General features: G+C 40.4%; 3 protein-coding genes and 1 long non-coding RNA gene across 5 annotated transcripts; 2 read left to right on the top strand and 2 right to left on the bottom strand.

Annotated features, from left to right (window-relative positions):
* Positions 1–2,984: 2,984 nt before the first annotated feature.
* CFAP161 (cilia and flagella associated protein 161) lies at positions 2,985–13,923 on the bottom strand. Of its 2 annotated transcripts, XM_067556111.1 has the most exons (7): positions 13,820–13,923; positions 12,769–12,858; positions 12,343–12,581; positions 10,649–10,733; positions 8,753–8,911; positions 7,352–7,425; positions 2,985–4,556 (listed from the first exon to the last, which is right to left on the bottom strand). In XM_067556111.1, the coding sequence occupies exons 1-7, from the start codon at positions 13,904–13,906 to the stop codon at positions 4,379–4,381; spliced, it is 912 nt and encodes a 303-aa protein (XP_067412212.1). In that variant the 5' UTR covers positions 13,907–13,923; the 3' UTR covers positions 2,985–4,378. The 2 variants fall into 2 exon arrangements, with proteins under 2 accessions (XP_067412212.1, XP_067412214.1); XM_067556113.1 differs by lacking the exon at positions 8,753–8,911.
* A 50,240-nt stretch (positions 13,924–64,163) lies between these two features.
* On the top strand, positions 64,164–80,760 carry LOC137158337 (uncharacterized). Its single transcript, XR_010921376.1, has 5 exons — positions 64,164–64,277; positions 65,080–65,201; positions 71,800–71,921; positions 72,936–73,099; positions 80,629–80,760. It is a non-coding gene; the product is annotated as an uncharacterized lncRNA (long non-coding RNA).
* Positions 80,761–91,613: 10,853 nt separating this feature from the next.
* TLNRD1 (talin rod domain containing 1) lies at positions 91,614–94,675 on the bottom strand. Its single transcript, XM_067555717.1, has one exon. The coding sequence runs from the start codon at positions 93,435–93,437 to the stop codon at positions 92,370–92,372; it is 1,068 nt and encodes a 355-aa protein (XP_067411818.1). The 5' UTR covers positions 93,438–94,675; the 3' UTR covers positions 91,614–92,369.
* A 10,587-nt stretch (positions 94,676–105,262) lies between these two features.
* Positions 105,263–119,232, top strand: MESD (mesoderm development LRP chaperone). The gene is made up of 3 exons (XM_067555715.1): positions 105,263–106,047; positions 111,222–111,454; positions 112,440–119,232. The coding sequence occupies exons 1-3, from the start codon at positions 105,877–105,879 to the stop codon at positions 112,702–112,704; spliced, it is 669 nt and encodes a 222-aa protein (XP_067411816.1). The 5' UTR covers positions 105,263–105,876; the 3' UTR covers positions 112,705–119,232.
* The last annotated feature ends 2,349 nt before the right edge of the window (positions 119,233–121,581 follow it).

The raw sequence follows: 121,581 nt of genomic DNA, 5'->3' as shown, positions 1-121,581 counted from the left end.
GATTTGTATGACTCCTCTATCCTGAACTGCATTGGTCTCACATCTACATCAAGGTGATGGTTGTAAATTATTCATAGCAAATGACTTATTTGATAAATTTAGCCTTTATTTCCTTTTGTGAATTTATCTGCAGACAGATTTATTGTTACTGATTGGTTTGTCATTCAAAAACCTTTATGTCAATATAGTTCAGCCTGTGGGTTGTTCAGGAACTGTTTGCTTCAGTGCCTTTGACTATTCATTATTCATAGTGTGTGAATTCATAGTGACTACGCAAGTCACGTGGTGGAACTTGGGAGAGAGTCAAAGAAATTTCAAGATGGTGGCATGAACACTTCCAGTCTGAGTTTATATTTGTGCAAGCCTTCTCCTTTTCACAGACACAAAAATCATGCATTATGAATGTTCATGGAAAAGTTAATGGAAAATCTGAAAGGCGTTTTCAGTGGAGGATCTCTAGCAGTGGAAATTCACTGTCTTTGGCAGTCTGCCAGAGCCTACATTTACTTGTGGTAAAGGGATGTCTTTTTGGTCAAGCATTTGTTTGGTTCTGGATAGTGACTGAGGAGGTGAGGGGGTTTATTATGCGTTGGAGGGGGGAAAAAAGAGGGGACTGTTTGTGCAATTATGGATAATCCCATTCAATAGCTGGGCAGTTCAAATCAATGTTCTGCTTGTTTTTAATGTAAGTCATGTACCCTGTTAGGCCAGCCCATAGGCATTTTGCTACTAAGGAGGATCTAGAATATGTGTGCCCGACTCTACTCCCTCTTAATTATCCAATCAGCTGGTGAATAAATATATTGCCAAATATTGGATGAGTGGTTGGACATAAAGCCGAAGATTGTATGTCTCAGCCAGCTCAAAAGTAATAATATCCAAGCTTGATGAACTGTCCTGTCCTGCTGTGATTTTAAAATGGCACAGAGGAAAAAAGTAATTAAACAAAATAATTATTTCCCATTTAAAAAAGGGTGTATTTTACTCAAGTTAAAATTGTTCCATATCTTAAGATTAAAAAAATGTAAAACATGAACAAAATAAGTTTTATCTGTTGAATATATACAACAGATACAATGTGTGTTGCTTATCCTCCTCTTCTGGCCCCAATGTAGGAGTTTTGTCTGATAAGAAAGTGACACGCTCCCTTTCTCCACTGCACCAAGGCCACACTCTTGCTCTAGCCTTTACTATCACCAGCCCTAGCTTTCCCACCTCCAGTTCTGGTATAGGATTTAATACCTTAATAAAGTGCATAAAAACTGAATCGAGATGATTTTGTTCCCCAGCCTCTATTATTCAGTTGGCTACTGCTGAAGCATGAGATACCAATACTGTTAGACCCAGTAACTGGTCTTTGAAATGCCACCTCAAGCCACTCAAAGATCAGCCATGGCTCATGCTTTCAGAAGTAACCCACCTTAATCTGAAAGTGGGAGGCAAAAATCTTCTGAGTAATTTTTTTACAGATATAAAGGAAATTACCCCGATGTAGTAGGTAGGAAAGGGTCGGAGATGGCAACAGAGCTGCCTACAAGGGGAGAAAAGACCTGGTGGATTAAATTGTCTGTACAGTGAGGCTAGCTCTGTGTCAAGATTCTAAAGCAATGGGTGCAGTTAAAAAACAAAAAACCCAACCCTCAGAATTAAATAAATATCATTCTCCTTGGAAGAAAGAATCAAACCAAGGGGTTTTCTGCAACATAGGGCCAGCAGATCACTCTCTGTCCCTCCCATACACAAAAAGAACCCAGAGTGTTAACTATACATGACAAGTGTGCATGAAGAAACAAGCCACCATCATGAAAAGAAGTATACATCAAGCTTGTTCACATTTTGCGTCAGTATTGAGCCATGTAACATTTTATATTAAAGTCTTGTATATTATCCACCACAGCGGTCAAAATAAAAGTGTGTGTTATTGGGAAAACTCAGTGTTCAGTGTATCAGATACAAAAATATCTATTCTAAGTAGGATTATGGAGATCTATTGTAAAAATCTGCAGATTTTTAATAATCCCCAAATAGCTCTCTAGAACAAAGATTGCTGTATACAGAGTGGGTAGGAACATTGACCCTAAAGCAGTTTACGCTGTCTACCACATATTGCAGTTAGGAGTATTTGTTTCTACATTTAGAAAATAAAGGAAGCAGGTTCTAAAGAACCCCTTCTCTAAACTTGTCTTGGTTCTTAAATATTTTCCATTCCTGTTAGCTGGTTTTCAGAAATTGACTTCCTATGAGTGGTTTCATATCTCCTTCTTCCTAGTTTTGTTTCTTAAAATTAAATTTCATGTTCTGAAAATGGGACATAACACTGGGAAACAACTAATGGCATAAATTTAAGCCTGTTGTAACTTGATTAACTTTTGTCGAGTTATATATCAGGGATGAATTTGGATTAAAATGTTTAAAGCAGTTCCGATGGTAATATTTGCACTATTTTTTGAAAAAAGGTTGCCATCTTGTGGCCAGTATTAAGAGTGATTATGCTAAAATCTTAAAGGAAACTCTGTTTTAAAAGGAAAATCTGAATTTAAAAAAAGTGTTTATACTATAACATCCCACAACTCCTTTACTTTATAAAAATACTAAGTTAGAATGTAGTGGATTCAACTGTTAAAGTTATAGCCAAGATAAAAAATGTATGAGAGTAGTTTACGCCTTGTGGAATTCAGATTCTTCCCTGTATTCCACAAGGCGTTTTTCTTTGTCTAACAATATATTATTAAAATATTATTATTATTAAAAGAGGTTATGGTTTTAGATTATAAATGCAAACAAGGAGATGCTTTTACTTTTAGCATTTTTAAGCACTGCAAGCAACAACTGCAGATCGATTAAGGACAGGAGAATTTAAAGGCCTATTAACCATGCAGTGTTACCACTAGGCCACCAGAGCAGCCATATCTGTTTATTTACCATCTGCCATTTGGTGTGCTCATGAGAAAAGGGCAAAGGATAATTCTATGAACAATGTTTGGTTTATTGTGGCAACAAGAGAACATCCAAAAAAAGTTACACAGAAGACAACCCGTTCAGTCAGTTGCAAACTAAGCGCTTATTTTTGTGAACTTTTTTTTAAAGTTATCACTGCACCTACAAGGACGTCTGGAATAAATATTCTATTAAATACTATATATGACAGAGAAACTCACTGAGTTGAAATGAAATGCATAGATTCGTACACAACAGTGATAGTAGTTTTTTAGCTTTGCAGCAGGCAAATGGATGATCAGTTTTTTTAGTTACATAATTTTTTGTCTTTCTTTCCTGTTACCTAGGAAGAAGAATTTGATGATTTATATTGGATGGAGGCAGTAGTTCAAAAGTCCTAGGCACTGGATTTGAATCAGACAGACTCTAGAAACGTGCTAAGAATTGTGACAGGGTCAGATCAGCCCTTCCAGAGTTCCATGAAGCTTATTTTGGTAAAACTTTAAAAACCAAGGTGTTGTCTGAACTGCATGGACATCAAAGATTTCTTGGCTTTTTTATAAGAATAGTGATTTGTCTTGGTACCTTTGAACAAAAATTCCCTTTCCTATTGCACCAATAGTCTGTCTGACTGCTGCTGCTCTTCCATCCCAGAGGCAGGTGCATGACTCCTGTAGGCTTCGCAGTTGTGGAGAAAAGCTTGAATAAGTGATTCCTAAAGGCTCAAAATCCAAAAGGCAAATGTAAAGAACCCAACAATTACTATTTTTTAAAAAGTCATGATTTTTAAGCCAATCTCATGATTTTTGAGGCTTGATTCATGATTTTTGAACACCTGGTGATGCTATGCTAGCCAGAGCATAGAGTAAGTTTAACTGACATAAAGTTCTCTGAGTTGGTCTTTAGGTACCAAAGATGCCAATAATAGCTGCCATGCCTTTGACTTTTAATGTTTTGGAAACTACCACATATTAATTATCCTTAAAAAGGAGACCGTGGGTTATTTTGAAAGAAGTGATTAAAGAAATTCTTATGGTGGTTAATTTAAGGAAAATCCACTAGTATTACTGATTTCTGACACATCTGTTACCAATAGTAAATGTCAAAATGGGAAAATGAAGCCTGACTTGGTTAAGAAAACTCCTGGAGCTGAGCTTGTATATGGATCACCAAATTTTATTGACCAAATTCTACCCTCAGTTACATCTAAGTGCAACCCCACTGACTTCAGTGAGGTTACACAGTGTAACTAATGGCAGATTTTCATATATACTTTTAAAATAAATGAATCTATGGTTAAAAATAAAATTTGAATAGAGAACACGTGACGTACACTCAAAGCTCTATCATCATCAAAATTAGAAAATTAATTTTGTAAAACCATAAATAAAATTAAAGTTTTTGATCTTGGACTATTACATTCTATGTTCCTGCATAAAGTTCATTCTTTCTCTTTCCCTCTGGCCTCCTCGGAGGGAGGCTTAGGTCTGTCAAACATAGTGTTTTTATCATCACTGGGATTCGCAGTAACTATTATCCAGTAATTCTTATCTTCTTCAGCTTTATGGGAATCCAGATAGGTGTGACAGATAACTTCATATTCCTTTCCAAAGTATGACCTGTCAAGAGAAAATAGTAGCACGGCTAGATAGAATGACAATACACTCCATGCTCTCAGTCTCAAAAGTAACAGAGAATCATTGTAAAGTGTAAATTACTGCTTTAGCCAGTTTGCAAATAGCTTTTTTCACACTAGTTTTTGGTTTATTCAGCCATTATTCATACATTTTAAAAAACTGTATTTGTTAATTACAATTTTAGAAATAAAAAAAAAACCAAGGGGAAAAGTCAGCACTGGTCCACATTCACCCAGCTAATCCCAAAGCACTCCAGGGAGTATTCATTCATCCTGAGGGGAGAGCAGGTGATGCTGCTGCTGCTCGCCTTACTTCAGAATTCCCATTGATGCATGGCAGCTTTTTTTAGATGGGATGCTACAGGAGTCCCATTGATGCAGGCTGTGAAGGGGATGTGCTGAATCATTTGCACTGGAAACACCCAGTTCCCCAGCCAACTCTACCAATTTTTGGGGCTGTGTTGGGTTCCTATAGGTTCCCTGGCTTCCACCACTTCAACCTCACCCAGCAGACTTTCTGCCTCAAAGGCCTCCATGAGGGTCTGATGTAGATCCTGAGCTGAATTTTGTTTGAAATTAAATGAGAAATAATTGTTACACTCATTAATAATGGAGAGGCAAAATACTAATTCAATGTAGAAATTACAGTCACACCAATCGCTACATTAACTTTACTTGGTCTTTGTGACAGTCACATGCATCCTGTATGCAGTTTTATGCACTATTTTAAAATATATTTTCCTGATCTATGACACTTCCTCATACCCAACTTTCTCTACAAAGAAAGGACCACAATTAGTCGGCATATCCAAAGGGTGAACTGAACCATCCAGGAAAGAGGGAGCAGAGACTGCAAGGGGAAAATGTAAAAAAGATTGAGCTGACTGACTGTAGACCTAGGGTAGCACTAAATTACAATCTGACAATAAATTGAGAGTGAGGATATGTCTATACTGCAGAGTGAAGTTGATTTATTTTAAATCGACTTTCACCCGCCGAATTTTAGAAGTCGGAGGAGCATGATCACAACCTGCTCGTTGCATCAGGGAACTGCGTCCCCATTAGCCATGCTTGGGTCAACAATCAAAGCAGTGCACCGTGGATAGCTGTCCCACAGTGCAACTAGCCGCAGAGGCTTTTGGGAAGGTTGTTGTCCTCCCATGATGCAACGTTCTCTTCCTCCCCTCTTGTCCCAGTCCAAAACAAACAGACGATCTCCTTTTCACACCACTTTTTCAAACCCTTCACTCTCTGCTGTGCGCACGCCATTGCCTGAGAGGAATGGAGCCCACTCAGCTCTGAACTATTATTGTGAGCATCACAAGCACCTTGCAACTTATTCTGCAGTATTTTCAGGGGCGAGACAGGAGCTGCAACACTGAAAATTGCGATGTTACAAAGGCCGCCTTGCTACAAGCCATGGAACGAAACAATTCCTATTTGCTGCAGGCTTTCATGCACTATCTGCAGTCAGTGGAGCGCCACTTCTGGTCCAGGAAACACGCAATGACTGGTGGGATTGCATCATTATGAAGGTGTGGGATGATGAGCAGTGGCTGCAGAACTTTCAATGTGAAAGGCCATTTTCTTTGAACTTTGTGGAAAACTCTCCCAAGCACTGAAACGCAAGAATACTCGCTTGAGACCAGCTCTGAAAGTGGAGAAGAGAGTGGCCATCACTCTGTGGAAGCTAGCAATGGCAAACTGCGTTGGGAATCAATTCAGAGTTAGTAAATCCACCGTAGGAGCCCGGACCACTTTGCCTCAGAGAGAAGGGATACCACACTCGCCTGTCCCCTGTTCTCCTCATCTTTATCCTTCTCCTTGTCCATGGACTCAACCTCATTCATCCTGGTCTCAGATTCCCCTGAGGTATCAACGCTGCATGGTGGCATAGTGGTGGGGTCTCTGCCGAGAATTGCATGCAGCTCCTTGTAAAAGCAGCATGTTTTGGGTGAGGAGCCAGAATGGCTGTTAGCTTCCCTAGTATTCTGATAAGCCTGCCTCAGCTCTTTGATCTTAACATGGCACTGCTGTGCGTCCCTGTTGTGCCCCTTCTCCAGCATGTCGCGAGATATCGTCTCGTAAATATCCAAATTTCTTTTGCTTGCTCAGAGCTGAGCCAGAACAGACTCTTCGCCCCACAAACCGATTAGATCCAAGACCTCGGGTCAAGTCCAGGCTGGAGCATGTTTGGGGCATGAAGTCATAAGGATCAGTTGTGCTGGCAAGCTCTCTCCATGCTGACCAAACACGAAATGGGAATTCAAAATTTCCCAGGGCTTGCAGAGCCATTTCCTGTTTACCTGGCCACCATGCAGCAGATTGAGAATGTGCAGAGTGGTCAGAACAAAGCATTATGGGATATCTCCCGGAGGCCAATGACGTCGATTTACATTGCACTCTGCCTACACTGACACTCGTTTGACCCACAGAATTTGACTTCAGCACTAAACCACTTGCGGAGGTGGTTTGGTTTTTTTTACCGCTAATTTTACCGCAATTTAGGTCGACAGAACTGACATGCCAATGGAGAAGCATACTTTAGGTGGTTGACGTAAGCCATGTTAAATCAACCTCCGTTGTCAGTATAGATCAGGCCTGAGTGTGTGTTCGGCACTCTTTATTTTGTTTTCCCAGTAAGTGTGTGACTACAGCACTTGTCTCATTGCTTATATTCTTGATATACTGAACTTGTACATCATTACATCACGACATCATGATTAATAACTAAATTAAAACACCTCTGATATTTATATTGCCATAAATTACACTTACCTTATCCAATAGTTCCTAGGAACTGCTAAACCCCGATTTGTATGACAATGAGTGATAAGGACTTTAGTGTTTGCCTAGAGAAAGAATAAACAAGATCATCTTTTTTCACAGACATTTTACACACTGCTATTAAATAATCTTTTTGCTGTGCAAGTGAAATGTTTTAACATGCTTTATTCACTAACTCACAAACACAAGCTCCGATTCTGGGCCACTTTGCACCTTGTTGATACTGAAGCTAGTTTTACATCCTAACTGCAGCTATCCCCAAGGGGACCATTCAGCAGCCCAGATTAGCTGAATTTATAGCACTCTGGCCACATCCCCTTTCTCCTCCAATACACTTCTTCCCTTCATAGGCATGCCCCTGTGCTGGACACTGTAAGAAAGAGCAGTGTAAGGCCAGGGAATGGTCCTATACCACCAGAGGAACCCAGTTTCACTGGGCATTTCCTGGTGGAGAGATTCTGCTGGTTTCCAAAATAAAATGTACTGCGGCACAGTCTAGAATTGGGGCCTCTGCATTTTTAAAAATAGATTTTTACTGTATTGGTACATTTTTGCAAGATCACTTTTAATTTGTGTGTCAAAGTACAACAGGATTGATCTTAATTTAATCTGTTTAAAAATATTTAAAAAATTACCATGAAAAGAGAATATTGTCTTAATCAATTACATAATTTTAACTAGGTTTTGTGAGTCAGATGCTTCACAGAAATAGATTACAACAGAAGAAGTGGCAGTGGCGGAACATTTATATTTATAATATAATATCATTATTTTACACTTACCTTGAACTATAAAAGAACTAACCAAAGGATCTTGAAGCATATTAGAAGCATTAATTGAGCATTCAGCACCTCTGTGAGGTAGGTAAGTATTACATCCATTTTCTTTATACACACTGAGGTTAACCACCATGTTTTCAAAAAGGTGCCTCGATTTTTGGGAGCTCTGTGTGCCTGATTTTCAGAAATACAGAGCAGCCACAGCTCCTAGTAATAGAAATGGAATTGTAGATACTCAGTGCTTCTGAAATTCAGATCGTAAGGATTACAAATTTAACTCCAAAACCTGAAGCACGCATAATCAATGGCCACTTTTTAAAATTTTGGCCAAAGTGATTTATCTTAATCACACAGCAAGTCAACCCAAAGTTAGCATTGGAACCCAAGAGTTCTGAATCCCAGCCCCCTGCTCCAACCCTAGATATCATTTGCTGACTGTTTTCCCCCATAACTATAGTTCACAGTTTATGTATGGAAAGATTTCCTTTTCAACACTTGACTTTCAGAAGGCTGCAATGAATTAAATGGATGCAACTTCCTTTTAAATAGTTGATAGCCTTAATTAAATATTCTTAATATTTACTATTGTTTTACTTTCTGTATAATTTCTTACAGGAACTGGAAATCCTTCATATTCAAGACGCAGCTGTGGATCCAAAAAGGTAGCTTGCCAACAAGTCAAATAGGAGAGCTCATCTGTCAAAAACACTTGCTGAAGGTATGATTTTTTAGCAAAACTCATAAATGATTTATGGTCACTTGCGAGATATAACTGTAAATGGAAACATACATGAATAGCAACATAATTTTAATTTTTTTAAACTACTAAGTTACTACAGATAAAAGAACAATTGTTTGTGTTTAGCAATGTCAGACAGATTTATACACAATAATTTAAAAAACACTCAACTAATTTTTAAAATTTGCTTACAAAATTGATTGTTTTTGAGCATAGAATCTGTTTTATTCCAGAACCACAAAGAAAAGATTGGTAAAAGAGTTTTATATATATGCAAGCAAAGAAGTGTAAGACCAACATGAAAGAGTAAACAAAACGTATCTGTACAAACATAGGGTTACCTTTATACTTCAGAAATAGTATTGTATTTCTGTTGTTGAAATATGTGCTTCTACTGCTAGGGTCTGATCCAACACTCACTAATTTAAATGAACATTGGATTGGACCCAAAATATATTGCAGTTATAAAAAAGAAACGTTTTTTTTCCAAAACTAGGAACAGAGTCTTTGTTTGTGAAAAGTCAATCAGTCAATTCTCATGAATTCAAAACTCCTCACTAACTATAACAGATGTTATATGGCTGATGAGCTCATGAATAGCTGTGCTGCATTCAAATTGAACAAGTGACTTCAAAAAGAGAGAGATTACAGAAGTGTAATCCCTGGTATATAAATGAGATCTGCATTCCAAAGGGTCACTGTGATTACAAAGACACAGGTAAGGTTGTTAGGCCAAAAAATATCTATCAGTGGTACCTATAGTGATTCTGTACATCTTCCTGTCTTCTGAGCCGATATGATGCTAACATTTACTAGAATTCTGCTTACTGACTCAGACTGAGACACTAACATTTTACTTACTTTAAAAATACAGACTTTTATTCACAGGTTCCAGATTTGCCTAGTCTCTTCCATTTGGAGGGGAGAGTCTCTTCTGGATTCATTTAAAGGCAGAGTTTAAAACGTCAGTCTTTCTACAATGATGGATTTTGTGGTGTGTTTCAGGAGATATTTAAAATGTCCATCTTTTAAGGAAATGCAAGTAAATATTTGTTGGGAGATTTTTTTTTTCTAAAAGCCCCAAATAGTTTATTCATAGAGGATGGTGATTTGGATGTATGGTATCTTCTATGCAAATGTTAACTATAGGTTTTAATATTTTGATAGCTAACACAGGGAACAATCCACAAAATACAATTTTCATGCTGATGTGCAGAGGATCCAAGGTGTGGACCATCAGAGACTGCTTCAAGTCTTTATGTAGCATGCTGTTCAAAATGAATGAAGATCATTTCCATTCCCATGTGAACAGCTCAGACTTGGGTGAGGTAAAAGCATATGGCTGAGTGGCTGTTGGAAATGCTGTTCTGCTGCAGAAGTATGATAAACTATATGCTATGACTATTACTAGCCAGGAAACAGGGGACCACAGTTGTATCTCATTTATACTGGTGCAAGTGCGGATTAACTCAATTGACCACCAGTGGAGTTGCTCTGGATTTACTCTGCTGCAACCTAGACCAGAATCTGACCCCAGTCTCTCCTGCAAAAACTGGGATGTCTGGTCATGTACAGTATGACACATTGAATGCTGTATTATGTACAGATTATCCACTCTCATCGCATGAAGTGCTCCAGGATCAGTGTAATTGTTTGCTTAGTAATAACTTGCATATTTTATTGCACAAAAATAGCATGCAAAATATGTACAGTAATCTAAATTTACAGTATTAATATGTACAGATTTAGTTTACACCTCTGTTGACTTACCATTTGATCAGTAAAACCACCTGTTGCCCCAAGACCAAAATTCTGCCCAAATCTAATGGGTTCTCCCATAGAATTTCCTTCAACACTGTTAAAATAGGAAAAGAACCATATAAATTGAAACATGCCATATCCATTGATTTGTGTGTGAGTGATCAGAATTACTTATTATAGAAGAGGCTGATGTCACTGCATATTATAAAGATTGCTATTATAAAATACATTATAGAAAGAGTTGGAATTTAAATAATTTACTACATAAATATTTAATACTCAGAGTGGAAAATTAGACTCAATGCTATTTTTCAGCTGCATACATTAAACGCATAGACTGGGATTTTCCAAGGAGTTTAAACGAGATTGGTGCCCAAATATCACTGAAATTCAGTGGAAGTTCAGCACCTAATTCCTTTAGGCTCCATTGAAAATCCCAATCTATATGTTCCCTGCCTACAAGCAAAATAGTGCTTTCCTGTAATTTATCACGTTGTTAAATTGATATGAAAACTAATCATCCATCTCAAAGCAAAAAACAAACAAACAAAACAAAAACCCCTCTGCTAATGAAATGTCAAAGTTGAGAATTTAAATTCAAAAGTCAAGTTGCCATAGTAATGTTAACTCCTTTCCTGTGAGCATAAGTATTATTCTGCAACATGAAATGATATGTTTTGTTAAAGGGGCACTACCGGGCAAAGGTACAACCTCATAAAAAGATGGGAAACTGAAACTGCTTTAGTCCTGTAGCTGCATTTATGGGAGTAACAACATGTTCCCATCATCCACTTCAGTGGTTATGCCAAGGCTATCAGATTAAAATTACATAATATTTTCTCTTATCTATATTACCAATTCTGAAATACTTTTTAAAATAAATTTAACTTTACATAATTTATGCTGAGTATTTACTCTTTTAGATTTTGGTGAGTGTATAGATCCAGGTTTTTTGTTTCTAGTCAATATCAGCTTCTAGTTCTCTTGCATTAGAAAAGAGATATAGCATTTGTAAACAAAGCAGGGAATGTTTAAATAAATAAAAAATATTTTATGGAGTTTCTTTTTAGTGCATGAGAACATTTCTATCCACGTAGGAGTGGTAGGCACTATGTACACATTTAACAAAAAGACAACCTCCACCCCAAACAGTTTACAATTTAAGTATGCCATCTCTTCTAACATTCTCAAGAACTATCCTGGGATACTACTCAACTTTTAGTATGTCAGGAGAAAGAGGCACTGTTTGCTCTTTTATGCACTTGCATAGAAGAAAGATGTAAGATTTAACTAACTCTCATAACATCCATGTGAGGTAACTAGTTATGTCTGTAAATGCTTTGTTAACTAAAAATATTGCTCTATGTCAATAATAAGTTGTAGAATTTATTCAACTTTAAAATATTTGGCAGTTAGTTTATTAAAAATAAATACAGTGAGCCTGATTCTGCTTTTGAATCAGTTTTATACTGACGTAATTTCATTGATTTCATTGGAATTACTATTGATTCACGCTGGCATGAGAGCAGAATTGGGCCTAATGTGTAATAAAAATTAAGCCATTAGTCTGAAATCAATAAAATATTGCTTTACACTCTGATTTTCATTTTTAAGGACATTCATTGTCTATTTCACAGAAAAAGATTAAACCTTAATGCAAAGATTTAACTACTATTGAATCTTCTGAATGCAAGATACCAAACCTTAGGATATGAAATGTATTACGACCAACAGGGTTCACACTTTTCACTGCGCTCACTCCACAGGGGACTTGCAATGAATCAGCTGAATGCACTGTTATATTATCTGGATTAACAGCCAAAGTTAGATTGCCACATACTGCAGGATAATTTTCCATAGGTGATTTGTTGTTTTCAGGGCTCAAAAGCATCACAGTGTCTCCAAAGTGAATAAATCCATCTTTTGAAACTGACAGCTGCATCTAAGTTAAAATAGACATAGTTTGGTATAGACTGTTTCAATTTTTTTTTAAATTATTTAAATTATTGTAACATATCATATAGAATGCTAAAACATAATATTCTCGCTACATAGATTCTAACAATTCACTGCAACATTTTATAAGTAGTGAAGTGGAATTGATGAAAGGACTGTTAAAAACTGGTTACCTGCTTTAAAAGATTATTTTTAAGTCTCTTTGATTTCTGTAATAGAAGTTCTCCTTTTTCTCTTTTATACAAAAAATCTTTCAAGAGGTCCTGTTTAAAAACAAAAGTGAGAAACTAAACATAGTATCCAGCATTTTAAAAATCATCTCAGCTTTAAATAAAATTTAAACTTTTTTTTTAAAAGGTCCCCATTTAGGTGGAAAGAAACCTCTGTGGCAGATGGCTCACAAATATTCCAGAAACCTGATTCTGATCTCACACCACTTTTATACTGACGGTAAACCCTTGAACTTCAATGGAGTTACTCCCTATTTACACCAAAGCATGATCTACCCTAGAGTCAGGTCGACAGATGCTGCCTTGCATCAACCGTTCCATGTAAGTGTCTACACTAAAATTTCACTCCCACCGACGTAACTGCTCCACTACACCGACTTAACTCCATCTCCATGAGCATAGAGTCCATGTCGATGCAGTTAGATCAACGCAGTGTCAGTGTAGACACTGTGATGCTTACAACGACCATTACTGGCTTTCAAAAGCTGTCCCATAGTGCCCCACACTGACAGTACAATCGGTACAAGCACTCCTGGGGAGGACGCACACTGCCCATACAAGGAGCAAAGTGTAGACAGGCACAAGCGAGGTCATTACTGTGGTGGCTGCATGCTGATGTAAATTAGGTGGACTTAATATTGTAAAGTAGACATGCCCCACGGCTGCATGAGATAGGAGTGAGTCTCCGGGCTTCCCCAGCTGCACAGGCTGTTTTCCCTTCAGCAGGAAGGTGCCCCCAGCACTGGCAGGTGCATGGGACCCGCTGGCCCCTTCCCAGAGATGCAAACACAGCCTCCCCAGCCTCCCAGTGCCCTGCTGCTGTGGGGATTAAGAAGCTGGACACCTGCTAGGTGGTCTCCTTCCCACCCACCCCCGGCCTAACCATCATGATGCCTCGTCCCCCCCCAGTGTACCATCCTGCCTCAGGGTTGCTGCCCAACTCAAGGGTCCCCGGGGGAGAACTGTGGGGCAGGGGGGGCAGCGGCTCCGGTACCTCCTCTAAGTAGGTGTCCTCGTTCCAGTTGGCGATGCGCACCCCTGCGCTGTAGGGCTTGCCGCTCAAGCTAGCCCTGCCGTTCATGTCGGGGGAAGGTTGGGGGGGTTTCCAATGGGGGGAGTCAAGAGAGGAGTCGGTTCCAGCCCAGGCAGGCTTCTCCCAGCTCTCACGCTCGCTAGGCCCCGGAGAGTTTACTGGTTGCCACGGCAACGGCTCTGGTTGCCACGGCAACGGTTCTAGCTTTGGATTGGATGTTCTTGAGGGAAAAGTCCGCCTATGAGGGGCGGGGTTGCTCTGCTCTTACGGCCCAGCGAGTGCAGCTGGAGAGGAGGTAGGTTGGTGCTGGGTAACTGGGCTCCGGGGGGTGTCCCAGGAATGGAGGATCCTCGCTGCATTTCCCTCTTCCCCCCGCTGAGTCTGGGAAGGGGGTGGGCGACCTCACTGCAGCCCCCCATCTCAGAGCTGGGGTGGTGGGGGCTCACTGCAGCTAGGGTGACCAGAGAGCAAGTGTGAAAAATCAGGAAGGGGGGGGGGGGTCGTGTAATAGGAGCCTATATAAGAAAAAGCCCCAAATATCAGGACTGTGCCTATAAAAGCCGGCCATCTGGTCCCCTTAACTGCAGCTCTATCCATGTACTGGGCTGGAGGCATCCCTCAGGAGGCTCATTCACTTGTTTAGCTGGGTGACCGATGGAAAGTTCCCAGGCACAGAACTCTGGTGGGCTGCTCCTGCAAAACACCCCCACGCTGTGCTGCCGCCGGAGCAGCCCCCTGCTCTGCACCCAGGTACTGTCCAGATGCGGAGGAAGGAGGGAGGGACCCCCAATTTTATCCTGTATTGTCATTCATTTTGATGGCCATTACTAGAGTCAGTTGGAGCATTTTCTCAGAAAAATATTTTTACCCAAAAAAAAAAAAAAAAAAAAAAAGAAAGAGAGAGAAAATCGTCAAAACATGTTCAACCATCTTAATGAAATTGTCTGCTTTTCAGTTAGCTCCAGGTATTTTGGTTTCCTGTCAGCTGTCCCCTTGTGGGGCTCAAATTCTCCTTACTACTGAAGAGACTATATAGATGCCCCAGTGATGAACATGTTAGATATATCTAGCTAGATTGCTCTATCCTTCCCTCCACTGATCCCATTGTCTTTCCAGTGCTAACATCTCTGTTCTTAAAAATTTTTCTTCATCTGTCTATGTTTATATTAAGCTATGAAGTGTGTTCATGTAACTTTCAGAATCTGCTATAAACCCAGATAAATATGAACATTCAGAATTAGGGTTGAGTCTCACTCAATTGTGCCAATTGATTGTTGCACATATGGAGGGCATTGATTGATCTTTGGGGGACTTTGGGTGTCCAATTTTGCTGACTGATTTCACAACTTTATATCTCACATCTTTCTGTATTTATTCTCAGTTGATACTTCCATTATAATGACCCTTATTAGAATAGTTTTAAAGTGAAGCTTTAAGGTAAATTCTGTATGATGTAATCTGTATTGATTAAGGGGAAACTTTAATAATGTCAAACAATTACATAACAGTAATACTATATAAGGAGATCTAAACATTTTTAAAGAAAGTCAGTCATCTAATACTTCTGAACTCTTAGGTTTGTGATGACCTTAGGTTTGAAACAAAATGATTCAGAAGGAAAGAATAGGTAAAAGTGATAGTTTAAGTTACAAAATAACCAGATTTATATTACCAGACAGCAGTGAAATTGATTTTGTTGTGAATGAATTTAAGCAGGTTTTAGGCTGGACAAATTTTTTAATAAGATTTCTCTTCACATGGGCAGCTGGTCTTCATGCTAATATCAGCTATAGGATTGTCAGTAGTTTTACAGGAAGAGTGGATTCTTTGCCTTAAGACAAAACTAACTTCCTTCCTTATTACTTGCTTTCTTATTTAGCGTAATCCAAGGCCCAACAAAACAGAATCCTTGTAGAAATAGCTCCCCTCTGTGGCCATTTCTGATCAATGACATTTTCATTCACAACTGCTGTTTTGTATTGAGTCTGATGTTAGAACACTGTCCTTTTTCTATTGTTTAATTTAAGGCAGGAAAATGTCATTCCTTTTTAACTCAGTCCAATGGCCAACACAGATTTTAGAAGCATCACACATGATGTTCAGCCTGAAGTATTTGCATTTATCAAGCTTTGATTACATTTCTGCTTCACTAATAATTTGTTGTTAAAGTTAATGCAACGTTTTTTGCTGCACTGTTTTCATAGAACATAAGGTTTTAATTAGGTTTGTTTATCTTAGTTTTACACACATGCTTATGTAAGTATATACCATTTTAGTTATAAAAATGTAACCGTAGCATTTAGACTTATTTTTTCTTCTCTTTAAAGGGCAATGCTATGAACTTTTACATTTTGTTTTGCCATCTTTTCTTCTCAAAATTAACCCTGTATTTAATTAATATGTGTTATTGACTATTATAAAGCTATACAATATACCATAAAATGTTTTCACCAGAAGTGGAAGAATATATTGGGAATTCAGCAAACTCTCATGGTTTTAATACATTTCAGTTTTGGATTATTATACAGTTTCTCGTGGATTATGTTTCTTTTACAATTTGTATGTTATATTTTTTTATGTATAGATTATACACAAAAAACAAAGGATGTAAATGTATTGCTTTACAGAGCAAAATGACTCTATAACTAGTAGCGTATGAGTCTTGTCTTGCCACTTGGAAATTTTTCACTTCTAATTTTATAATATCCTCTGAAAAATCAATAATAAGAGTTTATTCAAAATTATTCAGTTCATAAAATGAATATCTTCCTTACAAGCATGGCTAAGGGCATGTTATATGTTAAACAAAATGTATATAATGAAAAATAGTATATGAATTATTAAATACTTTGTGTGACATTTTGCCCCATCCCATTCAAGTCAGTAGCAGAATGCCTATTGACTTTAGTAGAGCCAGGGTCCACCCTGTATTTGCAGAGAAATTTGCCAGATTAATTAGTTTGTCAGCATAATTAATCAGACTGGGGAAGGTGTGCTCATTGATGTGAGCATGACTGTTTCTCACTCTGTTTTACATGTAATCATCTTTCTTTAGTAAAAAGTACTCACCATTTTAAATATGCTACAAAAGATAGATCAAATTGCATTATAATAAAGGAGTGCCATTTCATCTTTCCCCCATTGTCACAAAGTCACAGTCCTTGTCCTCATCCTGGTCTTTTTGTTAGTAAAGAAAAAAGCTTAAAGGGAAGCTAGATGGTTTAAGGGATTTGGTATGGTTTATAGAGCTTTCTATGGCTAGGTTAGGAATGACTAAGGCCCACATATTTAAAGCTATTTTGCCATTGTTGCACTCAGCACTGCAACAGCTAACTGATTTAGGATCACAAATCTTATTTTCAAAAGGGATTTAGGCACTTAGGAGTCTAAATTCCATCAAGAGTTGATGAGATTTGGACTCTTAAATACCTAAATTCCTTTTGAAAATGAGATTTAGACTCCTAAATCAATTAGGCAGTGTGACGCTGAACACAGCAACACATAAATAGACTTAAAAGTTAGGGGCCATAAACTTTTTACTGTCTGATGGCTTTTTGGTAATGTGTGAAATAGTTTTGTGGTTTAAATCCAGTTCCTAACTGACATGTGTCCATATCACAAAAACCTCTAAACAGCACAGTGGATACTAACTAATTTCCTGTCAGATAGACTCAACCAAGAGGTTAAAATCTGAATGGGCCACACAGATTAATAAACTCCTTTGCCCCCAATGGTATTCCACTGTGTTTCTGTTCACGCATCTTGGCAAGGCATCAAAGGGAAGTTTGAGCTGCTGCTGCTGCTGCTCATACTGTTCCTATTTCATGGTTAAATGAGGACATTTATTTCCAAGGTTGTCATTTGGCAATTTTCATAAATATATTCATATAACCCGCCCACACAAACACCAAACCTTCAAAAAAGTGCATAGTCATGTACAGATTTGGAAATAATATTTTTGTCACAGCCTTCTTTATTCCCTTGGGAGTGGATGAATTTCTCACTCTCTCCTGATTTGTTTTTGTTTTTTTCCCATTGAAGGAAACATGATTAACATATCAACATTTGACTAACAATGTAGAATAAATGCTACCACCCAATGGTAGAGCATAAGTTCTACTAGACTGTCTGACTCTTCATGGTAATATTCCGTTCTCCTTTTGACACATACTCTAAATCAGAGCATAGTTAGCATTTTTTGCTTTGCTGTTATTAGTGTTATGGCTATTTAAATTATTAATGTGCTTGTTAATAATACATCTACACTTTCTTATTCCAACATGTACCCCAGCCACTTATCAGTTTGCAGCAGAAAAAAGAACTCTCTGAACTAGTAGATCAAGCAACAAGGTATAAAGGTTGCTGGCAATTGCAATGGTGGCTCTCATTTGGTTGTGGATTTCAGTGTGCAGTGCTTATTGCTCTGGGATCAAGGAACCTGCTCCTAGAACGATAACTTTTGAATTGAGGCAGTAATGGCATTTTTTTAAAAAAATCTTACGGAGTTTTTGCTCTTTCTCTTTGCGTTTTGCCAAAGATGGGGTAAGTGCTGCCATTTTGCAAAACCTTTTCTCTTCTTCACTATGCTTTGGTGAAGGACTGAGTGAGAGATATTACAACGATGTTGTTGTGTGCTAATTAAAAAAACTTAAACTTCTTGTGTCCATAGGGAGCTATATTTAGGTCCTAGCCACCTGATGCACAGTGTTTTCTGTTCCAGAGTGGCAAAGGTGAAATTGGAAAGAAAAATTCCATTTCTTTCTCTTCCAAAAGTTGTACTCTTCTGAGGGCTACCCTCAAAATAAGCTATACCCAACTTGAGATGTCAATATGATGTTCAGAATATGATAATACATGTTCCATTAGGTTCTTTGGGTTTGAGTTCCCCTCAGTGGAGTTTGAATACGCCCCTGGGGTAAATGGTACTTTCCCAAGCACCACAACTCATGGTGCCAAAATGAGATGTTGCTCACAGTGGATTGTGCAGATCTTCATAATGTGATCCTCTTTTTCCTTTCCCTTAATCTAACTAGATCAGATACTGGAGCAGCGAAGTCGCAGTAGCACAGGAGTCACTGTGGGTTAGCCACCTGCAAATTATCCAGGATTCCGGCTGAGCTTGTATGGCCCATGCTGATGGCCAGGCAGCCACAACATCATTGCTGTGGTACCTGAACTAGCTAGATTAAAGCTAGCTCAGATATTTCTACATGAAGTGCTTTGTGATTGCACTTTTGATACCCTCTGTCTTGCTTTGCACTGGCAAGCATGTATATGTTAGGAGTTTGCATTGCTGTAATGCATTAATGTAGATATAGCAGTGTGCATTTCCTTAGCATAGATCCAAACAAAGACATGCATCATTGCACTAGTTACCCAGTTGATGTTTTGGAGTCTTTCTTTAGAGTCGAAAGAACCTACTTAGAGAAAAAGGTGGCAATTTGAAAGTTATAGTGGTATGCTGTACTGCCACATCCCCTCCAATTCTAAAGCTCCACATAGGTCAGGTTACCCAGTTATCCATTATATTTTCATTCTAGCTAGTTTCTCATTTTAAACCTATTCAGAGGATGTCTATCTGAGACAGTGGGTATGTCCACACTGCAGTCGAATAAGTGCTTACAGCTTGGGTAAGTACAACTGCATTAGCTTCAATCTAGCTAGAATGGCTAAAGCTAGCAGCATGGGTTTAAGTGTGGGCTGTACAACTGTACCAGCAGTTGTGCAAGTAAAAAGCAATCATTGGAATCAAGTGCTAAACTCCAATTTCAACTACTCTTGCTTTGTCTTTTTGGTTTTGTTCAAAACTGAAATTCTGGGGATCTGAACTGCATATATTGAAACTGAAGAACGACATTTTTGCATGACCCCTTTGAGCCATAACTACTAAGTTTCTTCCCACTTCAGTGCTTAACAACAGAGTCACTTAGGATTACCTTTGCTTGTCCTGTTCAGAATTGCATCTTTACTTGCTGTTGTAAAATGGCTCTGAGCCTGAGTCTCAGCATGGCAATGATGCCTGCCTATTTTCAGATGTTATCTGCCTCCAATTACAGGGCTTATAAACTGAGGAAAAGACAAAATTCACTTCTTGTTCCCTTCTGGAAATACCTGACTGTTTTGAAGCAGAATAATGATAGTTTTAAATAAGTAGAGGTGCATGTCAGTGTATCCTAAAACCTTTCCAAAGTTCACTCATATAGAATCTGTGTATTGAAGAGGGCCTGTATACTTGGAATGGTTTACATGGAATGATCGTGCTTTAGGGGTAGGGAAATGTTCTGAGTCCAAATACCTTAACTGAGTCCAAAGTACTTTACCTATTATACATAAATTGAACAATTTAAAAGCTATTCTAAAGGAACAGAAACTGAGCTGTGTATTTATGCTATAGAACATGAATCAGTTACATATTTTTAGTATAACAAAAAGGAATAGCATCAGACTCTTTGTCCTAAGGGGAAAAGAACATGTGTACTGTAATTGTTTTTCAAATCTTCTGCCTCATTGTACTATTGATGATTTGGATGACCTTTCTCTTGCAGTCTATCTATGTCAGACATCACGGGCTACAAAAAGTATTTTATATGTCTGAGAATTCTGGCAACAGTTCTAACTTGAGACTCTGAACATTTCCATATTTCCCTGTCCCGATTGGTTAGCAAACTAACTCTTCTCAGATGATAGTGTCTCTTTGACTTGTGAGAGAGAGAGAGGTATTTCAGTATAATGTGGGGAATCCAGGAATAGTCTGGAGGTAAATATAGTGATGATGATCTCCACACAAAAGCCCCAAATGGTCATAGTAAAGTACAGTATACTTGGAAGGAAGAAACCAGAGGTCTCCTGGTGTGTTTCTCCTGGCCTCCTGCAGTGTGAGTACCAGGTGCTGTGCAGAAGCAGTGCTTTTCTGGAGACCCGATCAGTTTTTTACAGAATCTTAGCCTTAATTTAAAAAAAAAAAAAAATTCTTTGCCCTTTGGCTTATAAAGAGAACCATTAGAATGTTAAACCACTGCAGTGTTGTCAAAGAGAACATCTGAAAGAAAAACTCGGGGGGGGGGGGAAGGGGTATTGCCCAGTTTTTCTCATGTGGACAATGACTCTGAAACCTAACAATGACGATTTAAAGATGAACATTTTTAGCTCATTGTGTTTCATTTTAGCAAAACATCTAGTTATTTTAGGATTGTGAAAATTGGGTTGAGTATTCTGACTGCTAAAAAACTACAGACCTTAATTAATTAATATTTTTTAAAAGTTTCTTTAGAGGAGAAAGAGGAACAGGGTGGGGGAAGGTGATTGAGGTGGTACATGGTACAGTGCTCTTCAGTGCTCCTAGTAGTTGAAAGCATGTATGATTTGGAGATCTTATCTTCCTACTCACAAGATAGCTAGGAATTGTGGCTGACACTGAGTATATTAAAAAAGATATTTTAAATTGCCTGTCTATAATAAAAAGGTAGAATAAAAGCCTTAAAATTGCCCACTGGGACCAGCCAAACTCCTGCTGTTACTGCCCTGAGGGAGTGAAAAACAATCTCTTTGGTAGGGATGAGAAAATCCACTTTCTAGTACCTGAATTTACTGGCACAGACAAAGGTACTGTATCATTTATTTATTTGAATGTCTGTTTTGGGGAGAAATGTCATTCTTAATAATATAGCCTTTAAAATATATTGGTCATTTGTCCTCTTGTTTGCTCTTTCCAGTGGAAGTCTGAGACTGTTTTCTCCATGTTTCCGATAACTTGAGTAAGGAGATAAAGTTTCCGATAACTTGAGTAAGGAGATATGTGTAGAATGGCTGAGGTATGGGCTTTGATTTGTTAGCTGTCAGGATACCATTCTGCTAGATGAGCACTTCTTATTTTTGAGACAAACAAGTGCTGGTACATGGGTTTGTGTACATACTGTTCTCATGTAAAATGGGCAGCCTCCACAAGAGGGTGTCTATACACCCTTGTTAGCAGGAGCCAATATTGAAAGCAGCAGCATAGAGTATTTGATTTCTGTTGCATAACAGTACAGTGAACTTTGGACTTATAAGTTTAATTTAGGAATAAAGTGCATGAAAACAAAAAAAAAACTATTTGTGTTGCTCAAGGGTAACAGAATACAGCTTCCCCTCCACCACCACTAATGACTTTGACAGTAGTAAGCATTTTCAATAAAGTAGGCAGATTTGACTGAGAAAACATTGATGCTGTATGCATGGTCATTATTTAGACTCACTTTAGAAGAAAGCAGATGAACAAGAGGTGAAATTCACCCCAGTGCAGGGCCTATGCCTGGGCACAGTCCATAAGAAACTGTATTTGGTATCGATTGAATTAGGAGATTTATGAAGAAATATAGTAATTTCAAGGATGTGGCTGAAGATGAGTAGCTTTCTAGCTAATGCTTTGGGCAAGGATAGTGAAAACCTAATTATCATTCAAAAGAACCTCAAGCAAAGGGAAGGCCTAGGCTGTGAGCATTGGTATTGTGTTCTTAGACAACTAGCTATATTAAAAGTTTGTGGGCTGTATTCAGCAGGAGAGAAGCCCTGGGGCCTGATTCTGCTCTCAGGTGACTCCATTGAATTTCATTTATTTGAGATCATAATTAGTTGGGGGAAGGCACTTCATTGTATGAACACCATCTGCTGATCAGCCTTTGAAATTATGAACTATTCCAGGTCTGACAAATGTAACTCAGGGATCCAAATTTCCGTGAAGAACTCTTATAAATATTTTAGGCCAAATTAGGTAGCTCTAAGCCACCTTTCTATCTCCCTTGATCCTGACAGCAGCCTTCAAACCACCACTTAATGCAGCCACCATATCTTACAGGAGTCACCACATTAACTTACTTTTCCTTACTATAGTCTTACAGGGACTGTTCAGTCAGCTGAGGCTCTCCTAAGTACAGTGCTTTTCATCCAGTCTTCTTGCTACTGACTCACCCATGAACACCTCCTATGTGGAACAGGTTGTGGGGAAATTCCCTTAGGACAGCTTTAAGTCCCTTTTGCACCATGGACTTAACGTGGGCTGAGGATCCACACTAGGAGGTTTCCTGAGAGAGGTGAGGAGAGACTGGGCCTGTGGGTTGCTGGCTGTGGTCAGTAAGATTAGGTGATAGAGGTGGAGGAGTAGCACTATACATAAAAGATTCCATAGAATCTAATGAGATGCAGTTCTTGAGCGGAAAGGAGCATAGAAAGGAATCTGCATGGATGCAAATCTCAAGATTTAAGAACAAATATGATAGCAGGGTCATACTACTAGCCCCCAGGATGGAGAAAAGGTTAGTGAATGCACAATGCTGAGGAACATCAAAGAGCCAATTAAGTTAACAAAGCAGTAATAAGTGGTGACGTTGGCATCTGCATTTTGTATAGATTAGACAGAGGGGTGCTATGGATTTCAGTGAATCCAGATAGAGGAGAGTGCAGTAAACAAGATGAGAGTTGATGAAGCCCTGGACCACGTTTAGAAAAAGAAAAAAGATTGAATCTTAGTGATGGGAAGGAAGAAGAAGAGGTAGGTTTCTGATTCTGCCAGATAACTGGGGCAAGAGAGAAGAAGGAATCAAAGATGACCCTGGTTCTGGGTGACAAGAAGGGTGACTGTATTGTCAACATGGAGAGAGAAAGGGAAAAAGGAGAGCCTTTGGACGAAAGTATTTCCCTTTATTCATTTAGTTTCTTCTCCTCTCTTCTCTCCTTTTCTCTTCCCCCATTCTGCTCCTCTCACATTCCATAATTCCCTTTTTTACTTCACTGCCTCTGCTTTGTCTAATTCTTCTCCCCTCTTGTTTGTCTTTCCAGTTCCCCGCCTCTGTGCGCAATAGAGCATATCAAGGCCAATGCTGGGCTACCTTGTCTCTTCAAATACAAAGCTTATTAGTCACTTTAAAGAGCTCCATCTGCTGCTGGAAACGTGCCATTTCAGCAGTTGTGTTTTACAGCCAGTTGCTGAGCATAATACACATTTGTATTATACAGTAATTTCTTCCTTGAGCTATAAAATCATGGAATAGCGTGGAAGTTGCAAAACCTATAATTGCTCAGTGGCCTTGGTTAGATAATTTTTCATTTTTCTTTAGTTCAGGTTTTATTCCTGTGATTGTTTTTTATTCTGCTGCCATTAATTATTTTTATTTTTATTGTCATTTTTTTAATTTCTACTGTTGTCTTGTTTTGCAAAGATGTTAAACTAGAAAAACCAAAGTTCTCCTCAAAAAAGTGCCCTTGTTTAAAAATATTAGACTTCAATGGAGCTGTACTGATTTTCACCAGCTGAAGACCTGGGGACTGGAAATTTAAGAAGCATTTCAACAGCAACATGAGGTTTCCAATTCAAATCCAGACCAGGTCAACAGTAAACATGTTATGGCTATTCAGTAATCTACTGTATGTTAAATAAAATGGTGGCCTCCATCATAAAAGCCACCACTGTAACTGGCACCAGTCATGAAAGTCTTAGCTGATAATCTAAGGACTGACTCAGCATAAAGATGAACTATCCTTTCAAATCTAGTTTTAGAATCACAGAAGTGTAGAACTGGAAGGAACCTCAATATCATCTAGTCCAGTCCTCTGCACTCAAGGCAAGACTACATAATAACTAGGCCATTCCTGATGGGTGTTTGTCTAACCTATTCTTAAAAACCTCTAATGACAGAGGTTCCACAACCTCCCTAGGCAATTTGTTCTTGTACCTAACTCCCCTGACAGTCAGGAATTTTTTCCTAATGTCCAACGTAAACTACTCTTGCCACAATTTAAGCCCATTGCTTCTTGTCCTATCCTCCGAGGTTAACAAGAATAATTTTTCACCTCCTCCCTCTAACAACCTTTTATGTACTTGAAAACCGTTAACATGTCCCCGCTCAGTCTTCTCTTCTCCAGACTAAACAAATCCAATTTTTTCAATCTTTCCTCATAGGTCATGTTTTCTAGACCTTTAATCATGTTTGTTGCTCCCCTCTGGACTTTCTCCAATTTGTCCACATCTTTCCTGAAATGTGGCATCCAGAACCGAACACAATACTCCAGCTGAGGCCTTATCAGCGCATGACTCCTCATCAGACATGATGCCTCAGGTGCGGTTTAAATATATTTTCAGGGTGAAGTGAGTAGCTTTCAGTGCCATAGTCTATTCGTTGCATAATCTGAGGAGAAACAGAAGATTTCATTATCCATTATTAGAGTTTGTCATGTTATCAGCTGCTTTTTTATGTTGCAGATGGAGCTTTCTCTCTCTAAAGCAGTAATTCTTGAATTAGTGATGTCTGATAATCTTGTCCTAGGAAGGCTAAGAGCCTTTAACAAAGGGATAGTCAAAGTGTGGCCTGTAGGACTAAAGATTCTATAAAGCAGTTCTTCTGTTGCAGTTACCCATATCTTTAATATGGAGGTGCAGGTTGTGGAGAATACAGATCCCAGCATGCAATACTCCATCTTGATCCAGAACATTGCATGCTGGGACCATTGCTATTATTAGTTTTATTAACTATTTTATGACACCCAGAAGTGTGCTAGACACTTTACAATACACACTAAGACACTGTCCCTTCACCAAAGGATTTACAGTCTACATTTTAGATAAAGCACCACAAGTAAGAGCAACAAACAGTGAGGAATGGAGGGCAGTGGTTACAAAAAAGAGTTTTCATGATTATTTAGATATGTTATATACATAGCATGACAGTATTGATGGTGGGTGAGTGTACATTTGTGTGTGTATTTATTTATAACATTATTTTTGTAGCCTGTGGCCTCTGCAGCCTGTACCTTAATGCTAAGTATAAATATGAAAGTGACTGCAATTTGCTCAAAGTTTGGCAATTAGGTGTGGCCCTGGGTGAGCTACCAGTATATCCTAAGGATGGGCAAAGTTTGGCTATCCTTGATCTAACAAGATTACATACCTTCCTACTTTCAGTTAAAGTGCCACTAGTATAGTTCCTGCCCTAACTTATAAACATGAGCCAAAAATCTTCTTGTTTTCTCCCAAAAAAATTTTGTCTGCATTTTACCAATAAAAGAACAGAAAAAAAACAAATTAAATCTACTTTATGTGCTAAGGGAAACATTTCAAAATGATTGCAACACAGCATGTGTGTGATTCTGAATACACCTAGAAATAAAAAAATGCAAAATCTAGACCTGTGAAAATAAATGTTATAATTGCCCCTAGACATAGTAAAACTTTTCATGAAAGTTAATTGGAGTGATTAGGAACCTCATTCTGTAAAATCATGAGGTAGAATGGGAAGATTCTGCATTCACCAAGACGAAAATAGCATGGAAGGATGGCCTTATTTGAGATCTCAAATACTTTTGGAAAAATGTTGCATTTCATGCTTATCACATGCCTTTAGGACTCCATTTTAAATCAGAATGCCAACAGATGTCTGTACTGTTTTAATAACTTCTGTTACTACTGCACATTATACCAGTCTAACGTGGTTTATTCACTACCAAAAGTTCATGCTCTCATTATTACATACTTTTTGTAGCCACTCTACACAGTGTAAAGGCAAAGGCAGCAAGGGTTGGGGAGCAGAAAGAGATGACAGAGATGGTGTACAGAACCTGGAAGAAGAAGACAGGGAGTTTGAACATGCTGCCACAGGCAAGGGGAAACCAGTGGATGGGCTCAGAGAGGGGAGTGAAATGTAATGTGTGATGCAGGGAAGCTGATATTCTCTGCAGCATTTTGGATGCACTGAAGAAAAGGATCAGAGGCAGGGATAAAATCTCATCTGAATTCCTTTGTTGTTTACAGTGTTGTGGTGCAAGCTGCATGTTCACAATTGATCTGACTAAACGATCTGTCCTGCAGTCATCCGTATCTCTCATGGCTCATTTAATATGGACATCAGTATGATCACAGACTCTGATGATGACATAGTCAAGAAGATGCCAGTGTTCGGAACATGGGTGTTTCCAAGTGGTCTTATGTTTGTCCCTCTGACTAAAGATGGTATTTGTGATAAGCAAATCAGGCTCCACACATTTACTGAGGAGAAGAATGCCGTTAGAATTGACTTTCCCCACTTCTTCCTTCCCACTAGTGCCTTTCAAGAGTTTGGGATGTCACCAACTCTTGCTTTGAAGTCACCCATGAGGATAAGCTTGTGTTCCTTGACTGTGGCAGAGAGAACTGCATCAAGAGCACAGTAAACTGCTTCTTGTTGTCTTCATCATCATCAAGTGTGGGAGCATATGCACTAATGACTGTGGCATACTGGTCGTTACTAAGATTAAGACATAGAATCATGAGATGTTCATTAATACCCATAGGGAGTTCTAAAAGTTGCTAGCAATCTTGTTCTTCATGTCAAAACCAACCCCATGAATATGCCTCTCTTCAGATGGTTTTCCTTTCCAAAAGAAGGTATAGCCACCTCCATCTTCTTTCAATTGACCTTCATCTTCCCAACAGGTCTCATTTAAGGCAGCAATATCGATATCATAGCTTACAAGTTCTCTAGCTAGTTCTTCTTTCAGGACAGTCACTGTTTGGGGAATCGATGAGAGTGAAAACATTCCTAATGGCAAACTTCATTACTTTGCTTCATATGTTCTGACTGTAGATAGAGTGATCCCATTGGACACGGCTATCCATCCAGGAGGGGTTGACTCCTATGTTTAGGGCACCTTTTCTAGCCCCTTCCTCATTCAGGGTGAGCAGAGGGGATGCTGAAAAGGACTGCTCAGTCACAGCTGCAGCTGCTGAATTGTGCTTCAAATTGCTCTTCAAAGCACAAGACGACCAACAAATGTCCTCAGCCTGCATGCAAATTTGTGACTAGGGACTCCCAGAGATCACAGCTCCTGTCCCCACGACCACTCATCCATTGCCGCAGGACTTTGTTAGTGGGAGATGTTAACATCATTGGCAGAGGCCTACGCGTGAAATCTTTTAACATGGAGGAGCTGGTGCACAGGTAGCAACCTCACAAAACTTGACAGGAAAGAGCCTTGGACCCAATGGCAGGGAAGTCTGAGACAACCAGAAGTCTCCGTCCTGCTGCAGCCCTCATCCATTTTCCCAACCACAGAGAACTGACATGTCCTCAAGTATAGCTGTTCTGCCGTTGGGGTCTTGAGAAGTTTGGACCATGCTTTGTCTGGACCCTCACCTCAGAACTGTTTGCCAATGATGACCCTACCAGGAGTACAGAAGTCCAGACAAAATAGTTCTCAGGATCATTGGGGGACACAAGCCTCTCCACCACAACAAAGTAACAGTCCAAGGAGAGGCCTAGACTATCAGGCCAGAGCAGATGTAAGGGCGATGAATCGGAAGGCAAGTTGCAAGTTCAGCCATATCATCTGATCGTGCTGAAAACTGCCTGATTTATGGGATTGACAATGAACTAAGTGCTCCAAATATCAATCCCATGTGTCATTCATTCCCCTGTGATATTTGTACAGAGTTTCCACATCTCAGTCACTGGTTCAGATTTGGGCAAGGTCCAGTGACAAAAGACATGATTATCTGATGTTGTTCTTTGGCCTTTGTAAAATGAGTTGGTGGGCACTGTCCAGCTTCTATAGAATAGGTTTTCTGCATCACCAGAAACAACATCAAAATTAGCACTCTTGCTACAGTCTGAATAGAGGGGGTGAGAATTAACTGGGACAGGCAGGTAGCGGTGTGGGAGACACATGTACTACCCTGCCCTTGCTGCATGTGTTAAAAAAGAACTGGGGCCCTAATGCTATATTGCCATCTTTCATCAGCACTTAATTCACTCAGAAATATTAAACTCCAGACACTGAGCAGCCCAATTTAAAGAAACCTCTGTTTACCCTCCATCGCTGATCACATCATAAATGTGCAGATTTGTTTACCTCAAGCTGCACAGCATGTTAGTTTGGGGTTTTTTATTTTGGATTATAGCTTAGACTGAGAAAACCCAAACACCCAATTTACTGTATGATCCAATATAAACAAACCCAGGGTACACACATACTATGAGAGCAGATGATGCACATCCACGGACTTATTTATACTGGGTCGAAGAGCAGTATAAGTGTCCTTTCTGAAGCACTATTTTTAGCTATTGAAAAGATTATTTATTTTTTGAAATCCATGTAGTTGTAAAATGAGACCTTCCGGGTATATCTTTTTTTTACTACTTTTTTAATGTTGACGTCTCTTTATATTATAAGATAGACCTTTGCACAGTTTAACCAGAGAACAAGTTACTGTCATGTGGTTTTGTGCTTGAAGAAAGCAAAATAAGAATTCAATGATCCATGCTGTTATTTATATTCATTGTAGTGCCACATTAAGCTTCATCAGTGAGGTGAGCATTGAAACTGGTGAAGTGTGGGACTGAAGAGACAGGAGTTGATTCAGGGAGCACAACTATTCTCCTCATATAAACCAAAATCATGGTAGTGTGGGGGCAGCTTGGCTTTAAACATTGACCTTGAACCACTCCTTTATGATGATTCTTTATGAGCTTGCTGTTTGCCCATAATTTTCAAGATTGGGGAAGAAATCCTGGTCCCCATTGAAGTCAATGAGAGCTTTGCCCTTGACTTTCAGTGGGACCAGGATTTCATTCTGGGAGCTTAATGTTAGGCAGATAAATAACTGGTTTGATTTTTGAAAAGCGCTGAGCACCCACAGCTATCAATGCCTTTGTATTGCAGTATCTGTCTAGTGCAGTGGTTCTCAACCGGTGGTACACGTACCACCAGTGGTACTTTGAAGAAAGCTGGGTGGTACGTGAGCTGTACTGCGCTGCCGAATCTGCCGCCGAAACCTCGCTGCCGCCGAAAGTCCCTCCCCCCCCCCACTTTTTTTTCCCGAGTGGTACTCAGGTCAGGTACAGTGGTACTTGACCTGACTGTACCTGACCCGAGTGGTACTCGGGGGAAAAAAAGGTTGAGAACCGCTGGTCTAGTGTATGTGTACCATTTGAGCAGATGGATATTTGAAAACTATCAGGTTCACAAATAGGCAAACAGTCAATTCTATTTTTTTAATCCTTCTTCAAATAATTACTAAAAGTCATTTTTGATGTCTCCTGATAGAAGAGCAGCAGGTACATCTGTCTTTGAAAACCCATTTTGGCTATGAATTCTTTATCAGGAAGTCCCCTGTAAGAGGAGTCTCCCACTCAGTCATAAAGCCGGGAAGAGACACACCCGACCAACCCAAAACCCCTGGACTCAAGTATGTTGAAAGTTCACAGTTGGAAAGATAAACATCACAAAGACATAATGGAACTGTCTCATACTTTCAGATTCCCATACTCATCACTCATTGACAGTCTCATCATTCCACCTCTCCTCCCTGTTTTATGGTGCAAAGGTTATTCTTTTAAATAGGAAGAAGAGAGTAAGATTTCAGTAATGAAGGAATCAATCACTGTATGCAGAAGTTATTTTTAAAACCGTGTTTAGAATAGCACACACTTTTTTCCTGAAACTTGTTCAAAGATCATCATTCCCATGGCACAACACTATGTTTATGCATGTGTAATTCCTTTAGTGTGCTTTAGAGATCAGAGGGAATACTAGTTCCATCTGATCTACCAATTGCTAAAATGATCTTCATATTGTCATTCTAAACCTTTTTTAAATACCCATAAAATGACACATCACAAATTAGTGCTTACAAATTAGCATCAATGGCACAAACTTATAACTGGAAATGATGTGCAAAGCTGGAGAAAAGCAATTTTCAGTTAAAGTTTCTGTAAGTGGGGAAAGAAAGTTAGTATTCATATTAGCCTGTAAGTATGACATAAATAATAATGAAAACATCTGGGGGCATCTCCTCATCTGGTGTAAATCATCATAGCTCTACTGAAGTCAATGCAGCTGTGACGACTGACACCGACTGAAAATCTGTCCCTTAATGTTGAAAAAAGGTATAGAATTCAGCTTTATAATGTAAATGGCATACAGTAGAATCCTATTGTAAGGATTCATTAAGGCAACATTCATTTTATGTCCAAATGATCACTACACTCAGAGCCATAAAACAGTGGACTTCCCCAATAGGATATATGTGTAGTTACAAAATCTCCGTTTTACAAGACTGAATGAATTATACCAAGGCCGGTCAGACAGGTTACAATTGGTTCCTTAGTTGTACATATTGGCACTCAGCAAGAGATGTCATACTTTCCAGAAAAGCAATTAAAGAAATTACTTCTAATCTCGTCTTTGCACTCTAAAACACCCAGTGATAGTGTAAATGAGGGCAAACGCGTTGGTATGAAAAGGAACTGTCTTGTTGGAAAGTAATTTTTGATCCAAATTATCCCTTTTAAAAGCAAAATACATTCCTGGCTGTATTTTGTTGCATGGCCAACTAATCAAACATGAAATTTATCAAACAGTCCCTTCCCCATCTTCCAAGTATATTTACACATGCAGAAAAAAAATAACCTGATAAAATTCAGACCATAGTGTTGCGATTTATTTATACTCTCAAGGTAGATTGTATTGCGGCAAGACTGTAGACTGTTTTCCATGGCTTACACAAGCTGAGTAAAGGCTGCTTTCCTGAGAAAGAGGTGCAGATGAAAGCAGTGCTTTACATGGTTCCATTAGAGCCTCAGTATTTAAAAAGAAAATAATTGTTTGCAAGATTTTTTTTCTTTTCTTTCTTTGTCCTCCCACACCTCAGGTACATAAGGCATCCACCAGATTGCACCATTTATTTTGGTCTTGTGCTGGTCTGTTCAGGCATCTGAGTGTCTTGTTAATGGTTTTAGCTTCTTTCTCTATTATTCTGCATACTGCTTCTCTAGGTTGCCTTCATTTTCACTTTCTAGGTGGTGTCCATATTATCACTTGCCCTGAAAGTCATGTTGGTGGTATCCTTACAGCATGTCCTAAGTATGTCCATGTAGGAAGGCACTGTGGCCTTCCTCAGAGCTTGGGCCTGAGGAAGGACTGCAACCCAGGCTGGACAGGAACAGGTCCGGCAGGCCAGTCTGCCCGGCAACAGAGGAGCCAGACAGTGATAGGTCCAGCAGGCCAGGCAGCCCAGCAACAGAGGGGCGGAGTTTCCGCAGGGAAAGGAAGTATAAAACGCAGGTCCCGCAGCTCAATAGGAGACAGGCTGCCACCGGAGGCAGACGTGCTGTCCCACCGGCTGCAGCATAGGCCTGATCCCAGCCGGACAGCCGCCCCAAGTAACTGCCTTCCAGAGCAGAGGCGCCTGAAATGGCCCAACTTACCCAGCCCCAGGGACTGAACCGGGCTACCGAGCCCCAGGGACTAGATAGGACCTCCGGGCCCCAGTGATTGGACCAAGCCCCCCGAGGCCCGTGGGGTAGGAGATACCTCCTGAGGCCGGCCTTGACCTGGAGGAACTGCCTGACACCGAGCCCCCAGAGCCCTGTGACCTGGAGGAGCTGCCCTCCACAGAGGAGCTCCCCGACTTGCTGCCGGTTGACAAAGAGGGACTGGTGAGCCTGCCGCGTGCCGAGTACCCCAGCAACACGGAGGACACAGGTACCTGGGGACCAAGGGGAGGAAGTGGCCCAGAGACAGCCATAATCAGTGGCTGAGTCAGGGGCAAGACCCCCGTCGGCATGTTGCGGTGGGAGCCCCACCGACTCCGTGGCAAATGACTTTGCCACTACTAGGGCCTTGGGCTGGGATGCAGTGGAGACGGGTGGGCTTGTGTCCCCCTCCCCCCTTCCCTAGCCACCCCGGGAAAAAGTGCTCTCCCCTGCTGCTAGAGACAGCGGATCCACTGCATACCTGTGGGTTGGAGACTACAGACTGCTTGCCTATCTCGCCCTGCCTAAGGGCCGGAGGCTATAGACTACTTGTCTGCCCACCCTGCCCAAGGGCCGGGGCTGGGACTGGTGTACAGGCACTGAATTATTCCCCTTGTAGAAAGGTGCTGTGGCCTTCCTGTGAGCCTGGCCCCGAGGAAGGGCCGCAACGCCCAGGCTGGACAGAACCACTGGCCTACAGTCCATAATCATCATCTTACCATATTTGATGCTTTAGATTCATTTGCTCTACTGAGAATTTCTGATATTGCAAGAAACTTTTCCAATGGACTTTCTCACAGGCATTTACTTTGGAATGAGTTGATCTTCTTATCAAATTCTGTTGTAGATTTCCATGATTCTGCTCCACAAAGGAGGCCAGGCATGATGACCATGTTAAAAATTCATATTTTTGTGTCAGTCCCTATCATGCTACTTTCCAAATCTTTTCAAGTGTGCTGCTTTTGACAGTCATTTTTTACATCTATCATGGTGTATCCATCATTGCACATCTCAATAAAATGACGTATTCTAGTGTTTTTTTAATCTACTCTAATGGTTACTTTGGGGACACTGATAGCGATATATTTTTTCTTCCCCTTGATGAACAAAACAACTTGGTTTGCTTTATCTGCCTAAAGCTGGGTCTTTTCTTAAGCAAAGCGTTGAACTCATTTGGAAAATGTCTCAGCAAAAACTAGATCATCCAATTGGGCTTTATCATTTGTCCATAAAATTCCTTGGTTGCTTCTGCAGTTATTTTCCTCATGACATAATCAATGACTAGTGCAAACAATAGTGGGGACACAACACATCCTTGCCTCACTCTAGTTGTCACTGCAAACAGTCGGCTTCTGTTGTCGCCATATCTTCCTGCATATTCAGCATTATCATATAGATCCTTGATTATTCTAATTATTTTTGCTGGCATTCTGTAGGATGCCATAATTTCCAAAGACTATCTCTGTGTATGCTGTCAAAAGCCTTCTAGGAATCTACAGAATTTATCACAAGAGGTGTTTTCCACTCCACACTTTGTTCTAATATGTCTGAGAACAACAATATAGTCTGGACATGGTCTCACTGTTCTGAACCTGGCTTGTTTCTCTCTAACCTGAATGTCTACCTAGTAAAAAAACAAACAAAAAACATGGAGAACACGTTGTGTGTGTATATATATATAGAGAAGGGGAAATTAACAACTTAATCAAGACAGGAAAATATTTTTAATTAATGCATATTTGAAATTAGATTATGAAGTAGAAGCAATTTATTTTTAAAACTGTGATTTCAGTCCTTGGCATTCTTAGGTCATTCAATACTCATGTGACGGAGTATTACTGACAATTACTGATTACTGACAATGACTCAAATTTGTTTTGTACTTGCGTGGACAAAGGCTTAAAACATTTAGGGGTATGGAAGGAATGTTACTTGCTGCACTGCTGTAGTCTGCTTCTAATATTAGAACAGAGTGAGCAGGTCACTTCCTGGAGGCATCAGCTAGCTTGTGTTGTGCAGCTTTTTTTACTGGTATCAGACATGTGGAATAAATTATTATAAATTGCCTGTGATTAAACATCGAGTACTGCTAGGATTTGTAATGCTTAATCCTTTTATTCCAGTGAAGTCTGAATTAAGCAACATACTGTTACAACACTGGCTTTCATTAAAATTAATACTCTCCTGTCAAAGTATTATTTTGTATAATTATGGAATGTAACTTCAGATGTTATTAGCTTTAGGAACACGGCAGTTATTCTTGTGTAGTAAGAGAGTGCACTGTGATTATTCTGTATAATCTAGGGGCACCAAAAGTAGTAATAGAGATGTTAAGGTTATCACAAAGATTTAATTATATAGTAAAGCTCTTTTAGTAACACTGTTGGCTTACTCTGTATTTACATGGTGTGACAGGGTGTACCTGGCCTTTGCAGCTCCCTGCAGGAAGCCCCAAAGTCCTACTACATCCTGCCCCAGAAAAGAAGTAGCAAAGGTGGGTCCTACAGGCCTGCCTAGAGAGGCTTTCCAGAGCTCAGCAGGCTCAGATAAAAGGAATTGCAGGGCCTTAGCAAATCAGTTCCTGGCTGGGACCAGAGAGTAGAGTGGGGCGCGGTGCAGTGCGACACTAATCTTTGGCCAAAGAAACTTGAGTAACCAGAGTTTAGTTCTGGCTGCATCTGCTTAAGCTGCTTAAGCTGGGAGAGAGAGGACCTGAGAACTTTAACCCTTGAGGTAAGGGGTGAAAATAAAGGGGCCTGGAGGAAAGAGGCCCAGGGAAGAAGCAGCAACAAATTGAAGTGAGCACTATGTGGCTTCTGTTTATAGGGTCCCTGGGTTGGATCCTGGAGGAATGGGTGGATGGGCCTGGGTTCCCCCACTAGCTACTGGTGAAGTGGTGTAAACCCTGAGAAGGGGACAAGGCTCATTTGGATGCCTGAGTGAAGGGTGGAATTTAAAGAACCCAGAGCTGGGGCAGACAGTTTTGTTGGACTTGTATTATCCTGGAAGGGGTTCATTTGGACTTTGTGACTTGCATGGAGGGTCAAACCACTGAAGACGCTGACAAGGTTGCCCAGCAACCTACAGGGGGCACCAGGAGCGGGAAAAGGACTGCAGTACTGCACCCAGCTGCAAAGAGGTGCTCAAGAAGTGAGTGCCCCTGTTACACACGGGTATACCTGAAAACAGAATTTGCTCCCTCAATTCTCTGTTATACGTATAATTATCTTTCTATTTCCATATTTATTGGCATCAGATTTTTTTGGGTTTTTTTTGTATTCCCTTTAACTAAAAATAGATTTAAATGACATCTTACAGAATGTTCCTAATGGTCCTTTTTGTATCTAAAAAAACAACAATGTAAAGGCAGATTTGTTCATGTATACAAGGCAGTTCTGTTTTTGCCAAAAGGCTGTGCTTCACAAGGTTTTTTAATAAGCAGTGTTCATTGGGGATCTATCATTCCATCACAACCCATATACACATTCCCTCCTGTTCATCGTGGGGAAGATCCTGGCCCATATCCTCCTGAACTGTCTCCTGTACTGTCACTGAGGAGATCCTCCTGGAAACCCAGTATGGCTTCTGACCATCCCAGGGCACTGCAGATATGGTCTTTATTGTCAGGCAGTTCCAAGAAAAATGTCAGGAGCAAAATCAAGAACTGTTCCTTGCCTTCATTGATCTGACCAAGGCGTTGGATTCCTTAAATCACGAAGCACTGTGGATTGTCCTCCAACGTCTGGGTTGCCCATTGAAGTTTACCATGCTGAAACTCTTGCACAATTACATGACCGCCATTGTCCTGAGTGGAAGATCTGAAACCGATGCCTTCCACATCCGGACCGGGGTCAAACAAGATTGTGTGAACGCTCCCACCTTGTTTACCATCCACCTGACTGTCATCATCTATCTTATCTGAGATGACCTACCACCTGGCATCAGTATCCAATATCAACTGGACGGGAAGCTCTTCAATCTTGGTCACTTCCATACAAAAATGAAACTCACCACCAAGGACATCCACAACTTTCAGTTTGCAGATGACTGCTGCATGATGGCTCACGTCCTGTGCAAGCGACACTAGATCTCTTCAACACTTTGTATAAGAGTCTTGGCCTGTCCTTGAACATTGCCAAGATGAAGGTCCTTCACTAACCTCCCCCAGGCCAGCTGAACATCCCTCACACCATCTACGTAAATGGGGGAGGCTCTGGAGTACGTTGAGCACTTCCCGTATCTCAGCAACCATCTCTCCCAACGGGTACCATTGATGAAGAACTCCAGCACTGGGTCAACTGTGCCAATGCTGCCGCCTTCAAGCTGCAACAATGTATCGTCAAAAACAGAGACCTTCAGAAGTCGATGAAGGTCCTGGTTTATAAGGCCGTCGTGCTGACCACCCTCGTCTACTGTAGCAAAACTTGGACAGTCTGCCAATGCCACATCAAGACCCTTGAGAGCTTCCACCAATGATGTCTGCGTCAAATCTTGGGAATCAAATGGGAGGACTACCGGACTAGCACGGGTGTCCTCCATGAAGCTGTGTCCACCAGCATTGAAGCCTTCCTCTTGAGGACTCAACTCCAATGGATGGGCTATTGTGTCCAGATGCCCAAGAACCGCTTCCCTCGCCAGGTTCTCTTCTCCAAGCTCTCCGTTGTCTCAAAGGGTGGCCAAGGGAAACAGTATAAAGACACACTTAAGGTCGCTCTCGAGCACAGAGGCATAGACATTAACAACTGGGAGGAGCAAGCTGCTGACCACTTAGTGTGGCACCACCTTGATTCATCAAGCGTGCACCATTTCGAAGCCAGCAACTCGACACCGAGGCAGAACGGCGGAAGAGGAAGAAGGAGAAGGAGACTCACCCATGGCAACAAATTCCACTTCCCCGTGCAACAACATTCCCCCATTTCCAAAGAACATGTGCATCCAGAATTGGGCTCCTTAGTCATCTGAAGACCCACCAAGCCTGATGGACATCATCCTCAACTCAAGGGACCGCCAACGAGATATACACATTGTGCACTACTTAATACATGCAGAAATCATACCCCCAAATGGCTCCTGTCCATATGCACAAGGCCTACTATGGGCTGTATGTCCTGTGTGTGATAGGAACAAGCACACAAATATATGACCAAAGTGGACAAGTACAGAAGGAGGGGATTGGAGGCTACACACCATGATGTTGTTTGTGTTCTTTTATGTGTTTGTACAGCACCTAGCACATCTTGAATATAATTAATAAAATAATTCCTACTGCTCCTGAGCTGGCAGCAGCTCCTCTGTAAGCTGTCTTTGTGTACTTGGAACTTTGCATGTTTTGGGGCACACATGGATGAATGGAAGGAATTAGAGATAGGAAACAGGCACTATAGAGTGTTTTGTGTTAATCTGGCCATATTTTAGTAAATAAGGCTATTTTGAGGTTAAAACACTGTGTTCTTATACTCAGTATGGAAACTGAAACCCCAAAGCATGATCCTTTTACAGTTTAATTAAAGAAACCCCCTTCATTCAAACCGTTTACAACCAAGAATTCTTGGGTAAAGACAAACAAAAAGAGGAAGAAAACAGGGAAAAAACAGATTAATTTATTTTCTATCTGGTGGTTCAGTTCCTTCATTCTTCACCAATCTCCTCCTCTTGGACAGCTATGGAGGCAGCAGCTCTGTCAGGTATTGAGAATGTCAAGTCCAGTTAACTCTCATAACAATGTACTTATTCTTTATCTGAAATAATAAATAGTTCTTAACTATAGCAAAGTTCTCTGGCTCTTACAGAGTTCCAAGAATATTAGCCTAAGTGAATTGTTTTTATTTAAATCCAGTAGAGACCTAGAGAGGTGTATTAAATATATGACTACACGACCCCAGCATAAATCCTTCAGGCCCCAAGCCAGTGGGTTTTGTTTTGGGTGGTTTTTGTTTGTTTTGGGGTGGTTGGTTTTTTTCAAGAAGGAAAATAGGACAGTCTCAGATAACAGGAAAAAATGTAGCTGTCAAAGGAGGAGAGAGAAAAGGAGGGAAGGTCAATCTGTGAAGCTTTGGGACAGTAAATATGCTCCTTGTTTACATGGTTTACATTACAAAAGGTTTTTGGTTTTTTTAGGAGTTGGCCAAGCAACTAAAGGCCCTACTGGATGATGTTTCTATTTATCTATAAGTAACATGATTACTTTTGAATGCCGCATCTGATCAATTCCAAAACTTCAGGGATTTCATCTTAAAAAAAGATACATTAGAACTGAAAAAGCACAGAGAAGGGCAACAAAAATGATTAGGGGTATGGAACAGCTTCCATATGAGGAAAGAGGAAAAAAAGACTGGGCCTGTTCATCTTAGAAAAGAGAGAACTCGGGGGTGGGGGGGTGATATGATAGAAATCTATGAAGTCATGAATGGTATGGAGAAAGTGAATAGGGAAATGTTATTTAGCCATTCACATAACAAAAGAACTAGGGTTCACCCGGTTAAATTAATAGGCATCAGGTTTAAAATAAACTAAAGGAAGTATTTCTTCACACAACACACAGGCAACTGTGAAACTTGTTGCTATGAGATGTTGTGAAGGCCAAAAGTATACATGAGTTCACAAAAGAATTGGATAAATTCATGGAGAATAGGTCCATAAGTGCCTATTAGCCAAGATAGTCAGGGATCTAACCCATGCTGTGAGTATCCCTGAGCCTCCAACTACCAGAAACATCTGGCACTGGCCACTGTCAGATACAGGATACTGGGCTAGATGGATCATTGGTCTGTCCATTGCAACTGTTCTGATGAAATGTTCTGGGCACTGGAATCCTGGTATGTGGGAGGAGAGAATGGGGAGCACACAGAACCCCTGGCATCAGGGAGAAGGTAGTGGGGTGCAGGGATTCTGAAATAGAGAGAACTGGGAGGTGGCATACAAGGAGATTGTAGGGGGAAAGGAAGGAGGCCTTCATGTGTGCAATGAGTTTGGTCTACAGAAGCAATTAAGACTACATCTACATTGCATGTCTGACAGCCCAGGTAGATGAACTCACGCTAGCCCCACTTGAGTTTAGTGGACTAAAGATAACAGTGTGGATGTTGCAGCATGGATGGCTGCTGGGGCTAGCTGGTAGTGTCTGGGCCTACTTGACTGCCTGGGTGTGAGCTCACATGGCTAGCCCAAACCACTGCCCGTGCCACAGTGTCCACACTGCTATTTTTAGCAGGTTAATTCCAGTAGAGCTAGCATGAGTTTTTCAGTCAAGGCTGGAAGAGACACTCCCAGCTGCAATAAAGACACACCCTACATGCGCAACCCTCTAATAAAATGAAGAGCACTATCCATGGGTGTGTTGAAGACAGTGAACATCAACAAAGGAATCTTTTAAAATCAGTAAAACTCATTTTCCCAGAAGTCTTCTCTTGTTTGCTTCACTTAAATTTAACACAGCTGGCATGTCCCATTCATCTCAACATCATCATGCCCCCTATGAGAAGTGATGCAGAGTGTAGTGCCTGTAAACCCTGGGAAATATAATTCTGCTTTAAACAGCATTAACTTTTGCACTACAGCTCCCCTTCTATCCCCCACTGCCTCGTTGTTGGAGGGGGTACATAACCACAGCAGTAATCTTAAGGCAGATGGGTGGAATAAGGGGGCCCAGGACAACATGCAGAGGGATAGGTATGCATAGCCCGTCACAGACCCTGGGGTTCTGAACTGTTACAGGCCCATGACTCCTTCCCCTTCCTTAGCACCTCCAAGCCTTCTTCCTGAGTGAGAAAAATGTGCCATATTTGCTGCTGCTTTGAACATGCTGATATTTTATTGAAACTTTTTCCTTTTGGAACATTTTTCCATAAAAGGGAATGATGTGACTTGCGGGCCCAGCATAGGGTATCAGGGATCAATTAATATAGTTTGAAGAGCCATTGGCATCTCAAGCACCATCTCCTGTTAGAATGTGGGAAACTGATTCCTTTAATGCTTAATTTTTTAAATGAGTGGTTTAGATCATACTCCAATTATAGTCACTGGAGATCAAATGCAAACATCATGAAAAACCATTGCCACATTTTAGATCTACATTGGCAAAGGCAAAGGCTTTCAGAGTTAGGGCTGCCACTTCAGCCTTAACTCATTCCCCTGTTAGATATGACAGCCCATGTAACATATAGCATTATATACTGATCTCCAACTTCTGCAATACCTAAGCTGTAATGGGGTATGATGGTAGCCCTAGTTCTGAGTGTCCTTGTTGAATGTGGGACTATAAGAATATTTCATGTTAGGGAAAGAAGTGTTGAGGAATGTCCACGCTATCATGATGACAAAGGAATACATCAAATGTAAGCCCTTATTGCAAAGCTAGAGGAAATTACTGCTCTAATGTGGTGTGACCTTCAGCTCCTATTAGTGTAGATAGTGCTCATTGACTCTCCTGACAAATATTTCTGCCACAGGATTTAAGATCTGCTGGGCTGTTCTTGTCATTGATCCCAGGATTGAACCTTTCTGTGGTGATCTTCACTGTACGCTCAATGAAGGATCCATGGCCCTGAAACCTGCTCCCTTCATCAGAGCCCACATCTGATGAATGATAGGTACTGAATAAAACTTTGGATTAATTTTATAAGGTAGTGGGGGGAAGGCTTTTTAAAAAGCCAGTAGAGGCTTTTATATTCTGCTCCTTTTCAGTTGATTGGTGTTACGGTGGGCAACCACCAGGGGACCTAGATGAGGGGCAGCAATATACATTTCTAAATAAGAATAGTGATTTTATAGTTATTAATGATTTTATTTTATTCTATTATATTGAATAGTGACTTAGTGTGAAATAATGTTTTGTTATTCAGCTGACTGTAGTCAGGACTGTGCTTTGCTAATATTAATGTACCACATACATTATTTAGCTGTTAATGGTGAATGGGGATTACCAAACAAACACCGGCTGAGACAATTTACTCAATTGCTCTCGGTGCTCACACATGTTAATGATCAGAATGCTGCATTTATAAATGAGTACAACAGGAAGGATTAGCTACAGTAATTAATTAATTTTGGTGAATTATCCTCGACCGAGAATGTTTCTAAAACATACAAGTAAGAGCAGGTAAACATTGAATGTGACCATCATCCTGACTGTTTCTTTTACGCCTGCTATGCAGCAGGGAAGCAGGGCTTTTACGTTTACTTTTTGTGAATACCTCAAGACCTGAGCATGCTCTGTTGAAGCAGGATACAGAGCAGACTGCAGCTCTGTTCTGTGTCTGTTAAGGAAGTGAGCCCCACCTCAGCTAAAATGGGCAAAACATCTCTGGTAAACAGGCCACTGGGCAGAGCTTTTCACAATTAGCAATTACTCCAGAAACCCAAGCTGGCCACTGCCCAGCTTGAACTGAATCCTTATCCTCCCACACCATTTTGTTTAGAAACTATTTTTATTTTTGAACAATAATACTCACTAGCAACACCCATCCTGAAGGACATGGCCTGTTCTTACTCTTGCATAAATTAGCAATTACCATGCCATCCCTTCTAACTAAAATGAAACAAGCCTGTAAATGATGAAAGTCAGTGACTAATAACCCATATATTTCAATTAATGAAAGGGGAACAAATTGCTCTAAACTGCAATATTTTTAAACTCTACCCCCACACAAAGGGTTCCTTTCAGTTACTGTGACAATACGTTCTTCATTATGCTGTTCCGAAAAGCGAATGAGTTGGAAATCCATCAATAGGGGGACAGGCTGAAACCTCCAGAAATCATTTCCATTTCCACATTGGACTCAAACTGAGTCCCAGAGATAAAAGGTGAATGTTTTAGTATTTTCAGTTTATGAGGGTGGGATGGTGCTGTAATTTAAAAGTTTTAGCAATTGATCTCTTTTGTCATCTGACTTAAATCTAAGCATTGAATCCTCAGGTACCTTCAATAAATGCTTGGAGCAAGTGACAAGGCTGGTGTATGGCAGACTGGCAAATGAGCTGTTTGCAGCATTGTGATCCTGGGGTTACTTCCACACTGGCCCTGGTATAATTTAGAATTTGAGCGGGACTAATCTAAACTATCCCAGCTGCCTCTGGCCTCTGCCTCAGTACGCTAACTGAGGATTGTCAGAGTGCAGTGATGCATCAGTCATGCCATCTGCACCAGGGGACAACATACCCAGCTCTATGCCACTCAGGGACAGCCTGGAGACTCCATAACTGCCTGGTTACGCCATGTTTCTAGCCTCTTTTGTGTCGCTGTAGTGGGGCCAAGGATCTGAGATATGTCCTATTAAAACAGAAAGCACAATACTGATCAATAACACAAAGCATTCTAAGTGACTGCGAACAAGGAGCTAGTAGTAATGCTTTGTGAGCTAATTTGTGTGGGTGTGTGTGTATAATGCTCATGATCCCTACAAAATTTTAGAAAATGTTACACTGTCAATATGAAAATGATCAGTCTTTCATTCTGAGCAGGTGAATGTGAAAATAGTAGATTTAAATAATATCATATTTTTCCGCAAGGTGAGAACAACAAGGAAATTATTAAAAGAATTTTTCACAAGACAGACTAGATCCAAAACTCACAGCAAAGTGCTGGAGGGAATGGCATAGCTTGGGGAGCCATCTTATTTCTTGTGCAAATGTCCCAGAATGAAAAACTTCTGGTCTGATGTTAGAAAAATAATCCAAGAGTTATTTTAGGAGTATAGTCTCCAAATTCCTACTTTTAGGGTGTAAATCAAGCAAATGTCTGGATTTGCTGAAATAAAACACAGATATCAGTAGGTAACTGTTTAGAATTATGGTAGCTGTGGCCAACCAATATATTTCATCACTATGGTTGCAAAAACAAACACCAACCGAAGAACTGTAGTTGACGAGAATAAAATAATGAAAGGAAATGGAACAATTTTACTGCCTAGATTAGATTAACAACTGAATTATTTGAGGAAAGATTAACAAAGTGGGGTGAACTGGATGCAAATACATCATTGGATCCCTAACCTCTCCATTGACACTGCCTGACATTGACACAGGGACCTGACTTGCATCCTCCAGTCTGAAACCACTGCAGCCCCATATTTGAGTCATGGCTGGGAGAGAGTTGGGTCCAAATCTCTGGCTCTGAACTCAGGTCTACCGTTTTTGGTTTAAGTTAGATCCAAAATTGGAAGGTACTTGTTTTCTATATCTGATTTAGACGCAGTCCATGATGACATTAATTTCTTGAGAACATCTGAGCTCCTGGGACTTCTGCCATTCAAGCTTAATGACAACCTTAATTAACCAAGTACTGAAATACTATACTGTTAAGAAAAAGTATAATTTTCAATAAAATATAAATAAAAATTTATTTTGATTATTGCAAACAGAGTTTTTAAACAAAAGAGATAAAAGTTAGAAATCAAAACAATTAAATTGTGAATAAAGAAAAGAGCTAAAGAACAAGGAAAAGGAGAAAAAGTCAAATAGATAAGGATGAGAAAACAAAAATCCCATAAATACACATCTTAGTCCTCCTTCCCCCTATTTGTATTTGTCTATTTAGAGCCCAACTCAACAAAAACTTGCTCATGCAAGTTCTTGCTAATATGAGTAATTCCACTGAGGCAAAATCTCTATGATTATTGCAACCTCCTCTCCAGCCTTGACTGTACAAAATGCTTCTGGTAAGACCATCTTCCTGGCTCAAAGCAATGTACAAACAATTATTTCCCCGGCAGGTAAATAAGTATCTGAATCCCCATGATACAGTTGGGAAACTGAGTCAGGCAAATTAAGCGACTTGCACAAAAGTAGCAGAAGTGGAAACAGAACTGAGAAGTTCCTGTCTTGCCAGTAGCATGCTTATTGTTCTAGACTCTGCTCCTGCTAAAGAAAAACATGATCTTTACTCTCTAGACTTACACTGAAACTAAGTAATATAGCCATACTTAAAAAGTTGATTTAAGTAATACACTGATGCACTTCCAAATATTTTTGGCACCACTCTGTTTAAAAGTAAAGATAGAGTTCCATATTTATATTACAGTTTATGGATAGCCATAAACTTTACTGCAAATGTTTCCTAGCTGGGAAAGAACTTAAGTTCCTGTCAGAGTTGCATAAAATCTACCCCACCTCATCCAAATCATTTTTTACCAGGAATGGTGCTGAAATATACTGAAACTAACAACTTTCAAATAGTTTCTCTACTTTGACTGTATATTTTACACGTTTTCAGAAAAATAAATCATATAAAAGTATTTCCCCCTAGTCAGCAATAAGAATGACATCATGGAGAGAGAATGTACACAGTGCAGAAAGTGTCCTGCTGGTTTGTATTAGCTTCCCTGGTCAGACACATCCTGTGTAGCACTAGTTAAAATGTACCAGTTTGAAAATAGACAGGTAGAGTTCATTGTGCAAGAAATTTCTTTGCAACATCTTAGGAACATCCTTGGAAGGTGACTACATTGTCATTATTAGTCAGACTAGAACAGTGGTCAAAACTTTCTAAGTCTGATATAACCCATTAAAGGAAAACATGGTAGATGACAATGACAGGCACTATTACAAATGGTCTTTTACAACCCCCACATCCACCCAGACAGAGAGCTGAGAGCCTTCCTAAGACAGATGGGAAGTTCACCAAGTAGTGGCTGAAAATACAGGCCCTCAGACAACGGGGGAAATATTTTATTGTATATCAGGAACCAGCCTACAAATGATATTATGGCATGTTCAGTCTTCTGTCACTGGAATACCCTTCACAAGGTTCAATTCTATTGGACTCTGTTGTTGATTCTCTGGGACTACTGTGTCTTGTGTTAGTGATGTAACATATCACACTAGAAGGTAAATCACACATTTCTTTCCTTTGCTGAAACAGAAATGGATTATTCATAAGGATGAACTGAAAATCTCTGTATAGAGAGGGGTCTGCACTTACATGCACATAACTTCCAATAGCATCAATAAGAACTATGTGTGGAAATACTGAGTGTCTGTAGGAAGTATGAAAGGCAACTTCGGTATTCCTTCCCCCTTTGCTCTTCCTTCCTGAATACAGTACCTGTGAAATCCTTTCTGAAATATATGCAGAGTATTGTAGGTTGTTATGTAGATTTATTTAGTGGACTGACTAAAGCTGTTGGTTGACTTACCGCTGGACACAGCCAAAAGAGGTCTCTGTTGATATCCCTGTTACTAAGAACTCTGTCCTTAACCCCTACATTTCCTGCATAAATTATTGTAGCCCTGGAATGATAATCTTGTCCTGCATTTCTAACTCAGTTAGCAAAAGTTTGAACAACAGAGCATTTGTGTGCCGAGGGATAGTAGACAAAGCCTGCTCGTGTGTGTACATTTCTCATAACTTTTTGGATCTCTGTTGTAGCCAATGAAAACTGCACAGATGTCTAAATACTGATGGCAGTAAGATCCCAGTAATATGGATACAGTTAATGGAGGTGGGTTGAAAAGAGAGGGAGGAGGAGATAAAGGAGAGCAAGGAGCAGAAAAAACTTTATTACTGTGAATTTTCTAAAAGTTCCCAACTCGCTAGCATGAAGCATGCTGTGCTGATGGACTTGCAGGGACACACATACGGCTTCTTTTGTCTGGCACACAAGTATTTAACTTGGCATCTGCTAGCTAATCATCAGGCAGCCAAAAATTTTTGAGGGTCTCACCTCGTTTAACAGAGAGAGGTCCTTGTCCTTCTCCAGCTGCCATTTCACTTCTTCCCTACTCACCTCCTTCACTTCAGCTCACTGTCCAAAAACCTTACCCTACTTTGTAACTGAGCCAGCAGACTGTTAGTGAAGGAGTTAGATAGAAGAAAGGTGTTTGTAATTGCTTGAGATCTTTATTTGTGGTGCTGGTCTTTACCAGTTCATTCAATAGAGATGGAAAGGGAGCAATGATAAGCTCTTGATGGTATTCGATATTCTGGTGATTGTTTTTTTTCAGGAGCCGGCATTAGCATTTCATCGTTCTTCAGAAAGTTCCTTTTGTTCTGTTTACGCTACCTAATTGGTAGAATGATGAACAACAGCTGAGGGAATGTGTGTATGCCCCTTTGATTTGTTTGAGAAATCCAAAGAATAACCAGAACCTGTAAGATCAGGATAGACTGCAGTCACTTTTTTTCCATAGAAAGTGTTCATCCGTTTGACGTTAAAATTTTCACAAGAAGCTAACAACAGTGTGTTTCCCTTGGAATATGATTAATCAATGACCGCTTATTCTGATGATCCTACACATGTAACTTGTATCCTATGGAGGTGCTTAGGTGATTGGAGTTTTGTAGAAACAAAAAGAACTAGTATTCATCATTACTTGCTTGCTCATGTAGTTTAAATCAAGCTTGCTAGAAATACATTTCTTAATAAAACTCCATCCTGTTTCCCATTTTCTCCTGGATTTTTAAACATCACTACTGTGAATGTAGCAGTCCATTTCCTCTTCAGTGATTTTCTTACATAGACTGCAAGCTCTTTCAGGCAGACAATTTGCCTTGTTTATGGCCTGGTCTACACTAGAGGGTTTTGTCGACAAAAGTCACCTTTTGTCGACAAAACAATCCTGGTGTACACACTGCAATGACCCTTTTTTTGGCAAAACTGCCCTGTTTTGTCGACAGAATAAAACCACCTTGACGAGAAGCATAGAGCTTTTTGTGACAATGTTTTAGAGACAAAGCAACAGTGTATACACTGTTGTATAAACAACAAGAGTCCTGTAGCCACAGGACTCTCGTTGTTTTTGCTGTATACAGACTAACACAGCTATCCCTCTGGAACTTTTCACACCGCTGTATTTTTTTGTTTTGGTAAACGGCCTCCAGAAATGTCCCACAATGCCAATCCTGACCACTCTGGACATCCATTTGCATTCCGCTGCCCTGCAGCCACCCACACCTTCCGCCGGAAAGTCACGGGTAGTTTTGAAATTGTTATTCCACTTCCTGCTTGATCAGCATGGAGAGCTTGCATCTCATTTTCCCAGCTGACCATGGTGGCTCCACGCAGCAAACGCTTTCCCACTTGGAGCACACCGGAGCTGCTGGACTTGATCAGCATTCGGGAGGGATCGGGGGGGAGGGGGTCTGCCATGCAGTTCCAGTTCTGCAGTAGTCAAAGGAACTTTGATACCTACGGCCAGACTTCTCATGCCATGGCGGAGAAGGGCTATGAGCGGGACACACTGCAGTGCCGAGCTAAAATCAAGGAGCTGGGGCAGAGCTACCACAAGGCCAGGGAGGCAAACCGTTGCTCTGGTATGGAGCCAATGACCTGTCACTTTTACAAAGAGCTGGAATCCATCCTCAGCAGCAAACCCACATCCACCCACAAGACACCCATAGACACCTCCATGGCCCTGGGGCCACCGGATACTGGATTGAACCCCAGTGAAGAGGTCATCGACAAGGAAGTGGAGATGGAGGATGACTCGAAGCCGGGGAACAGTTCAGTTGCTGAGGTTGGCAGTCAGGCGCTGTTCTCGACCCCAGAAGGCTACAGCCAGCCCCAGCCCTTCAGCTCAGGATGCAGGAGAGGGGAGCTCTGGTAAGTGTTTGGAAGCTGATGCTGCTTGTGTACGGGAGGAATGGGGGTCATTAGCTTGGCTAAAACATACAGATAATTGAAGGGATAGAAATGCACAGGAGTAGCTATTTTTGCATGTGATTTCCCATTCCCTTGCACATCTAGGCAGTACAGCTGAGAAGCACGTTAATGCATGCTGAAATTTCGCAGGTATCCTCTGGTGTGACTGCTAGGAAACTTTCTTGGAGGTACTCCCCGATTCTCTGCCTCAGATTCCTGGGCAAAGCAGCTGTGTTTCTGCCCCCGTTGTATATCAGTTTCCCACACCAATTGACAATCACTTGAGCAAGAACCAAAGCAGTGCACAGTCGTGCAGCATAGGGACCTGGTTTGAAGCTGTTTGCGTGGAGGAAATGCATCTTTGCTGATTCTAAGGAGCAAGATATCTGCTTCTATGACCCCTACCTGTGGAGAATGGTGGCACAATTTGAAATTTGTTTTCCATATGTATCTGCATTTATGCCCCAAGTGAGCACCAACCCAGAACCTAGACCTACTTGGACAGTTTCTCCCCTCCCCCCCAACTCACCATTCTCAGGCTGATCAAGAAGCTGTACTCTGCGCAGGGAGACAGAGAGAATGAGGTGTGTTTCACAGTGATTCATGTGTACTGTTAGGGCACTCACAATAATGGTTTTGTTCATTGTTTCTTGTTTTTACACAAATGTGACCTTCTCAACCAAGGCTCCAGGCCGGTGGATCGCCTACGACTGATAAGGAAGCAACCCCGGAGAAGCAAGGAGGAGATGTTCAAGGAACTTCTCCTATCCTCTGAGGCGTCCAAAAGAGAGAAAAGACATCGATTCTGACAATTGATGTCAGAATCTCAGAAGATGGACAGACAGGAACGGAAGGAAAACCAGGAGAGAATTTTAGCTGGCCATGACCATATGATCAAGGCTGTGGAGGATCGGACAGAACTTCTAAAGACAATAGTCATTGCAGACACAGTTCATGGAAGCTCGGCCCCCCCTTCAGCCGCAACAGAACTTCTTCCCCTGCACTCCACCAGCTCTCCCTACACATTCCTACCAAAGTCATGGGCCATCTCGCTACCCCCTTCATTACACCCCCTCATACAGCTATGAGAACGACAGCTGGACTTACATGCAGCTGTCATAGCTGGCACTGCCACCCACTACTTTCTCTCCTCTAGGATTTGTTTGTGTTGTGTGACCTTTTGTGTTTAATAATAAAAGTAAGCTCTCAAAACAGGAATCACTCATCTGAGGAAGTGAGCTGAAGCTCATGAAAGCTTATGCCTGCTGAAATTAAATTTGTTAGTCTTTAAAGTGCTACAGAATTCTCGTTGTTTACAGACTAACATGGCTACCCCTCTGGAACTCTTTATTTATGTGTTGCACATGATATATGCACCTACCACCGACACACATGTATAGCTTTATAGTGGTCATACAATGTCACAGTGCAGTTTCAAAAAACACCTGATGGGTCAAAATGAGCCCTCAATGCCTCCCCTATGTGTATGGCCCCCTGTTGTGCCCCTCTAATATCCCTGGAATCTGGCTGCTCATATTCAGATGCAAGGCGATCTGCCTCTGCAGTCCACCCAGGGGCAATCTTCTAACCCTTAGCTTCACATAAATTATGGCACACACAGAAGTTGGCTATAACCACAGGAATATTGTCCTCATTTAAGTCCAACTTTCCATAAAGGCATCTCTAGCGTGCCTTTAACCTGCCAAACGCACATTCAACAGTCATTTGGTACCTGCTCAGCCTGTTATTGAAGCGCCCCTTGCTGCTATCCAGGTTGCCTGTGTAAGGCTTCATGAGCCATGGCATCGGTGGGTAGGCTGGGTCTCCCAGGATCACTATGGGCATCTCAACATCCCCTATTGGAATCTTTACGTCTGGGGAAAAAAGTCCTTGCTTGTAGCTTCCGGTACAGGCCAGTGTTCCTGATGATACAAGCATCATGCACCTTTCCTGACAAACCCACATTGATATCAGTGAAATGCCCACCTTTAACCAAGCAATATGAATTTCTGTTGCCTATAGCATTTGCTCTTGCGATAGGATGAAGGCTATTTTTAAATTGTTTTAGATGAGTACTCAAAATGTGTGTTATGTAATTGCTTCTACTTAACATGTTCTATTAATTTTTTTTTCTTGTTATTATAGACTTTCCACTGCCTTCCAGTAGAGAAACCTCAATGCTGTTGAGTATGGTATGATAAAGCAACAGGTATAGCTTATGTAATTTTCTGAGGAGTACTTCAAAAAATGTGATTACCATCAATGTTCTCTTAATACACTGCTAGGTAAACTAAATACACACAATCACAAAATAACTATTTTTAAACAAAGCTGTCTAGCCACTCAAATACTAGGGGATAAATCAGTACTGAGATGACCTACAATGTTATCTATTTATTTAAATTTGATATGCTCTATTTCCTTACATAGAAAAGTTTTACTGTTACAGTTTTTTATTATGTGCTTCATCCACACAAGTGGTTTGTAAAGTACTTTGGGTCTATACAGTTCAGAAGAGCCACTACACATAATAAGTGCTGGTTGCAGTCACCTATGTGCTGTAATAATTCCTCAACCAACAATATGGGTTTAGTTCTAAACAACCAGTGTAGAGGCTCTGAATTTATCAACTTCTGCTTTATTCAGGCTTTTCATCAGCATAGGGTTTATATCAGCAAGTGTCCACCCTTATTTTTTAAAAAATTATACAGAATTCTACAATATACATTCCAAACTCAACAATTTACAGTAGTGTTACTGCAGTGTTGTAACTGTTACTCTGGGATACAGTGGTTTTGTGTGTATTATTGTTTCTTTTAAATGGTATCTTCAGAAGGGAAGAGGTGGCAGATACCAGCAGAGAATGGAATTTGTTTACATTTAGGATGGGCAAATTAATCTTGCTATTGCTTGAACATTGTGGGTTTGCATCCTCCTTAGGAGAGAGACTGTGAAAAGAAGTCAGTAGGAAGAAAAGAGGAAAAATTCAATGAAAAAGGGTGGAAAATGGAGCCAAGAAATGGTAGAGTTTGAGAGGTTTGCAAAACCTTGACATGTAATTTTAACTATTTTGTATATCTTTGTTTCTATTTCAGTTATGATAACAGCTACTGAAACGCGTCAAAATCCTAATAACTCTCAACCAAAGAATGTGCAACTTAATGGATAAAGCACCTGCTTTGGGATTAGAATGCTGGTGGGTTTGTGTTTTTATTCCAATGTCTCTGCATAGCTGTTTTTTTCCATGTGATTTGGATGATGAAATTGTTACCATTTAATCTGTCATGAAATACGATGATCTCTTTTGACTTAAGTAAGCAGAACTGTTGCTTTAACATACTCAAATATGACGCATCTGACTAAAGCATTTCAACTTCTTCCTTTTAAAAAAAGCACAACGCTGAAAATGAAATGTTTAGTTTTATGACATTCTGGCCACAGACAAGGCTTTACATGAGCAAGTAAATGTGCTTTGTTTGAGCTCTGTTCATGACATGTTTAATTTGAGCAACATTGTGACTGGTCTTTGTGTGTGTGGCAGACAGGATGCTTCTATGTAATAATCTAAGAATACTGCTATAATCATATTAATACTACATGTGACCTGGTCAGTGAGATAAAGTTACTGTTTAACTATATGGGTTTATTACACATTCCTATATGAACATATTGATTTAGGGGTGGCCAACCAGTAAGAGACAAAGAGCCAAAAAATAGCTATTGATAATGCTAAGAGCCACATTTTCCTTACCCTCTGCCGACAATTCACGCTGATCCCTCATTTTCGGTGGCAGCTAGTCAATTTCACTTCTCAATTGACAAGCTCCCCTCCTCTCTTACCCTCCCAGGACAATTTTCACTAGTCCATGGCAGCTTGTAAATTTCCTTTTCCCCTCCACTGCTGCTTGTCAATTTCAGAGCAAAGAGCCACAAAGAACAAAAGAGCCTCATGCCGCTCCCAAGCAGCATTCAGAGGAGCAAAGAGCCGCATGCGGCTCGCGAGCCGTGGGTTGGCCACCCCTAAATTTTAGCGTAACAGAGGACTGATCACCATCTGAAAGGTGGATAGACACCTGGTAAGTTAGACATGTGTATAGTCTGTTCATTGTTTTAAGAATTGTTTTCTCTTAAATGCTTTTGTTCTAAATAAATAATACTTGGCTTTAAGAAGCTTGTTTAGTCACTGTATTAACCACTAGTCACTGTTCCCAGAGGGCACAGAACTGCAGGCACTGAACACAGTTCAGGTCTGCTGACGTAATAATGGTTAGCACCTTGGGACTGGTGACAGTGGAGAATTGTTTGTTCCATTCAAAGAAAGGACAAAACTAGAAACCTGAGAAAGGAGCGCGCTGCAAAAAGACTAGGAGGAGTCAGAGATGCAGTTAGTCTGGTAACTGTGGTACTGTGGATGTACAGTTGATAGTGCATGGAGGACATCTCCTTCATTTGTGTGGACTGCACCCAGGACCTGTCACATGGCAATGCTATATGTCAATCAAAAGATACCGAGGAACCTAGTGGCACATTTTGGATGCAGAGAATTCTGCAAGAAATGCAAAGTTCAACTTCTGTTTTTGACATCTAGTGTTGCTCTCACTGGTTGGGCCAGAAGGAGCTTTCCTTTTTCTTTACCTGATGGTACTATTGCCTTTGGCCTAGGAAGACCCCAGTTCATGTCTCAGCTGCAGATATATGCCAGACAGACCAACAATAAGTCCAGCTGTCTGTTGAAGGAGACACTGTAGATAAAGGTGTCTTCGTTAAACTACAGACAACTATAACGTTGATGCCTGATTTTGAAATGATGCAATGGACAATGAACTTGTGCTAATGTAGTAAATCTACGTCTGCACTTTTTGGTGAAGTACCACCTGAAATTATATTCCTGTGGTTTTCCAAATGAACATATTGTAAGAGGTCTCTTTCTTGTGATATTTACTACACGTTTTCTATTGTATCTTTCCATGGTAAAAAGTAAATAAATCAGGTAACATTTCAAGCCTCCTTTGAGAAAATCAAAGCATAATAGAGTTTTAGACAGACACCTCTGCTTTAGTATCCACATATTTTTCAGTGTACTATTTATCGCATGTGCTTTCTGCTTAGAATCTCAGATATCTAGGTTCGAATTTTCAAACAATGCAGTCACAAAATTTGCAGACATATCTTTTGGCATATGCAAACGTCTGTGCTAAAACGTTCTTTAATCCTGCCAGGGCTTGTCTAAATTTAGGCTATGTCTACACTACAGCAGCTACAGCCAATACTGGGTTTATTATGGCACCAATGGCTCCATCTTGTCAGGCCCACACTCAGAAGGGGCCCATAACAACTTCATTTTTTTTTTTTAATTGTGCACAACACGAATCACAATACTTTTAAATTAGGGCCGCCAATTAATTGAAGTTAAAGCCTGTGATTAATTGAAAACAAAATTAACATGTTTAATTTTTTTTAACGGTGTTAATCGCTTACCGCTGGGTGGGGAGGGAGGCGTCCACTGCAGAGGGACCTGACAGTGTCTGGTCAGGCGCAGTAACCCAATCCTTCACCGGAGGGTGGGAAAAGGAGAGGAGATGAAAGAAGAGGAAGTGGTTCCCATTCCGGCTTCGGAAGAGACCTGACCCCTGTCCCCACTGTGCCCCATTGCCCCCAACTGGCCCCTTGCTCTGGGGACCGCACCCAGGCCCCATTGCCACCAGCCCCATGCCCCATGCCCCATTGCCACCAGCTGGCCCCTTGCTCCAGGGACTGACCCACCCCTCATTCTAGAGACTGACTCTCCTCCCCCCCCCGGCACTGTGTCCCAATGCCTCCAGCTGGCCCCTCACTCCGTGGATTGACACTCTCCCCACACCAATCCCCATTGCACCTAGCTGGCCTTTCACCGGCCCATGGGGGCCCACAAACATGTTTGGTGCTGGACCCACAGATGGTTAATCTGGCCCTGGCTACAGCCGCACAGCTGCACCCATGCAGCCGCACTACTGTAGCGCCTCTGGTGAAGACGCTCGAGGCCGATGGGAGATAGCTCTCCCATCGGCTTAATAACGCCTGCCTCCACAAGAGGCAGTAGCTATGTTGGCAGGAGAAGCTGCCCCCCAACATAGCGCTGTCCACACCGGTACTTAGGTTGGTATAATTTACATCATTCATGGGAATGGATTGTTCACACCCCTGAGCGACATAAATTATATAGAAATAATTTGTAGTGTAGACATAGTCTTACAGCAGTACTCCCCAAGAGGCGGTAGCTATGTCGACAGGAGAAGCCCTCTCATTGACATAGTGCTGGCTACACTAGTGGAGTTAGGTCAGTAACTGTGATAATATGGATGTACAGCTGCACAAATTTTCCAAACTTCTGAGCGACGTAGCTATGCTGACATAGATTTGTTGTAGACCAGCTAGAGAATATAATCTAATATGTTCTCTCAGACTTTTCCATAGGAGTTCAATGTCACTTCTGAGCCATTACTAAGCACTTGCTTCCATTACCAGTGCCTGTGACTCTTGGTATTCTTTGATCTTATCAGCAATCCCCATGTTTGTCATGTTTTTGCCCAAATTAGTGCATATGTGGGTACATTTTCTGTAGCTCTTTCGATGTTTGGCCCCTGATTGTGCAGTATTCTTATTTCTCCAATTGTCAAAACAGGAACATGATAAACTATTCACTTTACTCCTCCACTTGCCAAAGATGCCAAGTTATAATAATTTTATCATTGTTATGATACATTCCATCAGAGGATTTTAACATCCTTTACAAACACTAATGATTTAGCCATCCTAATACTCCTGTGAGCTGGTTAAATATTATCATCTTCATTTTATAGATGAAAAAATGGGGTTACCACGATATTAACACCCACATTTTCAAAAAAGAAAGCCATTAAGTAACAAAGTTAGAGGCCATTTTTTTAAAAGTTTGGGCGCAAATGATTTTGCCATTGTCACACAGGAATTCCAGCAAAGTTGGCAACTCAAGATAGTGATGATATTTACAGAAAACTCCTTCATGTGAGGTTGCCAGTATACACAGATGTCACTCGACTACATTGTATTTTAAATAAGGGTGAAAGGCTAAGAAAAATATAGAAAGTATCCACCTTTAAAATTTGAATTCAACAATAACAAGCTGGGTGTGCCACTCTAAAACTGCAGTTTGTCAGATGCTTAGGAGAAGGGAAGGGTGGGAAGGTTTTCTGCTTACAGGTTCCACGGTCTAGTTAGTAAAAACACATCTGACACCAGTGACCACTGAGAATGGGTGGTGCTACAGCTATTACAATGAATAAACTCTGTTGGTAGGGTTTGGGATATAGCTCTTGAACAAAATAAATGTTGCGAGTAAAAAATACTTAATGTTTGAGTAGTTGTGAATGAAAACTTTAGAATTGTAGCCTGCATTTAAAAAAAAAAAAAAAAGTTTACTGTCTTTAAACTTTTTTATCCCAAGAAAACTGTGAGGCTGTTCACTTAAAGCTGATCCTGAAAGCTGCTGTTTCGTGCCTGACTTGCTGCGCTTTAATTGGACATTGTGACAGTTTCAGTGTTTATGAACAAGACTGCTATTTACAGAAAACGCTGTCTCTGCCATTTGACAGCAATTAGATACTGAGTGAAATTCACTGGAAAGTGGATAGGTCAGAGAGAGAAAGAGAACAGATTTTGCACATGACAAACTCCCTGGAAGTGGAACAGAGTTTACAAAACAGTAATGACCTGAAATTTCTTTGAAGACAGATTTTAAGAGACTAAGCCATATGGCTTCACCTGAAATCAACTTTGAAGCTAGAGACATCCTAATCCCAGAAAAATATTTTTAAAATCTCACATATAGATTCTCCCAGTCTTTCAGTAACCCACAATCACCCAGAACTGTGTCTCTGATTTATGAGGTCACATTGTTAAATTCTTCTTTCATTGGGATTTGTTCATTTAGTTCTGATTCAAGATGAGTTAGAACATAAAGAAAAATCTTAGGACTACATAAAATTATGGCCAATGTTCTTTACTGTTCTAGAAGGTTCTATTTAAAAGACTTCTACTTCAGTCTTATCTAGATTAGGAATTTGATTCTGAGAAAAAGGAGTGTTTTGTACATGATATGGAGTGTTTGTAGAATCCCTGTTTAACATATCGATGGCTTCACACAAACTTTGAAGTTAGGAATTTCTTTTAGTTAACCTGCCATGGAACAGAATATTCACTCCTGAAAAATCCCTACAAGCAGGTTGCAGCAAGCCCAGTACTTAAGTGGATTTTGTCTAAGACCGTTCAGAACATGGGGAAAAGACTGTATCTTATTTTTCCCAAAGTTGACCCCATAAACTTCTTGTTTCATTTTATTTTTCCTAACGTGTGCGTGTGTGTGTGTGTGTGTGTGTTACATCTTATCTCAGTGTAATCTCAAGCATTTATCCTATTGCCAGTTGGGTATTTAGGGTCTGATCCAGAGCCCATTGAAGCAAACTGAAAAATTCCCATTGACTTCAGTGGGCTTTGGAACAGGCTGTTAGTTTTGAGTTCAACTGGTGTTTCAGATGAGGAAAAGATAAGATCATAAAAGAGAAAGTTAATAACCACAGCGGTGACAGTGTGATTCTCACTCTGAACCATTAAGTAAACCTGGAATAGAGGCCATTGTTAATATAAGGCTGCTTTTGCTGTTGTGGCTTGTGTATCTGGACTGGTACTACCAAGTAAATACCCTCCTACAAATGATATAGTCAGTGCTGGTTGTCAGTCTGAGAAAATTAGGGATATTGCTGAATGGTACAAGTAGCTCCACTCCCCCATCTGTCTTCTCTGTTAATCAAACCAGGAAAAGATCAAGCCCTTTTGCAGAGATAACTAGAACTAAGACCTTATAGAAACATTAAACATTACAACCCTCTGTTCCTGTAGCTCCTGATAGAGAGAAAAAACATCCTCAGCCTGCTGTGGAGAAATGTAGCAAGTCTGCGTTGGTAAGAGACTCAGTTGGTTCTATCTGACTGACTTCTTCATTAAAATGCAAATGAAGTAGGGTTCTATGGATTGGGTACTAAGTGTCGGGTTATTGAACCTATGGAAGACATCCTAGTAGCTTTCAGGAGAAGAAAATGGATACATGCTGTTAAGAGGAGAGCTGATTTGGAATTTAATGGTGAGTCTAAAGCAGGCAACACTCTAAAGACCAGGAAAGAAAAGACAAGAAAACCTTGAAACTAAGCTAAATTTCAAAGTCATCCAAAAAGGTGCAGAAAGTTTGACTCACCATTATTTTTAGGCGATGTCACTCTGCACTGGTGTCACAGTCAGCAGTCTGGCGGCGTGTTTCTTTTTATACTCATCCAGCAAATATATGCTTATCTGTTTGCTCAAACTGCACTATACAAGTGTCAGTTGTGAAAGGACAAGCAAACATTGCAGAACAATGATGTGCATCTAAGCAATGGGAAAGTATTTCAGTGGGAGGAACAAAATGGCAACAAAGAGTAGTAGGCAAGGGGAAGAAACTGGCACAAGAAGAGGCAATGCCAATCTCTGACGACAGAGCTTTGTCCCCACTTGTCCATTTGCTTGGTTACACTTTTGAAAGTGAGAAAAAGGTATCCATACAATTGAACAAATAAGTTGCAATTAATAGTTAACTAGAAGAATTTAGCTTCTTATTCTTTCATGGAATAACTGCAAGATTACAATTCCCTGAATATATTAACTAACCAATACATATATTTTCATATACTCTTTGCAATTTGAGCTGTGATTGGTTAATTGAGTCACACGGAATTATATCTTATCTTATTAGACAAGTGAAGAAGGATTCTGCAAATGTTTATGTATAAGATTGTGAAACTCATTAACCTCAGATGTTTGTGTCAATAAAATTTGATCACTTGAATGTTCGCAGAAAAATAATACAAAAGGGGCAAGAGAATGGGTGAAATATATTAATTAAAATTCAAACTTCTTAGTGGACAAGGAGTTGGAGATCATTCAGAGAAGATGACCTTATTGTTAAGGTACTGGACTGGGATTTGGGAGATTTGGGGTTAATTTCCTGCTCTGCCACAGACATCCTGTGTGACCTTGAGCAAGTCACTTAGCCTCTCTGTGCTTCAATTTCTTACATCTAAAATGGTGATGATAATTTCTTTCTCTAGCCCTTTGATTTGCTTTGTTTAGACTATAAACAATAAGAGGTAACTGTCTCTTATTACGTTTGTACAGTGCCTAGAACAATGTGGCCCAACCTCTGTGGGGGCCTCTGAGTGTTATCATAATACAAATAACATAATATAAATAATGATTCTCCAGCCCTACTCTCCTTTGGTTTCCAGGCAAAGTACATAATATGTATGTTTGGGGAACACCCAACCCCTTTTGTCCCATCCTTCCCTGCCACCTCCCTCGTTTCCCCCGATAATATTTAAAATGCTCTGGATGGTTCCCACATCATATAATGCCCATCTGGAATTAGATGAGTTTGCAAAATACCTTTCCATTATCTTGCTGGAATTTTAAACATCAGTTCAAGCTCATCTGAGATTGAAAAATGACTTCCCAAAGTGAATTTCCTTAAACAACCAGGATTTGGAAGTAATTTCTCAAAATGATTCTAGGTCAGGGAAAAAACATCAAAGGTATAGAAAATGGTGTTCTAGGCTCTGCTGTGGTGTTTAGTTGCACCTTTTTGCTAGCTCCTGCCTTTCTAGGATTTAATTTGCATTTGAAAAAAGAGAAGGAAGAACATCAGTGCTGTGTGATTTACTGCACATTCATGTCAAAATGACAGCAATGGACTCTCATAAATGTCTAAGCATGAGAGGCTGTTCCTGTCAAATTCTTACAGTATGACTGGATATGTGATTAAACTAAGATCTTTGTTTAGTAAATATTAAATATTCCCTAGTCCTTTATATCCTGTCGTCATTTCCTTTGCACAGCTTACAGCTGTAGTTTCAAGCCAATGTGCAGAGATCCTCTATCAGGCACGGTTTCATGATGAGTGTATTTAACCATTTAGCAAAGATCTTTTATGAGGGTATTTCTCGCTGCAAAGTTCTTGGCTTTCTGTGGCCATCCTGAGTGTATAAAACTAGCTTGTATTAATTTCTTTTCTTTGAGTAAAAGGTGTAATCAGTCATTTCATTCATTATACATCAAATAAGCCTGTACGTACTGTAGTGTAGAAAAAAAATCTAGCCAAAGAACCTGGCTGATATCTAGTCATAATTTGTGGTTTTGGAAAACCACAATCTCTAGGGTGGGGATATCAACTATTTTCTCACATTTTAAGAGGCAGCTGCTTGAAAGTGTGTGATCCAGAAAACCATATACGCAACTATAAAGCAGTTGCTCCATGCTGCAGGGCCCATTTGTGTCACAAGGCCTTTGACAAGGGATAGGTGGATTGGGCTATTAGCCAGCATTCGAGGGTGGTAGTATTTGTGTGTGTGCTGGGAAGGAGTGGGCTGATTGTATTGCATTTTGTTCTTGTAATTTTTGAAGCAGGGGCAGGGCTTGTGGATGGCTGCTTTGTATTTATTCTACATTGAAAATGAAATAGCTTTGTTGCATATTGTTCCCTACTCTGTAGAAAACATGCAGATGACTAATACTGACCCAGTGTTAATCTAAGGTGTTGATTGACATGAACAGTAAACAACCATCTGGGTGAGAGAGGAGTTCAGTTGCCCCATCCATTCAGTTCTTGTCGGTGAGTATCCATTGGGAGGGAGAGGTTTGCTGAGGCCTGTCAACATAGAAATGGATTTAAACCACCAAACCCATTCATGTAAGCCATCGAATGGCTCCCAAACAGTCACAACACAGACCAGTGACCAAAGGTGAAAGAACTCACACTATTTTTGCTTACTCAGCCTGCTTTCCATATTGTTTTTCATATATGTACTTCACAGTCTGAGATGCAAACCGCCACAAATTGTGAGAGTATTCAAAATCCAAACCTACCTCATGGCTGGTCTGTAGCTTGGGCCAGCTGCCAAAAGCTCCAAAAAGTCATTACAGCAGCCAGGGATTATAAGGATTCTGTACAGTCCTGGCTATACTCCCTCTCCTTTTCAGCTACACCCCCTAAAATAAGCATGGGGAGGGGGTGTATAAAGCATTACAAAGACTCTATGCTGCCTGAGGATTTTCCTACATTGGATGATCCTCTTGCTAGGATTGGCTATGCTGGTTTTAGGACTGCTGAGTGCTGCTGTATCTCAGGTGAATAAGATCAGGGCTCAGTCTGTAAAACACTGCTAAAATTGTTCTTTTACTAGACTGGTAAGGGAAGGATGTTGAGAAAAATTAACACTAAGAGAGAAGTGATAGACGTGCTGTGGCAGGGTATCAAACCAATGATTATCTTAGTCAGTTTCCAATTAACCTTATGAGTGTAAAACCTTTTTTGAAAAATTACTTTAAAACTGAGATTAACCCCTGGGAGAAGGTTGGAATATGACCCCTTTTAATAGCTTTGATTTTTTTTTTCTACTTCAGTGAACAGCGACGTTGCCAATAAATACAATCATCTGTGTTTTCTGCCAAAATGCTCCATCAAGTGTTATCCATCTTCAGTTCTTTATTTAAAAATGAAGTGAACTGAAATTAAAATAAAGACAATCTAGGACATTTATTTCATGGATAGGCAATCTCCCAGGATACATCTGGAATTAAAAACTTCTCCATCGTTGATTTTTTTTTCATGAAAAATTATTCTCATTTATTCATTTATACAGCTAATTATTCCACAGAAAGAAAACTTCTAAAGATAATGGCCCACGATCTTGTCTGTTCTACAGAATGTACACAGAATGTAGCCCAAGATCTTGTCTACTCTAGGGAGCGTTAGCACAAAATTCCCACCAGTGCTCCCACTGGTTTAGTTGGACTAATGGGCGCCTTTGTGCAGGCAGGACTGTAGCAGTGGTAGCATCGTGCCAAAAAAAAAACCCTTTGCAGAGAAGGCACAGTTCTGGGGTTCCATGCAGGAAGCGGGAGCAAAGAAAAGTTAAGTTCTCTCCCAGGCCATGGAGCAGCATGGAGATCCACTCCAATGATTTGGGGCTGTAGTAGTTTCCAAGGCTGATGCTCTGCCAGAGGCAATGGTTGGAGGATCTCCCATTCCTGTTTCCATTCCTGTCCCCAGCCTGCCAGTGCCCCAGACAGTTCCTGTATGACACTGCATAGGAAGCCCTTTGGAAGTGGGCTGCATGGCATGCAGTGACGTATAAATTCTTCCTGCCTGCAGCAGAATTGCACGGGTCTCACTGCATTTGAGCCACACAACGCAAAGGGGGATTTGTCCCAAAATTAATGATAGTCATATTATAATTTAAGGACTAAAAACAAATGTCTGGGCATGCTGTGTTTAAGACAGTAAAAATGTTGAACTTAACTAGCCTTCAGATTTGAAAATCAATGTTAACACAGATTAATCATTGGGTCTGAGTCACAGCTGCCACTTCCATTTAATAAGTGAGGTAAGAAGTACTGTGTCATTCTTATTAGGGTTAAAGCTCTGTGCACATCACTACTTTTGAAATTTTCAAATATGGTACAGATGTGGCCAGTTGTAATTACTTATGTAATAGGAAGACCACTGCTTATGAGCATTCCCTTCCATTAATTGCCTAGACACGTGCAGCTGGACTACTAGCCCAAAGCAGGTTTAGCATTAGGAAAACACAGCAAAACCCTGTGCAAACTAGTGTAACTCCACCATTAAATTCCATTAACAAAATATTTGTGGCCTGTTGAGCGTATTTCTTGGAGAAAAGTAATTAATATAGAGTTTGCTGAACAAATATTCCTATTTGTAAGGAGGACGATAGAACTAGAGATGAGTCAAAATCTGAATCTGAGTTTGGATCTGGATTTTGAACTTTCCCCATATTTTGAGCATGTTTGGTATGAGGAGTTGGGAGGTTTCCAGTTCAGCTCCTTCTACAGAAAAGCCTAACTAAAAATTCAAGTCTGGGTTCAGATATGGAGTTTAAATAACTCCCCAACGTTTGGGAGTTCAGATTCAGGATTCCAAAACCACTTGTGTGAACCAATCATGTTACCCCAGATTTACAAACGTCATTTGGACCTGTCCAAATTAAGGACCAATTCCTGTGGTTCTTACTCAGGAGAAAAAGCTCACCTCACCATTGCCATGCAAGGTCTGAACATCAGTCAGTCTGTTCTGTTCTCCTCTGCTCCTTAAACAGAAGTTGGATAGTGGGACTCTCCAATTCCTGTTCTTCTCAACAGCTCCCTCTATAGCTGCAAGGAGGGGAAATTTATGGTGGAGCAGGGGATTGACTAGATGGCCTGTGATTTTACACATCCACTGTACAAAACTCCATTATTGAAGGAGTGCTTTGTGACCAGCAATGGGAGGAAAAGGGCAGCTTTCCATAGCTCAAAGCCCATTTATCGAGGCTTTGCCCAAGGGACCAGAATTTGGCCTGAAATCGTGGAGCAGGGGACAAGGGCAGTGGGAGACACAAGCGTCTTAATCCTAGTTTCATAAACCTGTAAAATTATTTTTGACTTTATGTACCAGGAATTAGTGTATATGTGTCGATAGGAACTCGGGGGCTGAATTAGTTTCAGTGTATTTATATGCGAGGTAGCATATTGTCTCTAACCTTTCATGATCCATCTTGGTTGTTTATGTGAGATACAAACATTCAGACCAGAAAACTAGACTACAAGTAAAATGACCCTTGTTGCAAACACCTCTGTATGGTGTCCACTCAGTGCTCACTCAAATGACATAGCCTGGAGCTGTCTGGGGCACTCAAGGTTGCAAGTCCATGGTTCAGCTTCCTAGTTTGTCTTGGAATGAGACAATGGTTTTGATACAAGCGGTTAACATTTGCAGGTCTTTCTGGCTCATTTTTGACATCATGTCTCCACTCCACTTTTCCTTCACATCTAATTTTTGCTGCTAAGAAGGAGAGGGGATTATAGGGACACTAGTCCAAGCGCTTCGTACTCTAGGCACTATTTTGTACATCTCAACCAGCCTTACTTTGACCAACACCCCATTCTCCTTGCTTCTTGAAATCAGGCAGATTGAGGAGAGCCCATTCAAACCTGTGGATTCTGCAACAATTGGTATGTGGCCTTCCAAGGAGCCACAGGATGTTTCACTAGACTGGTGAGTGGTGTAAGGTTGCACCATTTTTTAAAGCATTTGAATAATAGGACCCTGTATGATTTTGCATTCAGCCTTTGAAATGCATGGTAACTCTATGCTGAAGATACTGCACAGAAGCCTTTCTAAAACCTTCAGAATTATAATGAGGTGCCGTCATTAGGACTGGCCATGCAGTTTAATAGAACAGACTTTTTTCTTTATTTAAGATCATTTATATTTAGCTCTCCGTGTGTTTATGTGGTCCACCCACCTGTACCAGCACTGGTTCTTTTAGCCTGCAAGTCTCAAGGTCACCTAGAGGCTGAGCTGGGCTCATGGTCAAGAAATGTAAACATGGCAAAGCCATGTGATGTAAACACACTTGGGAAAGGCCATGTGGTATTACTCCCCCCATCATTGTCCATAGATTTTTCAATGTTATCCTCTGGGGTGATAGAGCTAAGGACAGCATGTGTATAAAACTATAGCTCACAGCTTGTACAGTGAAAAGCCAAAGAGTTCTATTCTCAGTGCCAGCCATGGAGCGCTCAGCACAGCTGGGCCAGATTACACTAACTTGTATGGACTACCATTGGTCCCTAGAGCCCAGACTGGGGTTTGCTGGGACTCAGGGACACCCCTGCCTCATCCTATACAACTCAAGAATCCTATTGTCTGGGGGTGATCCTCCTGTAGCATTAGGATAGCTTTCCACTAGCACAGGTAGCATAAAGTTGTCCTAACACAGATGAGAATCTAGCCCCAAATCTGCAATCCTTACTGAAGCAAAACTTGTACTGAAGTTGTTTGTGTAATAGTAGTGCTTGCAAAGAGCTAACTGATGACTGAAGAGAAGTGTATGTATAGGTAAGTCAGTGCATAGGTATAAAAGAATCAATTTCATTTCTGCAATTCCTGGATTTTTTTTGCCTAGGCAGTACTCCAGTTCCTTAAGATCTTGCTGCAGCTCATTTGTTAGCACATTCCAAGTTGGCCAAAACTTATTGGTTCTTGTCTATTTCCTGGAAAATGTTATGGTCTGTGGTGGCCAACCTGACAGTCACCTGCAATCCACGTTGCCAACCCCAACTGAGCATTTTGTAGCTGGACTTCAAAATCTGTTTGGACACCTTGTAGCTTCTATCTCAGTAGTTTTTATTTCCAGCTGAGTGGATTTGGTCAGTTTTCAAGTCCTTTCTGAGAAGCATCCAGCCCTGTTTTGGCCCACTTCTAGTTGCTCTCGATGTTATGGCCCACCTTTAGTGCCTTCTGGACAGCTTTGATTTCTTCACATCTCTCAGCTATTTGTTTCAACTTGTTTCAACAGGAATACCAGCTCACAATTTCTCTCATCGGAAACTCAAGCCCACTTATAACACAAGTGTTTCCCCTCAGCTGTTCAGTGGTAGATTTTGGGGCCTTGCAAGCCATCAGAAACTCTGTCACAACACCAGGTATTATGTACTTTATTTGCACTGTGTACATGTTCTTAGCCATACTATGCACACAAGCCCTGTTGTTCTTAAGCCAAGATAGAACCGATCACACCCAAGCAGCTCTGGATGTCCTAGCTCAGATGCTGTGAGCAGTCACCAGCAACACGTGCCTCCACTGTTGGTCCCCCAGGATTTCAAACTATCCTCCTAATTGCCATTGACCCTTCCCCTTTTGGCTTATTTAACATCCTCCAGTCAGGAGCCAGAGAGTAGCAGCAGATTCAACCCCATTGCTGCTAGTACCTATTACTGATCAGCCAGTCAGTGCATAAGTATAAATGAGTCCATCCTTAGCTTACTCACATTTATTTCAGGGAAGTTCTTTTCAGTGCTGTCCATCAGTTGAGATGGTCTGTGTAGTATGTTATTAAGCAAATATGTCAGAGATAAATAGATCAGACACAGCTGGCTATCGATACACATGGGACCTAATTTACAGAGGTGTTGAGCACTAGCAGCTTCCACTGAGCTCAGCTCGAGTTGTGTGTGCTCAATACTTCTGAAAATCCAGCCCACAGGGTCCAATTTCCAAGCCTGGCTGCCAAAGCTAAGAGCACCTGGTTCCATATTTAAGCCCTTAAATCAGCATGTAGGTACCTAAAACAGGTGAGTTTTCAAATGTGGAACTGGGCATTCTAACTTAAATTCCCAAATTTGAACATTGGGCTCTGGGATACACTACGGCTGAATTTGGAAGTGGGTGGAAATTCCATTACTTGGTTCCATGTGTGTGACAGTCAACTATTTGGATTGTTTGCAGTGTTGTAGCTGTGTTGGTCCCAGGATCTGAGACACAAGGTGGCTGAGCTAATATCTTTTATTGGACCAACTTCTGTTGGTGAAAGAGACAAGCTTTCAAGCTCCACAGAGCTCTTCTTTCAGGTCTGTCAGAACTGATATTTCTGTCTGCAGTGGATTTGTTTTAGTTTACAGTAAATCGCTCTCATCCTTTTTCCTTAACTCTCCTAGTCCTTGAATTTTTTTTAATCTCCTCCTCCTCATCCCTCAACCCTTTCCCTCTCTATTTTATCATAAACACTCATCATCATTCTGGATTATTTTGCATTGGGGTTTTTGTAACTGATGGCCTCTCCTGCCCTGTTTTCTCTTAGGGATTGTCTACACAAGGAAGTTAATTTAAGATTAAAGTAGGATATGAATTTAAAGAGGAATTTGAATCAACTTCCATGGTGGATTAATTCAGAATAAAGCAGTCTTATTCTGGAATAAAGAGTGCCCAGATAGGGAGTTAATCTGGAATAGCCTTTACGAGAGAGAGAGAGAGTGAGGAGGAGTGGAAAAAGAAACAGTCTTCAATTTTATTTCAAGTGTCATAGAGCCGTTTCCTACAGTACAGAGGGAATGAAACCTTACTACAGTAGCACACAGGACATAGATATAAAATGTGCAGTGTATCAGTTTAGACAATTACACTTCCAGATGATGTGTTAATGAGACTTTTCTGGTGAGTGAGTTGACATTTTACAAATCAGGGGAATTTTGGGTGATATGATGATAGAATTTTCACATGACCCAAAGTTTCATTGAATCATATAGTTAGTATGTAAGCTTTCACTGGGGACTTTAACATACTAATAATGAACAGCTGGTTGCATTACAGCCCTCTGTGTCAGAATGGATGTAGTCAAAATATGATGCTAGTCTAATATAAAACATCAACATTATATTTTTGGTTTTGTAGATTGGCCAGCATATATTGGGAGAATGAGCAAAACAAGATGACATTGCAATAGTGGAAATAAAATGTCAAACATAATGGGAGTCTGAACATGTAGGAGAAATTTTGGCACAAAAGCTGTTAGAAGGATTTAACTTAGTTATGGAATATAGGTTTTAAAGATATCCAGTTTCCACGACTGTGCTGCAGCCTAACATGACTTGAAGCTAAGAGTTATATGTGCTACGTTGTTCACATCATGGCTGTGATCACTATGGTTTGACTTACTTTTTAATAATGGTATTTTCAGGCATCGGGTATTAGCTACTTCCTGTCTCTGTGAATTTAGTGGGGGTACTCGGCCATTCCTTCCTTCCCAGCATCTCACAGTGTATTTGGCTTGCACCACTTGTGGCCTCTTTACACCAACTCCCCACCCCAAAACACATCCATGAAAACATCTTGCTACCTTAATGAGAACAGTGGGCTTCCACCACCAGCTTTGACTTGTGTAACAGTGGTAAGTCTGGAACCACCTGCCATTATTCAATGCATTTGAGAAGAAGCTACATTTTAGAATGTGTGGTTGTAAGTGGTTAGCATAAAGGACCCCTCAGTTCTGTCACTGTCATTGATTTGCTATGTGGCTTTGGGTCAGCCTCTTAGGCTACATCTACACAGAAATCAGGATGTGTGATTGCAGCACATGTAGACAAACCTGAGCTAGCTTTAGTCTAGGTAGCTCAGGTGCCAGTAGCAGTGAACTTGCAGCAGCATGGACTTCAGAGCATGGACTTGGGTAAGTCCATGCTGCTGCGGCTTCATTGTATTTGTGCTAGCTAGATTAAATCTACCGTAGGTATGTCTATCCAGTATAGAAATACGCGTAACCTTTCTAAACTCTGTTTATCTATGAGTAAAATGGGTTTAAGCACTATTTACCTATGAATTTGATCGGAGGGATGTAATTCTCTATTACATTCTATAGGATGATTTACAAATTCTGTTCAAAAGTTATTCTCTGTTAAATTCTGCAGGAATCTATACTAATACACAAGTTAGAGATGGTGGAGCGTAGAGAGAACTATTAAGTCATCCCCTGCCAGTTCAAGGTAGTCCCTAATGCTTAATCAGTTTATGTTTAAAAGTCCTAAGTGATCTGGGCTTTTCCTACTTTCCACAGAAGACTATCCTATGAACTAATAGAGAACACTAGCAGGAAACTTTTCTCTGATCTTCATCCTGTGTAAACACCCTAAATTATTTTTTTCTCTCTTGGTATTAACTGTCTGCATACAGATATTTGAAGGATGTACTCTTCCTCCTTGTCGCTTAGCTATATTCGGCTCTTCTAACCTTAATAAAATGCTGTCAGATTCTCTGATGAAAGTTGCTCTGTAATCCCCCATGGCGAAAGTCAAATAGCAACAGTTGCTGTACACTGTCAATTTCAGAGAAAAAAAGTACTTAATTAAAAGTCCTCAACATTTGGTTGTATGTTAGAATTAGAAAGAGCAGTGAATAGTGTTTTCTAGGAGTTTTCCCCAGTGACTGTTTTGCTGGCTGATATTAGTTTGGGGTAAATGCTGCCCTCACTCCACTGAAATCACATAAATGAGCTGGTATGAATTTGTCGGTGGGAGAGCTTCTAGCACTGTGCACACAAGTGCTTATGTCAGTGTAACTAATGTCACTCAGGGGGTGGAATATTCACACCCCTGATCGACATAAGTTTTGCCAACACAGACTGTAGTGTAGACATAGCCTTAGAAGTGGACTGTACAAGGTGAAGCTTTAAAGTTCTGTCTACCTTCACCTGGAAAACCTCATTCACTCCTTTCAAGCAAGAACTGCGTTCAAACACAAAGATTATACTTAAGCACCATTCTCACAAGTTCTAAAACAGTTTATTTAGCTAGTCTAAACACATGACCAGAGTCTATGCTGAGGAAGGTGTGAGTATGTATTTGGTGTGTCTTTCTAGCTCATGGAAGAGAAAGAGAGAGAACCACAGATGGAGACTGTTAAAGAGAAAGGAAAAGGAAACAAAAAGTAGGATTGAGCGTGCTGGGTGTCTTGACTGGAATGAGTGAATTCAAACAACAGAGGTGTGGTGTTTTATTGGCTCAGATAACATAAAAGAACAAGACAGAGGACACAAGTATAATAAAAGGTTTTCTGCCTTCAAAAGAATTGATGCTGTGTATTGTAGCTTTTACTTGGTAATGAATGCTGCGGTTAGTAATAGAGAAACGATTGTGATAAGACCATTCTCACATCCTCAAACTTTGACAAATTCTCCTTTTGAGATGTCTGGTTTCCATCCAAAAGATTTTTTTTCCCCACAGAGAGTTTGGGCAAAATAGCTGTAGCTGTTTTTGAATTGTGCATACATCTTCCCCCAATTGCACACTTATCTTTGTTTGTCTCAAAGCAACAGTTAACCATCAACTCTTGAACTGGCTTAAAAGCTTATTCAGATTTCAGTGTTTTTTCACTTTGAAGTGGCTTAGGCACTTTTTGCCTGCATGGGGTAAAGAAAAATCCCCCTCACAAGCCTTTTGGTTCTTTAAAGAAATCTCTAGCAAATTAAATGGATAAGTGTGAGTTAATGTTGCAGTTGCTTAATAAAAATAAAAAGGCTAGAAAATGCAAAATTAGGTTTAATCAAAATGATAATTTAGCTCCATAGAACATACCTATTTTCTATCCCTAATTTGCTTGCTAAAGGAATAGCTTAATACAATGTTGTCTAAAAATATCCATCATAAAACACACACACACACCGCCACTAGAACCTTAACTTTTGTATTTTCTGATATTTTATTATTTTTAACTGTGCCACCTTAACATTGTATGAAATCCCAATTAAGCAAAACACTTAAGCAAGCACATGCTTAAATGCTTTGTTGTTGAGGGAGGGACTTAAGCATGTGCAAAAGTGACTTGTTGAGTCAAGTCAGACAGTATTTTCTCTCTCTCTCTCTCATGTATTTGAGTAATATACATAACCAGTCATTATCACTCCATTCCTTAGTGTTCTGGCATTTAGCAAGTGTTCTGATAACTAGCTGAGCACTCACATCTACTGGAAAAAATGTGCATAAGTTACAGCTGTAGCACTAACATTCCGCTTTACAAGCAAAACATTTAATAAAATAGAACATGTGTAAATCTTAAGCCTTCTATTTCCATTGTAGCTTTTCTCCCCAGACTCCAGAACCTTAAATTATTTTGAAAAGGAGATGCAACATGTATAAACTGCAGCAGATATTTTTATTATTTGTAAATGTTACACATTTCATTGTTGAAAGAGCTGTACCAAATCTTTACACAGGATATTGAACTTAGTGCTGCTAAGGGAAAATGATCCATCTTCCCTATACAGAAGGCATTACATCACAGAAGGGATGGAAACAGAGAGCTCTGAGGGACTGGGATAGGCAAACTTTCCTCCTTTCACAGGAAATGGGTGAAGCCTTGCTTGAAATTATTACTCAGACGTTTTGTGCTGTGAAGGAAATGTCTCCTGATAGCACAAGCTATTGGTTTCCTGTTGTGAACTAACAGTTTTTGGCATAACCAAGAATGGACAGGAAAGGCAGATGATTGGGGGTCACTTGGAGATCCTTGTTTTAATGACAAGTAAATTGGAAGAAATTTGGGCAGCAGAGAGACTAAAATGAAAAGAAGAGGATCAATTGCTGATTAGCAGGACATTGCTGTGGAAACAAACAATACATCAAATCCTACCAGGCTTGTCAGAAAAGCAGGTGTGACACTATTGTTTAAAAGGAAGTATACTGGGGGAGAAATCCTTTTGTATGCTCTCTAATTAAGAGCCTGATTCAACAACATACACATCCGGTTTCCACACACCCAGGCAATTTTTGGAAGTTTCCACAGATGCTGAATTTTTTTCTTTCTTCAATGGGACCCTACAACTGCGGCACTTGCAAATGCCATTTTCCCACTGTAATATATAAATAGCACTGCTATCAGCTTCCTCCTCCCTTGATCACCTTACTTATTGTCTTCTGAGACTGAAGAAAGGGAATGTGCAAGACATTTGTTTTGCCTAGGATCAGCTAGTTGTGGATGGCTACTTGGGAATCCATCACAGGGATAGAAGGGAAGGTGGCTTGTTCCTCCCTGATACTGGAGATATTAGGGACCAGTTCAGCCTCCTATCCTTGCTAAAGTATCTCTGAAGTCTGTCTTAACTTTTTTACCTAAGCTACCCTAGCCATATGGACACTGCACCAGCCTCCTGCACTAAGGATCATGTATAAAGGGGGGAAATGCACAGCTGGCTATACACCTGTCAGAGAGCCTCCCTCTGCCAGGTGTATACTCCAGAGCCTGATAGGCCTCTTGCAGCAACACAGCTAGCACAAAATAGCCTCAGTACAAAGGCTGTTTCTCCCTTTTGGGATTAGTCTTGTAAGGAGCACGCACTGAAGCTATTGGCGTTCTGCTTATAGGAATGAGCGCTCAGGCCTCTCACAGAACTGCACTTTAATTAAACTACAGGTAAGGGGCACAAATCTGGAAAAAATGTCTCAGTGGACATCATTAAACAAGACCTTATATAAAATAAATGAACAAATTCTCTTACATTAAAATAAATCTGCTCAGTTTGTGTCACAGTTTTGGTGGTCACAAACTTCATCCTTGGGAAAGTATTATTTTGATTGTATAGAAAACTGCCTATTTTACAGAACTTTAAATGGATTAAAAGAGCTAATCCATGTTTGCTAACACTTAAAAGAACTTTCCTGAAGTGTGTGTGTTTGGCTTTTTTATGCTGCCAAATGCACAAGTTTGTAAAAATGTGCCTCCATCTTCCTTTTGGATTTAATAAAGACATCTACAAAATCCATATACAACAACACTTCTGCTTTCTGCTCTAAAAAACCCACAAACTTCAGTCATCTTTGGATCATGCCTTTAAAAAAAAAAAAAAAAAATCTCCTTTTAAATATTTTTGTTTCCATTTCAGTCTGCCAGCATTTCCATGGAAACCCCCAAAAATAAAGACTTTCCCAGCCTTGTGAGAACACACCTGCAAGAAGCAGAATCACATTTAGCCTTTGGCCTGTCAAAAGTGACTCTCTTTCAGTTTGGTGTCACCTAAGGACATTTGTTTTTACACTATATGGATTTGTTCTCTCAAAATTTGCTGAAAGTTTATATTTATTTAAAATAGATATAATTTGAAAGCTTGCCACTGAGTAGTTACAAATGTGTTTGCTATCCAACAACTGTCTTTAAAATGTACTTCATTTTCTTTTTAAGGGAAAGCAGACAAACAAAAGGAATTGCTCTAAAGACCATAGAGCTGAGGTTTGCAATCCTAAGATCATTAGACCTAAGGATCATTAGAAATAAGAATTCTCTGTTTAGACCTTTTTAAACTGCTTATCTTGTACATACACATTTTTAGATAAAGCCCAATTTTCAGCATCCGTTTCAAATTTTTCATGCCCAACCATTTGTGCCATGTGACTGCCCCATTCTTAAAAAAAAAATTGAATAGGTATGCACAAAATGGCTGCACACCATTTTTGCCCCACATGCCTACTTTTTTCCAAATACAGTCAGTTGTGGATGCAAAGTTGGATTCACAAAGTCAGAGTCTGGCTAAAAAACTGCCCCTTGTTTAATACATAGAGAAAATGTCTGAGTTTATAATATAGCTAAACCTGGGGATTCTGCTCCCCTTTTTAGATATATGAACTGTATGTAATGTTTTCTGTTAAATCTGCTATGAAAGCTGTTGATTTTTATATATTTCTAAAGGTACACTGTCAGTACTACAGCACTAATGAATAACCTTATATCAACCAAACTCGTAAATGAGCACTAAAGGAAAGTGGGGAGATTTTTTGCTAAGGAAACAGTCTCCAATGATCCCTTACACAGTGAGTAAAAAAAGTAAAGTTTTATATAAAACAATCTCAAGGTGTATTTCTTAAATTAACTCAATTGTGATGAAATAAATACTTTCAGAATGATTTCCATGAGTACTTGATCAAATAAAACTGAACTGAATTCAGCCTTGTTCACACCTCATTTGTTTGCTTTTCACAAATATTCTAACAAAATGAGTTCAGAGGCAAAATTATTTGAGGATACCTTTATTCACATTGAATAATGAATCTGCAAATAATCCTACTCAAGGCAATTGGATGTTTTTTGAAGGTAGGCACTGCTCAACATAAATAAGGATATCAACAGCTGCCTCTAAATTGATATTAAAAGAAAATTCATAGAAACTAAATTTTGATCTCAAACACTTCCAAACTGTATCCATGCAACTAATTAGAACTAAAGAGTACAGCTGAAATTTTGAACATCAGTTATAGTGAATGGCTGACAAGCAATCTGCAGCCTCAGAATTATTTGCACAAGTTATTTGGTGAATAATTTAAAATAATGAATAGACTTGAGAAAATCTTAAGGTGTTGTGGGACAATCTACAAGCAGAAAAAGTTGCTCAATTAAAATGTTATTTATTCACTCAGCTATACTTCAATAACCAAGAATTATTTTCTGATAATGTTTGATCTGGTTGAGTGCATTTTGAATATAAATTTAGACATAGACCCATTTGTGATACATCCATATGGCTTACTGTTACATAGAAGAGAGAAAATCTGTAACATACCCACTGTCTAACCTTCCCACTAACTTTCTATTGTCCTAGGACTGCCAGGGTATTAATTGCCCACTTGATTTTAAGCGGCCTCCTATAACCTGTGAACCTTTTATGTTTAATAATCTGTCCCACCTTGTATTTCACTTGGGCACCTCCGTTATCTTCCCCAGACCTGAGGAAGAGCTCTCTGAAACTCAAAGCTTGTCCCTTCTTCCAACAGAAGTTGGTTCAATAACAGACCTCACCTGACTTGTCTCTCTCATCTCTCTCCACCCAGCTACAATGCTGCTGCAACAATTCATTCTCAAGTGTGCTGCTGCACCATCTCAGACTGATCGCATCAGATCACATAAGTTATGCAGGGCTGGACTTGTCTGATGCTCATATGAGCTCTTCCTGGAAAATACAGGATGGCGCAGAAAACAGTGTTGATCATTTTGGGTAAGACTTAAACCTCAAAGTTCTGAATACTTGCAATCCTTTAAGTTCCTAAGTCATTTTCTGCCAGAACAGGAATGTAATCCAACATCCTGGCCAAACTCCAGTTCACACAATCATACATTCTACTAGCTGAAATTCCCACTACAGTTTCAATATGCTTCACTTCCTGCCCTAAGTAGTTACTTATTTAGGATTTGTCTACACTAGTACTTTTGTCCATCAGGGATGTGAAAAAAACACCCACCTGACCGACATAAGTTTCACTGACAAAAGCACCAGTGTTGAAAGTTCTGTGTCAGCAGGAGACATTCTCCCACCAACATAGCTACCGCTGCTTGTTGGGGATGGTTTAATTATGCCGGCAGGAGAGCTCTCTCCCATCAGCATAGCGCAGCTACATGGGAGGCCTTACAATGGCACAGCTGCAGCGGTACAGCTGTGCCATTGTAAGTGTAAAGATAGCCTTAGTGTTGCTACATGCGGCTTCATTTCTGCTGCTCACCATGGAGGCTAGCTACATTTCAGTGGTAGGTGAAGGGATTCCTGTATATGCATTCATACATAAAATGGGACAATTTCAAAGCTGTTCCAATGTATATGTTTATTGCAGTACTCTTTATGGTAAAACTTGAACATCAGTGTAGATGGCAGCTGGGGACAACAACAGCACTTAGATTAGAAGAATACATACAGCGTTTGTGTGTTTTCAGTTATTCAGTTGGAGCAGATGAAATATAACCCACATGCAGAAAATAAATTCACATGGGCTAAATCCTTAGGGGGTGAAGGGAGGAAATAAGTTTTATAGGAAGTTGTAAAGTTTGTGTAGACTTAAGCTCAGTTACAGTAAAACTGCAATACTCTACATGAATTGCATAGTCTTCTAATATATTACAATCAGTTATTTTGTGCGTGTTTTCTTAGCTGAGGACATTAAACAGCTGAACGATACAGCTTCAGCTCAGTAGGGAGAGACTTCAACTGAAAAGCATTTATTTATATGTTGTGATTCACTCTGTGTTTTCAGAGTCATCACTTACATTTTTAATAGGAGGTTTGTATTCCTTTTAATGGTTTACTTATACAGAAGCAGCTACTGTACCTGGCCACCTTTATGTTAATGATATAACTGGCATATGCTACGTTTGGTACTGACATATTGTACAAGGATATATGAGAGGTTTGATTGCTACCAGGGTTGCTATTAAAAAGAAACCTTAGCTTTTGCCATCAGTCACCATAACAGTGGTAACTGAGCGACAGGTAATAATAGAATAGAGTGGTAACATAGCACAGGAAAGAAGCATACAGAAAAACCTCTGGTATCTGTGGGCAAATGTTAACATTTTAATAGCCATCATTCAAAAGCAACAGAAACATTAACACAACAAAGTCACTTTGGTGACTTTGTCGAACCACCTCAGTATTAAGGATGATAAAAAGGTGAAAAAATGCCAGCAGACATTTTCTAGCCATTGTTGTATCGCTCTGCCTTTTAGGCAGAAACTGGGTTTTGTTTTAACTCTCCATTTCCTTGGTTGGGTTGGTTTGTATCCCAGGGTGAACTAGAATGGCGAACTGCAGCCCGAAAACAAAAGGCCTCTTCTACATTAGGCCTCAAATGGCATTTAAAACTCGTTTAGCTTTCAGTCCTATCTGAGCTGCACCTGGAAAGGTGGCTGTTCCTGTGTGAGCCTGACAAGAGGAATTCAAAGCCATGAAATTCAGTCACTCTCCCTTCCATTTCTAATGCTGTCTTGAGGGGGAGAATTTTTGATAGCAAGCTGCAGTTCCTACTAATACTAGAGCATGATGTCTGAGAACAGATCAGTGCTGCATCTCCTCCTATTTCCTGTCTCTGATATTGACCAAGGCCACATGCTGTAGAAGAGGTGTACCTTCCCAACCCCTCCAAGTCATCCGGCTTGTACAATACTTGGGGATGGGCCATTTCTTCTTGACCCCAGCGAGTCAGTAGTTTATGCCTGATGCACAGGAAGCGATAGCCTTTTATTTTATTATAGCTAGTGATAATGTTCAGGTGCCTCACTTCTTATTCATATAAAGGTCACATCCTTTTAATATTACATTACTACAAGTTGCTGCAAAATATTATTGCAGCAAATAGAAATTATGTTGCAAAGGCAGCTACACGAGCCAGTAAGAAGTTTTCAGAGGAGCTTCCTGAGGAGAGAGTCCTTGACTTCCGATTCCCTCCTCTCATTTGATCAGATGTGTGTGCCACATGCAGCATGCCACAGGTTCACTGTGGGCATACAGCATAGGTGGCCTTTGCTATTTGAATTGTACCATGCAGCAGCTGCACATAGGGCTCAGCAAAGGGGGTATGCAGAGCTGCCCATTGTCCTCTGAGACAGACAAAGCCTAGGGAGGCTCAATACTCAGAATGCCTACAGAAATGCAAGTATGCTATTCCCTGTGTATCCATCCAGCCACTCCTGCTGGGGGAGGGAGCCCTGTACCCTTTGGGATGGCTAGTGCCTTCAGGGACACTCCATGCATCAAGTGTGAGTCCAACTAGACAACTGTATGGATTACCTTTAGGTGCTGCCATTCGGTCCCTCTGGATGGACTGCTGCTGTTGCACACATTTTTCATCCAGATGGCATAATTATGGTGGCAATGACTCCGGCAGCTCCTGTTTGCTCTTCTAACAATTTCCATTCTCCTAGCCCATTATTGTAGGAGTCCTAGCCTTTACTGTCAGACATTTTTTGCTTCATGATCTCTTAAGTATTGATAGATAAAACTATATCCTCCTCCCTCCTTCTAGGCTGTTTATCTGCTTATAGCAGTTTTAAAGATAACAATTATACCTTTTGATCATACTTTTGGTAAAGTCACTCACCCAATTCCTCTGAGTAACCCTCCTTCCCCACAGCCAGCAAACTAAGGAAACAAGTGTTCATGGTCTATTTGCTGGAGGGTACATGCAAACTAAGCATAGGCGCACACACAGTCAGTCACCTAGGGAGGGCAAAGTATTTGTTAGGAGAGTTATCAGTAACACCACACATTTCTTCCCTACGAGAGGGTGTGCACTGAGACGTCTCAAGCAGGATTGCTTTCCATTGCATCTTATTGTGATGGCTGTATCTTTGACAGGCATCTTTTTGTATACTTTATATTGAAAGAAGAAGAAAAATCATGAAACAGGCACTGCTAGATTCTATACAAATATCCAGAAAAAGCTGGTACTATGGAATACGTAAGCAAGCCCTTTTGAGGCTTCGTTAGTCTTGTTTTTTTCATGTCTACTTCTGATCCCAGCCCACTTCTGGGCAGGAGGGAGTTCCCTAATGTGCCTGAAATATTAAACTACTCCCAAGGGACAAAACCTAAACACACAGTATCCTCCTGCATGACACACCCAATCCTTCCCTAACCTAAACAGCCACAGACATGCTTATCGCCCTCAGTCAACAACTCTGTAAATGTTTTATTGCGAAAGGGGAAAGCCTTTTTACTGCTTTCACTGGTTTTATTGCTACCTCTATACATTGCATGCCTTACACAGCCAGCTGTGTGTGCTTGCCATTTAGAGAGAGACAGACACATGCACAGAAAGGGCTGCTAAACTAATCTGTTGCTGCAATAGTCTTAGGACATCCTGTGCTGAAGTGGGGAGCGAAAGAAATCATGAGAGAGAACAACCTCTGATTGACATATTTCCCCTTCTTGGCACATCCTGTCCATTCAAATGTTAGTCAGGACTAAGCCCCACCTCTATTTTGAACAGACTGGTTGATCTTTTTGCAGTCAGCTAATCACTAAGACAAATGCTTGCTTTGGCTTCTGCAAGATATCCACATCTCAGTGAAAACAAACCATGCACCTCTAATTCCGACTGCTAATTTACCACAAAAGTAAACAGGGATTGACAGCCTTGCAATGAGATGCCACAAGAAGAATTCAGGACTAGCTGGAGAAAAATTATGCTCAGTTAACACAAAACAAAGCTCTTCAGATCAGATGTCAGATCGTTGAATGCAATCTCCAATAGTCCCATGTCTTTCAAGAAGTGCATCAGCACCATCCCTATTACATAGCTGTACTAAGCCCAAGGCATTTGGATTCAGTTCAGAGCTATTTTCAAGGTGACAAGAATTTTTTCCACCCTGTTGTCAAGCAAAAATTCTTAGCATTGTATAAAGTCCCTTTTACCTGTGGCTCTTAAGGCACTTTATAAAAGGTAAATTAGTCTCAGCAAGTCTCCTACTGAGACAGATCTCCAGATCCTATGCCCAATCCAGCTGGGCATGCAGACTCAGCAAAATACACATCACATGTGAACAGTTTAATAGTAAATGCAAATACATATATTATATTTCATATCAATTCAATGGACTAAAGCAGGAATGCACTGTGGTACTAGATAATTATCAATTACTTGCTTTTTCAAATGTCTGTATAATACATAAATGTTCAACCACCTTTGTCAATTACTTTGAGATCCATGGACGAAAAGCACTATTTAGTACATATGTGTAAGAATAAGAACAGCAGGAGAGAACAGGGAAAGCTGGGAGGATGAAATTCACCCATTACAGATGGACTGCACAAGGCCCTAAATCCACATCACTCCCACTTAAATCCTTAATAAAGAGCTTACATGGGATGCAGTCCCACTACACTGAAGTAAAATTCATCCTTCCATTGTTTTTATATCTAGCTGGAAGTGTGAATAAAGTAGTGATATAACAAAAGTTTACTGTTCCTTTGGCATAAGGAGCTGAACTTGGAACAAACTCGGTTAAACGCATGTAAGTGTAAAAGGGCTGCTTGCCAATTCCTGGAGAGGAAAGATTTTTAAATAGCCACTGTACTATGGCCCTGGCCTATAGAGCAAATATTGTCGGCTGAATTTACTATGATCTTCAGATCTGAGTCCACAGTAAACGGAATTCATGAGCCTTTCCAGGTCACCTCCCATGCCCTGAACAGACAGCCCAGAAGTGAAGTAAGGAACAACTCCTCCCCCTCCCCCCCAACTCCTTGGGGTAGTGCAAACATATGCTCTTAGCCGTAGCTAAACAAGAAAAACACCTACCTCCACGTCACTGCAATTGAGGAAACAGAATGGAAATGAGACTGATAAGTGCTGAGCTAATTTCACATACCAAGCAACTTCCAACTCTCTTTATTGATGATTTTAAAGAGCAAACCTTTTTTACTTGTATTCCATTAAAAAAAAAAACTTGGCCTATAAGTACTCGGTATGTATACAGATGAAAGCAGCAAAATGCCTTAAATGACTTCAACAGGAAACTCTGGGAAGAGGAGTGGTGTGCTTTCTGACAGACCCATTACACATTTCTAGGAAAAACTTTTCAAGCTTTGTGTACTGAAATGAAACAGAATTACAGGACTGCCTCACTACAGAGGTTTTTCTACAACATTCATTCCCTGGATCCAAGACTATACTGCCCTAAATGAACTCTTTTAAAACACATCCCAGCATCAATGGCTCAGGAAAAAAAAAAAAACAGCTTTATAGATAAGAAGAAAGCTCTAAAGACAGCAAGTTTTAAAATCTGCATTAACAGAACCAAAACTTGGCTCAGGTAAAATGCAAATCTTGTTCTGCTCACATTCATAAATCCCTCTCCCCCCACCCATATGCACACATAGCATCATATAAAGTATTCAGTGAGCTCAAGAATCTACCCACATAGTAGTGATGACAAAGCATGAGACTACTGTGGTCTCCATGATGGAGAAGCTGAGTAATAACAGACTCCAGCCAACTAGATCACTGGGGTGTAAGGTCATCCTGGAACTCTATTTCCATTATTTCTTCTGGGTAAATTGCTCTGGGAACAATCCTCTTTTCTAGCATAATGTAATCAAGAATTAGAAAGTCACTGCCACTTACCACAGAGTTGCAATTCCTGGCCTGACTGGCTGTGCTGGGAATTTAAATGATGTCTCCACCCTAGCAGCATGTGGAACCAATGTAATGGCTAATACAATTCAGAGCCTAAAATGGAGTGATGCTGCAGTTCCTGCTGTTTTTGTAAGCCAACAAGAATGATTTTTGGACATAGCCATAAACATTAAAGGGGAACATTTAAAAAAAAGGAATCTGCAGAATGAGGAATGGCTTCTAATCTAACAATATTCACCAAGGAACATCCTAGTGACCAAGAACAAAACAAAACACAAAACAAAACTACCCCCCATCATTGGGCTGTATTACATAATGCCATGCTCAGGAGCAAGTGAATGAAAAGGCTGCAATTTTTAACCAAGCCTTGCTTATTGTGTGGAAGACAGATGCAGTTCTTCACCTACATTTTAAACAATGCTCAGAACCTTCTACGTCTGAAAAGGTTAAGATATATGCAGTCTGAGGATGAACAGTAGTGGCTCACCAGTGAAACTTTCACTTCAGTAAGTGAGGTAGTTTAGAGTCTAGAAACTAGATTTGGCTGGTGTGTTGTTAACAAGCACTAACTGAGCTCTAAAATACAGTTCCCGTGCTCAGCTGTGGGCCACATCTCCCTGTTGAACATGTGTCAGGTCCCAACATTCAGTGTACCATCATGATCCCAACTAATTCTGGAAGGACATTGAGAGTCCAATTTATAACTCTAGATCACACAATGAGTCACCAGAGTTAACACACAAATTAATTCTGCCCATGAAGAAATGAGCATAGATGTTGCCTTACTCCTAACATCCAAAGACAGTCTGTCTTTGTTATGGCTGAAGTCACTGCTAGTACCTGTTGAGCAAAAAGCATTCCCATTATTACTAGAGTTGCCTTTTTGCAACTCCCTGCCACTACACAGAACTCCTCAATCTACTGCTAATGTAAAGCCATACTTTTAGCATGTTATTGTTTCCCCATTGTCTTCCTTCTTCCTGGACTTCCTTTCTTTAGCACAGTTCTCCCATTCATGAGTAACTGACTAGACTGCCTCAAGGATTGCCTGATACAGAACCCTGCCTTGAAGTTGTTGGATCTTTTGGGTGTCATGGATGAGACACAATTTCTGGGCTTTGGAACGAGTGATAGCCCTTCCTTTCATTTGACATATTTTGAGTTTACTGCCACAGAACACGTTAGATGAGTGCTAGATTAAGAACGCCTGAAGGAGTTAAATTCCTTTGAGAAATAGACTTCCAGGTCTACATTAATCCAACTTGAAATTACATGATTCTTATATGTTCCAGTAGCAAGTCTCTATTTAATTGTATAATGGGGCATTATGAAAAGTCCTGCCAATTTTACCAGGTTAACTCTACTCTGGCTTTTTAAGAAATATTTTCAGTGCACAACTTGGCCAATCCCAGCCCTGTTGTCCACCCCAGGTCCCTATGAGTGGACTTGGCCGTCCCTATGAGTGGACTTGGCCCTCCCAAGCAGAGTCTGCTACTCCATGGGAAATTTGGAGCCACAAGGGTGTGGGGTGTGAAGTTTTAATCACAAGCCATAGGAAAGGCCATCACACTCCTGCAGCCCCAAATTTTCCTGATTGAATTCCTCCATGTTCCTTCTGCAGAAATATCTTCAGACCATGATCCTTGCCAGTTAATTGGAACCTCTGCTTATACTCTGCTTGCTGGCATCATAGACAAAGCTGATCACTTTCAAAGCTCACTCTCCATCCCAACATCACCAATAAGGACTGAAAGTAAGTGGAACAAAACTCACCCAGCAGAAAAAAATTATAGGCTATTCAGTACCACTGAAAACAATGAGTTTTGTCATTGACTTCAGTTGGTATAAGATTGTGTCATATAGCCACAAAGAAGTTAATTTGTGTTTATGTAACGTGAAGGGTTAAGAAGTGGAAGTGACTGGCCTTGACAACACACACACACTCCCACCCCAAAAAGCTCCCAAGAGCATTTTATAATTCCACAAACAGAAGGGGCGGGGTAAGGAGGTTGAGGGGAGCTCTTTTAAAAATAGAAGTCTGGAATTCTTTGATGGATACATGGAATTTTTCCAATCTCAGTAAAATGCAGAGTGCCTAATCCAGCATTAAACATAAACATTACACACACTAAACCTGTCAAAAACAGAATAACTTTAGGTAGAAAACACTGCAAATTAGACCAGTCTGGTGGGGTTTTTTTTATTGAATATACTCCACTCAGCATTAATTCCCAAAAAGCTGGAAAGTGGGGGATGGGTTAGTGATGTACTCTCAGGAGGTTGTGACAAAAGGAACTAGTTAAAAGAATAATTTGCTTCAGGCTTGAAAAAGTCCTAAAAACAAACTTCTACAAATGCAACAACCTTTATAAATTATTAAGCTAACTCCTCTCATCTTCTGACCTTACAATTTTTTTTTCCACAATTAATTCTAGTAAAAATGATTAGGTAGGATTATTTAGTCTTGAGGGAAGATGATTCAGAAATGATTAGATTGATGTATTTAAACTAGATAAGAGCTTTTATAAAATGAAGCCACGTAATCTGATGTCAGTGGACAGACAAACTAGGGGACAGATTTAAGTGAAGGGGGAATGTATGTAAAATAACTAAGTATTATCTTACTGAGTGCAGTGAGTAAGTGGAATCAAACAATAACTATATGGCCTCTAATAAGTGAAAGGGGGTGAATACTTCACCCTTTCTGGGGGACCATGATCATGCTTCTCACTGATCATGCTTCCCCACTGCAACTGACAATGAGTTTTTCTTCCAACTTCTGGCACCAAAACAAAAAGAAAAAAGAAAACAAAACAAAAACAAAAACATTAAATTTTTTTATTTAAAAATTGTGTCTAGACTAGGGATGGTAATGAAACAACCTTTGGCTCATTTCTTGCTTCTGATCCTACAGAACTATACTTTGTAACCACACTATATAGAAAAAAACTGCATTTATTTTTTAATTGGATAAATCCAGGTCTTACAGTATTTTAAAGTTAATTATTCTGTAGAAATAAAGGTATTTTATATAAATAAAATAAACTACTGAACTAGGGCATCTGAAAGTCTCTTTTAGACTTCTCCTAAAATAATTTTGATGCTTTATTCCCTCTCTGTATTTGTTTCTACCGTGGTAACATGAAGTATTAGATTCATTTTAAGAACAGTGCAAACAACCAGAACGTCAAGGGATCCAATGGGAGCAGAGAATATTCAGCACCTTGCAGGATAGAGCCCTGAATGAGTTACTTAAAAGAGATACAAATTGTATCAGTGAGCCAATGATTGCTATGGATAAATCTTCCTTAAGTAAAACAAACTCTTACTATAACAATCAAACAGGGGAGAGAAATACCAAACACAGTTTAAGTTCAATGAGCACAACAAAGGAGCTATGACTAAAATAATATTCGTGGATAGACTTTGAAAAATTCACTATTTGGCAACTGATTTTTATTAGATATATTATTTTTTAAAAAAATCTGTTCTACTCACCAAATCCTCAGTCCCATTGCTCTGCTATGCTGCAGTTGCAAAGCATATTTACCCCTCAAAGAGCCATTTACAGACTGAATTGTTATTTTCCAAGTAAACGGGAAAAGACAAAGGATTTCAAAGATATTTGCCTGGGTGATTTCATCCCATCACTACAGAGCAAGTATAGCATGTACACTACTCTCTGTTCTATAATAGAATAGCATGGAAAACAAGATGTAATTAAAACATTTCCTTTCTCAAACTAGCAAGATCTTATAAAAGAATTAGCAGATAATTCAGGCTTAAGCCTTCTTGCCTTACTCAAGGAAAACTTCTCACTAAAGTCAGTGAAGAATTTTGTCAATGTAAAGCATGCAGGATTAGAGATCCCTGGATGAAAGTTCTCAGTATTATAAGTACCTGCAGTTGCATCTATAAAGGAAGACCCATTGTGCCCACATAGAAGACAACAGAGTTTTGTATATTATAGTATTAGCCTCATGTAAGTCAACCCAAGCAACCCATCTGATCTTTAGTTGTCTCATACCAATAGACTATAAAACCTTTTTAGAAAATAGCATGCCCTTTCTTCCTTCATATCCAAAACAGATGTGTAAAAAAAAAAAAAACCACACACACCATTTACATACTTCAGGCAGGAATTTTGAAAATGAAAAATAAAATAATTCAAAGAAAGTGTTTTTGGGCTATTTATGATGATAGTGTCTTTTAAAGACAGCTTGAGAAATGGATAATTACACAAAGCTCTTTTTTCCTAATCGGAAAAAAATGAAGACAATCTTGATAAACTATCTAGAAATCCTGAGAGTTAAGAATTCTTGCTCCTGTAAGAAGAAAAAACAAAAGCAAGCAGAATTTGAGCCCAGCATAAAGATCTATTAGGAGATTTAGCAATAAACAGAAACTGTTGTTAGACTTTACAATGTGGTATAAATCCAGGCACTGGTTCTCAAGTACTGAATTCAAAGTTTAGGATCAAGCCAAGACTAAAAGCTTTTCAGGATATCCAGTCCCTTAAAAATGTTTGTATAATATTATAGACAGACAAAACAAAAAAACCGTAAATGTTACATGGTTGAGACATTTGCACTTGAGGCTTCAACATCAACAACCTTAACTTAGACACTAACAGCCATCTTCTGTCCACTTACAGGCCAGAGATCCAACCCCAAACTACCTCAGATGCCACATAAAAAACGTAAGTCTGCTTTGTGTTTTGGAATTGCATTATTATTGGCTTTTGACATTACTATGTAAGGCACACTTCTAGGGAAAATTTTCTAGTCTGTATTTTGGAAGGAAGCATGAGATAGGATCTGGAATCAATACATTTGGAGCGGAGGTGTACTTCCAGCATGATCTGGATGGTTTAGACTCAGACCACTATTTGCAGGGGAAACAAAGTACCCTTCAGCATACAATCTCTATAGGGAGAGTGCATGGAGAACAATGGAGTCTCTGTTCCACATCAGGGTGTTGTACTGGGAAGATGGAGAAGGTGAAGCCTCTGGCTCATAAATGAATGTAACATGCAAAGTACTGGCATGTGAACCTTAAGAAGCAAGTGGGGTGGAGAAGTCAGGCCTCTGGCAATTCACCAGCCAGAAACAGCATGGGCAGGGACAGTGCCACTGACTCATACTGGAAGAGGAATAGAAGGCTTTATGATGGAACCTGAATTGCAATTTTCCCAACTGTAGTGTTTTGTTTTATTTTTACCACAACATTCTATTAACTTTTTTAAAAAAAACCAAACCACATACTGCCAAACTTTATCTCAAAATTCATAGTTTTTTCTTAATAGTCACATCACATTCCCATGCCCACCTATCTCAAACAATTTAATCTTAATCTTGCTTGTTAACATTTTTCAGACCTGTCTTTCATGACTAGAGCTAACCCGTTACAGACTCCAGGGGCACAGCCAACAGAAATTAAATTTGTGATAGGTCAAATGTGATTCTCGTGATTTCATAAAACTCCACTGGCAAATCCTCTGGAGCTTGTACCACAATTCAGGCCTCTCTTGGTATGTCTACATTGCAGCTGGGAGCGAGCTTCCTAACCTGGGTAAGCAGACTCTTGCCAGCGGGGCTTGAGCTAGTGCACAGAAACAAGTGTGGACATTATTGCACCAGTGACATGGCTCAGGCTAGCCACCCAAGCTCAGCCCCACTTGGCCCCTTGGGTCCAACTCCAGTGGCTATGAGTCTCCGTCAGTGCAGCAATGGCCACACTATTTTTCATGTGCCATCTCAAGCCCTGCTAGCAAAAGTCTGTCTGCCCAGGCTGGGAGTCTCGCTGCCAGCTGCAGTGTAGACATACCCAAAGAAGTCACAAGCTCCACGGGCACAGACCATTGGGATGAGCTCCTCTAGCATGGTGCTCACAGGATTTATTTACCAGGTTTCTGATACAAGTCACAATAAATCCCTGTTGGAGTATCTGACAGAATTTCCATTATTAAAGGAATCTGAACATGTGTAACTTTAGTTCTTAAAGAGAACTTTTTGTGCACTGGACCAGTATACTAATGCATAAGACCAATTTCAGTTTTACAAAGTAACCAATTTTTTAATAACTACAAGAAAAAAAATAGTTCACTTTCACATAAAAAACCCACACCCACTATTTGTGTGTGTCCCATAAGTCAAAAGTGGTTTGTCTAATTAACCTCCACCTTAAAAATACAAAAGGGCTCACAATTTTTTTTTTTTTTTGGCCAAGCACACAGCAAGAGAAGTTTCAGTCTAACAGGTGTCTTAAGACAGCTAAAAGAAGTCAAAAAGTGTGGCCTAAAATTAAAACTTTCAGTCTCAACTATGGAGTCACTTCTGTGACTCTCAAATATTGTCAAGTCAAATTTATTCTGTGGTCAATTTTTAATGAGATCATTTTTAACATCAAGGTTACAATTTCAAGCACATAACAGGCAGGATATGCAATAATCTTAACTTGCTACTTTGCACACACAGCTCTGAGCAACTCTTTGAGAGGGCAGTCAGGTTGTGCGCGTTCATAGTGAAAAACTGAGCCCCAGAAAACATTAAGGTTATTACATTGGCTAGTAATTCAAGAGAGTCCACGTGCAATGTGGACAAATTAAAATCATTGTGTACTGAGAAAAGTCATTATGGGAAATGGCAGCTTTTGACTTAGTACATCTGCAGGTGCTCTACAAATACTATCCCAGGGATCCACATACCTGCTGGAATATCTGTGAGACGATTCTTGGCTAATGGAGCAGCATAAAAATGGATCCAGGGCCCACACACTACACACAACTTGCCCTAGCACCTTCTAAACAACTTTCAGGAATGGTCTTGGTATACATGGCCCTGCCCCAGTGTGGGGGGATGGACTAGATGACCTTTCAAGGTCCCTTCCAGCCCTACACTTCTATGTGGAACTGGTGAAGATCCTAGTTCCACTGCAAATGGGGCACAGAGTCCCACAGTACATCCATTCCACAGCTGTATACTCCATTCAACAGAATCACTGAGATCCTGGCTGCTTTAGGGATCATCACCAGGCCCTTCACTGATGAATGAATTTTGACCAAACAAAAACCAAGCTAACAATACCCCTATAAAGAAAAAAGTAACATCCACTAGAAGCTAAACAAAGGCAAATTAACATTGGTCTGGCATTACTGCTGCTCATCCACTGCACTAGTGGTCCCAAATGACTAGTCATGACAAGAAATAAGTATTTCCCAGGGTAGGCGGTAAAGGTGGTTTCAATTCCCTTGGTTCTAGGTTACAGGGATCCAGTCGTGCGGATCTTGTTGCAGGGCTTTCCCTGATCTGTGCTTTTTAAGAGTTCTGTATATTTATTGGCTAGACTAACGTTAGCAAGTGCAGTTTCCCCATCTCCCAAACAAACATACCCGAAAGATAACCATCAAATATTTATGTATAAACAAAACCCCAGAAAAAACAGCTACTTTGAGACATCCTTGCTTTCAATGATTTCACCTCAAACTAATTCAATTTTAAAATAAAATTAAGCAAGTTGTTAGTAATAATCACTTTTCATAGTTTGGGGGGAAAAAAACTTCAAAATATTTAGCTGTCAAAAGTATTGAACACAAACCTAAAGAGCCCCATCTGGCAACCAGCATGATTTCAAAATATATTAAATGGTATTTACATAAAAGCGAGGCTGTCGATACAGTATGACAATCACAACTTTCACAGCCATGAGAAACCTTTAACATAAAAGAGAAATTAAAAAAATTAAATTAAAACAGTATCAAGGATCTGGCAAACCACCAAAAAGCCAGGAAATTCTGAGTTAATGCTGACACTCCATTCTTGACTCTGTGCCTAAATATAGTACCATGTAGCATATGGTATGGCAAAAATCATTTACTGCTCAAAGAACTTTGCAATCATGTGATAGACTACAATATGTTGTATGGAAATAGATTCAGACTCACATTATCATTTCCTAGTTTGGCAATATAAGCCAGACCCTGGATGTTATTTTAACATAGTTTGTGAAAACATTATATTACTAATAATATCAATTGACTTCAGTGAGCTACGGATCAGGCCCTTAATGCCCATAGGAAGCCTTTCAAAAGCATAATTATGCTGGTTGTTCATTGTCTACAACTTCCTACAAATATATATTAGAAGTTTTTGGGGGAATCTAATGTCTTAAGGGATCTATAATGGAAGAAAGAGCCTTTCACTTAGCAGTCAGACAATTTGTTTTTTGGCCCAGAGGGGAAGTTACCCAAAAATATAGATGTTTTGTGTCCTACATAAAATTGACAGTCTCAGTCCTGTTTCCAATGGACAGGTGTCCATGTCTCCACTGAGAGTCTTTGCTGGCTTCTCAGCAGTGAGCCAAAGAATTTAACCAAATGGACCTGGAGACCAGTCTAGGAGGTTTATTTTCTGGGGGAAGAGGACTTTAGTCTTCATAGCCGTTAATCTGGCATCTTTCACAGGCACTAAGATAACACAAAATTTTAAGGAAACATAAGACACAAGCCTATCTCAGATCCTCCCATTATAAAGCCTTGTGAGAGCCAAAGACAGGCTAGCAAAGACTACAATTTCTAACAAATCATCCTGTCAGTGTAACAGCATTTGCCCCCTCACATAATGGTGCGGCCCTCCAAACTTGTGGATATCCTGAGATAAGCAGGAAAATTCCACAAATGCCCCCCAGTTACGCCACAGGCTCCTTGTTCCCTATGGCAGCACAGCTTCCAACAGCACCCCGGATGTACCTAATCCAATCCTTCCACAAAGAGAGAATCTGACAGCTTGGAAAGGGCATGTGTATCATTTACTGGATCAGTCCCAGCATTATCTATCATAGGGAAATTCCTGGGGGTTTACAGGAAATATTACCCCTGTGGAGCATTTCCTCTTTCTTGGCTCCACCCCCTTGCGAATCCGGTACACCACCTAACACTGCAGAGCTGCAGACAGCAAGACAGCTCAACCCCTTCTCCCTCTGGCAGACGTTTAGCCAAGAGCAGGTTTTCTGCCACTTTGATCATTTCCTGTGGCAAAAAGTGAAGGGGATGGTATGACCCATCCTTTCCCCCCACCCTAGTTTTGCAAAATAGCAAGGATAGCCTTAAATAGTCAACATATTTACTTTTCAGTTACACTCTTGCTGCTTAGTTTACAGGTTCTCCTACAGTTTTTAGAAACAAGCAAATAGCTTCTAAATGCTTTCAGTTACTTTACTCAAATTGCATTATAATGGAAACAAACAAGGTAATTGCCAACCTACAGACAAAATGAAAGTAAGAGCTTTTTCCCAGTTAAAAACCCCTATATTTTTAAAAATAAATTTAATCCTCATTTGGTGGGGATAGTGTTATTTTTGGCTAACAACATGCCTTGCACAATATGCTTAGAAAAAATCAATTAACCCTTTTACTCAATGTACTAGTAAAATAATGTTACAAATTGGACATAACCTGCCTGAAAAATTGTTTGCTGCTGTCAAATAATATTAAGGCCCTGATCCAGCAAACACACACATCTGACTTGATACGGAAATCAACAGCACTACTTGCTTGCATAGAGCTAAGCCTGTAAGTCAGCATTTGGACCACTGGGGCCTAAAGTACAAAGTACAAAATCAGGTAATAACCAAAGACCCTCTATAATGGCTTTCTACCTACAAAGGCAGGGGGGGGGGGAACCACCCTCACCACACAGACATACACACACCCCTATAGAAATACTTCCTTCTATGACTCATTTTCTCTGACTTGGAAAATCCAAAATGTATCAAGATAAATATATTGCTGGAATACTCTTCCTATACCAAATTTTAATATTCCATGATAATTATCACAATAATGTTTGTTTTGTTTTTTATAAATGAGACTAAAGCTTTTTTTAAAAAAATTATTCTAATGCTTTGTAATTAAACCATGCTTTTGGCAGATGAAAATAACTGCCATGGTATGTGTGTATATTTTTTGGTTAGTCATGACTCAGAAAATAATATTTTTGTGTATTATCAGTTCATATCAAGAATCTCCCCCTCCCCCAATTTTTTTACATTCCAAAGTACATGAATACATTTTCAAGGATATACTCTGAACTCAATCCATAGGCATACAGTTCCCTTTGTCACCAGGGGAACGATGGAATGAAATCAGTACATGACCTACCTTGAGTATTTTAAGGGGAGTTTAAATAATTAGTTTTAAAATTTAGGGTAAATTACTTTTGCGAAGTTACTGATTACTTTTCCTTGGGTGGCGTGAATTAAATGAAACCCGGGAATAAAATCTGAGAAATATAGTGGTCAAGGTCATGATCTTAATGAGTGGAGATTTAAAAAAAAGTGTAATCTAGAGCAGCTAATTTTACGTCAGTGCTTCTAGAAAAACTAAATTCTGAAGTAAATTACATGTGTACATAACACAGACTGGGGAAAAACCTGTGGTATTCAAAAGTAATCTCCTAAACCACTTAAAAAAAAAATCTTACCACAACAAAAATCAACACTATTGTGATTAATAATATATTGCCTTTCATATTCAGAGGTAATCAGAAGGCTCTGCTGTGTCCCATATAACCTCACTAACAACCTATAAAGGCACCAAATGAGTCTAATTATAACATCAATGCCAATAATTATTATGTACAAATATCAAAAGACACAGGACATTACTTTTCTGTCGGTTACACTACAGATCTGCCCTTCAGAATCCTTTGCCTTTATATCTGGAAGCAAGCCTGATAAATTTAAGTCATACGAAATTAAAATAAATTAGAGCTACATGATACCACCTAGATACATGCACAGAGGGGACCCTGTGAAAGATGTCTCGGGGGGCGGCGGGAAGGGGAGATGAGGAGGCGGTAGCTGCCTTCATAGCACTATTCCCATAGATCCTACATGCGTGTCTCACTGGGTCAAGGATCTGTGCTAAAAAAAGGGGTAGAGCCCAATCCTCATCTCCTATCCATCCCCATGAATGGACTTATCTTTTCCACTGAACCATCCCTCCTCTCTCCCCATGGCCCTAAGGGAAGCTGTAATCAGGGGGAGGCTCTGGTAGCTTGGCTTTAATGGAGACAGGCTAGTAGGAAGGAGGGGCTCTACGAATCACTGACAGTGTAGTGGCACAGGAACTCCATCTGGATGGCCATGGCCTGTTGTGGGTTACCCATGGCCTCCAAAACTATTCCTGAGGAAGACAAACCCTGCCATCCTGCTGGGAATGTGCATTTGGGGAATCTCTGCAGGAATCCTCATGGAGATTCCTTCCAATGGAGATTCCTCCTGTGGGAGAGGATTATCTGAGACAAAGTTAGAAAGCTACACCTGAAGAAATTGGGTCAGATTGCATTACGAGGGTTTATACAAGAGTTGTGCAGATGCAGTCACCTACATTTGTGTTGCATAAATGACACAGAATAAAGGAGGGGTCTACTACATCTGAGGTAACTTGGCAGGCATTAAAGGCATTAAAACTCAGGGGCTACTCATTCAAAAATAAAAATTCTAGCCACAGCGTTTGCTGAACTCAAAGAAGTTTCAATGAGGAAAAAACCCTAATTTGAGGATCCACTGAATTTCAGTAAGGAAAAAACTGAAGCAAACATCCTTCCAAACCCAGTTAAATGCTGTACAAACAGATACTAATATCTCATCTAAAAAGAAGTGCGAACTGTTAGGGCCTATTGAATCAAGTGATCTTTTTCTCCTGTTTGAAGGTTGGAAAATAAAAGCACCATATCTGCCACCAGCATTTACTTTAAACAGTGCTGTAACAGGAAGATGCTTCAAATTTCTAAGACTGTTTATATTCTAAAGCAGACAACAGCTTTACTTTTTATTAAACAAACTCTCTGACAGTAGTCAAAAACATGGTAGTAAATATTTTTAAGGCACGGTTTTAGACAATTACTGTAAAATTCCATAGTACTCTTTATAGGCCAAGTCTAACTTCCACTGAAGTCAATGGGAGCTGGACCAGGCCCTCCTAGGGGTCTCTGAGTCAGCAAACTTTTAATTGTACTTGCAATATCAAACTTGTTATACTTGACCTATGCTGAAGAATTACAAATGCAAATCTTTGTGGGATCACAGGGCCCAATCCTGCAAACCTTTATGCACGAAAGTAGGCCCAATAGAATCAATGGTACTTCACATGCAGGTAAGACTTTGCAGGAATAAGTCTTCCTACCATAACTCACTGGCTCGACACGTTAGGTTCCATAATACCAACAAAAGCTAAATTACAGAGTAAAACTTCTCAAAGATTACATGAAACTTACTTAACTTGACAATATAGATTTGCAAACCTTCCCTGTCCCACCCAGAACAAACAATCATCACTCCTTTACAAGTTTGTGATCGCTATACATAGTACTGTCCAGTTTTTTAAAAAATAATTAAATTAAATGGATTATCCTAGGGGGAGGAATGGGAGTGGATAAAACAGGAAGAAAAGAATGGTAGAATAAAATAATTGAATCTAAGTCTGCATGCTGCCCTGTCTAAATTGCAGTTGCATTTACACCACCCATTCCCTGGGGAAAGTGACATACAATGCAAACAGGCCTAGGTGTTCAATTATTCAGATTTTAAGAGATTCACAGAAAGACATATGAGAAACATAACATTTTAATAGATGAAATAAATACTCCAGTACATGCAAGATAAAAACTGACATTGGAAAAAAAAATTAAAAATAATTTGTTATAGTGTAATTTTCTGTTTGTTTGTTTAAACACTCACAGTAGCTTTTCCCCCAGTTTGGAAATCAACACATGGAAAACATAATCACAACCTCCACTCCTTTACACCAAATGCACTTCTCTAGCCTAACACTTGATTCAAAATAAATCATATTTCCCCTCCCCCTCCCCTAGATCCCCCAAAAAGAGTAGCTATATCCATTATCTAGGTGGTGTTGGTTTGTTTTTTTTATGCGTGAAAACTGAGGTAACTTCTTCTTCCTGCACAACTGAACAGTAGAATATAGAAGGGAAATTTCGGAAGACAAGACAAGACAAACTTTAGAAACCGCACCCAGCGCGATTAAAGCTTTTGAGATTCCCCCACCTCCTCAGATATAAATGTTTTTGTATTACCATTTGTTTGTGTGTAGACCTTATTGATGAATGGAAAATGATTTGTGAATAATTACTCAATTACAAAAATGCCAAAACTGGCCATTAATTATTTTGACCACCTCTTCTTGTTATATATAGTTAAAGTATGTTGCTGCGTTTCCTCACCACATAAAATCAAAGGATTGGGCACATCTAAGCAAATTCTTTGGTATACAAAAACCAGGGGGTGGGGAGGTGGGATATTATTTTCCTTTAGTAATGACTGAGATCTAAACAGGGGTGGGGGTTAATTCACAGAATTGGAGTTCACTGGCGGTAAAGTCCTGGGTGAAGATCTTTCTCTTAGTGCCTGAGATAGCAGGTTGCAACCGTCTGAGACGGCGCAAGCCGAGTTCCTCAACCTTTCCCTGTAATCTGTCATTTTGGTGCTACTTTCTGGGTGTTGGGCTATATCCCTGAGGCATTGGGTAAGGAGCACACAAGCAGATACCACGCTCATGGCCCCTCCTAGAATGGCAGTTTGCACAGCTTTGCCCTCTGGATTGATGGTGGCAGCTTTACCCAAAAACTGGGGCTCAGTGGCAAAGCCCACCAGAGCATAGACAGATTGCACCAAGGGTCCGCTGAACAAGACGCACCGGTTCCTAGTCAGCTCACTGGGTGAAGTCTTGACCTCCTTGACACATGCCAGGAGGGCAGAGGCGCTGGTGCTCATGCACTTGACACTGAGTTTGAACTGCTCCTTGGCAAACCTATCCTTGGATTTCTCACTGGCCAAGACACACGCATCTGTCAGGAATTTCAAGTTCTTGGACATGTTCTGGGAAACCTCCAGCAGGAGCTGAGGGCTCATGTCTGCCAAAGGGGTATTCTTCAAGATCCCACAGCCATGCTCCACCTCGTGCCTGCATCTGGTCACCTTGTAGCGATCCACCAAGCCCGGCAGTGCAGGCTGAGCCCCTGGGGTCTCCACAGCAGCCAGGTAGGCAGCATGGGCAGAGCACTCGGTCAGGGAGACCACCAAGTCCCCCATCTCCACCAGGCTGTCCCCCACTTCCACAAAGCGCCCCATGTTGAGCTGGCTCTGGACATCGTGGGTCAGGATGGAGAGCCCCTTGGTCCTGGCAATGATTGTGTCCCTGCACTTCTCGAAGGACTCCCCGAAGACAGAGAGGCTCTCAGTGTTCACCGGCCTGGTCTCGCTGGACAGCAGGAGCAGATCCGCCACCAGTTGCATCTTGATCTTGCAGTGGTCGCAGATAGAGACGAGTTTCTTCCTCTGCAGCGAGCTGCTGCTGGGGACGGCGCTGCTGGACACCTCGCTAGTGGACTTGCCAGAGCCACCGCTAGCCATAGCGCCGGGGGGGCACTCGCATGCCTCTTGCGACCCCACTGCCACCGCCTCTGCCGCCGCCGCCCGAGCAGTCCCGACTGAGCCCGGCAGGATCTCTCTGCCTTTCCCGCACCATCATTCCATTAATCTCCGCGAGTAAAAAAAAAGCCTCCGGGCGCCGGAGCTGCTGCTGCTGCTGGGAGTGGGTGGGTGGCAAAATCCTCCGAGTCTTTAGCCTCTCCCCTTTGCAACGCCCTGGCTCTGGCTAGACCTCCGGGCCAGCGGCGGGCTGCTGCTCTGGGGGAGCCACCGGGTCCCTTCCCCGCATGATCGATTTTTTATCCGGCGCGCTGATTTTTGCCGTAGATGTCGGTTTGCTTCCCAGCAGCTGGATTTTGTGGTGTGTGCCAAATTCCCTTTTTCAAAGTGAATAAATTACTGGTGCAAAACAGTTTAAATTAATTAGGAAGGGGGGGGAAGGGAAGCAAACTTGTTACCGTTTAACTCCTTCCAAAAAAAATTCCCACCGCTCCGAAAGGAGGCGACTGCGAACCATGTGCTCCTCCTCCTCCTCCTTCGCATGCCCCCGAGAAGTCAGGCGTCGCCCGCCGCAGGCAGCAGCGGCAGCCCCGCATCTCCTGCTATCAGGAAGCACAGCAGAGGGTGTGGCCCGGTCGCTCTGCAAAAAGCCCTGGAGGAGCTGGGCACAGACTTCGTGTTTGCGCTGCCGCCCGGGATCTCCAACTGTTTGCACGCACGCCACCTCGGGGCAAGGGGGCGGCGGCGGCGGCGGCGGCGGGGGGGGGGGGGGGCAAAAAAGAGCCACCGGATCCGGCTGCTGCTGGCGGGATGGGAGGGCGCCTCACTCCTTCCTTCCTGGATCAGGCATCCAGCCGCCCCGAGCTCGCTCCCGGCCGCCGGGCTCCATCCCCTCCTCCTCTCCGAGGGCCCTTCGGACGCGGGCGCATCCGAGCCGACTTCGCCCGGCTCCTCGGTGGCCTCTGCACGAACTTAGACTCGCCCCGCAAACAAGGGTGGTGGCTCCGGGCTGCAGCAGCGGCAGATGCTGCCACCCGCTCGGCCTCGCTCCCCTCCTGCCATTTTCCTGGCTGAATCCCCAACTTCCAGGGAGAGGGGAACAAACCTGCCGCCTCCTCGCCTTCGATTCCTCTGCCCGGGCCCGCCAAGCAACTACCACTGGGAAGAGGCGGCTGCGGCAGATCTGCCAGCCAGACGCTGCATGGCTAAGGGAGGCTGCTGCCGCTGCTTGCTTTTCGCCCCCACTCCTCCCCGTTGCCTTTGCCGTAACCTCACACAAGCCTATAGAAAGCTTGTCTGCGGTGTCACCGCCCTTCGTTCAAATCCTGCCCTCCCCCTTTCCGCACTCTCCACGCCTGCTGCTTGACTCTCCTCCCAGGGAAAGGGGGCAGCAGCAGAGCCTGGCTGCGGCCGGCCCCATGATCCCATTCATCCGCCGCCTGCCTGCCTGGCTGCTGCCCTGGCGCGCTCTGCACGGCAATGGCTCTAGCAGCGGCTGCTTTTAACATCTTATTCCCCCTCCCCCCGCCTTTGGTCTTGCCTGGGTCTTTTTTTTTTTTTGGTGCAAACTGAACCCGGGGCAGTCCATCGGGAGCTTTTCTGATTACTAGGGAAGGCGGTTAAAAAGAGATGATGAGTGTTTTTATCTAGGAGGCAATCTCAAATAAACGCAGGCGGCAGGCGATTCGAGGGAGGGCAGAACGCAAGTGAAAATAAAATAATGCACCAGGAAAGGGGCTTGCCTCATCATATGAGATCAGCCTGGATGGATTGGCTTGTGGTTCCTCACTGGCCAATGAGATGAAAGCACATAACATGCAATGCAGTCACATTAGTTAGAGATGGAAAAGATAGTGTGGTGAAAAAGCTAGTTAATAGCAAAAACCTTCACTCACCCGCAGCAAAGTGACCAGTTCTGATACTGCTGTCTCACGTGGACGTATCAAAGGCTCTGACCCTGCTACGGGTAGAATGCCCTTGTCGCAGATTTCCATGTTGGAGTGATTAATTCTATCATCTGCAACTACTGCCACTCCGAGTAGGATTTTTTTTAGTGGAAGTTTGATATACTTAGTGAATTACCAGCATTATCACAACTTGTGCTATATTATACAATGAAGTAACATACTTCATGCAAGCGTGGTCTAAAGGTTAATAGTATCAGATTTGCAATATAGAATGTAATTCATGAATTAGTAAATTGCAATAGAAGAATCTTGTTCATAGTTCAGTTTATATTGTAATAATGTATTGAAAACTTTTCACTGTGTTAGATTGTTGTAATGGGTGGGGACCCTGTCAGGTCAGTTTAGGACCCAAACCTAGTTTTTATAAAATACAGGTTTTGTAAAACCAAATATCAATAGAAGAAAATAGATTGTAATTATAATACCAAATATTATTTTCCGTTCATATCTAAGCTTCCTCTTGCATTGTTTACAGTGGCCTTGTGGATTGGCCTAGGGACAAGTCTGAATCCTATTTTGGTCCCATGTGAAAATGAATTTTGGTGTTCTCCTTACAGTTGTGCTCATCACATTTTAAAGATCTGTTGATATTTGTCAGAATTTTTTCACTGGAGGAGGCAGGATCATGACTGATGATTTTAAGGGGTTTTCAGAGGGCTGTGAGAAATAAAACTCTTTCCATTCCAGGACTTATCAAGGGCAGTATAAAAAAATTCCTAACAAAACATCCCATCCAAGTTTTGGAGGCAATAGAGATAAAGCCTTAAATAAGAATCAAATTAAAATACTTTGCATGATGGAACAAAATACAACTGTTTGTCATATTTCATGGGACATGTCATGGGACATTTCCAAAGAAAATTTATGTTTTGATAAAGTGGTGGTGAATGATGCAAAATATTTGAAGTCCATAAGTCTGATTCTCAGCTATTAAATCATTTTTATACTAGTGTAATTCTGTTGAAGTGAATGGATTTCCATCAGCATAAAACTGGTGTAATGCAGTGGAGAATCAGGCCCAGTGCATGACCACATCTTATGTTTTTTATATATTTTGCTGGGGCTGTTAACTCAGTAAAGCAAGGGTTAAACAGTAATTTTAATCTTTTGACTTCTTTCATATCACTTAGACTTTCCTATAAGTCAAACTCCTTGTTATATATGTGTATCATTTATTTTGCAGTGTAATGCATGCTACCAGATACATAAGTCTAACTAAATACATAGGGCCTGATTCTCATTTACACTAAAGTCCTTCACATTCATACTGTCAGAGTGGTGTGGGCTTGGTTTAAAGGCAAATCAGGCCCGTGTTGTACAACTGCACTCTTGATCCAGCAGTTTTTACCAACTGCCAGTTTCTGCTTTTTGAAAAGCTCTATAAAGTTGATTTCAAAATAGTCTGAAGAATAAAAATCAAAGGCCAGATTCTAAATTACTTAATATTTTCAAATATTTCCAGCAATGCTCTTAAAGGAAAACCAGATATTTTATGTACCAAGATGGACACCTATTATGTAAATATTAACTTAGGTACCTGTTGAGGATGGCCAAGTTTGAAGAAGGCTTTGAAAGCTCATATTGGAAGATGTTTAGTTTGCACTGGCAGGAAGAGGTACTTGATCATCTATTAGATCATTTCCATCTCTAGACTCCGTGGCCGTGATTCTCCATTATATTAAGTCTGCTTTGTGCTATTCCTCCTGGGCCAAAGCAGACAGATCCTTGGGTTGGGCAGAGTCTCTATAGCAACTCCCATACCACCTTTCCTCCCAGTTGCCAGCGCAAGGAACGTGGCTGATCTTTATAATCCTTGCAATTCCTAGCTGCTGGAATGGCCCATAGGACTGTTAGCAGCCGGCATGATTAAAGCAGACTACTTTTAGGCTCCTCTAAATTGCCCCGGAAGATTGGCCCAATTGCTCACTAGCCTCAGGATCAGTGAAGAGCAAAAATGGTAAATGTTGCCCTTGAATGTGTTGTTGATACACTGTCTCCAAATCACTGTCTTTCCTTTACAGGTATTTTTTCTCCCTAGTGACACTTGGTGTTCTGTACCTCTGCTCATGAAATGTATAACCATGACCTAACCATCTCATTTAGTTTATTGCTAATCATAGAGCTGGGAGAATTTGTTTAGTGTGTCTTCTAATTTCTATACTAGTCACCTTCACTGTTTAAAGGGCATGCATAAGTGTCTTGAGGCATCAGCTATTGAATCCTTTTTATTAATGTTCTGCATCAGTGCCTCTGTAAGCGCCATGCATTCTGCACAACAAGACGGATAAAGCGCAAGCATTATAGACACAGATTTCGATTGATCGTGCAACAGATTTATTTACTCAAATTTTCAGCATGCCCCACTGGCCTTTTTGACTCACCTGATCATCTTTATCTGAGAGTGATTTAGCAGGGTGGACATTATTCTGAAAGCAAGTGTGTTAGCAGGATGCACGTAGTTGGGGCGGGGGGGGGGGGGAGGGAAGAGTTGTTGTAGGTGGTGGAAGGATGGGGGAAGGGTGCATACTGTGTTTTGGTGTGTCCAGAATATGGTAGTGCTTCATTCCCTCTATGCACCCTCTCTTCATAGTGACAGTGGTGGATATTATAGCAGTTTTAAGGAAGGTCATAATTTGAGTCTAAACAATGTCTTTTAAAATAAAGTTAAAACAGATTCTCAGCAAGTATCAATAGTAACCTTAGTGGAGCTACACCATTTTACACTAGCTGAAGAGCTGGTCCTTACATTTTTAGGATCCAATAGATATATCTGCATTGTTTAAGACGAAACTTTTAAATTATTCAACAGTGTCTTTATGGGCTCTTTGGAAAAACCTCTCTTCAAAAGAGAGCCTCTGCAGATCTGCTGGGCTCCATAGATGCAGAGTTCAAAGAGTAACTGTAGGACTTTTTTTAGTAGTCTTACAAACTGATAATCAGAGATACCATACCTCCTATTTTGTGCTTCATAGCCTGATATCAGACATGGAAATCGGGGCAGTGCTTGACCTTCAGGAGATTCCACTGAACATGTCTGAGGCTCAGACATCTCTCAAGGCTAACAATTGCTTGCATTGCTATATACGAGGGGATTAAAAATGCTTTTATATATGGATTAGCAGTATGTGGAAGGCTGACTCACTTGTATGAGCTCTTCTCTTTGGCCATTTTCATGTTTCCCTTGCCTTGTACTTAATACAACAACAAAAATGAAAGGCTTCAGACAACTGGATGGAGTTTTGTTTCCTGAATCTCCCCATTACGGTTTAAAGTTAATTTCTCCAGATCAGCTTGGGCTTCCATATTACAGAAACTTGAACTTTTTTATTGTTTAATAGAAATTTTGTGAAAGAAAGATTGATTTGTCAGTGTGACAGATATGGAGAAACTATTTAATAATCTAAGAATACTGAGATATAACAATTAAAGTGAGGGGAAGTTATTGTGCATTAGGTTATAAGACTTTCCTGATTGAAAACACTCATCTAGTTTAATAGTGGCTATTGGGAAGAACAAACAGGAAGGCAACACAATGGCTCCCCATATAAGTAACCTCTGACGAAACACTTGAGGCAGCAATTACATGACAATGGTACCAGGATCCAGATTGAAATTACACCTGTTTTGCCAGACTAGGAACTAGAGATCAAAATGACATTAAACAGTTAAAAAGCCCTCTTCAGAAGGGAAATACAAGCATGTGTGTAGACTGATTTCTTGTTTTAAGATCTGTTTTCTCTTAAATGCTTTGATTCTAAATAACTAATATTTTGTTTTAAGGAAGCTGTCTGATCACTGGTTACCACTGTCATTGCTCCCTGAGGGAACACAATGGCAGGGTCAGAGCACAAGTCAGGCATACTGAGGTAATCACAATTGATACACCAGGGATTGCAACCCAAGGCCTGGTTTGAGAACGTGAGAATCATGTGATCCCATCCCAAGAGAAGTGATGGCCCAAGTCCTGAGACCTTGATGAGGGTGCATTCAAAGAGACCAAGAGGAGTCAGAGATGCAGCTAAACTGGTAACTAGTCAGCAAAATACAAATAACACAAATGTATATCTTTACACAGGTTTTATTTTTTCATATTTTAAAATAATGACTTCAGTTTTTGGCATAGTAGCAGTTTTCTTTTTTTAAAAAAGCCTGATTTTTCACATTTTGAGCAACTTTAGTTTCACACTATATAATCAATAGTACTATCTGTGACATAAGTATAATACAATTAAAGAAAAATACCAGCATCTTAAACATCACAGTTATGTTTGAAACATTGTTTAGCTCCTCTTGCTCTACATGACATTTAAGATTACTTTAACTGAAAGAGATCAGAAGAATTTTTCCTTCATTTTGTGCTCTTTGTTTGTTTGACATGACTTTGTGTGTAGTTGTTTTCACTGTTTCCCCTGTATAGTCAGTTTCCCCCTACTCGGTGTGGGTCTTTCACACAGCAACAGAGAAGAGAAAAGACATTTAATTAAAAAGAAAATGTAGCTATAAAACGGCTCTGCCACTCTTTGGAAGACTGCAGCATACGTTTTTTATGCTGGCCCAATCTGAGAGCTCTAATAGCCTCCACCTCACATTTCCATCTTCCCTCCCCTACAAGTCATTTCATGAGTCTAGCACCTAGGAGAAGGGAGAGGTTAAAGTGATTCCTTGTGGCCTCTCTCCCCTCTTTGCACACCCAAACAGGGCCAGACACAATCTCGCAGACACAGATTGGTTTGAAATTCCAAAGTACTTTATAGAGCAGCAGTTGTGAATACCAGATTGATAAGAATGGTCCAGCATAAACAGGAATCCCAGACCTTCCCTTAAACCCTTAGGTCTGTTTTTGTTAAGATCAAAAATATGCCATAGAAAATGTGCAGAGGCCCACCCTTCCTGAATTGCACTTTTGGTAAATGTGTTGTGTCCTGCAGCTGTAGAGCTCTGAAAAGTTGTTGGGTTTTTTTAATGTATATTATCAGACTGCTTTAATAGGTGTTTGCACAGGATAATTGCAGGGATTCCCCAATCCTATAATCTCCCCACGTTTTGTGTGTATGCTCTATAAGGAGAGCTGCTAATATTTAGAGGCACCTAAGTCTGGCATCTTAACATTGAGTAGTAACTTACTCTGCAAGTAGGCCTACTAAAATCAATGGGACTACTTGCAAAGTGAGGTACTACTTCCTCTGAGTAAGGGTGCCAGAACTTGGACTGTAAATAACCTAAAACCAAACTGAGACTCTAAAAGTAATTTAACTTGGAATGGGAAATTAGATTACAAATGGAGTCACTAAGGGAGATGCATGATCCTTATCCAACATTCATTTCCCCTAATTCTGTCCTAACATGCTAATCTGAATCTATGTGATCAATATGTAGGTTTAATCAGTGAAATTTTGCAATTCAGTTAAAAGCAAATTTTACAGTGAGACTAATGTTAACATGGATATTCTACAGTATTGCAGAGATTAAAGATAACAATGTTTAGCTCTACTGTAGCTGATTGAATAGTGCAGCACTCAGACAGAATTTATATCCAGGGAATTTGTGCCAATTAGTCAAATCAACGGATGCCAGTGACAAAATTGGCACAGCACTTCCCCTAAAAAGCTCAATTTATTCAATCGGGAAGCAGTTAATTCATAGAGTTGTTATACACATAAAATAAATTAGCTGTGGTACACAACATATCTGTTCTCTAAACCAATCTACTTAGTAAGTGCTCTCACTTCACAAGTGGAATGGATTCCAGGATTTTGAAGTGAACTGAGGTCATGTCTACATTACAAACTTTTGCCGCCACTTTATGTCGGCATAAGGCCACCACAGTTAGTTTATTGCTTGTGCATACTTGGCTCATTATGTTGGTGTTGTGCATATTCACCAGGATTGCTTTTGCTGATGCACAGTGCAATGCACCATGGGTAGGTATCCCAGTTTGCAATTTGCCACTGTCCAGCACACTGTCTTTTGGGAAGTTTTGGCAATGCATGGTGGGGCAGAAACGAGTTGTCCAGGGTTGACTCGGAGCAAAGAGTTAACTTCCCATCAAGCAACTTTCTTCATCCAATATCCAATAATTTTTAAAAAATCCCACAAACCCACATGTCCCTTCTTGCTGTCCATCATCCCTGACAGATACATGGAGAACCTGCACAGCTTTGCACTATTATCATAAGCATTACAAGCACAGGAAGCATGATCTTCTAGCATTTGCAGAGCCACAAGAAGAACCAAATTAGTGAAGAACACAAAGATTTTGTGGAGGACAAATTGCTGTGGGACATAGCAAAAACCAATTCAAGGTTGTTGATGGCATTCATCGAGCAGCTGCAGATGGTGGAGTGCTGCTTCTGGGCCTGAGAAATGAGCACTGACTGATGAGATTGCATTGTAATGCAGGTTTGAGCTGACAAACAGTGGCTGCAAAACTTTCGGATGCACAAGGCCACATTCCTGGATCTATGTGCCAAGCTCACCCCAGCCCTCCAGTGCAGGGACACCAGAATGAGAGCTGATCAGATAGTGGAGAAATGAGTGGTGACTGCCCTGTGGAAACTTGTAATTTCACATTGCTTCCAGTCAGTGGGACATCATTTTGGAGTTGGAAAATTCACTGGGGGGGAGGAGGGGGTGGAGGCATTAATAGTCTCTTGTGATGCAGAACTGTGACTCTTGGCAATGTGCAAGACATAGTGGATGGATTTGCACAGGGTTCCTGAACTGCAGTGTTGCAATAGACAGCTCACATACCCTTATTGTGGCACCAGACCAGCTTGCCACAGAGTACATCAACAGAAAGGGCTATTTTTCTATGGTTATGCAAGCGTTGGTGGATCGCTGAGGATGCTTCACTGACATCAGTGTTGGCTGGTCAGGGAAGGTGCATGATGCTCGCATCTTTAAGAAATCAGGACTGTTCAGAAAGCTGGGATTTTCTGTCCCAATCAGTGGATTACCATTGGCAATGTTGAAATGCCGGTAGTGATCCTGGGGGTCCTAGCCTATCCCTTGCTCCTCTGGCTCATAAAGCCGTATACCTGCCACCGAAACAGCACCAAAGAAAGATTTAACTACCAGCTCAGCAAGTGCAGAACGACAGTAGATTGTATGGTAGGTAGAATGAAGGGACACTGGCATTGTTTATTCACAAAACTGGATATCAGTGAAAAAAATATCCCAATGGTTATAGCTGCCTGCTGTGTCCTGCACAATATCTGTGAAGCAAAAGGGGAAAACTTGCTGCTGGGGTGGAGAGCAAAGATGGAGCAGGTATCTGCTGAGTTTGAACAGTGTGACACAAGGACTATTAGAAAAGCTCAGTGCAGAGATATGCAGTGCTACAAAGGAGCACTTTAACAGTGAGCCACAGTAATATGTTATAGTGGACTGTGATCTACCTGGACCTGCAGTTTAGAGGCCTATTAGGAATTGTGTGGTGCTTGGTGAACATCTATGAATATAACACTATACATGCATCTATTAATTTTGTGGTGCTCACTGTACATTTATGATTACAGTTTGTCACTGATCTGATCAATTATGTTGCACTGTACAATAACATGTAAATAGGTGCTTTCAGTACCACCAGGCATTCTGTAGCACATGCTATTAACTAATAAAGACACATTGTTTTCCAAAATATAGAAGTTTATTCAGTAACAAAATCATTGCAAAAAAAAATTCTGTGCAAGTTAAAAGCAAATTAAAAACTTAATAAACTTAACATTAAAAACTTAATAAATTAATGGAACAGAACTTAACATGGAGGAACATCCATCTTGGATACACCTACAGCAACCATGGCTCCCGCAGGTTAGTGTATGTGAAGCTGTGATTGTACTTACTGTCTTCCAGTATGGAATGGTAGGGGTAGGGATGCAGCTCCTGATACGACATGGAATATTAAGGGAGAAGTAGGCAGACGCTAAAACTGAGTTCTCCATAGACTGCAAAGAGGGACTATAGGTTCACAAGAGTCTGTGTGTTTGCTGCTGGAAAAGCCCCATTAAGTCTCAGTGAATCTTCCTCTTCTTTTCCTACTCGAACACCTGGGCCTCTCTCCTATCCACAATTTCTTTCTCCGGTTTGCAGCATTCATCCTCCAAGCCCTCTGCTCATGGTCTGATGCAGCAATGGCTTTTAGGATCTCACTGAAAATGTCATCCAAAGTCCTCTTTCTCCTCATGTGGCTCAGGCTTCCGCAGATGTGGAGAAGGAACCCCTCAAGGCCGCTTCCTCTAAAGTGTTAAACAAGACATGCCTACTGACACTTGTACAGCACCATTCACAGCATAGCCATTGTGAGTATTGCCCACCAAGGATGAGGGAAATGAGGAGGGAATTGTTCAATTGCATGAAACTATGAGTATAGGGATAATGGCACTGAATACTAGCACCATTTTCCACAGTTGGTGGTGATTTTAGCTGATATCTCACTTCTGAGGGTAACCAAGGCATGGAGAGCCCCAAAACTGCCCATGTCGCTTCTTTGCATATGGGAAAGAATTTGAGCTGACAAAAATATAGATACCAATTTAAATCAAGTAAAACACAGTTTGGGATTATTAAGGGAAAAATTTAAGAACATTCTGACTCCTCCCAAAGATCCACTTCCTAGCCTTCCCCAGTTGATAATTTTGCTTTACATGAACAGATGGGGTAGATTTACAATGCTAATAACTTTCTACCATAGCTTTACGTTAATTGTAAACTTAACCTGTTGCACATGTTGTCTGGTATGACCGCAACTGGACAGGTCTTTACATCATTGGATACAACATTGAATATTCAGTTGGGGAGATGGAATGCCTTATTTTCCCTGTGGTCTGCAGAGAAAATGTGTAGGCACTTGACTGTATGTGAAAGTTCTTAAAAAAGCCTTTTCAAGTAATGTAAATATTATTATACACATATTAAACTGTGCATAAATTTAAAAGTGCTCTTTGTAAATCCATGTGATCTGCTGAACATAACAAATTAACTAAATAAAAGTAACTTACCCCTGAGTCAAAATAAATGAAGTTAGAAGTTAACCAATTTTTTCTCTTTAATAAAATCCAATAATAAATTTAATTTAAATAATTTAATCTTTAATAAAAGCAACATTAACTGTGGCAATCTGATATACCAGACCAGATATTAGTCACTTAGTGGCAAATCCTTGAACAAATATGTTAATTAATAATTTATGGAACAGCTTTGTGAACTGGCAGCTAATTAAAACACTGATTTTGTTACTATTCACTTAAGCTACAGGAATAAGTTTATGGTTTAGCAGCTTCCTGTTTTTTCTGCACATTTGTAGTAGCTTCCAAAACGTTAGAAAATGATAACATTTAATACGCTGACAGCCCTAGCTGAGCACACCCGAGTGAACCCAAGGTGGCTGTAACAGACCCAATGGGCTCTTAGATTTGTTGGGTCTACAAGAGACCGCTCACGGCCTCAAGTCTGGACTTCTGGGCACACACTCAGGCACATCCTTTATCCAGTTGTGCTTCTTGTGACATGGGACTCCAGTCCCCTGCCAAGATCCCAAGAGCAGTGCTGGGCCTCTCCAAGCTTCCTTGGAAGCCATGGACCCTCAGTGCATTAGTTTCAGCCTGCAATGCAGAGGTATATAGCAGTTAAAGCACAGGGACTGCGTGAGATATCTGAGAGAAGTGCCAATGCCATTCCAGGTGAAAGCCAGAGGTTCCCCGTGCTCCCCTGGTGGGAGCCAGCCAAGCCTTCCCCCGACTAGCCAACCAACACCTCTGTCCCTCCAGCGAAGGAAAAGAGAGGCAAGAAATCACTTACAGATTTTACAATAGAAAAAGCACTTTAATGTAAACTTTTCTTTTCAAATCGCGGGTATTTTTTTTATTACAGTGATTGGGCCAAATTCCGCACCGCTGGGTTACAGCCATGCAAACCCCCGGACTGCAGCTCAAGTGGGGCCTGTGCAGGGCTTCCGCGTGCAGAGAGGCTGGCCCCCGGTGTCCCTGTTAGAGATGAGGCTGCCCGGCCCTTGGCCGATAGGACCACGCCACCCGCTGCTCCAGCAGCTACTTGGGCAGGCGCTGGGGGGGCTTCCCAGTTCCCACCCAGCGCGGCGGGCAACACCACAGCAGTGGGGGAAGCAGCCGTGCCGCGCCCACCGGCCAAGGAGGCTCCTCCGGCTGGCGGAGAAAAGCCCTGCGCTGCTCGCCCGCGGCTCCAGGCGCTGCGCTGCCCTCCCCCCATCTCCTGCCCGCCACACACGGCGTGGCCGTCGCTCGCCAGACGGCCGGGCCTCTAGTCTCCTCCCCTGGGCACGATGAATCGAATTTGATGACGGATCGGATCCGATCCAGGCCCTCGCCGCCGCCGCCTTGGGTAGGGGCAGCGCCGTCGTTGCCACCGCCCCCTTGAAGGAGGAGGCGCGCGCTCCGCCGCTGTCTCTTCCCGCCTCCTCCCTGCCGAGCCCGGAGAAGATGGCGGCGGCCGCCGCTCGCTGGGCCCGCCTGGGCCTGGTGCTGTTGCTGGTCGCGGCAGCTGGGGCCGAAGAGCCGGAGGGGAAGCGGCGGGCCGCGGCCGCCAAGAAGAAGAAGGACATTCGGGACTATAACGACGCGGACATGGCCCGGCTGCTGGAGCAGTGGGAGGTACGGGCAGCGGCCGGGCACCCGCGCGGCGGGCAAAGGCCTCCCTGACGGAGGCCGCATGGGGCCCCCCGCCCAGCCCCGAGACCCCGCTGCTCCCCCATGTTCCCCGCGCAGCCCCCCTCAGTCACCCGCCCCTCACCGCTCCGCCCCTTGCTCGCTTCTCGCCGCTCAGCCCCCCTCTGCCGCCTCCTGTTTCTCTCACCCCCCCTGGTCTCCCTTCCCTCCTCAGCCCGTCCCTGGTCGCCGCCTGCCCTGCGCTCCCCTCCGCGGGGCTCCGCGCAGCTGGGGGTGGGCCACTCCTGCCCGAACGGGCGGCGGGCTTGGCAGGAGTCACTTCCCCAAAGCTGCTGCTGGGCGAGCGGTGGCTGGTTCCGTCGGCTGTCGGCGGAGAACGGGGCTCCCCTGGAAGGAAGGGGGGCGAACTGTGCCGCTGGGGTTGGAGTTTCCTTGCTGACAGAGAGGCCCGGCCCGGCCCGGCTGTGACACATTCCACTTGCATCTGGTGCGTGCCAGACAAGGTTGGATGTGTGTGTGATGGAAGAGGTGGGCGTCAGTCACCATGGTCCCCTTCCCTCATCTGCCTCCAACTCCCAGTTACAATCTGTGATGGGTGCAAGTAACCCTGCCAGTTGGCAGTTTGCACCCTGTCTACTTTACCATGGGCAGTGTTGATTCCTGCCTTGAGAGCCCTGCTATGCTCAAAGGTGAGCAAATAGATTGAATTAACAGGCAAAACTGTTTCTACTGGGTAGTTGTGTAGTTGAGCACAATTTAATGTCCCACACACCCTCAGTTACGCACTTCAACTAGTTCTAGCCCACTTTGTTCCCCACTATCTCTTCCCAAGTAGACTGACTTTGAAATGAGTTACTGTTTTAGGTCCCAGTCTTGCAGACAGTACACTACATGTGTGGTAGGAAAGCTCAGGGCCCTCCTAAATAAAGACTCGAGTGCATAGTTCTTTGAGGCAGTTTATTACAAGCAGCTCGGAGAAATGTCGGTCACCCTAAGGCTCCCAAGGACTTCTACCTTACAGACTCACATCACTAAGTTTTATACAGTATTCAGACAAAGAGAACAAAGAAAAAGATGATGTATTGCAGTACATTTCAATTAGCTCAACCTTTTCTACACTAAGATATACTAAGAAATTCCTCCATATTGCTAATTGAACAGGGCCCCTGATTACCATAACAACTATCTTTTGAAGCTAGCTAGCAATGTCCCCTTATCTACTGACCGCTGCAAAAACCTGCAACATCTGCAAAATGTACCTGTTTCCAGGCTGAGAAAGCTACTAAAAATCCAAGATGGAATCTTTAGCATACAAGATGGAGTCTTAAAAGCTTAATACAAAATAGACTATATAGCTAGGTATAAAAGTAGAATTCAAAAAATAAAGTGTATAATACTGTTCCTTCCACACATGTTAACAACTTTTGTATTAAACAGTAATAAGTCACCAGAATCAAATGGTATCCACCAAAGAGTTCTGAAGGAACTCAGATATGAAAATGCTGCACTACTAAGTGTGGTATGTAATCTATCATTTAAATCAGCCCCTTTACCAACTGACTGGCAGATAACTAATGTATGGCCAATTTTTAAAAAAGGCTTCTGAGGTGATCCTGGCAATTACAGGCTGGTAAGCCTAACTTCAGTACCAGGCAAATTGGTTTACACTATAGTAAAGAACAGAATTATCAGACACCTAGATGAACATAATTAGTTATGGAAAACTAATTCCTTTTGAAAAAGAAAATCATGCATCACCAATCTATTAGAATTCTTTGAAGGGGATCAGTAAAGGTGGACTAGATGGATCATTGGCCATACTGGCTCAGATCATTCTTATGTTCTGTTAACTTTTCTTTATTGCCTATTCCCTGTCTCCCCTGGTTCCTTCTGTTGCTACACTATCATCTATTTATTTTCTCCCCCATCTGCTGCCTTTTCTATTTGACTCTCCCAAATGCTGCAGAACCTTCTGATTCCATTCCGTTCCCTATGGTTATTGTCCAAAATGTTTTGCATAATTTTTGAAAGCAGCAGAGGTGAAAATATCTTTCTCATATATATCCAGTTACACAGGGCCATAAGTCAAAGTGTGGGAACTGGTTTTTGCATGTGCCTTTCACCCAGGAGAATTTTACAGAAGAGAAAAAAGCCACCAGCTTCTGCTGAACTGAGTATTTTTGTTCAACATCTTCTGGACTTCTCGTTCCATGAACAGGCACTAAGTCCTTGTCTATAGGAAACTGTTAACTAATATGTTTTAACTAAAATGATATTAAAACATGAACTAGCTAATATGTTTCATTGTTGAAAGCCTAATTTTTTTAGTGTTTCCTACCTCTATGGTAATCAACAGCAAGGAGTGGAAAGTGGGAGTCACACCCTTCCTTCCCTGGGGGCTGCCACAAAGAGCACACAGGCTTCAAGGCTAAAGAGCTTGCAGGAGGACTGTATATATGCACTCTCCTCCTCATATCCCCCTGCCTCCACCACCCTCTCCCCCAATCTTCTGTGCGTCAGAGGGGAAATTTGAAGTTGTTGTAAATGTGTGGGATGACAAAACTGGAAGTGGCAGATAAAGGGCAGGGAAAGAAAAGGAGAGTTATAACAGAGCACAGAGTAAAAATGAGACCACATGGAAGAATGGTTGAGGTGTTAAGAGTCAGGAAGTATTAAAATTCAAATCCTGGTTCAGCTACTAATATACTATGTGGCTTTGGACAAGTTATTTTACTCCCCTATCTCAGTTTCCCCACTTGTATCATAAAAATATTTGCTGGTCTCACAGGGATGTTGCGGAGTAATTCCTGATTATTAAATAAAATTTGCCCTCATCGTATAATAATCTACCATATATCTTTTTACATACACAGGGCATAATCTTCAACTGTCCTGAACTCATTCTTGACACAGCTGAGGCAAAGTTACCACTAAACCACCTTTTATGCCTGCCTTAAACCTGGGAGCACATGGGACTGAACCAGACTTGTAACAGTTAAGAGTTTGAGTTTTTAATTTATGCTTTTAATGGCTCCAGGGGAGGGGTTACAGATGGTAGTGATTGGCCAGCACGCATTGTTCTCAGACTGTACCTATTATACTGGGGGAGCAGGTAGTACAGAGCACACTACAACGTCTCTGTGCCATCAAAGGATTCCCATATGCCAGGGCAATCTCCAACTACCCCTCCAGAGTCGCTTTCCCACTACTTTGTGCAGCCTGAAGCCGAGGAAACGTCATTCCTCAGACTTGGCTAAGAGCTCAAAATCATAAATCACCATAGTTTCCTTGTCTAATTCTATAATAGAAATATATATAATACAGTATGGGGAAAACAATAACAGAGATTTTAGTATTGGGGAGGGAGAAAACGGAGAGAAGAAATATGAGAATCATTTAGTCCATTTAATGCTTTCTTTGTGAAACTTCATGTTTGTACATGCCTGACAGACATACCTATTCATTTCAATTCACTTATTTATCTTGCTTTCAGTTATTAGTTTTGGACTGCACACAGTAATAGGTAGTTATACCATGTATCTCTTATAAAACTTTGTGAGAGTTCTTCAAGTGATGGAGTGTCATGCAGAGAAGCTTTCAATCACTCATTGTAATGGAACATTATACTTAAATACTCAAACTAAAGCAATACTACTTTGAGAAATAAAATGTATAAATACAGCCATTCAGCTAATTGATATTAATAAGCATGTGTTGTTACTATAGTCTTGGCCAATTTTGTAATGTATAAGAATTAGTTGAAACCTTGTATTCCTAATGCCATTTGAAAAGTACAAAATAGGATACATTTGTGCCCGTTAAACTAATTTTAAAACAGTATGGATAATTGCTTTTCTGTTTCCTAAAAATTATTTCTCACTCAGTAATATAATGCTTTGCACTTTTGCAATGCTTTACAAACATGGCCTTTCTCAGCATACCATAAAGTGTTATTCCCAATTTTCAAGAATGGGGACTAAGGCAGAGAGAAAAAGGATGGGAATTTCAAAAGTGTTTGGGTTTTTTCAATGGGGTTTGTGCTCCTAAATCACTTAGATGCTTATGAAAAATCCACCCTAAATAACTTACTAAAAACTACATAATAAGTCAGTAGTAGAGCTGGGAACACAGTTAGAATTTCTGAGCTCAAATCCATTACACAACTATTCCCTTTCCCTTCCCACCATATTTTGTACATGCAACTCACATCAATCAAAACCAGTTTGTAAGACCTGAAGAAGGGAAAGCTTAAATACCTCTTTAAGCAGTAACACTGTAATTCCCCAAAGTAAAAGACTGCAGAACAATGTTGTGATAGAAATTCAACTTGAAAACCTAGTTCAATCAATAAGAAAGCAAACTCCACTTGTTCCAGACAGGAAAACAGCTGTGGTCATTCATCGGAACCAGCCCCTTTAAAGGGGAAGAGACATTGCATTTTTTTTCCTGTCTCCATCTTATGGTAGGAGGATAATGCCTGAGTCATGGTATAGGGCATGATGTAGAAATGAAGATAAATGTACTGGAAATTTAATTTGAAAAAAAGGAAGAGCCTACTAACCCTTAAGGCTAGTGTGTGCGTGTGGATATATATTGCAACACTGCTTTTATTTGTTTCACAAAGTATACAAGGTGCACTGAAGTGTGTATTGCTTCTATGTGTCTTGTATAAACAAGTATATATAAAGCATGTGGGTGATATAACTGGCTCAATGCCAATTCAGTTACATTTCTTATTTAATGTGCAATGAACAGGTCAAATTTTGTTTGAAGTTTTGTACCCTTCTATCCGCATTGAAGTCTGTGGGGCTTCAGGGGTATAAATAGAGGCAGAATTCTGCCCTGAATATGTGGCATATATAAGGTGATGGAGTATGGGGGAGGAATGTAATTTACAGAATGTAAATAAACATCATTTAAGAGTTGAAGCAGTCTCACAGTAAGGAGTTCAGGAGATGCAATTTGCTATATTTGTCTTTGTTTTGGAATCTTCATCAATAATCAAACACAATTGTCTCTTTATCACACACAGTGTCTAATAATTCTCTAAATTAAACAATGACACATGCCAAAATAATAGTTTTGCAATAAGTTGGAGTTTATATAGAAGTGGCATGTTAAGCTTAATGTGTAATTGAAATAAATCTGTTTCAAAACAGAAAGATGATGACATAGAAGAGGGGGATCTTCCGGAACACAAAAGACCATCATCACCAGTAGACTTCTCCAAAATTGATCCAAGCAAGCCTGAGAGTATCCTGAAAATGACCAAAAAAGGGAAGACTCTTATGATGTTTGTCACAGTGTCAGGAAATCCCACTGAAAAAGAGACTGAGGAAATTACCAGCCTGTGGCAAGGCAGTCTCTTCAATGCAAATTATGATGTACAAAGGTAAGCAGTGGTCTTCAAAGTTCTTTATTTGTGTTTACAGGATCCTGATGTTTCTTCCTCAAAATATTCTTCACAGCTGTTCTGTTTCTCTCAGTCAGTCTCTTTGCTCTCCTAAATCACTGTTTATGCCTTTTTAACCTTTCTTCAAGCCACTTTGACAGTAATATGGTCAGGTATACAAAGCTTTTTAACACTTAGTCATAGTGTATGTATGGCCTAGCCTTTTAAAAGTCATAATGCAGCCATCTATCTTTTTAACTGCAGTGTTTTGTTTTTTATGTGCTTGTTGGGAAGCATTCCACCTGGAAGTGTGTGTCACTACTAAGCTTTAAATTCCTCTTACTAAAAATAAACTTTTAGAGATGATCCTTTTGAAATAGAAGGATGCTAGCCTAGATTGAGTGTGCAGTTGAGGAGGCAGACAGACTTCTGTTGCTATATTGATCTTACATCTGGTAATGGAATATTGTTTGTTTCTTTTTATGTGAAAGAGATTTAATGCATGTTGGCAATTTGTTTATTAGCTACTTAATGGAATCTTGTTGTAATATTTATATATAGTAAGCATTCATTAACCACATTTTTGAAACATAGGCGAATGTGTCTTTCTGTGAGTTCCTTGAAGGTATGGTGTCTCAGCACTGCCACAAACGTTAGATAATTTAACGTCCTGGTTCTTACTTAGTTTTTGAGCTTATATTCTTCATTTTCCTCTTTGCTTTGTTTTATACATATTGAGTATTTATTATAAAATATCAACACTTCCGTGTGTAGCTAATAACAATAGTTGTATAACAGCAAATTTCCTGGAAAAACTAATAAGAAATTGTACTTGTTACCATGGTGTGTGGTTTAAAAAAAAAAAAAAAAAGCAGACGTACCACTTAATGCTACTAAGTGCACCCCACTCTTGGAATTGCTCTAATGAAACAATGTTTTAGCACTTCAAAGACCAAATGCTAATTGACAGCATTTTTTCACGTAGGTTTATTGTTGGCTCAAATCGTGCCATCTATATGCTACGTGATGGAAGCTATGCGTGGGAAATCAAAGACTTTCTGGTAAATCAGGAGAGGTGCGCAGATGTAACTCTAGAAGGTCAAGTGTATCCTGGCAAAGGAACAGAAGAAAGTGAAAAAGTAAAAAATAAAACCAAACCAGAGAAAACTAAAAGGAAAAAAGATGCAGACAAGAAATCTAAACCCCTCAAAGAAGACAACCGAGCTACCAAACAGAGAGAAGACCTATGACAAATAAATTAACCAGACTGAATACAGTCAATAGAAAATCAATAGTTGTGCTGTTCATGGGCTAACCTGACTGTTTGTTTTGCAGCCTTACCTGTACAATTCCTGGCTCTTTAGGGGGGCAGGGTGGGAACAAGAAGAAGGAATACTGGATTTAAGAGACTATGTTTAAATGCACCAATTTACTTAATATTTGATATTTACTTAGTAACAGCAAAGTTAACATTTAATGTCTTGGGATTGCCTGTTTTAGATAGCAACTTTTTTGTTACTTTTACTCAATTGTTTTAAGGTTAAAATAGGCACCTATTCATCTGATGTTATGCACTTTGTTCATATGGCAAGAAAGGAAAAAGAATTGTTATCCTTACAATGCACCAAAGTTAATATGTAGTAGTAATTGGCCATTGTGGCTAGGTAAGTTATGTCAATGATTCACATAGTCACTGCTAGGTAGTAGAATAAACTGGCACAGTCTCTTCCTGGGAGCCATTATACATAGTGTATGTTCAGTGACTAATATCTCTATGATTTTAATGACTAGTACTCTAATTTCAGGCATCTTTGACCACTCTGATGGTGCTTAATATATGGGTATGGGTTGCTTTGATCCTAAAACATATACCCTCAAAGTACTACAGCTGGCACTGACACAGGTGCCTGGATGCATAATATAAGATAGACAAATACAAAAACTGTTTTGTTTGCACTCTGAATTGGCAAAAGCAAGGAGATTTTCAAGACGTGATTCTCTGGTCATCTATATCTATGTAAAAGAGACATAACACTGTGGGTGTCAATGAAATTACAATGCCATTGTGAAAATGGTCCAAGTCAAAGAAGAATCAGGCTCTTGGCCAATCCCCAAAGGTATTTAAGGTGCCTAACTCCCATTGAATTCAGTGGGAGCTAGATGACTAAATACCTTTGAGGATCTGGGCCTTGGTGTTCAAACTGTTTTTGTTTCAGCGTGCAAGTTCTTACAGAATAAAAGACAGTGAGTTAAATGAGAAACAGCCTTAACTCTGAATTTGTTTTTTGTTGGGTTGAGAGCGTCTATAATTCCCTAAATAAGTATTAATTGCAATGCTGAAGAAAATTGATGTATGGCTAGGCATCTAGGGCCTGACCATTCTGTCAGTTACATGTTCACAGCTCTCATTGAAATTGCATGCATGCAGCTGATAAGTTAGGGGAGAATTTGTTGGTTTTTAATAATTGGTTCTTGAATAATTCCTCATTAAAATAATTAAATCAGTCTCCCTTTGCAGCATCCATAAATACCAAGAAGGTTGATTTAAGCAGGGAAAGGACTTTAAATCCTTTTCAAAAGTCAACTTGTTTAAATAAAGACTTCTTTTATTTTAACTGTATCCACATAAATATATGACTTAAGAAGTTTTTCCTCAAATATGTTGAGGAATAAATGCATAATGACACAGGGCACACATCCATTTCAGGATGACAGGCACAGTATTAAATATGTTTGATATTACTGAAATAGTTACTTTGATTTTTAAGGTGCCAAAATTCATGTGTTTGGGATAATTAAAAGGTCCTAACTTGAACCATAATGGTTAATCTTTTTATGTTAAAGTATTTTGTAAGTGGTTAACTTTGCTGTTGACTTAGTGAGTATTTGTTTCAGAATAACAATGTAACTAAATTTGTACACAGTTTTTTTTTTAAATAGAACCTGGTTTTGTTAATTGTTTCAAAATTCACCTTTTACAATTGTGTATGATATGTTAAATTTCAGTAAATTTATCTTTGGGACACAGGCTAATCCCTTTCTGGTTTCCATAATTACTCACAAGTAAAGACTAAATTATGTGGATGAAACATGCAGGTATTAATATGCATATCTTCACTCTTCCCTTTGCAGGTCTTTTTGCGAATTAAAGCTTAGATTGTAGTGAATTGCAGTAGAAAAGTTTTCTGTAAATTTATATCTGCCCAATATTCTGAGTGAAAAGCTATAAAGCATTTGTGTCTTGGGGATTAATTATATTGCTTTTCTCCTCTACTATTCATGGCAAAGATACAGAGCAGTTCAGACAACTCTGTGTAGATACTTGATATTCAGAATGTTTTCTGCTCTTGTAAACACATTGTTGTCTCATTGATCTGTTGCTTGCAAGTACTCATTCTGCATTCCCTGTATTTGGAGTATTGCATCCTTTTTCAGGAAAGAATCACAGGCAAACTCAAATGAAAAACTATAAGATCCAAAATGTTGGTCAGGAGAAAACAAATTATAATTGTAAATTATAGAATTCTCTTAACCTAGGCTGAGTCCTTTAGAAACTAATAAGAGTTAAATATGGATATAGAGACTTTAACATGGCCATTCTTCTGATCTCTGAGAAGACTACATTATGTTTTTTATTGTATAAGATAACACAAGAACAGCCATACTGGGTCAGACCAATGGTCCATCTAGCCCAGAGTCCTGTCTTCTAACAGTGGCCAATGCCAGGGTCTTCAAAAGGAATGAATAGAACAGGTAATCATCAAGTGATCCATCCCATTGGCCATTTCCAGCCTCTGGCAAACAGCAATCCCTGCCTATCCTGGCTAATAGCAATTAATGGACCTATCCTCCATGAACTTATCTAGTTCTTTTTTGAACCCTGTTATAGTCTTGGACTTCACAACATCCTCTGTCAAGGAGTTCCACAGGTTTACTGAGCGTTGTGTGAAGAAATACTTCCTTTTGTTCGTTTTAAACCTGCTGCCTATTAATTTCATTTGGTGACTCCTAGTTTTTGTCTTATGGGAAGGTGTAAATAACACTTCCTTATTTACTTTCTCCACACCAGACTTCTGTCATATTCCCCCTTAGCCATCTCTTTTCCAAGCTGAAAAGTCTCAGTCTTAGTCTTATTAACCTCTCCTCATATGGAAACTTTTCCATACCTCTAATCATTTTAGTTGCCCTTTTCTGTACCTTTTCCAATTCCAATATATCTTTTTTGAGATGGGGCGACCAGATCTGCACGCGTCTGAGGTGGGCGTAGCACGGATTTATAAAGAGGCAGTATGATATTTTTTCTTACTATCTATCCTTTTCCTAATTCCTAACATTCTCTTAGCTTTTTTGACTACCGCTGAACGTTGAAGAGATGTTTTCCAGAGAACTATCGACAATGACTTCAAGATCTCTTTCTTGAGTAGTAATGGCTAATTTAGACCCCATCATTTTATATGTATAGTTGGGGTTATGTTTTCCAGTGTGCATTACTTTGCATTTATCAGCATTGAATTTCATCTGCTGTTTTGTTGCCCAGTCACCCAGTTTTGTGAGATCCCTTTGTAACTCCTTGCAGTCTGCTTTGGACTTAACTATCTTGAGTAGTTTTGTATCATTTCACTGTTTACCCCTTTTTCCAGATCATTTATGAGTCTATATACCAAATGCATGTGGGAACATTTAATCCAGTTTGACAAAAACTATGCAATATGATGCAGTTCAAGCAAAAAAAATGTAAATTGTAAAAATATTACAGGTACTGTAAAAACAACTAAGCTGTGTGAGGGGAAAAATCATCCAAAATTAAAACTATCCAAATACAGCATACAAATGAAGCTCAGGCCAACATTTTCAAAATTGGATATCTAAACTCAAATATCTAAATCAAATATCAGCGCTGTCTGTTTAAAATGGAAAAAGATATAGTTTTATTTTAAACCTGATCTAGCCAACATAATTTGAAACAAAACTTATTTAGAGATGATTTTAAAGATGTTAAACTGTGTCAGCACTAAGTGCTAAATAGTGTTTCAAATCATGTTAGCTAGCTTGATTGTTTGGGTTTTTTTTAAAAGCACCTGGTCTTTCTAGACAGACTTAATAGGCATATAGCTGACTATTAGTTAATGCTTTTGAGCCTCAAATACCATATAAAAGTATATGGTATTACATTCACCCAGATCTTCTATACTCCTTTTTTTAACTCTCTCCTACCCACACACTCCATGGCCAAGAGATAGTATAATGCTTATGATGTTACTTCATAGCCAATTTAAGAGATGCAGAGAATGCCATGATTGTATTGAAAGCACAGAAGATTGTCACTTTGTTTATTCTCTTCACTGTTCATCTCTGTTCCTCTTTTAATTGTTAGGATACCAATTATCTCCAAAACAAATATATATAGGGATGGGAAAGGAAGAGGAGAGAGCTGACAACTTACCGTTTTGAATGCTGTCATGCCAGACTGCGAGAGTCCTGTGTGTCGTCTTGATGTCCATTTTCTTTAATTCTATTTTAAGTTCTTGTACACAATTCACCTATATCTAGTCTTTCAATTACACTTTTGCATCAAAGGTGACCTTGGGAAAATGAGCAGAATAGGTGTAATGGGACCACTTACAACAATGGCTGAATATTTTCAGTGAACATGAAACTCTGCATTTAATATGCTGTTCATAAACTTAAATGGATGTCTGAGAAAAGGTTGGCAGGTTTTGGCTCCAGGCACAGCTTGTCTGGAATTATCCTCTACAGCTAAGCGGATGAGGTAATGTGTATGTCAATGATCTACTTGACAGAGAATTCTGTATCCTGATTTTTTCCCCCTTATTTTCTTTCTTACACAGTTTCACGAAACCAAATCTGTGCTTTCATCAAAACTAATCTACTGTTGCCTGCCTTTTTTGTAGCAGACATCATGTGGCAATGACACTGCAAACAGTTTTCATTGAACATGTAAGATGCTAGTGTAAATTATTTCTGTGGATCACAAGTTTCACAAAAGCTAAATGTTGTGCCTAAGTTGGCCAATTTAGGGGTGATACTACATAAAGATTTGCTACAGAGCCTTTACAGGCAAACTATATTGATAGTCCTAATTTTATAGTCCCCCTTTACATCTCTAATAAATATAGGTATTAATTTTTACAGTATTTTTTTAGAAACATCATTATGAACTGTTTAATCTATATCAATGAGCATCATCATTATTCTGAAACTTCTTGGTTAGAAGTCCAACGCAACTTCCATTGACAGAGGACTTGATTTTGTTTCCATTGGTTTCAATGGGAGCTTTGTCACGGACTTCAATTGGAGCAGGATTGTGGCCCCTTGCCTAACACAAAAGAAGTGCTTCATGCAGCAACTGAATTGAGTGCCGGAGGCTGAACTTTTAATGAAAGACTTTTTAGCATAATGCTGAAATACCATTGCCTATGGAAAAGTTGGCGGTGGTCGTGTTTACAGAAATAATATTTCCAGGACAGCATCTGTATATAATGATTTTTCAGTAATGTAATGAATCATTTTAATAAAACTGTAAAGCTGTCAGTTACTAGCCTTTTCTCCTTATCAGTTGCACAGTACTCTCCTTTTACAAACCATTAGCTTGTTTATGCATTTCCTTACACTTCCATCTAGTGGTATAAATGAAAACATTTTAAAAAACTTTTAACTCCATTCTGGAATGCCTAAAACTGTACACTCAACAGAATTTCTCATTTTAGCTGAGAAGTCTAATATCTCTACAAAACAGTAATGTTGGCTTCTGCTCCAAAAAGACTTCTTTATCAGTGGCAGATGCACAAGGTATTTTCTAAACATGTTATTTTACAAAGATTTGGAGGAGACTAATGACAACAGTCTTCAGATGGTGTCCAACAATGGTGTTCTCTGAACTTTAAGACCATAAGAATGGTGATCGCAGGTTAAATCAGTAGGTCATTTAGACCAGTATCCTGACTTTCGACAAGGCTGCTGCCAATGAACAGAACAGGGCAATTTATTTGAGTGATCCGTCCCAATGTCCAGTCTCAGCTTCTGACAATCAGAGATTTAGGGACACCCAAGGCATAGGGATGTGTCCCTGACCATTTTAGCTAATAGCTGTTGATGGACCTATCTTCAAGAAGTTTATCTAATTCTTTTTTTAATCCAGTTATAGTTTTGGCCTTCACAACATCCCCTGGCAGCGCGACCCACTGGTTGACTGCATTGTGTGAAGATGTACTTACTTTGGTTTTTAAACCAGCTGCCTATTAATTTCATTGGGTGACTTCTGGTTCTGTGAAGGGATAAATAACACTTTTTCTCTACACCATTCATGATTTTATCCTCTATCATATTCTCTCTGTCTCTTTTCTAAACTGTCCCAGATGGCTTAATATCTTCTCATATGGAAGCTGTTCCATCCCCCTAATCATTTTTGGTGCCCTTCCCTGTACTTTTTCCAATTTTAATATATATTTTTTTGAGATGGGGTGACCAGAACTGCATGCAGTATGGGAGGTGTGGGCACACCATAGACTTGTATAGTGACGTTATAATATTATCGGGGGGTTTTAATATTATCTATCCCTTTCCTAATGGTTCGCTGCTGCACATTGAGCAGATATTTCCAGAGAACTATCCACGATGACTCCAAGGTCTCTTTCCTGAATGGTAACAGCTAATTTAGACTCCATCATTTTTTATGTATAGTTGGGCTTATGTTTTCCAGTGTGCATTAAATTGCCTTATCCACATTAAATTTCATCTGCTGTTTTGTTTCCCAGTCATCAGTTTTGTGTGATCCATTTGTAACTCTTTGCAGTGAGTTTTGGACTTAACTATCTTGAGCAAATTTGTATCATCTGCAGACTTTGCCACCTCACTGTTTACCAGTTTTCCCAGATTATTTGTGAATATGTTGAACAGCACTTTTTGTTCCCTGTTCAGTTCCTTGGGGGACCCTGCTATTTACCACTCTCCACTGTAAAAGCTGACTGTTTAGTCCCGCCCTTTGTTTCCTATCTTTTAATCAGTTACTGATCTGTGAGAAAACCTACCCTCTTATCCCATGATGACCTACTTTGCTTAAGAGCTTTTGGTGAGGGACCTTGTTAAAGGCTTTCTGAAAGTCTAAATGCACTATATCCACTGGAGCACCCTTGTCCATATGTTTGTTGACTCATGCAAAGAATTCTAAAACATTGGTGAGGCATGATTTCCATTTACAAAAGCTATGTTGACTCTTCCCCATCATATTGTGTTCATCTGTGTCTGATAATTCTGTTCTTTACACTAATTTGCCTGGTACTGAAGTTAGGCTTATCAGCCTATAATTGCTAGGATTGCCTCGGGAACCTTTTTAAAAAATTGGCATTACATTATTATCCTCCAGTCATCTGGTACAGATTTAAGTGATAAGTTACATACCACAATTGAGTAGTGCTGCAATTTCATATTTGAGTTCCTTCAGAACTTTTGGATGAACATCATTTGAGCATGGTGACTTATTACTGTTTAACTTATCAATTTGTTCCAAAACCTCCTCTATTGACCCCTCAATTTGGGTCAGTGCCTCAGGTTTATCACCTAAAAAGAATGTCTTTGGTGTGGGAGTCTCCCTCACATCCTTTGCAGTGAAGTCTGATGCAAAGAACACATTTAGCTTCTCTGCAGTGGCCTTGTCTTCTTTGAGTGCCCCATTAGCACCTTGATTGTCCAGTGGCCCCTACTGATTGTTTGACAGGCTTCTTGCTTCTGATGTACTTAAAAGAAAATTGCTGTTAGTTTTTGTGTCTTTTGCTAATTGCTCTTCAGATTCTTTTTTGACCTGCCTAATTATACTTTTACACTCGACTTTCCAGAGTTTGTTTCTTTCTGTTCTCCTCGGTAGGATTTGCCTTCCAATTTTTAAAAGATTATACTGTTGTTTAGCCATGGTGGCATTTTTGTTTGGGGTATTCTTACTCTTTTTTTGCGGGGGTTATGCATATAGTTTCTCTTATGGTGGTTTTAAAATTTTCGATGCAGATTACAGGCATTTTACTCTTCTGACTGTTCCTTTTAATTTCTGTTTAACTACCCTCCTCATTTTTGTGTAGTGCCCCCTTTTTTAAGTTAAATGCCCCCACAAGGATGTTAAATTTAATTACATTATGGTCGCTATTACCAAGCGGTTCATCTATACTCACCTCTTGGATCAGATCCTGTGTGCGCCACTTAGGACTAAATCAAGAATTACTTCTCCCCTTGTGGGTTCCAGAACTAGCTGCTCCAGAAAGCAGTCGTTAATGGTGTCTAGAAATTTTATATCTGCATCCCCTCCTGAGATGTCATGTTCCCAGTCCATATGGGGATAGCTGAAATCCTCCAGTGTTATTGGGTTTTCTGTTTTTGTAGACTCTGATCTCTCTGAACATTTCACAATCAATCACCATCCTGGTCAGGTGGTCAGTAGTATATTTCTACTGCTACATTCATATTATTCAAGCATGGAATTTATAGCCATAGCGATTTTATGGTACTGTTTGATTTATTTAAAATTTTTACTAACATTGACTCTGTTTTCTTTCACATACAGTGCCACTCCCCCACCAGTGTGATTTACTCTCATTTCTATATATTTTTACCCTGTTATTACCATGTCCCCTTGATTATCATAGTTTCTACCAAGTTTCTGTGATACCTATTATATCAATAGCCTCCTTCAGTACCAGGCACTCAAGCTCACCCATCTTAGTGTTTAAACTTCTTGCATTTGCATACAAGCCCTTGTAAAATTTGTCAATATTTAATTGCTTTCATATGATGCAATTGAAGGGGACTCTTTTTCATTTTTCTCTTCAGCTCCTCCCTCCACTTCTATCCTCTTGTCTTGACAACGTTATAGAGTATCCCCTTTAATAAATCATCCCATAAAAGATGATTCTGTTCTAATTGTGTGCTCCTTCACACCTGTTGGCTTCCCCACAGCCCTTAGTTTAAAAACTCTGCTACAACCTTTTTAATTTTACATGTCAGCAATCTGGTTCCATTTTGGTTTAGGTGGTGCCCGTCTTTCCTGCATACGCTCCTCCTTTGCCAAAAGGTTCTCCGTTTCCTAATAAATCTAAATCCCTCCTCTGAACACCATCATCTTG

This window comes from Emydura macquarii, unplaced genomic scaffold (genome assembly GCF_026122565.2).
Source record: "Emydura macquarii macquarii isolate MOO-44397 ecotype Brisbane River unplaced genomic scaffold, CSIRO-AGI_Emac_v2 contig_1644, whole genome shotgun sequence".
In the NCBI taxonomy this organism is placed as follows: Eukaryota; Metazoa; Chordata; order Testudines; family Chelidae; genus Emydura; species Emydura macquarii.
This window is presented reverse-complemented; position numbering and strand designations above follow the sequence as displayed.

Bases quoted from the DNA above. Each gene is read 5' to 3' on its own strand.
- CFAP161 (XM_067556111.1), bottom strand. From the start codon at position 13,906: ATGAACGGCAGGGCTAGCTTGAGCGGCAAGCCCTACAGCGCAGGGGTG. The intron at 12,859-13,819 runs GTACCGGAGCCG...GTTTTTAAACAG, and splicing joins AGGACACCTACTTAGAGGAG to GACCTCTTGAAAGATTTTTT. The intron at 10,734-12,342 runs GTTTGGTATCTT...CTATTTTAACAG, and splicing joins AATACATTTCATATCCTAAG to TGTTGAAGGAAATTCTATGG.
- TLNRD1 (XM_067555717.1), bottom strand. From the start codon at position 93,437: ATGGCTAGCGGTGGCTCTGGCAAGTCCACTAGCGAGGTGTCCAGCAGC.
- MESD (XM_067555715.1), top strand. From the start codon at position 105,877: ATGGCGGCGGCCGCCGCTCGCTGGGCCCGCCTGGGCCTGGTGCTGTTG. The intron at 106,048-111,221 runs GTACGGGCAGCG...GTTTCAAAACAG, and splicing joins GGCTGCTGGAGCAGTGGGAG to AAAGATGATGACATAGAAGA. The intron at 111,455-112,439 runs GTAAGCAGTGGT...TTTTTCACGTAG, and splicing joins GCAAATTATGATGTACAAAG to GTTTATTGTTGGCTCAAATC.